The sequence below is a fragment of the Eumetopias jubatus genome, unplaced genomic scaffold, assembly GCF_037043125.1.
Source record: "Eumetopias jubatus isolate StellerSeaLion01/CBP00866 unplaced genomic scaffold, mEumJub1_p1.0 scaffold_12, whole genome shotgun sequence".
NCBI classification, from domain to species: Eukaryota; Metazoa; Chordata; class Mammalia; order Carnivora; family Otariidae; genus Eumetopias; species Eumetopias jubatus.
Genome location: NW_028274818.1, coordinates 27,427,464 through 27,547,376, shown reverse-complemented (window position 1 = coordinate 27,547,376; position 119,913 = coordinate 27,427,464). Strand labels below are relative to the sequence as shown.

At 42.3% G+C, this 119,913-nt stretch overlaps 5 protein-coding genes and 1 pseudogene across 9 annotated transcripts; 2 read left to right on the top strand and 4 right to left on the bottom strand.

Annotated features, from left to right (window-relative positions):
• Positions 1–5,430: 5,430 nt before the first annotated feature.
• On the bottom strand, positions 5,431–20,318 carry ADIPOR1 (adiponectin receptor 1). 2 transcript variants are annotated; one of them, XM_028120123.2, is made up of 8 exons: positions 20,166–20,318; positions 13,195–13,429; positions 11,580–11,696; positions 10,340–10,511; positions 9,713–9,899; positions 8,266–8,453; positions 6,644–6,837; positions 5,431–6,315 (listed from the first exon to the last, which is right to left on the bottom strand). In XM_028120123.2, exons 2-8 carry the CDS (start codon positions 13,333–13,335, stop codon positions 6,187–6,189), a joined length of 1,128 nt encoding a protein of 375 aa, XP_027975924.1. In that variant the 5' UTR covers positions 13,336–13,429; positions 20,166–20,318; the 3' UTR covers positions 5,431–6,186. The 2 variants fall into 2 exon arrangements, with proteins under 2 accessions (XP_027975924.1, XP_027975925.1); XM_028120124.2 differs by lacking the exon at positions 20,166–20,318 and adding an exon at positions 19,739–20,117.
• Positions 20,319–23,553: 3,235 nt separating this feature from the next.
• Positions 23,554–28,717, bottom strand: CYB5R1 (cytochrome b5 reductase 1). 3 transcript variants are annotated; one of them, XR_015766404.1, is made up of 10 exons: positions 28,631–28,717; positions 28,171–28,320; positions 27,993–28,065; positions 27,423–27,529; positions 27,054–27,183; positions 26,270–26,353; positions 25,275–25,360; positions 24,725–24,824; positions 24,149–24,374; positions 23,554–23,653 (listed from the first exon to the last, which is right to left on the bottom strand). XR_015766404.1 is itself a non-coding variant. In XM_028120312.1 (9 exons), exons 1-9 carry the CDS (start codon positions 28,643–28,645, stop codon positions 24,202–24,204), a joined length of 918 nt encoding a protein of 305 aa, XP_027976113.1. In that variant the 5' UTR covers positions 28,646–28,717; the 3' UTR covers positions 23,554–24,201. The 3 variants fall into 3 exon arrangements, 2 of the variants coding, with proteins under 2 accessions (XP_027976113.1, XP_027976114.1); XM_028120312.1 differs by having other exon boundaries at positions 23,554–24,374; XM_028120313.1 differs by lacking the exons at positions 27,423–27,529; positions 27,993–28,065 and having other exon boundaries at positions 23,554–24,374.
• Positions 28,718–45,956: 17,239 nt separating this feature from the next.
• LOC114221897 (alpha-1,6-mannosyl-glycoprotein 4-beta-N-acetylglucosaminyltransferase-like) lies at positions 45,957–49,119 on the bottom strand. The gene is made up of 3 exons (XM_088017236.1): positions 49,012–49,119; positions 47,884–48,040; positions 45,957–47,098 (listed from the first exon to the last, which is right to left on the bottom strand). The coding sequence occupies exons 1-3, from the start codon at positions 49,117–49,119 to the stop codon at positions 45,957–45,959; spliced, it is 1,407 nt and encodes a 468-aa protein (XP_087873362.1).
• Positions 49,120–52,117: 2,998 nt separating this feature from the next.
• Positions 52,118–52,616, top strand: LOC114221991 (U1 small nuclear ribonucleoprotein C pseudogene; annotated as a pseudogene).
• Positions 52,617–64,680: 12,064 nt separating this feature from the next.
• LOC148162781 (alpha-1,3-mannosyl-glycoprotein 4-beta-N-acetylglucosaminyltransferase C-like) lies at positions 64,681–70,062 on the bottom strand. Its single transcript, XM_088016647.1, has 3 exons — positions 69,955–70,062; positions 68,870–69,026; positions 64,681–65,813 (listed from the first exon to the last, which is right to left on the bottom strand). Exons 1-3 carry the CDS (start codon positions 70,060–70,062, stop codon positions 64,681–64,683), a joined length of 1,398 nt encoding a protein of 465 aa, XP_087872773.1.
• A 28,698-nt stretch (positions 70,063–98,760) lies between these two features.
• On the top strand, positions 98,761–112,913 carry TMEM183A (transmembrane protein 183A). Of its 2 annotated transcripts, none has more exons than XM_028120284.2 (8): positions 98,761–98,963; positions 99,158–99,247; positions 100,086–100,253; positions 105,178–105,334; positions 106,302–106,482; positions 108,892–108,972; positions 110,488–110,643; positions 112,209–112,913. In XM_028120284.2, exons 1-8 carry the CDS (start codon positions 98,855–98,857, stop codon positions 112,392–112,394), a joined length of 1,128 nt encoding a protein of 375 aa, XP_027976085.1. In that variant the 5' UTR covers positions 98,761–98,854; the 3' UTR covers positions 112,395–112,913. The 2 variants fall into 2 exon arrangements, with proteins under 2 accessions (XP_027976085.1, XP_027976084.1); XM_028120283.2 differs by having other exon boundaries at positions 105,175–105,334.
• The last annotated feature ends 7,000 nt before the right edge of the window (positions 112,914–119,913 follow it).

The window sequence follows — 119,913 nt, the reverse complement described above, 5'->3', positions numbered from 1 at the left end:
TGTGAACAGTGTGTATAGGTTGCTATTATTTGTGTAAAAGTTTGGGGAAATATTAATATTCATATTTGCCTGTATATGTACAAAATGCATCTGGAAAGATACAAAATGTTAGTTTCTTTGGAGTGAGGAACTGGTTGGTCATGAGATAGGGTGGAAAGGAGATTTTTCCCTCTAGAACTTGTGCCTTTTGAACTTTTCATCATGTGGATTAAAAATATGTCCAGTTTAAATAAAAAGTAAAAATAGGGGCACCTGCCTGGCTCAGTCAGTGGAGCGTGCAACCCTTGATCTTGGGGTGGTGAGTTTGAGCCCCATATTGGGTGTAGAGATTAAAAATAAAAACTTTAAAAAAGGAAAGTAAAAATAATCCCATGTTTTCCAGATGCAAAATAGCACTTTAATGATATTGCTTAATTCCTGTCTGCTAAATTGAGAATTTTTCATGATGTGAGAGGGAACTTAAAAAAAAAAAAGTGGCTTTGTTTAGAATATGCCCACACTTTTCCCAGAGAATAAAAGATGGAGAAACTGCTAGCAAAAAAACAGAACACTGAGGGAATTAGTTCAGGCTTACCCTACTTTCTTCGGGGATATAGTCTCAGCACGTTTTGGGTCTTTAAGTCATGGGGACACTATCCTTTCCCCACAAGAATATTTCTAGTCATTTGTATAACTGACCTGAAACCCTACAGCCCAAACTTATTCTGACTTTTTTAGGCCCATTCTGGAGGGCTAGGGCTGGATAGGGTGAGTCAGTCAGTCCAGTTCCATACGTCATCCTGCCTTTATGGTTTGGGTATTTATATTAAAGGGTTTCAGGAACAGAAGACAAAGAATTGGCCTTGGAACTTTAGATCAAGTACATAGAATATAGGTTGGAATCTCTAAAACCAGCTATGCAGGATACATTGCATTTTTGCACCACCAGAACATGGCAGACAAGAGAATGTACCTCTTAATTATTCACTGAATGTGATCAAAGCAGGGCCCCAGCTACTGCTTTGAAATTCATCGCTGAATTTGCACCCAGGTCATGTCTCCCAAGGGCTGTTTCCTGCCCCTTGCTGGGGATAGGAGAGACGCCAGGGCAGACCCTTTCTAGGGGAAATGGGACTCTGTTGTCAGGGGACTTTGGATCAAGGCCTTCTCCTAAACAAAGGGCTTTGCTGAACCTTTTTTTAGATGGCAAGGCAGTCTAGGACGCTTCTCCCAACCTTCTCTCCCTCTTTCCTTCAGTGGGGGTCAGACCTGCATCACAGCCTCATGGCTCTCCCTGCCTTCTCTGGCTCCCTTTATATTTTCTTTTACATATAAGCATTTCCCCTAATGAAATCCTTGTATACTTAATTTCATCTTGGAGAATGCTTCTGTGAGGACCAGACTGACAGAGTGTTCAAGAATTTCTTTAGATCTTGGGCGCCTGGGTGGCTCAGTTGGTTAAGCAACTGCCTTCGGCTCAGGTCATGATTCTGGAATCCCAGGATCGAGTCCCACATTGGGCTCCCTGCTCAGCAGGGAGTCTGCTTCTCCCTCTGACCCACCCCCCTCTCATGCTCTCTCTCTCTCCCATTCTCTCTCAGATAAAATCTTTTTAAAAAAAGAATTTCTTTAGATCTTATCCATTTGTAATAATTTAAGAGTTTACTAATGTTCCCAAAGTTCTATGTTTAAATTGAAAATGGATGTTCTAAGGATAGAGATAAGTTAGTCTCTGTCCTAATTTTTAATTTATTGATAGGAAAGGGCTAGAGTCTGATTCTTAAAATTTTTTTTTTAATTTTATTTATTTATTTCAGAGAGAGAGAGAATGAGAGATAGAAAGCACGAGAGGGAAGAGGGTCAGAGGGAGAAGCAGACTCCCTGCTGAGCAGGAAGCCCGATGTGGGACTCGATCCCGGGACTCCAGGATCATGACCTGAGCCGAAGGCAGTCGCTTAACCAACTGAGCCACCCAGGCACCCCTAGAGTCTGATTCTTAGCTTTTATTCTTGGCCTTTCTTTAATCAGCGCTTGGCCGTGTTTTGCCATCATTTACTTGTTTTTCTCTAGTGCCTACTATACAGCAAGTCCTGAACAAGTATTTAGGAGGTGAACGAACCAGATGTATGCAGCCAAAGAAGGTAATATTCACTTGCTACTAGTTAGTAGTTCTGATAGGGAAGATACTGAAATCAGGAGCAGAAGGGATTTTTAAATGATCTGAGGCTTTAGAGCATAGGGTTTAAGTCAGCATGATCTGCATTCAGATACTGACTCCAAACCTGTCCATCATCTTGGGAAAAAGTTTTGGTCTTTTGGGACCTTAAGGTTTTCATTTATGGAATGGGATAATGCTCCTACTTCACAGGGTTAAAGATAAAAAAGATATAAAATGACATATGAAAAGTACAAAGATGCCAAATCAACGTTCTGTCTCAGATCCTCTTTCCCGGGTCCAACTACTGACAAATGAGCAAACACATACACACTAGGTCCACTAATTGCTCTGGATCTCCGGATGTCCTCACATACAAAATGGACGGATGCAGTCGGATCAGATGCAGTCCGTTTCCTTCCAGCTCTATACAGTGGTTGCAAACTCGGGTGCCTCTAGGGGTTAGGCCAGTAACCCCGACAAGTGAGGGGCAGTGACACACTGAGAGCACAAGCCCTCTATCAAGGGCATCACTGGTATTGAGCTGCAGGTGACTACACTCTGCCGGCCAAACAAAACATTTGTGGAGGTTTGCAGCTTACAGGTCACCAGTCTGTGACTTGTGCTGTCAGCTCTTTAAGGACTTTTTTTTTTTAAGATTTTATTTATTTATTTGACAGAGAGAGACACAGCAAGAGAGGGAAGACAAGCAGGGGGAGTGGGAGAGGGAGAAGCAGGTTTCCTGCTGAGCAGAGAGCCCGATGCCGGGCTCGATCCCAGGACCCTGGGATCATGACCTGAGCGAAGGCAGATGCTTAACAACTGAGCCACCCAGGCGCCCCATCTTTAAGGACTTTTTAAGCTTCAAATTGTTTCATATTTTTTTAAAAGATTTTATTTATTTGACAGAGAGATACACAGCAGGAGAGGGAACACAAGCAGGGGGAGTGGGAGAGGGAGAAGCAGGCTTCCCACTGAGCAGAGAGCCCAATATGGGGCTTGATCCCAGGACCCTGGGATTGTGACCTGAGCCGAGGGCAGACGCTTAACGACTGAGCCACCCAGGCACCGCCAAATTGTTTTGTATAAAAATACAAATAATTCTTGGGGCGCCTGGGTGGCTCAGTTGGTTAAGCGACTGCCTTCGGCTCAGGTCATGATCCTGGAGTCCCGGAATTGGAATCGAGTCCCGCATCAGGCTCCCTGCTCAGCGAGGAACCTGCTTCTCCCTCTGGCCCTCCCCCCTCTCATATGGTCTCTCTCTCTCTCTCTCATTCTCACTCTCTCAAAATAAATAAATAAATCTTTAAAAAAAATAAATAATTCTTGCATATGTGCAAGAAAACATAACTATGGGATAAGGAACACCCAGGTACTCATCGCCTAGTTAAAAAGAATGTAAGCTTTACTTTTGAAATGTTCTATGGGCCCCTACTCTAATCCTGTTCTTCCTCCTTCAGAGGTAACCGTTTTTCTGAATTAGTATTTCTTTTTTAAAGGTTTTACCATGTCTGTATCCCTAAACTATCACTAGTTTTGCAAATTAATAGCTTTACATAAATGCAGTCATACCAGTTTTACTGTGAGTTGCTTCCCTCCTTCCCCCAAACTTTTTTTCCTTCCCTAATCTTATTTGAGATTCAGCCATGTTGCTTGTTACTATAATTAATTTTCACTGCTAAATAATGTTTCATTATATGAGTAAACCAAGACTTAATTTTCCATTCAACGGTTTTGGACATTTGGCTTGTAGTATGTTGCTACCATAGACAGCTGCAGTGAGTCTTTTGGTATAAGTTAAGTTTCTCAAGGGTAGTGCTTTTCGAAGTGTGAGTTGTGACCCATTTAGACTTATGAACAATTTAGTGGGTCAGAAGGAGCATTTTTATTTTTATTTATTAAAGACTTTATTTACTTGAGAGAGCATGAGCAGGGGGAGGGGCAGAGGGACAAGCAGACTCCCTGCTGAGCACGGAGCCCGACTTGGGGCTCGATCCCAGTACCCCGAGATCATGACTGGAGCTGGAAGTCAGACGCTTAACCAACTGAGCCACCCAGGCGCCCCAGAAGGAGCATTTTTAAAAAATGAAGTGATCCAGGGCGCCTGGTGGCTCAGTCGTTAAGTGTCTGCCTTCGGCTCAGGTCATGGTCCCAGGGTCCTGGGATCAACTCCCATGTCAGGCTCCCTGCTCAGTGGGGAGCCTGCTTCTCCCTCTGCCACGCCCCCTGCTTGTGTTCCCTCTCTGTGTCTCTGTCAAATAAAATCTTAAAAAAAAAAGCGGAGGGCACCTGGGTGGCTCATTTGGTCAAGCGACTGCCTTAGGCTCAGGTCATGATCCTGGAGTCTCAGGATCAAGTCTTGCTTCGGGCTCCCTGCTCAGTGGGGAGTCTGCTTCTCCCTCTGACCCTCCCCCCCTCTTGTACTCTTTCTTTCAAATAAATAAAATCTTAAAAAAAAAAAAGATCCAGGATAGACATCAGATACATTTCATATTGCAGAGCGTTGTTTCATAAAATGTTTGAATATTGTGTGTCTATCTGCTCTACGCACGTCCACACGAAGTCATCCTACCAATGTGCACTTCCACCGCAGCATCTGGTCTGTTCCACATCTATGCTAACACCCAACACGATCTTTAATTTGTGCCAACCTGGTAGGACTGAAATGGTTTATCACTTTGGGTTTAATTTACATTTCCCTGATTACTACTTGAGGTTAAGAAACTTTTGCTGTGTGTTGGCCTAATTGGATTCTTTTTTAAAAGAACCATTCGTTCTCCCAATTGTACAAACTTCAACTTTGAAGTGAACCCAACTTTGTAACTCAAGAAGATTCCTGTCTAAAGGCCTACAGTTAGTGATTACTGCAGACCATGTGCTATCTAGTGAACACAACACGTCAGGTTGAGCACAATTCGCAAAGGCCCAGAAAAGCATGGAATAACCTCTTGATGAGACAACCTTAAGCCAGGCAGCTTTAAAAGAACTAAACTCTAAAGTAGTATGTAGTAGAGCTTTGATCACAGGGATATATTCCCAACACCTTCGAGAATCTTCTATTTAACACCACTATGGTAAACCAAACTCTCTAGTACAATGTCTGTGTGTTAAGTAGAGAAAAATAAAGCTGTATCGAGGAGCAGATGCTAGGAATTCAATTAGGCTCATTCACGGGCCTGCATATGCCAGCCTGTCAATGACTGTGATTCAAATTTGTATCTCAGCAGAATCTAAAACTATGTTACCGGTTTTAATCCTTTGGAGTTGTGTACAAATAGTTGAGACCACACGTTAAATCGTTAAATCCTTCAATGCCAAGTGTCTTCTGTACTTTCTTTTATTATCATCATAGTCTTTGCATCAAGATACATAGCAATGATAGCAAGTTTCTTTTTAAAGCTTAGTATTAAATATTAAATATCTTTCCCCATTTTAATTTTACATTACTCTGCCAAGAAAAAAAAAATTAAAAGTCAAGTTACTTGAAGCCTGGACACACTTCCATGATTAGCCGGGCTATGTAGAAGTCGGTGGCTTTGTTCTTCCTGCTGTAAAAGCAGATCCAGGCCCGAGAAAGATGGGGCCAGGTTCTAATTGTTTTTGAAAAGTGTGCTACAAAAATGGATGGCCTGTTATAAGCCAGGTTACAAAGTAAGGATGGGGGTAAGGGAGGGATATTTTCCTCCAGAAACAGAATTTCTGAAGAGTCCCAGTCCATAATATTTTTCCCCAAAATGGTTGGAGGAGGGGTCAAATCTCAACATGAGCTTCGAAGTACTGTCTCTGTGAGGGGACGGTAGTTGCCTTGCCATCGAGGGGGGCTGCTGAGGAGGAGCATGGCTAGACTGGGCCATCCCCGCCCTCCTCAGCTAGGGAAATGGAAAGTTTATTGCCCAGTGGGTGTGAAAGTGGGCTGAAGCTTGGTTGGTACTGAATTCTCTAAGAGGTTTCTTCTAGAAACAGACAACTCAGACTCTTCCTCTCACGTCAACAAAGAAGTTATTTTTAAAAGCACTTGGGAAGTTCCTCCGCCACCGCTCAGGTGGGAAGGCTCAGAGAAGGGAGTCATCAGTACAGCCACCCTCTAGGCCGTAACGGAATTCTTGAAGGTTGGAGACCCCGTAGAAGTGGACGAAGGCTGCGGCCACCACCAGGACATGGAAAATCTGATGAGACTGAAACTGTAGGAGTGACAAGAGACGGGCCGTTAGGACAGCAGCAAGGAGAGATTAGAACTAAGTAGCAAGCATTTGCTTCTTCTAGTTTCTCCTTAAGATTTTTTTTTACATCATAAAAATGATGTATTTGTTGTAGAAAATTTTTTATCAATCTTGTCAGAGATACACCAAAATGTTAATACCGGTTATCCCCCTGCCATTTCTCCTTACGTATATATAGGTACCCTGAAACACTACAGGATCCCTATGTCTCTTACCGCCTTGTACTTAAGCCTTTAACTTTGGCTGGTCACTCACCATCAAAGGCCCTGCTGGAAGAGTCATTTCTTACCCATATGTCAAATTTCCCAGGAAAGAAGCGTTCAGGAATTCGAGCAGCATAAAGGCCAGCTCCGGTGATGTACATCACAGCCATGAGGAAGAACCAGCCCATCTGGCCCACTGTGGTGGCCTTGACAAAGCCCTCAGCGATAGTAAAGTGCATGGTGGGCACAACACCACTCAAGCCAAGTCCCAGGAACACTCCTGAACAAAGCAGACATAAGATCGTCAAGCAAGGAAACGGTTACCACATGGCAGGCAGCGCTTACTCCAGAATTCAGAGGTTTATTGTGACAATTAGCTATTTTCTGCTGAAGAGGACATGTTTAGGAAACTGAACCACAAGACGAGTAACAGTCAGCAGACATTTCTTCAACATCCAGAATGGGAAGAAGGCTGTGTCAGTGCTGTTACCTTTTAAGGAGCACCAAGAACAAACATCTGACATTCTTTATTATTTGTTAAGAAATGTGAAGCCTTGGCCAAAAGGCTCTGTCAAAACCCTCTCACAGCTGACTGGGATAAGGAACCTAAATGGCAAGGCTTCAGCTGAGTGGCTTCCAAGTCAGAGAGGAGTTGGGCAGGTTTTCCATTAAGATCATAGAAGACTTAAGTATCGGGACCCTGACCTCCTGAGTAGACAGACATACCCAGATTAGAAGCTGTCAAGCTGCAGGGACACACAAGTAAGATAAGAGGAAGGGAAGAATGGGTATTTGTCTCAACATCACTACACTACACATAACTGGAGGGCAGGGCCGATCTTCTGCATTTCTTTTTTTTAAAAAATATTTTATTTATTTGACAGAGAGAGACAAGAGAGAGTGAACACAAGCAGGGGGAGTGGGAGAGGGAGAAGTGGCTTCCCGCGGAGCAGGGAGCCCGATGCGGGGCTCGATCCCAGGACCCTGGGATCATGACCTGAGCCGAAGGCAGACACTTAACGACTGAGCCACCCAGGCGCCCCTGATCTGCATTTTTGTAGATGCCCTTGTTAAAGCATTATGCTTGGCACACGGTTGGTGCTTGATGAATATTTAATTCTTTTAACTGAAGGTTTAAGACACAGCACATAAGAAGAAGTCCAAAGGGCCTGAAAACTAGTGGTAACTAATGTGTTGCTGCAAAAATAAAGCTTAAAAGGAGAGTCCAGATGAGACAACACAAAGATGTTTATGCTTGTAGCTGCTACAATAGTTGTGACCAGTGTTGATGCTCAAGGTGTTTGTTTTTTTAATTCACCAAACCAAGCCTTCCATTCCCTTAGGAAAAATAACTCCAGGTGTTTTAATTTTAACCCCTTGGTTTGAGTGCCTGGTTTAGACCAGTCACTAAAATGATGGTGCTCTGTATATTTTTTTAACTTTCTCAAATCAAATTTAAGAGCAGTCATTTCTATACTTGCAGCAAATTGACCAGCTTGGTAGTTATCTGTCCTGCTAGCACACCACTGAAATACTATGAAACATTGGGGAGAATTGAACTTTGAAAATTCATGGCGCTTTCCAAGTTCTAAACACAAATCAAGGCTTGGATGGGGTCCCCCAACTGCAAACCTTAGGGCCCAGGGTTGAGCCTATTAGGCTCAAGGCCCAAATATGTGTGAAGTTTACACTATGTCTTCCTACCCACCTGCTCTTGTCTGCCGGTGCTTAGGAGTGGCAAACCGGTCCCACTGTGCCACAATGATGGCAGAAATGCCCAGGACGCAGACGATGGAGAGGTAGATGAGCCGTGGCTGTGGGGAGCAGTAGAAGGAGTAATAGAGCCAGGGGACAAAGCTCCCCATAATCAGTAGAGCAATCCCTGAATAATCTAGTCTAAAAAAGAGCCATAAAAATGAAATAAATCAGTGGGAGAAATGAAGAAATCCTATGGCTTGTTGAACTTGTTCTTTCAGTTCACCTGCTCCAAGCTTTGAACATCTCCACGCAGCCTCCCCTCATTTCCCATACAATTTATCCTACATCCTGGATCAAAAACCCACCAAGTCAAGCACATCTATTTTGCAGTGGAAGTTTCTTTTCTTTTTTTTTTTCTCTTTTATTTTTTTTATTATGTTATGTTAATCACCATACATTACATCATTAGTTTTTGATGTAGTGTTCCATGATTCATTATTTGCATGTAACACCCCGTGCTCCATGCAGAACGTGCCCTCTTTAATACCCATCACCAGGCTAACCCACCCCCCACCCCCCTCCCCTCTAGAACCCTCAGTTTGGTTTTCAGAGTCCATTGTCTCTCATGGTTCATCTTGCAGTGGAAAAGTTTCTTAAGAATCCTGCATCACAGGACTTCACCCCTTCCCTTAGTTATGGGCAGCCAAATCTCCCCCTAGTGGAAACTTCAACTTAGGAGTTCTGTCACTATCCAGCTGATTCCCAGCTTCCCATTCATGAAGGGCTCTGAATGTTCTTCAGTTCTAACCTGAGTTCCCAAAACAAAACCCCTGAATTGGGAGTATTCTTAAGAGGTACTGTTCTGATTTAGTTGACTTTTTTAATGATAAAAATGTTTCCTGGTATTATGGGAAAAACAAAATAACCTGCCGCCACTACCACCAAAACCAACAACAACAACAACAAGCAAATAAACAGAACTCCGGGCACAGAGTTGGGGAATCTGAAAAGCATTAGATAATGGACATCTGGGGCTTCCAGCAGTGCATGGGCAGCAAAGATAAGTTTAACTGGACGGGTGGGTAGGAGCATTAGCAGAACGAAGCAGGAATACTTTACCACGCCCTGCTGTGGCTCCGGCCAATAGGAAGGTAAGATAGTACTGGGTACTTGCGCTCCAAGAGCAGCCCACTGGTACCCCAAATTTCACAAAGGTTAGTACCATACAGGTAAAATCCATCTGTTGAGGAGGCTGCAGTGCATTTTCTCATGAGGGATTTAAGAGAAGAGCTTCACCGCCCTATTATACCCACAAAATAGAAAGCCCTTCCTCTGGGACATCAGGGAACCTTTAGGAGTCATTGGAGTTTCCAGTACCCAGTCAGCCCTCAAATCACATCCCCACAAGATGTGACAGTAGTGTGTGGTCTTTCCGTACTGATGTTCTTTCAACTCACTTGGAAAAAGTCCGAGAGACTTTCTCTGAATGACAATAGACGGTGTGAAAGAGCCAGGAGAAGCTGAGGCAGAGCACTGCACCCAAAAAGAACATCCCAAAAACCACCTTCTCCTGTAGAGGGGCCATGAAGTACATATTTGGTCTGAGCATGGTCAAGATTCCCAAAAAGAGAAACAGCACAAAACCTATAGGAGGGAAAAGAAAAAAAAAAGCCTAAGGGAAAGGACAGTACATGCACTTTGACAGTTGATGGTGTTAAATCAGCACTAAAACAATGGGGTTCAGCTGTGGGAACTGCAGTCTAAAATTTCAGGAGAAAATGGCACCAGTCACAGAAACTCAGACTAAAAGAGCACTTTTTGAAATGCTGGCATTTTGTTTGGACAATGGGAATTCATGAAATAGAAGCAACTGCCTCCACTGAGGACAGTTCTGCCAGGGTTCCAATTTCTTCTCCTGGTTCTAGGCCTTCCTCCTCTAGTCTCAAAGATCAGTGATCAAGAATCAATCAATGAGTCAGAACAACTTTGTTCTTTTCCTTCCCATGGACAAAGGCTATATAATCCCTCCCTTGGCATTTAAGGAGACAAAAACATTGGATTTCTTCCCCACCCAAATCACTCACCAAGCAGATGGGTCCAGATGTTGCCAGTTTCTGTATGGATGCGGAAAATGCTCTTGAAGCAAGCCCGGAAGGAGGGCATAGGTGGTCTATGGCCATGTAGCAAGTAGTCGTTGTCCTTCAGCCAGTCAGGGAGTACGTCATATGGGATGACCCTCCAGCGTCCCTCCCAGACCTGGAATATATATACTGTAAGAAGGGCCCTAAAGAATGCTAGTTTCCCCCAGGACAAGGATCGAAGGACAGCCAGTCTGGGAGAATGTCAACCAGGCTTTGGCTGGTAGGTAATAGGGAACCAGCCTAGACCTACAGATGTCCAAGGCACAGTATGAATGAGGCCATCGCAGTACTGTATATCTTGACCAATTTTTGCTAATGCCTTTGTTCTTGTGTCATGTTAGTTTATCGGGATATGCTTTAGATAACTGTATCTCAATCTTGAAAAAAATATGGCAGGACTTTCTTTAAGCTACTTGAAATTTCACAATTAAGTAAAAATAGTGAATGAAAACAAAGAAATAGAAATTATATATAATGGTTTTGAAAACATACATTTTATCGCTCCTTTGCCCCTCTAATCCAGGAGATTCTAGCTGACCCCTGCTCAATCCCTTCCCCCCAGTAGATTCCAAGTCCTTCCTAGGTTGGGACTATGTCTTTTTAGAGCAGGGGTTCTTAACCCAGGACACACGGACAATGGATAGAATCCAGCGAGGGATGGAAATTTGGATGGGAAAAAAATGATCTTTTATTTTCACTCACCTCTACCTGAAAGCTAACACTCCCCTCAATTATAAATGTGAGCAACAAAGCACAGTAGTGCTGGAACCTGTGACTGTCACCCATAGAAATCCGATATTTTCATACACTAGTTTTGCAGATATCAAAATATTGTTACGCTTCACTGCTTAGAAATGATAAATTTTAATAAAATACATTATCACTTGTCATTAATGCATATCCAATGTGTTCATAAAAGGAGCCCACATGAAAATTTCAGAACTTTAAAAATTAAAAAATTCTAACGACTGCCAAAGGGATCCATAGCAAAAAAAGCTAAGAACTTCTGTTTTAGGATATATTGTGAGCACTGCCTAACACGGTAGGTAGTAAAAATGTAACTAGCCTTCCCCTTGATTTACTTCATCTTGAGCAAAAACAAACCCACAGGCAGGAGTAAAAGTTCTTCAATCCGATGCGTGTTTGCTGCCCTTCATCCAGGACAGAAGCTACTGGGCTGTACCTTGTACACGAACTCCTCCATCTTTTCCATGGCATGGTGGGCCTGCAGGGGAAGTGTCAGTACCCGCACCTCCTCCTCCTCTTCCTGGGGCAATGGGCATGCTTGCTCTTCTTCAGCCTACAGGGACAAAAAAATACACAAAAACCAATCCTAAGAGCCATCTCATACACTGGGCTAGTCCAGATCAGAAAGATCCAAAGAAACCTGAACTCAACATTTCCTGCCTGGCCTCTCTCCTACCCATAGGACCTTGTGGCTTTTTCTCCAAAAGCATGATAGTTAATGAGTTTATAACACTGTAGCTCAAGCTTGATTAATTGCAAATGCTGGAGTGAGAGCTCAATTCAGCACACAGGAGGCGGACTGGTGGGGGCTGACTCGAAAGGGATACGGGACTGCCACGCCAGTTCTAAATGTTCTTTAAGTTTGGATGGCCCCTCCTTACCTATCGGACAGTGGTTCTCAACTGTCACCAATTTCCCAAATCTCTCTCTATTCTAGACCACTAAATCTTCAAAACAATGGAAGAGACAGAGTCTCAGAGATTCCCTTAACAATTTAAATCTGTTCATAGCTCCCTGTTCACTGACTCTGAGGATTGTATCATGACTGAAACTTTGTATTCCTTGCAGCTCCCAAGAGTCTCAGGGCCTCCAAACTGGTTCTGTAGAAAGCAGCAGCTTCCTACAGGATAGGACAGAGTCCTGTCCCCCAAGGAGCTTTGACACAAAGTGTGCACACGGGAGAGCACTTCCCTATCAAGAAGCGAGACTTTTCTCTCAGTCCCAAGGCTCCAAACCATGGAGATGGAGAGCTGGGAGGTTCAGCTCCTTCTCTTTCGCTCTCCTGTGGATGGTCCCTGGGGAAACAAATGGTTCCTCTTAAATTGTGTGGTACAGATTCCTGCTTGCCTACCCCCATATCCATTCTCTCTCTCTCTTCCTCAGTAACAAAGTCCTTGGTTTTATTCAGGGTGAGAACGTTACTGTAATTTTATTCAGGCCCAATGAAGAGATGACATTGCCTACCTTCCGCTGCAGCCGAATATAACTATGTAACTAAGTTCTGGCCTGTGGGATGTAAATGGAAGTGTTGCGAGATACTTCCAGAAAGGGTGGGCCCTTCTCCTCTTTCCCCTTCCTCATTTTCTGGTGGCTGGTAAGGGGGTGTGATGGAGGATCAAGACAGAGGCCTGACAATCGTGGAGCCCTGTTATCAACCTGGGATGGGTTACTTCTAGAATTCTTTTACATGAAACACACTGTCTTCTGTCTTGTCAGAACTGCAGGTATTTTTGTTTGTTATATGGAGCCAAACCTAATCCTAACTGATGCTTCATTCATTCACAGGCATTTACTAATTACTTACTGGACTTCAGGCCTTGTGTTAAGTCCTGGGGTTATAAAGATGAGTGAACTTGCAAAAGCTTACAGTGGAAAAAGGATACAAATAAATAAGATACATATAATACCGTAGGATAAGGACTGGATGGAGATATTCCCAGGGTGCTATGGTCCCTCCTTTGGGGAGAGGTGAGATCTTAAAAAAACGGACACTGACACAGGCCTAATGAGAGATTCTGATTAAGGCAATGACTCCTGGGAAGACAACTTACTTTGGTTGGGTTGGCAGTTACCCGTTTGCCCTTCTCTTCTAGCAGGGGTCCCAGTTCAGCCAGCTCCACCGTGTCCGTTTCCCTGTTACTGGCAGGAGCCCCATTGCCCTGTGCCACCACAGATCCTTTGTGAGAAGACATCTGGCTGGTACCTCAATACCCTGCAGCTTCAGCTTGGAGAAAGGTTGGGGTCTCTCAGCCCCAGGGGGCAGAGATCTCCCTGTGATGGTAAACACTAAAAGCGAACACAAACATGAAGGGTATTGACAAGTGATTCCTCTTACAGTTTCATTTCCACGAGTCAACACTGCATAAGACACAGCTAATCAACTCACACCCTACCTCCAATTCTAAAGTCTAGGCAATTGCTAAATTAAAATCTATTCCTTGTTCTCCCTCTTTAATGTTAGTCTTGACTCGGAATTTTACTAATCTTACAGATAAGGTTGAAAATATAACATCTGGTTGCTTGTCTTCAAAGGATCTGTGGTAATTATATCAAACTGTCACCACAGAAAACCAGCTACTCACCCTCAACCCCTTCCCACAGGTGTGGAGCCCATTCAGTGAGAAGAGTCTAGCCTACCATTCTCAAAGCTATTCTGCCCAAGAAAGGCTTGGCTCTGAGAATGAGGAGCAAAAATAGGAGGCCAACCCCTGGCTGTAATTACAGTTGACCCTTCAACAAGACAGGTTTGAACTGCAAGGGTCCACCTATATGCAGATTTTCTTCAAGATATATGTACATATATGTACAGTACTGTAAATATATTTTCTCTTCCTTATGATTTTCTTAATAAGTTTCTTTTTTCTAGCTTACTTTATTGTAAGAATATAGTATGTAATACATGTAACATACAAAATATGTGTTAATCAACTGTTTATGTTATTGGTAAGAAGACTTCTGGTCAACTAGTAGGCTACTAGTTAACTTCTGGGAAGTCCAAAGTTACACGTGGACTTTCAACTGTGCGGGAGTCAGTGCCCCTAACCTCCGTGTTGTTCAAGGGTCAACTATATTTCAAGACCACCCAAGCTTTAAATAAATTAAATGCCAACTGAACTTGGGTGGGCTTTTTCTACAAATGATCTCACAAGTGTGCCTCATATGCAGAAGGAACTTGGTTGTGAGCTAGACGGTTAATTTCTCTGCAATGCCTACTAATTCTACTGTAGGATTATAGCCTGGGTCCGACACTTGGATAACAAGCTTTCATCATAATCTCTCCTTAAAGCAAGCAATAACTTACCTGGGAGCAGGAAGTTGAAGACAAGGAGGCAGCCCCAGCCTTGCCCTTTGCCAAACACATACCAAACAACCAGCTCAGTAAGGGCTTGTCCCAACCACCATAGCTCATAATCTAAGCCCCACTCAAATTAGTTTTTCAGAAACTAGAGACAGGTACACAAATCCTTAAGGAAAACCAGAGAAACCTAGAATTCAGTTTTCTAGGAAAAACTTCTAATACTTGAGGTTTTCCTGAGTTGGACTTCAGGCAGTGGTCTTTCAATCAAGCCTCAGGGAGATGAAAATGATATTGAGAAGAGAGGGAAAGTGTCCAAAGATGCTCACCACCTTGTATATTACTAGCCCCCCTCCCCCAACAAAGGAGTTTATTACTCATAGCAACAGTAATGACCAGAATATTAGCATTTTTATGCACTGGCTCTATGAACCCAATGACCACAGGGCAATGCAAAAAGGGTCAAGCAGCACCTGCCCAGGGCGTGGGCTGCATTACCAGAGAGGAAATTTAAGCTTAGGGAACCCAAACCTCTTATAATAGGCAGTAACCAGGACTGCTCATGAGAGAGACACTGTATCTATCTCCCACCGCTGTTCACTACACAAACATCTTTGATATCTTATACCAGTTCTCTTTTTATCCAAGACTAATTACAATTTCTTCTCAGGGATTATAATTGGATATAAGTAGTCAGATGAGGGCAGGCCTTAAATTTCAAAAGTCGTGCTATGTTCAACTCACAAGCACAGCTGAAAGCAATAGGCAAATCTAGTTCAAGAGAGCAAACGGTAACTCACTGCACAGCAGACCTTTATATGGTGTCAACACATAGACAGTTCTTCTTCCTTCAAATGTGCAAGATTCTGACAAGACAGAGGCCAGCCCACAGCCAAAGCCAACAATTGAGCCTAAGGAGAACAGGAAACTGGAGGCCCCTGAAAACCTCAGGAAATAGACAATCCCCTTAAGAAACACTGGGAAATCTTTTTCAATGGGTTGACCACAAAACGTATTTCCTTAGAGTGAAGTACTCCTGAATATAAACAGCTTTACCAAGAAATACTCTATACGAAAGAAAAGAAAAATAAAAAGCTTTGGGCACTTTGGACAAGTCTGAATAGGGGGCATGCACTTAGCTCAGAACACTGCTGCTGGGGCAAAAAACAAAAAACAAAAAAACTCAGGTTCTGTGATATGTACCCTTGATTTTGGTCAGAACCCATATTTCAAAATGAATGAATGAAGGGAGCAGCATTCTAGTCGGCAAGCATATGACTTATCAGCTTCTTGTCACTAGCTAAGGGTTTATGCACTTTTTCTTGTGCTTGTGGGGCTTTCCCTTTTCCCCAGAGTAAGCCAATATATTCACGGAATATTTAACAAATATATTTAGCACTAGCACCCTAAGGCATTCTAAGGTACTGTGCAAAATACACAGCTGAACAAGTGTCTTCAAAGGAGCCTATCATCAGATGGCATGAGGTCACCTGTGATATGTACAAAGTCAGTGATATAATTTCACCGTTTCAGGAGGGCAGCGGAGGCAGAGAACACATAGCCTAGAATGGCCACATACTAAATTCAGTTATTTCGAATGCTGTGAAACTATTTTACTAGAGGCAATGAGAATAATATAGATAAACTTTAAGTTGGACAGTTAGGGTCAGAGATCAAACGCAGAATCCAGCTTGGTATTCTTACTAATTTCCTCATTTGAATTGCAAAGTTTTTACGCCCTCAAGTCTAGTGTTCTTCTAGGATGATCTCTGTCTCTTGGCCAACATGTCTTTTCCCTTTCAGTCCAAATCACTCTGTTAATTCTTCTGATGCCCTCCAGCTCCTCTATCACTAGCTCCTACACCTCTGCTCAGCATTATCTTCTAGGCCCAGAGTCACTAAACCTAACAGACATCCCAGTTAACTCACAAACCAGTCATCAGCTACAACTCATCATACAAGATATGGCATCATGTAAAGTACATACAATGGAGGTCAATGGAGATCATGTCATCATAGTGAGCAAAGTCCATTGTCCAGTTTGGTCTTCTAAACTGTAGCAACACAGAGACAGGAAAGGGAGAGATAGGGATCGGAGGTCTGGCAAGAGAGAAGCAAATAATACTAGGACCTGGAAATATAACTTCTTATAGGGTGACCATTCCCCAAACAACTGGGAATTATTACAAGCGTTTTTTTCTTTATTATATAAAACCAGCATAAACCGCTATGGTATTAAGACCGGTTCTGGGAGCACTCAGGAGGGCCGAGTATACTTGAACTTTCTGCCAGCTTTCTATGCCCTTAGTATTTCAGAGGAAAATACATTTCCCCTCAAACTCACCACACCTAATATAACAAATCAGAACTGGGCCAAACTCCACTGAGTGCATTTTTGATGGGATTTCTTCAAAACAAGCTAATAAAAATCTTTACCACTAAGCTTTCCAACTGGATAAACCTATGATATTAGAGAATAACGCTGTGGAGGCAGGGAGGTGTTTGTGTTCCTATAAATAAGATAATCCTGTGCCACACTTGGGAAAGAACTGATTCTTAATCACCGGCCAGTTAGCCAGAGAGTTCACTTCCCTCACAGTTTCTGGAGATATTTATTTTGAGAACCAGTTCCCAAGTTTTCCAAGTAAATCCTTCCCTGGAGTCAAAGGCATAAATCTTCTTCTGTGATTTTTTAATCTGGAGTTTCTGGACCCTTAAGAGATTCTGTGGGTAGGCATGGGTAGGCTCGATCTATGTCTGCCTGACTCTGTTGTTCCAAAGCATGATTAATTTAGCAGTAAAGTCAGAGAACACAGACATCTTCTCTACCTATGCTCTGTTAGGGCGCGTGGTTTCGTAGCACTGCTGGGGAAAAGTGAGTCAAGGCAAAGACCTAGGTTTGAAAATTACCAAACTGCAGCAGTGAGGTCTTAGCTTTCTCACTTGATGCTGGGTGTCACCAATGTAAGTGTCTAAAGTGGAGAATCACACTCTAACTTCCCTTGTAGCTCTTCTCCCGCTATCCCAACAGAAGACTTTTTGATCCCACAGACTGATAAGCTTTCCAAATGCCATGACCAATAAATAAATAAATAAATAAATAAATAATAAAAAATTTAAAAAAAAAAAAAAAACACAGGCTGATGAAGGAGTTTCATGCCAGTCCCTGTTTTTAATATTTGGCTTTCATATATATGGTCAGTACACTTAATACATTAGAGTACTCACTTTACACTGTGTACATCAGAAGCCCCAATCTAGGTGCAATACCTAAAAGCCAATCAGTTGGAACTGGTTTGCCTACAGGGCACTTTCCAGGATTGTTTCCATTGAAGATAGTTATAAACTTTATGAACATTAACCACGCCCCCAACATTTCTGAGAAGGAAAAGGGAATTAACTTTGAGCATAGTGAGAGGAACAAAGTTTGGTGGGCGATATTAGAGACGAATGGAGGTTAAGGACAAATGTAATGACTTTGATAAGTACCAGTACCAGAAAAAACAACAGCATAATTAATAAAGCTTCTGGGTTTAAATGTGACTGTTTAGTTCACCAGTGCAATCACACGGAGATGGGCCAGGATAATACAGCAAGAGTTTTTTTTTTTCTTTTTTAAGAGTTTATTTGAGAGCACGCGCACGAGCAGGGGGAGGGGCAGGAGAAGCAGACTCCCTGCTGAGCCGGGAGCCCGACGCCCCCAGGGCTCTATCTCAGGACCCTGAGATCATGACCTGAGCCAAAGGCAGCCGCTTAACCAACCGAGCCACCCAGGCGCCCCTACAACAAGAGTGCTAAAGAGTTCAGTTTGGCTTTATATTATAGGGGTCAACTGAAATTTCCTAGGGAAATAGAGAACAAACTTAACTGGCCTAGAGAGAAACACAAATTCTATTCTTTATCCATCTGACAATACCTATTGATTGTGCCTACAGAGATAAGGCAAAGGAGAATTAGAGGCATGACGAGTTGCTGGCTTCTATTTTAAGAGGGGGCAATAACTTTTTCTACTAACATCACTACAAGGCTAAATGCCATTAAGTGGAGGAATTCAGAAGAAAAGCTCAATTTTAGTTGGAATGACCAGGAAAGGTTTTGCGGAGGACCTTAAGGAAGTATCTTGATAGATAAAATGGAAATAGTGGCCATTCCAGAAGTGCACCTGGTATGACCAAGGCACGCTTGAAAGAACACAGTCCCCAGGGCAGTGAATAATCCACTTTTCCATAAGATAAAATGAAACCAGACTTACTGAAGATAGCCTAAAAGCCTATTCAAGGTGGTATCCTTCATCCATTAGCAATGCTGAGCCTAGTGATTCTTTCCTACTTGCAGGCAAAGTGGTCATTTATTTTTTTTAAATCCCTTGGGAATCATGTAATTTCTTGGCCATTGAGAACAGAAGGCTCTCACATTCTATTCTGCAATTAGGTATGGTTTTGTGGAGGTCTACCGGAAGATGGACCCTCACAGGTAACACACCACAGTTTTTCAGATTGATTCCCCAAGCACCAACCACCACCACTGTATGGGAACACAGAAGTTACTCCATAATAAATTTTAGTGGGTGCAAGCTGGAAACTGCTAGCCTGACACTGCAATCTATTTAGCACCGCACAGTCTAAATTCCTGGTACTGTAGATACTACAAAATATCAGAAACAGCCGTTGCCCTGTAACAGGTGACCTAACCCCATCAAGAGAGAAAGACAGTGAACAACCCCACTATGACTTCACTTCAGAAAAGAACCAGATTATTATGGTGTTAACTTAATTAATATCAGCAGCCTATATATTCCCTGCTGTGTTTTCTAGCTTGTCTTCTAAATACTTGGGGGAAACAGTATGGTTAATCTAGTAAAGTAGTATGTAGGCCTCTTATTGCTCCCGACACCTGAAATTGTGGAAACTGAAATTCGCCTCGTCAGTTTCCCGGTAGCATGAGAAGCACTAGAAACTGAGGGAAAGCATATTATCTATTTTATTTTCTTAAAAGCCAAAGACTTGAAGACCCAAAATCTCACACATAAGATGGCATACATCAATGTGAGATTTCTAAGGGAATAAAATTCCATTTTCCTCCCAGTTTCGATTTTGCTCGCGTTCCAGCTTTTAGGGTTACCTTAAATAAAGGTAAATTGTCCACTAATCTCCCTTTCTCCCCCCAGTCGAGGTGGGCACACTGTCGCGGTTTGATCTGCCAAAAACTTGTCGTCGAGGACCCCTTGGGGCTGCCCCGTCACCAAAGGCTGAGAGAGGCGCTTCTGCGACCCAGGCCCGCACCCCCCACTCCCCACTTGCCTCGCGCAGCGGCCTGGGGACCCGGCTTAGCTCTGGCCTGGCCCGTCCCGATACGATCCCCGGGCCGGGATCCCGACGTCTCAACTCCCCGGCGGGGCTGGGAAGACTCAGCCCTCAACACGGCGGTTAGCAGCCCGGGGGGGAAAAGCCGAGGGCGAGCAGCCCACCCGCCCTTAAATTGTTGGTGGAGGCCGCCTCCGAGGCGGCGCGCAGTGGGAGGGGCCGGAAATGTTTACAACCCCGACCGCGGAGCAGCCCGGAGGCGCTGCCCGCTCCGGTTGGGGGGTCTTGAGACCCTCGCGGTGTCTGGGTGGGTCAGCCCCACGGGCTGTCCCCGCCTCAGGCCTGGGCCGAGGCTCCCGGGGGTCCTAGCGCTGCGGCCGATCCCCGCCCACCCGCTCGCTGCGGCAGCCCGGGGGAAACTTACGGCCGGCGGGCGGGCTGTGCTTGGGGCCGCGGTCCCCCGCGCTACATCCCGCGGCGCTGGAGGCGGCCTACGGCCGAGCGGCCCCGGTTCTTCAGCGCCCTCCCCGCGCCGGAAGGGGCGCGCGACCACACGGCGTCACCTCCGCGGCCGCGTCACCTCCTCTCGGGCTCTCCCTCCCCCTACTTGCCAGGCATTCCTCCCGCAGTCCCAATCACAGGCCGGGTCCCCTCAGGCACGCCTCCCAAGCGCGGGGTGCCGCCCCCTCTGGCCCGGTCCCGCCCCCTCCGCGGCAGGCACCGCCCTCGAGGTCCGGTTTCCCGCGGCAGGCCCCGCCCCCTGGCTCGGCTCCAGTGGTAAACTCCGCCTCTCCAGACCCGGCGAGGACCGCACCCCCAAGTTACTAATTGGTGTGCGTGATGGAGAAGGAATTTCTGGGAATTAGACCGAACCCAGCGAAGGAATGACGAATTCCCTAGCATGCACCTTGTCCTCTAAATTGGTAAACTCTCTCCACTTTATTACCAACGCCAGTGGTTTTATCTCCGAAACACTTAATTTCTTCTTCAATCTCATGGTCCCTCTCTCCCCTCCACGAATGTTTCTTTCTTTCTCTTTTTTTTAAGATTTTATTTATTTATTTGACAGAGGGAGAGATAGAGATAGAGAACGAGATTGAGAGAGCACAATCGGGGGAGTGGCAGGCAGAAGGAGAAGCAGGTTTCTCCTGGGAGCAAGGAGCCCTATGCGGGGTTCCATCCCAGGACACTGGGATCAATGACCCCAGCTGAAGGCAGACGCTTAACCACTTGAGTCACCCAGGCGTCCCTCTACGAATGTTTCTTCAAGTGCCTACCATGTGCAAGGCACTGGGCTAGACTTTAGTTTTGACTCCTGTTATTTCTCTTCAGAAACAGCAGGATTGTTTCTAACTAGTCTTGCTTGAGAGAACTCTCTGCTCCAGCTCCCTGCTCCTACATTGCAGCCAGAATGGTGGCCCTGGAGTGCATGTCAGGGAAACTATTGGGCGGCGCAGCCCTCAGATGAATCACAAAACACAGAAACTTTGAGGAACTGACAATTTTCTCAGTTCTCCCAAGGACAGTACAGAGCTAGTGCTATTCTAGATGCTGAGAGAGAAGGCAATTTATTATAATCTTACATGGACGCCTCGGGGCAATGGGATTAATTCTTTTGGTGCTGGTTAAAAGCATGGGCTCAGGAGTCACATAGAGCCAAGTTTCCAACCCTGGCCAGCCTATGATCTTGAGCATGTACTGATCAAGAGAATGATCTCATCTGAAAGATGGGAATAAAATAGTGGTGATTTCAGGGGCGCCTGGCTGGCTCAGTCGTGGAGCACTCGACTCTTGATCTCTGGTTTGTGAGTTCGAGCCCATGTTGGGTATAGAGATTACTTTAAAAAAATAAAATCTTGAAAAAAAAGTGCTATTTCACTGAATCTTTGTCAGGATTAAATGAGATAATTTATGCAGGCTTTTAGTGTGATGCCTGGAAAATGGTGAATGCTTCATAAAAGTTCACTATTATGAATTGCCCACTGTACAAAACCCTCAGAAATTTCACTGTCCACAGGATTGAGCTTTAAGTTTCTTTACTGAGACATTACAAAGGCCTTTATCAGCTGGCTCTCACCTACTTTCAGGACTCACCTTGCTCTACTTTCCCTCCAGCATTTGGGCCTCACTGAACTTCTGCTAGTTCTCCAAATATGGACATCTCTTTCATTCCTCCAGGCTTTTGCAAATGCTGATTCTTCTGCCGGATTGCTCTTCCTCCCATTCTCGCTGAAAGATCCAAGCAATTGACAAGGCCCAGTTCTGAGTCTGGCTTTGGAATGAGACAATGCTAGGTTCACATTCTGGCTCTGCCAGCCACTGACCAACTGTATGACCTTTGGTAAAATCTTAATCATAGACTCACAGGATTATCATAAGGATTAAATAATACAGATGAGTATTTAGCACAGCACCTATTACATGGCTAACTCAAAAATGTTATTCTCTTTCTCCTACTCTGAATCTTTTCCAAACTCTTCCCATCTGTACTTTGTATCTCTACTATACTATTAATCACACTGTACACTGTGTTATAATTGTTTATTATTTGTCTGTCTTACTCTAGACCAAGTCTTTTGGGGGGGGTTAAGACCAATATTGGTCAGAATCGTATCCTTGGGAACTAGCACAGTGCTTGGCAGGTGACAGGTCCTTAATAAATGTTTGTATGTTGAGTGAATGAGGCAGAAACCCATGTAAGACAAGGAACAGTGAGCTCTTGTGTGGGAATTTCTCCTTGTTGGGCTGCTTCACTATTTGAGCCTAACAATCCAATGCAAGATCTTTTTGTTTTTTTTATTTTTTTTTAAAGATTTTATTTATTCATTTGACAGAAACACAGCGAGAGGGAACACAAGCAGAGAGAGTAGGAGAGGGAGAAGCAGGCTCCCCGCTGAGCAGGGAGCCCGATGTGGGGCTCGATCCCAGGACCCTGGGATCACGACCTGAGCCGAAGGCAGACACTTAACAACTGAGCCCCCCAGGCGCCCCAAGATCTTTCTTTTTGGAGGTGAGGTGGCCAAGTGTGTCTCACAGAGCACAGTGGCATACACATCCCAACTGATCAAGAAATGTTTGATGGAATACTAGTAACAGTATTTATTGATGACTCTGCTGTATGGAGGGGTGAATTCTGCAGGTCCCACAGGCCTTTCTTTTGGGGCCCCAGGGAAAGCAACACATAGTTCCATGCAGAGAAGCAATGTTGACCTTCCTCCTAAGATTGATTCACTGTTCTGTCCCAATGGGACTAGCAAAGATCTGAGGAAGCTGCCCTAGTCCAACCCTGGGAGAAGGCAGTGAATTCCCATAGCAGAGGTGAAGGGCAGTCAGGATAGATGGGCCTGGGGGAGGCCAACTCTCTCCAGGCACCAACAAGTCTGGCTGGGGCTGGTGGTGATATCAGGTTACTATTTAAAGGAGAAAGTTTCTCTTCCAAACAGAAAGACAATACTTTAGTTTGTTTGCCAGGTACCCTGAAGTAGAAGTACGGTGAAGGAAAGGCCAAGAGAAGGCAGGGAAAGACTGGCCAAACCAAGGGGCTACTGTGATCATACCTGGGTTCAAAAAGCATCCCCTCCAACTTGTGTTCTCCTCCCCCACCCTTAAAAGCCTCCAGGGAGAAGGTGAGCTTCTGGCTCTGCTGAGGCAGCTGTTAAGTGATCCCTGAGTTTGGTGGCAGGTCGTATTTCAGCACATGGCCCTAGCACTCAAAGGTTCTCTGGGAGGCCTGGGAGAAATTCTGTGCTGGGAAATGCTTCCTCCCAGGATTCCCAGGCGCAAAAAGCCTTAGAAACAAACACAACAACCCCTTAGGTATAACACAGGGGCCTGAGCCCCATTTATTTGCATAGCCAGAGGTTTCTGCCACAAGCAGCTGTCTTCGATTGTGGGTAGCCATCTCCTTCCAGCCTGGGCAGGGGCAGGGAGAGACAGACACACACAAACATATTTCAGATTCCCTTCTCTGAGGTCTAAAGAAATCATTTTCTCCTTTCCTGCAATCTCTATGAGACTACGTCTGTAAGGCTGCTCAACTTGGGCTCACACATGCAGAATCTGCTTGGGTTAAGCACCAAATATTAAGTAAAACCCATGACACAGATTGTTCCTTTCATCACAGACACCCAGTGTGATGCTATCAGGGAACTAGCTAGTCTCAGAACAAATGTACACGCTTCCTTCTTTCTGACCCGTGGAAGAAATTGCTCCACGGGCCTGACCTGGACCTTCTATCACAGGGAGATCTGGGGGGCCCCTTCCAGGAACTACTCAGCCCTGGCCCTCTTCCATGGCTACAAGGATGCTGTTCCTGCAGGTATCATCCAGATTTCGGCTCCAGAGTAAGACAAGAAGGCTGATACTGTCAGGAAAGGAATCTAGAGCTTATAGCATTTGAGTACTGACTGAGGACAATTGCAGGGAACAGGACCAGGAAACAGGACCGTGGAGCAAGATGCTCAGTAGGTGAATCGCATCTTTTGTGAGTAGCCCAGTTTGTCCAAGTTGGGATGGCAGGCCAGCTGCACCATTGGGGGTGGTCCACAGAGCAGTAGCAGAGCGTCGTCCCCTGGGGCGGGCAGGTGCTCCCGGATCATGTCGGCCGTCACAAAGCCCTTGCTGTAGGCCCAACCTGAAGTACAGAGGAGAGGAGAGACCAGACACTCCGACTCATGCTGGCAAGGGGGTCGGGTACCATAAGGTGGGGAGGGGTGAGTCCTGGGTAAAGCCTCTTGAGAAAGGATCAAGTTGTAACAGTAGCTAGGTGGGTATACTCAGCCTGCTTCCGGTTCACAGCCATCCCTCCCCGCCCAACGAAAACAGGAACCAGAAGGAAAGGCCCAGGAGAGGCACTAAGTCTGTGCACTCACACTTTTGAGTTTGGCTGTGTTGGAGGGTTGGTTTCACTGAAATCAGAACCACCCCCCCCCCCCAGCGGGGAGAAGGCCCTGATTTGCGGATGTCCAGAAATGGGGCACATACCTTCTGGGGGGTGATCCAGAGTGAACCAAAGTTTAAAGCGACTGGGATATCGGGCTTGCAGCTCCTCCAGGTCCTCCCGCAAGATTATGTCCTTTTCAGTCTGAAAGGGGAAGCCAAGTCTTTAGGAACCTCCTCCGGCACGCGTAAAAGAAGTTCTCTGCCATAATGACTTTCCAACCAGGATGGAAATAGAAAGCTAAAGTTCTAGTGAAGAAGCAAGACGTTTAGAGAGGTAGCATGAGGGGAGTAGCCCTTATTTACACAGTATGAGGGAATAAAGATGGAATATTTAACAAAGGAAATCCAAGGAGCAGCTTTCTACACTTAGAACTAGGTTCCTTACATGTTTTCTTTTCATTTTCCCTTGGGGGGCCAGGGAAGGATTTGGCTCAATGCTCCGTCCTCCTTGTGGCAGGAGAGGGTCCTCTCCCTTGCAGGGGGGGACCTTGGGCAGAGGCCACAATGAGCACTGGACCGGCCATGCCTGCTGGGGCCACACCTCTCAGCCTCCACAACTTTGAAGACCGAGGCCTGACAAAAGTAAACCAACCTGGTTGGCAAAAAGCAGGGAGCACTGGGTTGGATCTTCAGGGTCTTTCAGGATGGCCCGGATCAGCTGTAGCATCGGGGTGATTCCTGCAAACAGAGAGCTCCTGATGAGATGGGATGGCCACAGCCCCTCCCCTGTCCCCGCGCCTTAGCTGATCAACCTTTCATCTTCATTCTACTCCTTTACCACTCCTCTCCACCTTCCTTTAGTACCCTAATCCTTTGTCCTCCTGTGTGGCCTGCAGCACTGACATTCTGGGACAGAGATGCCCTTGATCCCACACTCAACTTCGTATCTGGCAGGCGAATTGTGGTCATGCTCACTATTCACATAAAATCATACTGTTGAAATCCTTCTAAGGAACCAATCTCAGACTCTTCCACTGAAGGTCTACTGGAGGCTAGGACTCAAATGGCACAGATGAGTACCTAGTGATTCAATGATGAAGGTTCAGGAACGCTGGACTTGTGGGTTGAGAACATGTGCTTTGGAACTGGACAGAGCTAGATACTAATTCTGTCTCTGGCCATTACTATTTAACCCTGTGGAGACCACTCGACCTCTCTGAACCTCCACTGTTTTCATCTGTAAAAGGGGAAGACTAATACCTACTTCATAGATATGCGTGCATATAAAGTGACTAGCATCATGTCTAATACAGAAACATCCAATGTTTGTTCACTTTCTTCCTTCTTGACTTCCCTATTTCTAGCTGCTTCTCTATTCACACCTAAAGATTATTAGATTCATTCCACTGGAGGTCTTAGGAGAGCCCACATGATTTATTTCTCTCATTCTATTAGTTAAAAAAATTTTTTTTTTCTTTCTACCTGATTATGATTTGTTTTTCAGATACTAGGGAGTTCTAGGCATTGCCAGGGATCCACTGATTAACAGCTTGGCTATGATTACCAAACCTTCTGAGAGTCACTTGGGTGTTTTCATGGCAACAATCAACTACGGTGGGGGAGGAGGGCCCCTCAAGTGACATGCACCTGTTCCGCCGGCAATCATCCCCAGTTTCTTCGCCACTTGGGGTTCTGGTGGAGATTTTTTGTTGGGCTGAATGCTAAAATTCCCTGAAAAGTCAAGTGAAGAGAGGGGTGGAAGAAAAAAGTCAACACCAGGAAATAAGAAAACAAATACAGAACCGAAAACGTGTCCCAGGCCAGTTTAGCAGCTGCTATGCAATCGGATCCCGGAGCTTGGGTGGAGGTTGGAGTTGAGCAGCCCTGACAATACACTTGAGGGACAATGGGGCCTGGACTATCTGTCCCATATCATTAAGTACCAGTCAGTTTAGGGCTACATAGTGAGTCATTCGCTGCCTCTGGCAGAGGGTCACTCCCTGGTGAGGGCGACAGGCATGAAGCCAGGTGTGAATCTGTTTTCTCCAGTGGCAAAGCGCAACTCCGGAGGCTTGCTAATGCACACAGCTGTTCCCATGGGCAGGGATGAAAGAAAGCTATCTCTGGCTATTTGAACCGCTCAGCCAGAGAAGCGAATCTCGGAGGGAGGACAACAGAGACATGGGTTTGCTTTAGGCATGTCTACAGCAGTCATGGCTGGTGAATTCTAGTGGATAGGGAACGGACCCCTGTGGCAAATGGAGCTGAGAAATATGCCTCTCTATCATATCAGTGCTATGTTTAAAGGAAGGGCAGCTCTGGGTCTTCCCCATGTGCACATATACACGCATGTGCACAGCCACACTGGGCCAAGACGACTATGGGCACTGAAGAAGTGGGAGACAGGCTTAGGGAGGAGAGAGGCCATTACCTTTCCCGGTGTAAGTGAGCAACCCGCTGGGCCCTCGAAACTCCACCACATCCCCAATCTTCAGGCTATTCAGGTACTGAGACATCTTCCCTCCCTCGGGAAATTTGGGGTGCACACCCTTCAGGTAGACCTGGTAAAACAGAACAGAACATACTTTATTTGGAATGTCACTGACTTCTGAGCCGCCTGCTGAGCGGTCCTCCCTGAAGCTGGGGCAGGAATTACGCATGTGCCATCATCCGCAGTCCAAGTTCTTTCTTCATATGCCCAAAGGACATGTGTCTCCTGCTATCAAACAATTCTTGGAAGTTTACAAATCCCACAAAGAGAAGGATAAGGTGCTCCTGGGGCTCCTTCCTACCCCCTTACCTTGATGACAAGATCCACGTAGCCTTGGTCCTCGTCACTGGTGACAGGAGTGTATGGCCTGATGACCAGGCTGCCATCAATCCGGGCAGAGAGGTAGACATGTTTGCCTGGGGACCACGTGGAGAGCTACATAAGGGCTGCTTGTGGACAAGCGGCATTCCTGTTACCTTTCGAAATACTCAAGGAATTTTGAGAGAACAAGGATGTCTTGCTTCCTAGCATGGTTCCAGTGAGCTACCAGGCAGGGAGGAGCCCTTTGGGCCACCAGTTGTATCCTTCATAAGCCCCCCATTGGAGAAACTCATCAATTACTACCAGGACTTTAGCAGTGGCAGGTGATCTGAGGGTCCGCCAATGAGAACAAAATTAGTGTTTGCTTAGGGGGAGGTACAAACAAATCCTGCAGGGAGGAGGAAGAACCGGTGAGTGTGAAGGATGTCTGGGGGCACAGAAGCCACACCCTGGAGTGGTCCAGGGGTCAGTGGTACCTCATGGATCCAGAGCTGGGTAGGGAGGGGAATCACCCTCTTCGGATACCCGGGAAAGGAGCCCACTGCACACTTTCCTTACCCACAGGCAGCCCCAGAATGTGGTGGGCGGTGGGCAGGGCAAAGCGGAATCTCTTGGTGTTGTGGCTCACAGTCTGGAGGATGGACGACACACACGTTTCACCAGGCCAGTCTGGTGCTGCAAAGTCTCTTTGGTGGATGGTCCCCCCTCTACCCAGACTCCTTCCTCCACAACTTACCGTCTTGTCTAGCAGTCGCAGCAGGTACTTCTCATTGGGGTCCAGGAGAGTGACCTTTGGCCGGCGGGACCTCCGAATCAAGTAGGAGCCCAGAGCCAGGCCGAGCAGAGTCAGCAGCCCCACCCCCAGGGAGGCCAGAAGGACTGGGCTCTGTGGGTAGAGGAGGCAGCGTGACCATCATGCTGGGGAAGAGCCCGGGGAGTGGGTGGTGACTGTCCCGTACGACCAGCCGCCCCAGGGATGGCGATCCCGAGCTCCAGCGCGAGAGCCTGTCAGGGCCAGAAGGGTAACCTGAGCAGGGTCCCGAGCCCCACTGTGCGGTACCGGGACCCCGGCATCCAGACCAGGTGCAGCGCCCTACGGGGCGGGGTCGGCGGCGAGAGCCCCTGGTCCGGAGCGGAGTGTCCAGAACCAGATGGGACGTAGTCCCCTGATGCAGGGCACAGAGCAAGGGTCTCACCGGCTGGAGGCCCATGACCGCGCACCTCTTCCTCCGCGGCCAGGCCCGCGGACAGATCCCACAATGCGCCGCGGAGAGGGCAGGAGGAGGGGCCTGGTGAGGGCGGGGCTGGCGGGCGGAGCGGCTCTGCCCCCGACCCCTTCGTCCCAGACTTGGTGGCCAGGGGGCTCAGGAGCCCCTGGACTAATCCAAGATCTTTTAAGGCCGCAGCTCCCCTCCTCCTCCCCCTCCCTAGCCTTCCGTCCCTGCCACTTCGATCTGGTCACCCCGAACAAGTTGGGAGTCCCGTCAAATGTAGAACCACACCAAGGTGGGTGGGGACTGGGAATCTGAGTCTGCGAACGCTAAAACAGAAAGCTGTCTGGCACTGAACCAGAGACGGGCCCACAGTTGAGCAGGAAAGGCTGAAATTACCTTAGTTTCCCGATAGAATGAATTGCAACAGAATTGGAACAGTCTGGCGGGGGCTCCTTCAGGAATGAGCAGTGTGACATGGCAACTTCGTTTCCTGGTCCCACATGAGGTTCTGCTTATAAGCGCCAGGCCATCGGGGCCACTCAGTAGCTTCTTTTGGGTCCAAATCCAGCTTCTTGTCCTCATCTGAGTTCTCCTTATCCTCAGGGTCAAAGACCTGGGCTTTGGAGGCTGACTGTACTAAATAGGAATCTCGCCTCTAGCACGGACTGGCTCTGTGACCCTTCTTAACTTCTCTGTGACTCCTCATTTATAAGTGGGTATATACTATCATCTGTCTAGTCCACAGGTTTGTTGTGAGGTTTAAATGAGATATGTAATGTGCCTAGTGTACTACCCGTTAGAGCAAAATACTTGACAGATGATGTCAGCTACTATAATGGCTCAGAAGATAGCACTGATAGGGTTTTAGATCTGAGTTCTAACAGGTAAAATGGGACAAGCAAATGAGCAAAATGGGACAAGGGGAGTCAGAAATAGACGCTGAGAGCCACCGAGCTACACATTTGCCAAGATGGCCAAGATGGCCATTCTTTCCCAACCAGACTGACATTTGCCCTTGGTTTCTTCTGAGGTCTCTTGCCTTGGCTGGTAGATACACATCTTCTTGTATTTTCACACGGTCTTATCTCTGTGTGTTTTCTAATCTCCTCTCCTTATAAGGCCACTAGTCATATTGGATTAGGGCCCACCCTACTGACCTCTTTAAAGACTCTATCTCCAAATACCGTTACATGCTGAGGCTAGAGGCTAGGACTTCAGTATATGAATTATTTTTTAATTTTTATTTTTTTACTGTTATGTTAATCACCATATATTACATCATTAGTTTTTGATGAAGTGTTCCACGATTCATTGTTTGTGCATAACACCCAGTGCTCCATGCAGAACGTGCCCCCTTGAATACCCATCACCAGGCTAACCCATCCCCACACCCTCAGTATATGAATTTTGAGGGGGCAGATGACACAATTCAGGCCATAATAGAAGGGTGCTATTTTACATGCCATTGCTTCTTCTTTTTTGAGGGGATATACAAATATTTTATTTATTTATTTATTTATTATGTTATGTTAATCACCATACATTACATCATTAGTCTTTGACATGCCATTGCTTCTTAAAATTTTGATTTCTAATTGTACATTATTGGATAGAAATAGATTGATTTCTATGTGTTGACCTTGTATTCTGTGATCTTGCTAAACTCATTCATTAGTTCTAAGGATTTGGTTTTATTTTGTTTTTGGTAGATTTCTTGGAATTTTCTATACAATTATGTCATCTGGGAATAGAGATAGTTTTGTTTCTTCCTTTCCGGTCTATATGCCTTTTCTTTTCCTTGCCTTATTGCACAGACTAGTACTTTCAGTTTACTGCCTTGTTCCTGATCTTAGGGAGAAAGCATTCAGTCTTTCACCATTAAGTGTGACGTTAGCTGTAGGTGTTTGTTTTGTAGCTGCCCTTTATCAGGTTGAGGAAGCTCCCTTCTATGCCTAGTTTTCTAAGAGTTTTTGTCTTGCGTGGATGCTGAACTTTGCCAAATGTTTATTCTATCAATTGATATGATCATCTTTGCATTATAATAGAGTGGATTATGTTGGGGTTTTTTGTTGTTAATATTGTTAATTTTGAACCAGTGTTACCTTCCTGGGATAAGCCCCACTTGGTTCTGGTGTATCGTTCTTTTTATATATTATTGTATTTGATTAATATTTTGTTGATAATTTTTACAACCATATTCATGAGAGACATTGGTCTGTAGTTTTCTACTTCCTGTACTGTCCTCTCTGGTTTACAGTTTTAAATTGTGTTGTTTGAATCCAAATAAGGTCCACACACTGAGATTTGTTTATGTTTCTTAGGCATTTTTAAAGGTATAGAGTTCCCCTCCATCTCTCGCCTTTTTTGCCCTTCCAAATTTACTTACTGAAAAAACTAGGCTATACTCCTAACCCCTGTAATAAGTTGCTTGTAGAAGGTATTTGAGGCCCAGTGTCCAAAAAACACAGCAATCTCTAAGTTTATAGATATTCCTGGGTGAATCATAGTAATTCCCAGGGGGTCCTACCGATTAGCAGGAAGGTGGGTAGTTGTTATCAGGGAGCTCTGTTTCTCCTTCTCCGATAGGGAGCTCTGTCTGGGTGGAAACCTATAGTCCAGGATGGTAGAGGGTGCATCTCTTGCTTTTAGAGTGTAGATCAAAGAAGTGAATATGAGCATTTAGTGTGGGGGTTGAGGTCAGGCGGTCGGAGAATGGATTTCAACAGAGGTGCTAACAAAAGGCAGGAGCAGCTGGATTATGAAACCAGGGGGAATCCAAGAAAAAGAAATTTGACAAATGGGAAAAACCATCACAGAACACACTTGCTGAGTGCCGATCATGTCTCAGGCACTATTTTAGGCATTGGGGGATATAGAGTTGAACAAGACACAGACCCTTTTTAGAAGAATTAATAATCTGGGGGCTCCAATCTTTAAAAAAGAAACAAAACCAAAATCCCAATCTTGGCTCCCCATTGTTTTTATAAAAAAAATCAGGCATAGCCTCCAGACTCCCTAAAAGAAGAGCCCCTCTGTAGTTCTTCCTCCCATGGTGACAGACTCCATCTACTTTCTCCCCTTTAGCCACACTCTCTTTCATTTTATTTTTTTAAAGATTTTATTAATTTGAGAGAGAGAGATAGAGATAATGAGAGAGAGCACGAGCGGGGAGGAGAGGGAGAAGCAGGCTCCCTGCTGAGCAGAGAGCCTCATGCGGGGCTCGATCCCAGGACCCTGCGATCATGACCTAAGCTGAAGACAGATGCTTAACCAACTGGGCCACCCAGGCACCCTTTTCATTTTCTTGAACAATCATGTTACTAGGGTCTTCATAGTCTTTGCAAGTACCATTCCTTTTGCCTAGAACATTCATCCCCTATCCTTCCACCCACCCTTCAACTGGGTTTTTCAAGCTTATTCAGAGATTGTGGTAGGCGCAATTCTAAGATGGCCCCCGAGATTCCTACCCCCTGTTGGACATGACCTGTATACTCTTCTTTTTTTTTTTTTTTAAGATTTTATTTATTTATTTGACAGAGAGATAGAGAGCACAAGTAGGCAGAGTGGCAGGCAGAGGGAGAGGGAGAAGCAGGCTCTCTGCTGAGCAGGGAGCCGGACATGGGGCTCGATCCCAGGACCCTGGGATCATGACCTGAGCCGAAGGAGGCCGCTTAACCGACTGAGCCACCCAGGCGCCCCGACCTGTATACTCTTCTGCCTTTGAGTGTGGGTGAGACTTTTGACTATGATGGGACAGTCACTCAACTGATTAGGTTACTTTATATATGACTTGTCTTGGTAGACCCCAGGGAGTTCACCTGCCGGATTTGAAGGAGAAAACTGCCATGTTGAGAGAGGGCCATGGAGCTGGTACCTGACGGCTGCCTTGAGATGCTAAGAGCAAGCCCCCAGGTGACAGCCAGCAAGAAAACTAGGACTTCAATCTTATAGTCACGACGGACTCGATTCTGCCAACAATCTGAATGAGCTTGGAAGAAGATTCCGAGCCTCAGGTGAAACTGTAGCTCTGGCTGACAGCTTGTTTTCATCCTGACCATAGGACCCAGCTAACCTGTGCTTGGTCTCTTGACCCACAGAAACTGTGTGATTATAACTTTGTGTTATTTTTAGCTACTGTTTTGTGGTGATTTATCATGCAGCAATAGAAAACTAATATAGAGCTGAACTAAAGCATCTATTCTTTATTTTTTTAAAAAGGTTTTATTTATTCATTTATTTGAGAGAGAGAGCGCAAGTGGGGTGAGGGGCAGAGGGAGAAGCAGGCTCCTCACTGAGCAAGGAACCTGATGTAGGACTTGATCCCAGGACCCTGAGATCATGACCTGAGCCAAAGGCAGACGCTTAACTGACTGAGCCACCCACGTGCCCCTAAAGCATCTATTCTTTAGAGGAAACTTTTTTTCAGCCACTCCTATCCCCAATAACCCAGTCTCTTTAGACATCTTGACTCTGTACTACTTTTTCTTAGCACTTACCACAATGGTTATGTCTGATCCATTTTGTAGTCAGTTATTTTCTGTTTCCTGCCTAAATTTTCAGCTCCATGGGGTAAGGACTGACATATTTCCAGTACTTCACAAAGTGCTTTCATACATTAGGGGTTCATTAAATATTTTAGGGGTTATACACTGTTCTGGTATTATAGACAGCACAAGAAAGGAAAACTCTTGTTCATTCTCTATGAATGTTAAGTGTAAAATTAATAAAATATTAGCAAATTATATCCAACAATTATTAATTAATTAATTTATTTGAGAGAGAGAGTGAGAGAGTAAGTAGGGGGAGCAGCAGAGGGAGAGAGTCTCAAGCAGACTCAGTGCTGAGCGTGGAGCCCCATGCAGGGAGCCAATGTGGGGCTCGCTCCCACAACCCTGAGATCATGACCCAAGCTAAAACCAAGAGTCAATGCTCAACTGACTGAGCTTGAGCCACCCAGGCAACCCTATCCAACAATTACAATTTTTTTTAAATTAAATTAAATTTAATTTTTTTAAAGATTTTCTTTATTTATTGGAGAGAAAGAATGAGAGAGAGAGAGAAAGAGCACATGAGAAGGGGGAGGGTCAGAGGGAGAAGCAGACTCCCTGCCGAGCAGGGAGCCCGATGCGGGACTCGATCCCAGGACTCCAGGATCATGACCTGAGCCGAAGGCAGTCGCTTAACCAACTGAGCCACCCAGGTGCCCTTTTTTTTTTTAATTTTAAAGATTTATTCATTTATTTGAGAGAGAGAGAGAGCACAAGTGGGAGGGGCAGAGGGAGAGGGAGAGAGAATCTCAAGCAGACTCCATGCTGAGCCCAGAGCCTGATCTCACGACCCTGAGACCATGACTGGTGCCGAAACCAAGGGGCAGACACTTAACTGACTGGGCCACCCAGGTACCCCTCCAACAATTATTATTGTTATTTTTTAAAGATGTATTTGTTTATTTGAGAGAGAAACAGAGAGAGCACAAGCTGGGGGAGGGGCAGAGGGAGAGGGACAATTAGACTCCCCACTGAGCAGGGAGCCCAACATGGGACCTGATCCCAGGACCCTGAGATCATGACCTGAGCAGAAGTCAGACCCTTAACCAACTGAACCACCCAGGCGCCCCAACAATTATTTAAAAAAAAAACAACCAATAAACCATAATCATGTTGGATTTATCTCAGGAATGTAAAAATAGGAAATTTCTATGTCACATTCTCAGCATTAACAGATTCATGGAGAATGATCACATGATCATCTCATTAGTTGCTGAAAAAACGTTTAATAAAATTCAACCCCATAATTCTTAGGAAGCTAGGAATAGATGAGAACTTTTCCTTAACTTGATAAAGGTTATATATCAATATTCTACTGCAAATATCATATTTTAGATACATTTCCATTAATCAGGAACAAAGCTAGAATATCTGTAACCAATGCCATTATTTAATATGGTATTGGAAATCCTAGCCCAGGCGTTGGCAAACTTTTTCTGTTTGGGTTGAATAATAAATATTTTAGGACATATAGCTTGTGTTGCAATTATTCTACTCTGCTGTTGTAGCATGAAAGCAGTCACAGGTAATACATGAATGAATGAAAGTGACTGTGTTCCATTAAAACTTTATTTACAAAAACAGGTAGTAGGAAATATTTGACATGCAGGCCATAGTTTGCCAATCTCTATTTCAGCCAATGCAACAAGATAAGAAAAATAAGTGAGGAATAAGAACTGAATGTGACAAAATGTTCATTACTGGCATATAGTGTGCATCTGCATAGAGAATTCAAGAGAATCAATGAGCTCACTATTATTAATAACAAGAAAATTCAAGATGATTTCTGAATACAAGATTAAACTAAAATATTGAAAAGTCCAGGGACGCCTGGGTGGCTCAGTAGGTTAATCATTGGACTCTTGATTTTGGCTCAGGTCATGATCTCATAGGTCATGAGCTTGAGCCCCGCATGGGGCTCCGTGCTCAGCGGCGAGTCTGCTTGTCTCCTTCTCCCTCTGCCCCACCCCCTGCTCATGCTGTCTCTCTCAAATACATAAACAAATCTTTCAAAAGTCCATTATATTATAATTGACAACTATATAAATATTACAGTAATAGTTTGATATATTAATATCAAAAGAAAATATAAGCTATGTAGGAATAAATATAATGAAGGAGGTGCAAGGCCCTCGTGAGAAAATTACCAAATTCCCTTAAAAGACGTAAAAAGTTATTTCCTATTTCAGTGGAAGGCAGCTCCATCTTTCTAGTGATTTGGTCAAAAACTTTGTGGAGTTATTCTTACTGTTTTCTCAAACCCTACAACCAATCATTCAGGAGATTCTCTTGGATCGATTTTCAAAATATATTAAAAAATCTGACCACTTCTCACCACCTCCACTGCCACCACTCTGGTCTAAACCACCTTCTCTCACTTGGATGCCTGTGGAAGCGTCCCAATTAACCCTGTTTCCATCCTTGCTTCTCTATAATCGCTAAACAGCAGCCAGCATAATCCTTTCCTAACTTCAGGCAGATCACGTCACTCCTTTACTCAAACCTCAGTGGTGATCTCTCTGCCTCACACTTATTTATTCTGCTCATTGCCTCTCCCACTTCAGTATATGCCACCATCAGGGTAACCATCTTGGTCTGCTTACTGATGCATCCTGAGTGCCTACAACAGTGCAAATAATAAAAGAGATAACCACTAGCTCCAAGGAAAAATTATACATGGAAGAAAATATAATCACAGATTGCTACTGTGAAATGAAACAATCAAGCAATCCCTAAGCACAGTGTAGCGGCTAGGTTGTCTTGCCACACTTCCACAAATGCAGTTGCTAAGGAACAAAGAAACTGTTATTACCCATGACACAGCAGGTAGCCTGGACTTCATGATGCAGTAATTCCCTTTGCTCCCCTCCCCAAGTTCTTCCTGGGAAGAACTGCGGGTCTGTGTCGCAGCTGAGAAATGCTGCGACTGTGGAAACTCTCAGTCTTATAAGGGGACTGCTAGCAAACCCAACCTTCGCCCCTCAGGGAGTCATTATCTTTATTATCCTGGTTTAGGATACATCTTCTCTGAGGAGGGAAAGGAGACCTTATTATTCTGCAGTGTCTCTGGAATACTATGTCTCTAAATCTCTCCAGAGAGAGTTACTGTCTTTTAAAACAAACCTGCCCTCTGCTGTGGCAGACAACGCTAGTTCTAGCTTCTAAGGCTGTTTGCTGTATCAACATCTTTGAAAAGAGAGCCCAAGATATATAGAAATGCCTTGGAGGACTGCCTGCCAATGACTTGTTCAGCAGTGAATACTTCACATAAGCATCAGAATGTGATTCCTGGAGAAAGCTATATTGGAAGAGTGGAAGGATAGGTGTCTATTTGTGGAGTAGCATAAAAGGGCTAACAGCTTAACTGTCATGGCACCGAATTGTATATAAAGCTAATCAAACAATGGTAATGTATTATTTGGAAACATGGATGCAAATAAACACTGGAAGAAACAGTTAAAAGGGCTGAAAGTAGTTATGAAAGTAGTACTTGCTTTCCTCGCTCACCTTTGCTGGTTCCCCTTCATCTACCCTCTTAATATTGAAATGATCCAGGGCTCAGTCCTTGAAAACCTCATGGTTTTATATGCTGACAAATTTCAAAATTTGCAACCAGGAGGTCATCAGAAATCTTGACAAGGCAGTTTTGGTTGAGTGGTAGGGGCAAAACCCTGAGTGGAGAGGGTTTGAGAAGTTCATAGATTTTTAAAGTATGGATACACTCCCTTTGAGGATTCAGATCATCCTTCTATTACAAACCCCAAGTAAAACCTCATATTTGACAAAACACCACAATTCAGTTGCTTTTTTTTTAATCACCTGGTAATTCTGATTTTCTTTAAATTTTTTATTGTTATGTTAATCACCACACATTACACCATTTGTTTGTGATGTAGTGTTCCACGATTCATTGTTTTCCTATAACACCCAGTGCTCCACGCAGAACGTGCCCTCTTTAATACCCATCACAAGACTAACCCATCCCCCCACCCCCCTCCCCTCTAGAACCCTCAGTTTGTTTCTCAGAGTCCATCGTCTCTCATGGTTCGTCTCCCCCTCTGATTTCCCCCGCTTCATTCTTCCCCTCTTGCTATCTTCTTCTTTTTTTTCTTAACATATATTGCATTATTTAAAACACCACAATTCAAATGTAAAGAATAATGAAGTTAAAAGAAATCCTAGAAATTCCTTAAAACGTCACACTCATAAATTCTCTTCTTTATAGACATTTTTCTAGATATATTTTATGCATGCTATGACTTACTTGCTGAGCTAGTGGTTTTGCCTTTTGTGGCTAAAGTAATTTTTTGATCTGTCTGCTATGTGATAAGTCCATTTCCTCCTTGCATAATTTTGACACTTTGTGCTTTTGAAAAGTTGTTTAAAAGCAGTGTCATCCTGGGGCGCCTGGGTGGCACCGTTGGTTAAGAGTCTAACTCTTGGTTTCAGCTCAGGTCGTGATCTCAGGGTTGTGGTCTTGAGTGAGATGGAGCCCTGCGTTGGGCTTCACGCTCAGCGAGGAGTCTGCTTCAGATTCTCTCTCCCTCTCCCTCTGTCCCTCCCTCTTGTTCTCTCTCTCTTTCTAAAATAAAAAAATAGGTCTTTTTAAAAAATAAATCAAAGTGGTGTCGCCTTGTCAGGTACGCTGCTGCTGATTGATTGGAAGGCTGGTTTCTCAGCACGGGCACTGTCGACATTTTGGGTGGGATCATTCTTTGCTGTCAGGGCTGTTTGATCTGTTGCAGTTTGTTTAGCAGCACCCCTGGCCTCTTTGTACTAGACGCCAGGAGTATCCCCCAGTTGTGACAACCAGAAATATCTCCAGACATTGCCAAAGGTCCCCTGGTCGGGGAGGGGGGCAAAAATCACTCCTGGTTGAGAACCACTGTTAAAGAGAGGGTCAGGGAAGCATGGAACGCAGGGAGGCTGGGAAGGAGGTACTTCTACAGTGAGAGTAGAATGGAACTGAAGAAGCAAAACCGAACACTTGTTTGTTACCTCATTTTATCTTTGCCTTCGTTCTGGTCTTTGTCACTCTCTGTTATTTAAAACAGTCCCCAGTCCTCCAGGAATGCTATGTCTGTGTTTCTGTATCTGCTCCGCTTATGGTATATCTTTCTTGGGAAGGCAGAGGTTGGAGGTAAGAAGCCAATATTCATAGAGAATTAATGCCTTCCATGGGCGCAGAAAGAGCTCTGGAAATGACTGAGATCATTTCTTTCTCCCCGCCCCCCAAGTTGTTTCTGTACCCTTTGTTTTCCTGCCCACTACCTCCTCATTGTGAGTGGTACTGTGTCTAGATCAGTCTTTGCTAAGGACAACTGTATGAAACAAGTCCGAGTTCTTCATGCCCCTTTGAACAGGGTAGTTCATCAAAGATTAAAGGCAGAAATGGTATTTTGGGGAGTGAGTACAGTATAGGATGGCTGTTTGCCAATACAATGTTACTTGCAAAAACAGTTGATGAGCTGTATTTGGTTCAAGGGCCTCAGTTTACCCACTCTTGCTCTACATCCTTTCCAACACATGGTACCGTCAGTCTTTTACATTTTAGCCATTTAAAGTTTTACTTGCCGTTCCCTGAGGAGAAATGACATGATTTCCTCTTGAAACACTTCCTCTTTTGTGAAGTTCCCTGTTGAAGTTTTTTGCCCATTGGTTTGTCTGTCTTTTTCTTAGTGATTTGCAGCAATTTTTATCGATTTCTGGATAGACATCCTTTGTCTGTTACATGTATTGCAATACTCTTCTTCCCACTCGGTAGCTTGCCTTTCACTCTCTTCAAGTTCCTCGGTGTGGCATATTTGCTCCTATACTGAATATTGCCTTCCCTATACATTCATTGTTTTTTGTTTCTACTGTTTTACTAAATTCTTATGATGGATGCTAAACTTGTTGATTTTTAGTACTGCTTATTTTCTAATTTACTAGTCTTACTTATTTTCATTTAAGGTGATAAATTTCTTTCAAGAACAGCATTAACTGCATGACCTAAGTTTTCATATTAGTAATTCCATTATGACTCAGTTCTAAATATTTTCTAATTTCTATGTGATTTTTCTTTAGCTTTTGAGTTATTTAGAAATATATGTGTTGGGGCGCCTGGGTGGCTCAGTTGGTTAAGCAACTGCCTTCAGCTCCGGTCATGGTCCCAGGGTCCTGGGATCGAGCCCCGCTTCGGGCTCCCTGCTCGGCGGGAAGCCTGCTTCTCCCTCTCCCACTCCCCCCGCTTGTGTTCCCTCTCTCTCTGTCTCTCTCTGTCAATTAAATAAATAAAATCTTTAAAAAAAAAAAGGATTTAAAAAAAAGAAATATACCTAAAATGTGCATTTAAAAATATTTCTGTCATTAATTTAGAAACCAGAGAGATTAGATCCTAATTGTGTTGTTGTCAGTGAACTCTGTGTCACTTCGATTCTTTGAAATTTGTTGAGATGCTACATGGTCAATTTTCATAAATGTTCCATGTTCATAAATGTTCCTTTTAAAAAGTATAAAGGATGCAATATTCTATATATGCCCATTGAATCAAGCTTGTTGATTATATTGAAACCTTGTTAATTAAAATTTTTAAATCTATCAGTTGCTAAGATAGGAGTTAAAATCTCCCACAATGATGGTGAATTTATCCATTTCTCCTTGGGGATTTTGTCAATAATAACTGTCTCTCCGAAGTAAAGTCTTTAGTTATTTACATTGTTCTACCTCCCTGGTGAGCTGCATCCCTTTTTAAAAAATCTCTACACCATTTATATTCCAATTTTGTCAGTTCTGTTCTGTTTTTTTAAATGCTTAAAGTATATATATATATATTTTAAATTTAAGTTCAATTAATTAACATATAACATTTTATTTGTTTCAGAGGTACAGGTCTGTGATTCGTCATTCTCATATAATACCCAGTGCTCATTACAACACATACCCTCCCCAGTGTACATCAACCCAGTGACCCCATCCCCCACCCCCCTCCCTTCCAGCAACCCTCAGTTTGTTTCCTATGATTAAGAGTCTCTTATGGTTTGTCTCCCTCTCTGGTTTCATCTTGTTTCATTTTTCCCTCTCTTCTCCTATGATCCTCTGCCTTGTTTCTTAAATTCCACAAATCAGCAAGATATATAATTGTCTTTCTCTGACTGACTTATTTTGCTTAACATAATACCCTCTAGTTCCAGCTACATTGTTGCAAATGGCAAGATTACATTTTCTGATGGTTGTGTAATATTCCATTGTATATATATACCACATCTTCTTTACCCATTCATCTGTCGATGGACATCTGGTAAGCTGCATTTTTTTTTAAGATTTTATTTATTTTTCAACAGAGAGAGAGATAGCGAGGGCAGGAACACAAGCAGGGGGAGTGGGAGAGGGAGAAGCAGGCTTCCCGCGGAGCAGGGAGCCCGATGCGGGGCTCGATCCCAGGACCCTGAGATCATGACTTGAGCCAAAGGCAGACGCTTAACAACTGAGCCACCCAGGTGCCCATGGTAAGCTGCATTTTTTATCAAGCTATCCCTGAGATATGTCTTGATCTTCTTTTCCTCTGGTAATGCCTTTTTTTTTTTTTTTTGCCTTAAAGTCTTGTTCAATGTAATTTAATTTTTGATTGTATTAGCCAGTGATATATTTTTCCATGCCGTCATTTCCAACTTTTATGTGTTACTTAGTTTCAGTCCTTATAAATAGAAAAAGTTGTATTTTTTTCCAACCAAGTAAGAAAATCTTTTTTAGGGCGCCTGGGTGGCTCAGATGGATAAGTGGCTGCCTTCGGCTCAGGTCATGATCCCAGGCTCCTGGGATCGAGTCCCGCATCAGGCTCCCTGCTCAGCGGGAAGCCTGCTTCTCCCTCTCCCTCTGCCATTCCCTCTGCTTGTGCTCTTCTGTCTATCTCTCTGTCAAATAAATAAATAAAATCTTTAAAAAAAAGAAAATCTTTTTTAGCTAATGTGTTTAGTTCATTTTCATTTATCAGATAATATTTATATTTATGAATTTATTTATACTATTATCAGGTACCTTCTGTTTCTCTTTCTTCTCCCTCTATTCTTGCCTTCTGTGAGAATTGGATGAGTTTTTCTTTTTTTTTTTCATTACATTTCCTTTTCTCTCTGGTTTTGGCATGGAATACTATTTCAGCCTTTAGAGTTATTCCAAAAATTTAACATGAATGTTTTTACTTAATATTTAAAGTTAGTATATTTGCTCTTCCATTGAACTAGACCTTAGAATACTATAATTCTAATTAACACTCCCCTCTCTACAAATGTGTGTGCACATGCATACAATAGCGATATAAGATAAAATTCATTCTCTAACTTCTCTTTATTTTGAACCCAGATTGGAATTATGATTGTCATTTACAGTCCTCTAAATCTCTTAAATCTTCTCTCATATTTTCCCCATCTTTTTATCCTGTGCTGCATTATGGATAATATCTTTAATTCTATCTTTTAGTTCACTAATTTTCTATTTTATTGAGTTTAATCGGATTTTCAACTTATCCATTGGGTTTTAAATTTCAATTCTTACTTTTTCCTATCTTCAGAAGTTTTATATTTCAGAAGTACCTGGCTGGTTCAGTCAGTAGAGCATGTGACTCTTGATCTCTGGGTTGTGAGTTTGAGTCCCAGTAGAGTGTAGAGATTACTTAAATAAATAAAACTTTTTTTAAAAAGTTCTCTATTTCAAATATTCTCAGCCCTTTTTCTAGTTATTTATTCTTTATTCACATTTTCAATCTTAACTTCCATTTTTTAAAAAGATTTTATTTATTTATTTGAGAGAGAGAGAATGAGAGATAGAGAGCACGAGAGGGAAGAGGGTCAGAGGGCGAAGCAGACTCCCTGCTGAGCAGGGAGCCCGATGCGGGACTCGATCCCAGGACTCCAGGATCATGACCTGAGCCGAAGGCGGTCGCTTAACCAACTGAGCCACCCAGGCGCCCTTAACTTCCATTTTTAAAAATATATTAAAAATTATTTTTTTCTGGGTCTGATATTTTCAATATTTGAAGTCTTTTCAGCTCTGATTCCGTTTTTTTTTTTTTTTTCCTGGTTCTCATTATGGTGCCATATTTCCTTTTATATTTTGTGAATTTTTACTGTGAGCTTAAGTTTTGTAGAACTTTGTGAGGATTCTCTAGGTCTTAAATTCTTCCAAAAGATTTAAATTTGCCTTTTCCCAGAATCTTGGGAGGCACTACCAACTTGAACTGTGACTAATTTAAAATATAATCTTGGCTTGAGATTTTTGGGAGCACTTGGTAATGTTAATTTGGATCACAGCAAATCCATAATGGACAACTTGTGTTTAGGAATATCAGGGAAAAAATTTTTCCCGTCTAATAGTGCAGACTGAGACAGGTAATTTTATTTCTGTTCCCTTCTGTGGTGTTGTCTCTTTCCAGCTCTCTATGATGAGCATGTAGCCACTTGGTATTGCAGATTTACACGGTGGTCTCCCATTTTCCATGAACTCTTAGGTATCTCTGACCTTTTCTTTAGTCTCATGCACCCCACACAGCTATCAAAATGGAGCTCATAGGAAACAGACTGAAGGTTGTTGGAGGGGAGAGGGGTGAAGGGATGGGGCAACTGAGTGATGGACATTATGGAGAGCACCGGATGTAATGAGCCCTGGGTGTTACATAAGACTGATGAATCACTGAACTCTACCTCTGAAACTAATAGTACACTGTATGTTAATTAATTGAATTTAAATAAAAAATAAATTTAAAAAATAGAGCTCAGTGTTACTGGTATTTGGTTAATTCCCTCAGGGCAAAAGCCAGCTTAAGTCCTTATTTACCTTTCTGGATTCTTATTTTTGGTTAACTTTTTGGTCTCTGAGTATTTCTTAGATTCTTTTCATTTCTTTGATACACTTAAAAACAGTTTTTAAGTAGTTTGTGTAGTTTATTTAGTTGTTTTAATCAGGGGAGTTTTTATAGTGTTCATAGACAAATTGCCAGTAATAGATTCTTCTGTAGTTTTTGTAATTATGCTGAGTAAAATACATGGAATTTTTTTGCATGAATGAATAATTTTGTATATATTATATTGAAGCTGCGGTTTTTTCATTTAATGGTGTGTCTTGAAGATCTTTTCAAGTTATACATAAAAGTTTTTTTATGTAAATAGCAATTTAGGTAATTTGAACCTTCTTATGTAAGACAACTAGAAAAGCCGAACAAAGTATAAATAGCATCTGACTGAAAGCAATAGCAAAGTACAAGATAAAGAAGAATTATGAGGTCAATGCGAAAAAATGTTCTGCCAGCTGACTAAACCTCTATTGGAAATTTTTACTGGAAATCTCACCCAAAGATTTTGCTTTCATTTTATTGGTCAACCAAATTGCAAGGAACATGGGAATTTTGTTCTCTTTTAGGTGTGTACATGGTTTCCCATGATGTTATTGTTTCTAATGAAATGGGAGAATAGGGGCGTCTGGGTGACTTGGTTAAGTGTCTGGCTCTTGGTTTCGGCTCAGGTCATGATCTCAGGATTGTGGGATTGAGCCCCATGTCAGACTCCACGCTCAGTGGGGAGTCTGCTTGGGATTCTTTCTCTCTCTGCCTCTCTGCCTCTCCCCTCACTCGTGTTTTCTCTCCCTCAAATGAATAAATAAAATCTTAAAAAAAAGAAATGGGAGAATAAATATTCTAGTGAGAGGCAGTTGGTTAGACTCAAATATTTTTTTCCTTTTAAATTCAGGAAAAATTTCAGGGCACCTGGGTGGCTCAGTCGGTTAAGCGTCCACCTTAGGCTCAGGTCATGATCCCAGGGTCCTGGGATCAAGCCTCGCATTGGGCTCCCTGCTCAGCAGGGAGCCTGCTTCTCCCTCTTCTCCCTGCTCCTGCTCTCTCTCACTGTCTCTGTCCCTCTCAAATAAATAAATAAAATCTTTAAGAAAGAGAAATTCATGAAAAATTTCAAAAACCAAAACTCCAATTTGTGTTTTTATTGGAGTTCATCAATTTTATTTATCTATTTAGAGAGAATTGATACCTATGTCACCCAATTTTTCTGTCACACAATTTAATTACTGATTTTTGTTGTTAAGTTGCTTTTGGTGTCATCCATGTTTGGTTCATCTTATTTTTCATACTGTCTTTAATAGCACTTAACCTTAAGTATGTAATAGTTGATGAATAGATACATGAAGGAATATATAATCCTAACTCCTTATTTTTCAATGGACATGGAAAGATATCTGTTGTAAATAACACTGTTCCTTCCCTCAAGGGGGTTATAACTGCTGTTATACTATTGTCAACTCTTTAGAGGCAGATAGGGTATTTTAATGCTGTGATGAAAGTATTTTCTTCTCAGAAAAATGCACATATGAATTCCTACCAAATTTTGCATACCATTCTAGGGGATTCATAGGTATTTTGCTCTACTCAGATATTTTATTTTTTTTTAAGATTTTTTAATTTATTTTTTAACAGAGAGAAAGACACAGCGAGAGCGGGAAGACAAGCAGGGGGAGTGGGAGAGGGAGAAGCAGGCTTCCCGCTGAGCAGGGAGCCCGGTGCGGGGCTCGATCCCAGGACCCTGGGACCATGACCTGAGCTGAAGGCAGACTCCTAACGACTGCGCCACCCAGGCGCCCAACTCAGATATTTTAAATGTCCATCCCTGGATCCCAACTAAGCAAACTTTGCTTCAGCAAGGTCTCAACCTTGGCACACTGGAGCTTTTGGTATTGCTATGGCCTGGATATGTGCCCCCAAATTCATATGTTGAAATCCTAACCCCCAAGGTGATAATAATAGGAGGTGGAGCTTGTGGGAGGTGATTAGTCCGTGAGGGTGGAACCTTTATGAATGGGATCAGTGCCCTTATAAAAGAAGACTGAGAGCTCCCTTATTCACCTCTGCCATATAAAAATACAGCAAAGATGCAGCCAGTCATCTGTGAACCAGGAAGCAGGCCCTAACCAGACAATAAATCTTCGAGCACTGGGGCGCCTGGGTGGCTCGGTCGTTAAGCGTCTGCCTTCGGCTCGGGTCATGATCCCAGGGTCCTGGGATCGAGCCCCGCATTGGGCTCCCCGCTCCGCGGGAAGCCTGCTTCTCCCTCTCCCACTCCCCCTGCTTGTGTTCCCTCTCTCACTGTGTCTCTCTCTGTCAAATAAATAAAATCTTAAAAAAAAAAAAAAATCTGTGAGCACCTTGGACTTCCCAGCCTCCAAAACTGTGAGAAATAAATTCTTGTCTATAAGCCACCCAATCTATGGAATTCTGTTACAGCAGCCCAGACAGATCAGGACAAGTGTATAGATCTGATCTAAAGTCAGTTCCACCATGATCGTAGTTCCACCACTATAAAGACTGCTGTAACTCTATATAGGGCAATAACTCCTTCATGGAAAGATCTTGGGATGTTATACTTGTTTGTTGATAAGAACCCAGGCAATTCATGGTGACTCCTTCCCTCTTTCTGGCCCTTGGAATCCAGAGGACATTGTCTTGTCTCTCCTCATCAGACTGCATTATCTATCCTGAGTAACCTAGAAAAATCAGAATTAGGATGAGCACACATCTCAGCTTCTCTGGGACAGTCTTGCTTTCCACCTGTTGTTCTAGTGTCATTTTTAATAGTGCTTCCTTTCATTCTCAAAGTGTCCCAGTTTGGATAATAAATTACACAGTCACCCTACTCAGAGTGAGCAGGCTTTGATCGATTTTAGCTTTATTTCTGGTCAGCCACGTGGATTCCATTCTCAAGCCCCACCCTTCCAGTATTCCCATTGTGCTAACTCTCCTCTTCCTCATTCTGAGTCCAGACTCTGATCTGCCTGATCAGGAGCCAAGACTTTTGAGATGCTAGCACAATCAATCGTATACAACTCAACTCCTCCACAGAATCTTCTTCATAAAATACCCTCTGGTCCAAATGTCCTTCCACCAGTGGACCTAGTAGGGTGTAGCGGGCACAGCCTCTAGAATCCTCTAAGGGATCATAGCCAAGTTCTACTTGTCCCTGCTGTAGCCAGTACAGCCCTTGTTTGTCAGAACCTGTCAACACCTCTATCCGGATGACTTTCTGTGGCTTCTCCAAAATCACTGTCAGGTAGTTGCCTTCTATAGGATCGAGGACAGAGTAGCACTCCTTGTTCAGAATATAAGCATACTGTGGAATAATATTCAGTTCTGCCATCATGTCAGTGAGGACATCGGCAACAGGGTTGTCTGGTTCATCAAAGACCTCTTCCTTCTCCACAGGAAAGCAAGTGTCCTCAAACACAGAATAATTGCCCATGTGGTAGAAGACCGAGGGACTGAAACGAATTGGAACATTTTGGGCCAAGAGTAGACGGAATTCAGAGAGAAACAAATGAATGGGAATGTTCTCATGGAAAAGGAGAAAGAAAGAGGTCAGGCGGGAGAGGTCACTGTTGTGGAAAACTTTCCCAGAGAGGCTTAGGCTGGAGAACTCTAGGATCACCCAAGGTAGTTCTTTCCAGGCTGATAATACCCAATAGATGGTAGAAATAAATTTGGGGGTGCAGTGCACATAATCTTCTATCATCAGAAAGTATTCAGAAAGGTTGAGAGCAAAGTTCATGAGGAGGACATAATTGACTTTCTGCCTGGAATAATGTGCTTCACAGGGTGAGGCGTGACTAACGTTATTCAGATCTCCTGGGAGAGGGGAGTCACTGAGACCACCCTGGATCACGAGCAGCTTCTGGGCCTCGATGTGTGGTTTGAAGAGGCTTGAAATATTGGCAACCGTTTGGCTGAGCCATTCGGGATCAGGATCGGACAGGTGGACCAACACTACGATACAATTCAGCTCAGGTTCTGAAGAAGCTTGGAAAAGGGACTGCAAGGTGTCCAAGAGGTAGCTCCCATGAAGGTGCTGCTCTGAGGAAATCCCCACCGTCAGCAGCTCTAGGGGTGGAGGACGATAAGGGAGCCTTTACCACTTGCAGATGGGGAAGAATTCCTAGGTCTCTCCTCTCAGGTCTTCCCCTTAATGCCATACCTGTGATAAATTCACATTTCCTTTCCTTGGAAGAGTGTGGTCCAGATATGAGGTTAATCTCCGGTTAGAAGTTGTGAAGTGGTTTTATTTTATCACACCCTTAAACGGCTATTGGCAGAAACTTTATGAGGGACAAGTCTCCCTCTGATGGGGGAGGCTGCCATGTACTAAAGGTAAATTTCTTGGCTTGGCCAGTTAACCAGGCCTTGACCTCAGAGTTATCTCAGCTACTGTGGATCAATCAGACCTGGATTAGAGGATCTCCAGGGACCTACACAAAGCCAAGGCTTCTGGTAGTCTAGTGTACAGCTAGTCAACATCCAGCCACCCTTTTCTTCCTCTACCCAGTGCTTTTTACCACAGCTCTCCTCTCCTCTCCTCCTCTCCCATGCTGTCTTTCCCCCCCACCCCCCGGGGTGCTGGACATGAATGAGCTTCACTATGGGATGGCTCCTTAACAGGTCACTATGGACTTCTCAACTTGTTAGTCATTCGGGGGGGGGGCAGTGGGAAGAAAGTACACTCAGGATTAAAACGTGCACCAAATTTCATAGCATGGCCCTCCCTCAGAGCATCCTGCTTTCCTCCCCAGATGACAGCTCATGTTCCCTTTTTACCCATCCTCCTTTTTCTTGTTGGAATACCTTGTCTGACCTCCTCCCAGTCTGACCACTCCCTCCCCTATACTCACTCTTTTCCTGGGGAGGGGATCCAGCCAGGAATTTGTAGCTGGCCCGTTGGAGTAAAGGGGAGGGTTTCTGCATGTCCTTGAAGGTCGCCAGATGGTTCTTCTGTTCAGAGCTGATTTGCTTCTCATTGAGCTGCCACAGTGTTTTCTTCTTTTCCTCCTGCTGAGGATATGATGAACATCAGCCTGGAGAAAGTAAGGGGCAGATCCCCCCTTTAAGACGGGCGGGGCATGCCCCAGATCTAGTCACCAGAGAGCCCAAGTGTCAGGACTTAGTTGACTGCTGTCCCCACCTCATCATGAGAACACACAGGACTTTCCAGAAGGGGTGGTGGGCCCTGGAATCAGGTAGAAAGTAGGAATACCTGTAGGAAGTTCCTAGGCTTCTGTAGAGTAGAACTTGCTGGCCCCACCATGTCTCACATCTAATTTCTCTTACCATTATCAGGCTGGCCAAGGTCATCTAACTCAGCTTCGACTGTGCTGGATTCTGTGGCAGGTACTGAAGACCAGTGCCTGGTCCTGTCCTTATGGAAGACACCCACAGTGCCTCAATTCTAAAGACCTTTCTTTTACTCCACTCGGACTATATGCATGTTTCTCGACCACTTCCCCACGTCCACCTGTGCTTTGCTGTAGCTGGTCTGAGGCATTAAGGAAAAATATAGACTCCTAAAACCCGAGCATGCCCTGCATTGGATTTGGTTTTCTTTACTTGCAGATGTTGTGCACGTGGGAGAAGTTATTTTAGGGCTCTGTGTCTCAATCCCTTTGTATGAGAAATGGGATGACTAACCTCTCTCATGCCAGGCTCTGTTGAGGGAAGTGGCCAGCACTCAGGCAGTCCTCATCACATGCAGATCCTGCCAGTCAGCATGGTTTTCTAGAAGTGTCTGTGCATTACTCTCTCCACACTTAAACTGCCCTCTCTTCCTCCTTGCCTTTATTCAAATATTATACATCTTTCAAGGCTGGTTCAATATTAACCTTTTCTCTGACACTCTCCTGATTCTTCAAGTGCCCTCTTCTTAGAACTTCTGCGGTGATAACTAGAGTGTTCGCATGACTGGAAAAAAATCCCCCCCTACCGAAGTATTGGCAAACAGTCCAATCTCTGTCTCTGGTACTTACCAATGATAAGTTATATGTAAGATGCTCCTCATTATTCTTTTGGAGGAAGAAGTTCAGGAAGATTAAGGACACAGCAACGATGATATATCTCCATAGGCAATGATGCATGGTGCTGGAGCCTGGAGCGGCTCTGCAAAGAAATGTGAGTGGGATACAGATCCTGAGTGCCTCCAGCTCAGAAAAGCATAGCGATGGCCTCCTCTTGCCTGGAAGTCTCCCATTACCTTTCCCCTCTTCCCTCCTCCTGGACACCATTGCCAAATCATGTCAGTCGCCTTTTCCCCACCCACTTCAACCCTCCTTCCTACTTGTAGCTATCTAAGGAGAGACAAAGGCCAAAGAGTTTGATCCTTTTCCCACTTCTACCTTCTTCACCTCCTGTCTGGGTTTCCAGGTGAAATTGGAGTAGCTTCTTTTGTTTATCCACTCTTGGAGTAGAGACCCAACCAGAGAGGATGTGTTGCCAAGAAGAGGAAATCAAGTGTTAGACATTAATCATATTCTTCTCTAAACTCCAAATTCAAGTCAAAGTCCTTCCTTGGATGTTATTGACCCATAAATTGGGTCTTGTCTGTTAGTTCCCCATTTACTTTTGTGTCTGATCCTTCTTCCTAGGACTATGTTAGGCAGATTATGATGTTTTGAATCAAGTCAGAGGGACCAAGGGAAGCTCTTGTTAGTATATCTCTCCCCATCCTGAACTGGTAAGTAGGATGGAAACCTAAGAGTGACAAGAGATTTCTAATCACGTGAAAGTCGTTACCATGTTTGGAGTGCTACATCCATGGAGTCTTTTTGTCTAACAGAAGATGTGGCTTGAGAGTTTATTGGAGAGCTGGAATTTCTCTGAAATCAAGGAGAAAATAATATTTGTATGCTTGCAAGATGGGGTCCCAGAGTGGCTCCTCTGAGGTAGCAGAAATAAGTCACCCCTCCCAGGAGACCCTGCTTGACAACCATTGTCCAGCCTGAATGGGGGGCTGGTTACCACTCCAGCCTCACATCAAGCACCTGTCTCTGGATAAGGTGGAGCTAAAGTTTTAAAGCCGGCTTTCCAGTCTTTTATCTCAAACCCAGAGGTGTGGAAATTAACTGTTGGTTTGAATCTAACTAACGAAAATGGATATTGAATGTTCCCTTCCCCTATTAGAGGGTTGCCACAGATGGTTCCTGGAGGACTTATCTCTCCCCTTCTGCCCCCTCCCCACCCAGGTTCTGTGATGCTGTGCTGCTTGGGGGATATGGCAGTCACCGCAAATTGGCCCTCACATCTACAGTTCTTCCGTGGGCCTCCCACTTCCCAGAACTGCCCAACGGGCTTCTGAAGTTTCCTTTTCTTCTCTTTATCTGCTCTGTCTCATTACCAAGATCACATTTCCAGTTTTTCCTTGCTCCTCCCACCCCTCCCCTCCATGCTTGACTTGGCATTGGGCAAAACGCGGATTTGGCCTTTTACTAAGTAAAGAATAGAACCAAATGACATCGTCTCTTATCAGTTCAGCTTTTTAGATATGAAAAACTGAACCTGGGGCACCGGGGTGGCTCAGTCGGTGAAGCATCTGACTTCAGCTCAGGTCATGATCCTGGGGTCTTGTGATCGAGTCCCGCATCGGGCTCCACGCTCGGTGCAGAGTCTGCTTGTCCCTCTCCCTCTCCCTCTGCCCCTGTCCTGGCTTGTGCTCTGTTTCTCTCTCAAATAAATAAATAAAATCTTAAAAAAAAAAAGAAAAGAAAACAGAAACTGCATTTAGAATAAGATTTTACTTACAATAATGTTTTATTTCCTTTCAGTTTTATTGAGATATAGTTAACATACAGAACTATTTACATAGGTTTAATGTGCACAGCACAGTGCCTTTACTTACTTATATTGCAAAATGATTATGGCCATAAGGTTTAGTTAACATCCATCATCCCATATAGACACATACACACACATACACACATCTTTGTTATGAGTACTTTTAGTATTTACTCTCTTAGCAACTTTCAAATATACCATACCACAGAGTTAGCCATAGTCATCATGGTGTACGTTATATCCTCGGTCCCTATTTATTTGATAACTGGAAGTTTGGACGTTTTTTTTTTTTTTTAAAGATTTTTTATTTATTTATTCATGAGAGACAGAGAGAGAGAGAGAGAGAGAGAGAGAAGCAGAGGGAGAAACAGGCTCCCAAGGAGCAGGAAGCCCGATGCGGGACTCGATCCCAGGACCTGGGATCATGACCCGAGCCGAAGGCAGACGCTCAACCATCTGAGCCACCCAGGCGCCCTGGAAGTTTGGACGTTTTGACCACCTTCCTCCACTTCCTTCTCCCCTTAACCCCCCACTTCTGGTAGCCACAAATCTGATCTCTTTTTCTGTGAATTTGTTTTTTTTAGGTTCCACATATAAAAGAGATCATATAGAATTTGCCTTTCTCTGTTTGACTTCTGTCATTTAGAATAATGCCCTCTGTGTCCATCCATGGTGTCACGGGTGGCAGGATTTCCCTCTTTTTGATGGCTAAAGAGTATTACATACAATTTTCTTTACCCCTAATAGTGCTGTTTTGGGAAGTCCATGTATTTTTAAAAAACGCAGTCTTCTACCACGGCATAACTACCTTGAACTAAAACCCTGTTTCCTCCTCCTCTCCTCCGCTCTTTGAATCCTCTTCTTCCAATTTTTCCTGCCCTCTCCTTTCTCCTCTAGGAACCAAAAAACAAACAAGCAAACAAACAAAAATTATTATTTTTTAATTTTTTAAAAAGATTTTACTTATCTATTTGACAGCGAGAGAGGGAACGGAAGCAGGGGGAGTGGGAGCGGGAGAAGCAGGCTTCCCGCCGAGCAGGGAGCCCGAAGTGGGGCTCGATCCCAGGCCCCTGGGATCATGATCATGACCTGAGCCAAAGGCAGACGCTTGCTTAACCACTGAGCCACCCAGGCGCCCCAAACAAAAAATTATTATATTGAAGTTGAGGTGATTAGAGAAAATCTAGGACAATTTTTTTGCATTAAAATTATGTATAATTTTGGTGTTCAATTTATTATTTTTTCTTTTATGGTCAGTGATTTTTTTTTTTTTTGGTCTCTTTAAGAAATAGCACACTCGACGGAGTGACCAACGGCCTGCAGAGCAACATGCCTAAGTTTTATTGTGACTACTGCGACACGTACCTCACCCATGACTCTCCATCTGTGAGAAAGACACACTGCAGTGGTAGGAAACACGAAGAGAATGTGAAAGACTACTATCAGAAATGGAGAGCAGGCTCAGAGCCTGATCGACAAAACAACCGCTGCATTTCAACAAGGAAAGATACCTCCTACCCCATTCTCTGCTCCTCCTCCTGCAGGGGCAATGATCTCACCTCCCCCCAGTCTCCCGGGTCCTCCTCGCCCTGGTATGATGCCAGCGCCCCATATGGGGGGCCCTCCCATGATGCCAATGATGGGCCCTCCTCCTCCTGGGATGATGCCAGTGGGACCTGCTCCTGGAATGAGGCCACCTATGGGAGGGCACATGCCAATGATGCCTGGGCCCCCAGTGATGAGACCTCCTGCCCGTCCCATGATGGTGTCCACTCGGCCAGGAATGACTCGACCAGACAGATAAGAAGAGATAGGAACCTCTTTATGTTCATTTTATATTACTTGTGTACTTCACCGGGAGATCATGGTGTTGTGACTCTGGGTGTTTTCTCACAGCAGGACAAGGAAGACTTGCTCCCCCTTCCTATCAAAGAGAGAATAGTTTTTGCCGGGGAGTAGTGGGACCAAAAAAAAAAAAAAAAAAAAAACAATTTTCATTTGTATTGTGAAATGTGAAAATAAAATTGTCAACTGTTTTAGTTAAAAAAAAAGAAATAGCACACTCTACAAGGTTGCAGAGATAGTCTCTTACGTTTCCTTCTAGAAGCTTTGTAGTATTAATTTCCCCCCCAGCTTTATTGAGGTATATGGTAATTGACAAAAATTATATGCATTTGAGGTGTATGACTTGATGTTTTGATATATGTTTACATTGTGAAATAATCACCACAAGCAAGCTCAATAACATATGTCACCTCGCATAGTTACTATTTTCTTTCTTTTCCTTTCCTTCTTTCCTTCCTTCCCCCTCCTTTCTTTTGATGAAAGCCCTTAATATCTACCCTCTTAGCAAATTTCATGTATACAATACAGTATTGTTAACTATCTTCACATTGCTGTACATGAGATCCCCAGAGCGTATTAATCTTGCATAACTGGAACTTTGTACTCTTTGACTGAGATATCCCCATTTCCCCCTTTCCCAGTCCTGCCAGCCACCATTCTACTGTCTGCTTCCAGTAGGTATATACTGGTATCATACACTAGGTATATCATACACTATATACACGAGGTATTGTGTTTGTTTTTCTTTTGTAAACTAAGATTTAATTTTTACATGGTAAAATCACCTTTTTTTAGCACAGAGTTCTGTAAGTTTTGACGTGCATATACTGTCGTGTAGTTGCCACCATATTCAAGATCGAGAACACTATCATCACCTCCTGAAATGTCCTCATACTCTCTTGTAGTCAATCCTTTCCCTCACTCACAGCCTCTGGTAGCTATTCACCTGTTTTCCGTCTCCACGGTTTTGCTTTTTCCAGAATTTCATGCCAATGGAATTATGTAGTATGTAGCCTTCTGAGTCTGGCTCTTCTCAGCATGCTGCATTTGAGACTCACCCATATTTTTGTGTATATTAGTAGCTCATTCCTTTATTCTGCTGAGTGGTAGTCTACTTTATGGATGGCCCACAGCTTCTTTATTCATTCATAATTTGACGGATATTTGGGTTGTGTCCAGGTTTTGGCAATGACAAATAAAACCTAAAACCAAAAAATGTTCCCTATCAGGTTTTTGTGTAACATAAATTTTCATTTCTTTCAGATAAATACCCAGGAGAGCAATTGCTGAGTCATACAATCAGTGCATGTTTACTTTATAAGAAATTGTTAAACTATTTTCTAAAGTAGTCCGTCATTTTGAACCCTGCTCCCCCCCAGCAATATATGAAGAGAGTTCCAGTTGCTCCCAATCAATACTTGGATTGTCAGGTTATTTTTAAAACATTTTATCCCTTTGAATAGGCATATGGTAGTATCTCATTGTGTTTTCAATTTACATTTTCCTAATGGTTAATAATGTTGATCATTTTCCCCCTTAAAATAAGATTTTAAAGCTATATACTTTATTCTAAGGGCTGCTTTAATTGCATCCCATAAATTTAGAGGTTGTGTATTCATTATTATTCAGTTCAAAATAGTTTCTAATTTCATTTGCAATTTCTTTTTTGACCCATGAACTATTTAGAAATGTTGCTTAATATTCCAAATCTTTGGAGATTTTCTAGATATGTAATTGTTCTTGGTTTCTACTTTTATTCCTTTTTGGTTCAAGAGCATATTTTGTATGATTATAATCCTTGAAACCAGGGTAGTCCTCTAATACACAGCCATTGTTATGCTGTGGCAAAATATTTGGCAAAATCTTCTTGCTTGGCCTTGCTTTTGGTTTCCCACCTTACCCCTATCCTGACTTTCTGGCTTCACCTTTCAGTCTTTGATCAGATAACTCTTTGAACCTGAAGCAGATCTGGCTTCTCTGACTTGCCTTGTCAGTCCTTTCTTTGGCACCATTTTGTCATCTCCTGGCTTCCTCCATTTCTGGCTGGGCCCATTACCATCTTGCCTAGATAAGCCCTGGTCTGGGGCCTGGTCCCAATTTGCCTTCTTGGCCCAGGCACCCTGGACAGGAAATAGCCAATTTTTCTCCTAAACCTACAATGCTCAAGGGATTGTGATGGGATTAAGGAAGCGCTGGTGGCTAAATTTTGTTTCACCTAGTCAATCTGGGTGAAGATGCTCAGAGCAGAAAGGGTAGTGGCCCTCGGAGGCCAATTGCCAACGATGAGATTAGAGTAGTATATTTCCCTGCACTCACAGACGTAGCCAGCCTCGCTCTCTTTCTACTGATGTTTTTCGTACAATTCCATGAGTCTGTAGCCAACCTCTCACTCCCATGATGCAGCCCTGACCAGACTTCAAGACCTACACCTGTGCGTTTTGTGGGTATGCTGAAAAGGTGGAATTTTCCCTGATCCCCTTAACAGGGATTTGAAAAGATGGATTATCCCAGATAATCAGCCACCCAGTGAGTAGCCTAGGAAGAACGTGGCAGCATTCCTGGCTGCCCTTCATGAAACTCCACCCGAAGATAACTGAATTGCTTCACTGCTACTAGCCTTCATCATAAAAGAAGTGGTGCTCATTTTTTAAAAACGTAATTTCAAGAAAAGCTTTCAGGGACAATGTTATAGGGGCTGGGCTGCTTTACTGAACCGGAGAGCCCAGCAGAACTGCCATATGCTTTGTCAGGTTTTGAACACTGCTGGCCATATGTTCTCACTGGCTTTGCCCAGCCCAGGGCAGGCATCTGGGTAGAATGGAGAACAGCAAGCAGGGTCATGCCTGGATCGCCTTGGGATGAATAACACAGCTCAGGGGTTGACCAGTTCAGGACCTGACTGGCAGCCAATGAGCTTCAGAAGGTGCTCAAAGAGGAGGCTCAGGGCCAGCTTGTAGGTCCATTATGGGCACTAGAACTCCAGCTGCTTTTATTTCTGAAGGTGGGCCTCACCAACCTACCTCCTTCTTTGCGCCTTTCTGATGCAGGCAAGGCCCAGAAATAGAATAAAGGTGCAGTAACAGATGTCCTCTTTTCCTTAGGAGTCATTTTGTCTCTGAGGAACAATTGGGTCATATCTGGTTCACTAGGCCTGTACTATACTCAGGGATGGTCCTATTTGGGGACTTTCTAGACTGACAACCTCAAATGTTCTTCAGAGGGAAAGGGAAGAATATCCAGGGGATGCTCTTAATCATGGTTTAGACATAGACTTCTTTGGACTTTCTCAGAAAAATGCATAAAACATAACCAGGCCCTCACACACTCCTCAATACCTACTTATACAAAGACCACAACTCCCCCAACCACCCATACATATACCAGGTCACACCCCCGCATCCCCACACGCATATCCACTCCCACATGGCCACACATCAACCTTCCACAGACCAACCCCACACACCTACATAATATACCCTCTTATACACACAATACACTCTTCTCACTAACACACTTACCCACTACCTACCCACCCGCCTGTATATTCCATACATACCCATAGCACCCATACAGATTCCTCCTTGCAAAAACCATGTACACATCTCACACACTCAGGTTAGCTCCAGGTTAAGAACTCATCACTGTAGGGTGTCTTTTCACAAAAGTCCCCTACTCATAGACTTCTGTATCTGACAGCCTAGACTTGGGGATCCTGAGGAATCTCTTGGAATAAATCATCCGTGCTTTGGAGCAGTGTGGGTGGGGGCCCCTCCTCTCTGCTGTCCTTACTCTCTGTGCTTATCTCTAACTAGCATTTCCCATTATATGAGGATGTGATATTCTAGTATGTACTAATCTCGCCGCTAGTCTGTAAACATCTTGAGGCCAGGGACTGTATCATCAATCTTTGAATTCCCAGTGCTTAGCATAATGCTTAGCTCATAGAGGGCACTCAATTAATTTTGAGAGAAGGGGTGACTCACTTTCAGACTGCCTGAATGAAAATAATTCACCTACTCAACAAATATATGTGGAGTTTCTATTGGTTGCCAGGTGCTGCACTAGTCTTGTAGGAGGTGAAAGGAACAGCAAGACTTTGCCCAGTGACTTTTGGAAATATAGTCGAATGTGGGAGACAGGCAGACAGAAAGTTATAATACCTGAGGGTATTTATTTGTTCAATTCTTTTTTTTAAAGATTTTATTTATTTATTTGAGAGAGAGAGAATGAGAGATAGAGAGCACGAGAGGGAAGAGGGTCAGAGGGAGAAGCAGACTCCCTGCCGAGCAGGGAGCCCGACACGGGACTCGATCCCGGGACTCCAGGACCATGACCTGAGCCGAAGGCAGTCGCTTAACCAACTGAGCCACCCAGGAGCCCTATTTGTTCAATTCTTATGACATGGAAGGGACTCAATATAATTTCTTGATTGAACCAAGTGCTATAGTAGAGTTCAGCATAATATAATGTGAAAAATAGCAGAAAGGTGTTAACTCTGTCTCTGGGTGATCAGGAAAGACTTCCCGGAGGAGATTACATTTGAGCTAGAATTTGAGAGCTGATTGGGAATTTTCCAGGTGCATCTAAGGGAAAGGGCATGTTAGACGATCTGAATTCTGGCTGCAGGAGGTAGAAGGATATGAGTCTGAGAATTTGATCCGGATTGTGAGACTCTTATGAGTAACATAGGGCTGATGTTCAACCCAGTACTACTAACCAATTAGTAAACACCTGCCCTTGGGTGTGGTCCAGTGTCCCAGGAGGCATCTCTTTCCCTTCCCTGCTTCTCCCCAGATCTTCCATGACCTAGCAACAAGAGTTAAGAATTAGCACTTCAGGGGACTTCTAGGACCCTGTCCTAGTGCTGGGGCCAGTGCCTGTTGCTTTTTTTTTTTTCCTTAAAGATTTTATTCATTTATTTGTCAGAGAGAGAGAGAGAGAGAGCACAAGCAGGGGGAGCGGCAGGCAGAGGGAGAAGCAGACTCCCCACTGAGCGGGGAGCCTGATGTGGGACTCGATCCCTGGGATCATGACCTGAGCTGAAGGTAGACACTTAACCGACTGAGCCGCCCAGGCGTCCCGACCAGTGCCTGTTTTAATTGAAGTGTTCTTGTTCCATCTAATTTTTAAAATTTTCAGTACCACCTCTGATACAATGCAAAGAAAAAGACCCAAGAGAGAGTTAGTATTTACTGAGCAACTTTTGTGGCAGACATTGGTAGTGATGGAACGGGAAGTCACTTGCTAATGTGTTCTTATTGAGTCCTCATAAATGCCATTGAATGTACATATTAGTATCCTTATATATGAGGAAGTGAGGCTAAGTCAAGAGAAGAAATATTTATTAAGAGTCTGCTATTGATAGATGCTGCCTTGCTCCTGCCTTTGGCCATGGATCTTGATATTTGCATTTCTGGACTCTAACTCTTGGGAGACTTTGCTCAGCTGTCTTAGGATATCCCAACTTAATTTTGATCACAAGTAACCAACTGTGTTTTCCGATCAGCACACAACAAAATTCTTTTAAAATGGACAGAAGGTCAATAAAAGACAGCTTGATGTAGAGATTCATACAAGATGGGTGGGGACAATACCGTAAGAGAAAAACAAAAAGAAGTAGTTACTGAAAAAAGGATGAGAGAGAGAGAGAGAGAGAGCAGGGATAAGGGCAGAGGAAGAGGGAGAGAGAGAATCTTAAGCAAGCTCCACACCCTGGACAGAGTCTGTTGCAGGGCTTGATCTCATGACCCTGAGATCATGACCCAAGCCGAAGTCAAGAGTCCAACACTTAACTGACTGAGCCACCCAGGTGCCCCTGGGATGATCCCCTTTTGTATCAGAAATGCGCCCCATCTATGAGCTGAATGTCTAAAGCCCAGTGCTTCCACATCTGTGTGGTTGTACAGATTGTGTTTTGCACGAAAGGAGTGGTAGGGAACTAAAATCCACCACTATAAACCCTGGTTTGGATATTCCAACTGGGAGCCAGCCACCTTAGGAGGAGTGCCTTTTTCTAATTTATGCAAAAAAGCAGTATAGACTGGGTTGAATCCACTCAGTGCCAAGGTGGGATTACATGTGTGTGATTTACTGTGATTTATAGCCTTCAAGAATGCAATGGAAGTTTGACATCGGGGGAGGAAGGGAAGATCGGGTAGAAAGCATCCTGTACATCAGTGCAGTTTCAGGAAACCTCACACAGGCTGATGGGGAATCCCCAAGCTAAAGTTGCCCCATGGAAGAGTCCTGATCTTGTTGGAATTGGTCTGTTTTAGTAACCCTGATGTGCTCAGTCACCAGTGAGGAACAATCTGTGGGAAGTATGTTTAGTCTTTCAGTGAATTATGCTCCTCACAGCAGGAGAGTGGAGCACCACATTTTCATGGCAGCTGTAGTCAACCCCTTGCACCATACAGATCTACTTCTCCATTCAGGTTGGGGAGCAGCTCCTCCCTAGTTCCCAAGGGGAACTCTCAAGAGAGAGGTATAGCACTCATTGCTGTAGTTGCAGCAGGGCCATGACTTATACTCCTCTTCATTTTCCTTTCCCACCTATTCTGAATTCCTCTCACCCTCAGCTATTATTTTGGCGGGTCTTGGTGGCTTCCCTTCCCAGGTGGTATGACGCAAACCTACATTTCTAGGAGGTCTGAGTTCCTGTCAATCACAAACCTTCTTGTACTAGGGTTGCTACAAATGTCCATTCACAGTTACAGTGGGGCGGGGGAGTACCCGCAGGTGCCCAGGTGGGTCACCTAGATTCCATAGGTATTGTTTTCTGTTCTGCGTAAAAGTAACCCTACCTCCTCTTGCTGATCAGGGACAGTTACTCTTCACACAATGGTGACTACTTGTCTTCTGGTCTCTGGACACAAAGAGTCCAAAGTGCTCTGATGGCAGCTATAACTTGTAGTTCAATAGGCCCTTGCTGTGTCCTTTGGCAAGGGTGCATCCTCTTTGGGAATCAGCACTTTCAACCCTGGAGAGTCCAGAGTTGCAGATATGGGAGGCACAAAATCCCTTGGTGGGTCATGGGGAGTGATGGTAAGTGGGGCCCACTCCTGCTTTCACCTTTAGGTTCCCAGACCCATATATTCTTTCTTTTGGGGAATCATTTAGATCCTCTGATTTCATGTATATACTGTATCCTGAAGGATGCCATCCCATACTTTCAGAATATTTCTGAGCTAGTACTTCTGCTGTACCTTTAGAAAAGCATTCCAGTGCTCTATGAGGTCAGCTTCTTCTGGATGGTGTGCCATATGATATGACCAGTGGATCCCAAGGTCAGGAGCCCGCTTCTGTACTTCCTTTGTTGTGAAATGGGTCCCCTGATTAGATGCTATGTTGTGTGCAATTCCATGGCTGATGATCAGGCATTTCATAAGCTCCTAGACAGTGGTCCTGTCTGAGACTCTGTGGGCAGGAAACGACAACCCATGCCCAAAGTAGATCCCTATTCCTATAATGATAAACTGCTGGCTCTTCCAAGATGGAGCTTGCCACCAAATATCTGGCTGGTCTTCTCAAGGAATAGGACCATAATGGGGACTTACATTGGTCTCTCTTGTTGACAGGTTAGGTATTCAATGGTAGCAATAGCTAGGTCAGTCTTGGTAACTGGGAGTGTATGCTCTTGAGCCCATATGTAGTCTTCATATCTGCCACCATGGCCACTCTATTCATGTGGCCATTGTGCCACTTCCATGTTGCCTAATGTTACCTGGCTGAATCATTTGTCTACTTGGTTGTTCAGAGTCTCTTCCATGGGGATGCTTTCTGGTGGTTATTAACATGTGATACAAACATTTTCACACTTTGTGCCCATGCCCATATGTGCTTCCACGTTCCTCTATCCCAGTCCTTCGTAACTCCAGGCTCCTAGTCCTTTCCCTTCGAGGCCCCTTATAAGACAGTCAGACCTTTGGTCACTGTCCAGAAATCATGAATGACCTGACACCTGTTCAGAGCTCTGCTCATTGGGAAGATTTTCCTGTCCTGTCTTTCAAAGTCACCCCTAAATGTGTCCATAATGCAACCACCATCTGTTTTCAGCTTATACCCACATGTAGAGCACACCTATATGTAAATCAACCTTGGGCCTTTTCCCTGTCCTTCAGCTAGTGATATAGAACCCTCCGTATGGCTATAGGTATGAGCTGGGGGAGGGTATGGTGTAATTATTTTGGGTGGTATGAATTATCTACCAATGCAGCTTATTTCTGCCTTCTGGCCCCGCTTGATCCCAGATAAACCATTTTCCATCTTTTGATGGACAGCTGCTAGGCCTGTCTGACTTTATGACTTGGTGGGTATAACTGAATTCAGCTCATAACGGGAAGTTGTGGACACATGGTCACCAGGTGCTCCATGCTCAAGCATTTTGTATCTATCAGGATTCAATTACATGCCAAGAGCTGTTCTTCAAAAGGTGTATAATTTTCTGTTGCCAATGGCTTGACCTTGCTGCAGAATCCTAGGGGACTGCATTGTGATTCTCCCATGAGGGCTTTTCATAAACTTTACACTGCATCTTTTCCCATCAGCATAAGTTCTGATACCATCAGGTCTGCTGGATTGTATGATTTCAGTGGCAAAACTTCTTGTCTTGCAGCCTGGACCTGCTGCAAAGCTCTTTCTTGCTCCAAGACACATTCAAAGCTGGCAGCTTTCAGTATCACCCAGTAAATGAGCTAGAGTAGCATTCCTAGATTTGGAAACTGTTACTTGCAGAACCCAAAGAGGCCTACCAGGCCTTTAGTTTGGAGGGAATATTCTGGTACTCCCTTGACCACTGGACTCCAAAATACTTCACTCAAGTGGCAAATTCCTGAATTTTACCCTCCTACCGAGACCTCCAGCATGTAGCCACTTACTTGTCTTGTCTAATGAATATGATGTTCTGTGGGATATCTAGGCAGTCCAAATCTCTTTGGACTATATTATTACAGAGGGCACGAGAGTTTACATTGTTGTTTTTTTTTTTAAGATTTTATTTATTTGACACACACACACAGAGAAAAAGCAGGGGGAGTGGCAGGCAGCGGGAGAGGGAGAAGCAGACTCTTCGCTGAGCAGAGGGCCCAATGTGGGGCTTGATCTCAGGACACTGGGATCATGACCTGAACCGAAGGCAGATGCTTAACCAACTGAGCCACCCAGGCACTCCTGAGTTTACATAGTTGTGGGGCAAAAATGTGAATGAATATTGTCAACTCACGTGAATGTGAAGTCTTTCTCATTTTCTTCTCTAATCAGAATAGAAAAGAATGCATTTTCTAAGTCAATGGCTGCATAGTATGTGCTCAAAGGCATATTAATCTGCATTGACAATGACAGTATATCTGACACAGCAGCTGCAATCAGGGCTACTAAATGGATGAGCTTGTGGTAGTCTACGGTCATTTTTTAGGAGCCAGCTGGTTTCTGCAGGGGCTAGACTAGTGAATTAAATAGATATTATAGGGACCTCCACAATTTACACTTTAGGTCTCTGCTAGTGACATTAATCTCTACCATCCTTCCCTTCCCCACTTGGCATAGAGTAATTTTCAATTTGCTATCTTGGCCAGGGGTAGGGGCAGTTTCAGAGGTTTCCACTTGGCCTTCTCCTCTATGATAGCTCTTACCCCATAGACCAAGGAGCCAATGTGGAGTTACTCCAACTGCCAAATACATCAGTTCCAATTATACATTTAGGGACCGGAAGGGTGGCCAATGAGCGGGTCTGTAGGCATTGTGGTTCCACTATAAGCATGACTTTGGCAAGGACACCATTTATAATGTGGCCCCCTTAAGTTCCCACTCTAACAGGAGGCCGTGATTATGCTTTGATTCTGGATATCAATATCAACCCAGAACTTGTGTGCAATAGTTGTGAAAATGTCTGGATATTTCCCTTCCCCAGTTGTGCAATTATCCAAGCAAATGGCTATAGGTCCCTTCGGTAAAAGAAACTGGGGAATTGTTACAGGATATATTGTTACAGGGTCTTCCTTCTAGCGATTTGGCCACTTCTTCTGTCAATGTACATAGGTCTGAAAATTGGCGTGAGTCCAGGAACTAAACAAGAGACTGCCTTCAACCTCCTGTTCCTCCATTTTTGCCTTTTCTTGCTTGTAGATCTTAAGAAGCAGTCTTTTCATCTGCTTATTTTGTCCATAGCAATGACATGTTCTGTTTACCTATTTTAAACTCTATTTCCACAACTTGCTGAGGGTCACGAGTAACCAGTCCCAAACCCTCACCTTACTATCCACTTCTTTAGAGTACTCTTAGTACCCCTTGTTTTAGTTCACACCTGCCAAGAAGCTGACGTGGAAATGGGATTAGACATCCAAGAGATTTATTAGTGGAGGGAGAAGGAGAAGGCTTCAGAGTGTAGTGAAGGTCTGACAACTGTGGAAGGTGACAGAGAAGGAAGAAATTGCTAAGAAGAGTCTAGGACTGCAGCATGGTTCCAAGAGAGCTTCCAAGCCGTGATGGAGAGTCCTTGAGCCAATGTCACCTGTTGGAGGAGTCCCTCTTCTTACCAGAATGGGCCTTACTAGTACCCCTGCTATAGTCACTTACTGGTTGGGAGCATTCTGTGGGAAGTATGGCCTTGACACCAACACTGTGGTGGATCCAGAGAACAGCAGTGGAGCAGTCAGTTAGTCATGCTGCTTGTAGCCAATTTCAACAATCCATTTTTATGCCTACCATATACACTTGCCCCATTTCCTTGCATTTGATGTTCCCGAAGCTTCTACCTCACATCCTTGTTTGGCTTCCCCCGCATCCCTCTCCTTGTTTCCATCCCATTATTCTGTTTCCAAATCCCCCAACTCTTTCTATCCATTTTTATTACAACTCATTTGGACATATTGCTTGGTTTTTTATTTCATTTCTTCCCAAACATCCCTCGTAAAGTGGTCTTTTCCTTTTCCTTTATCCCCACCTTCATGGATTATAGTTCTCAAGCTAGTGAAAACCAGACACTGCACATTATTTGAGTTCAGGGCTCAGAGCTCAGAGTTTCCTGGAACAGAGATCTCGTAGCAAAACTGAACTGAAAAAATGTTAGAAAAATATCCAGTTTTTCCTATCAGAAACATCCCAGTTACCTTATAGTCCCAGAGATAAGACTATGCTGGAGACAGGAGCAACCAAAAATCAGAAAATTACTTTTTAATAATTTTGATGCTATTTAATAAGGAATATCCTGACATATTAGGTGATCAGGTAGGAGAAAACTCTGCCTAATATAAAGGTTACCCAATAAATATTTATCAAATGAATGACTGCCTCATAATGAGATAATGAGATCACAGAGAAAATAGTCATGTTCCTCTCCTGACCAACCAATTTCTTTTGGTCACGTAGGAAGTTCAGCTTTTAATGACTCTATTTTTTGGCTGTTGGAAAGATCCTCTGTCTTCTCTCATGCACTGCTAGAGTCTCCGGATATGAGCATCAGTCAGTCCTATCTGCATGTTCCTGTTGTTTCTAGAAGTCTAGTGTTCTTGCCCCAAGGGAAGAATTTTGGATGGTAGATCCTTTTGCATAGAAAACCAGGGAAGGGTTAAAAATCCTGCTTCTTTCACTAGCGGCTCTCTGGGACCAAGAGGATGTAACCTTCACTCTGCCCTTCAGCATGCTGTGTCTTTTGTATTAAGAATCCTGAAAGGACCCAAGAGCGAGATGTCCTTAACCAATTTCAAGACTTTAATTTTTTTGACCTCTATAAGAGTCTAACCTCTAACCTGATCCCTCCCAGAACTCCCAATGGCTTCTTCAATGTTATTATTATTATTTTTTTAATTTTTTAAAAAGATTTTTATTTACTTATTTGAGAGAGAGATAGTGACAGAGATAGCGAGAGAGAGAGTACGAGCAGGGAAGAGAGGGAGAAGCAGGCTCCCCACTCAGGGAGCCTGAGGCAGGACTCGATCCCAGGACCCTGGGATCATGACCTGAGCCAAAGACAGACGCTTAACTGACTGAGCCACCCAGGTGCCCGGCTTCTTAAATACTATTTAACTTCATTTAATCCACAGGTTGATGTGCCTGACTATTATTCCAGAGGGTGGAGTGGCTGTCACAAGCAATCTCACACATTTTACCTTCTTCCCAGACTCATTAGATAATACCTGCTTATTCAGGGTGCCATTTTCCAGTAGCCCCAGCAGAATATAGTCATCACAGTCATTGACCCTATTAGTAGCATCATAGCCCAGTTCTACTTGTCCCTCTTCCAGCTGATTCTTGTTTTTTAGGTGAGAGCCAGTCAGCACTTGAACTTGGAACACTTTGGCAGGTACATCCAAAACCACAGTCAGATGACTGCCAGCCTCAGCTGATTTGGTATAAAAGAAATTCTTATCCAAGCTGTAGGCATTCATGAGAACAGAGCCATTGGCAACCTTCAGGCTAGTGTAGATGGAAGCAGCAGGGTTGCTGGGAGAACCAGGGTCATTTTCCTCAATCTCTTTATCTTTGAATTTGAATTTGCTGTCAAAGAAGGAGTAATTACCCCTGTGCTGGAAAAGGGAAGGGAAGAATTGGATTGGTGTTGGTTGCATGAGAAGTTCATGAAAATGAGTGAGGAGGTAGTCATAGGGCATTTCTTGGTAGAAGAGGAGAAGGAAGTGAACTAAGCAGGGAAGGTCTCTAGTACGAAAGAGTTTTCCAGTGAAGCCCAGCTGAGAGAAATTCAGAGTCATCCAACGTTTGTTTGCCCAGGCAGACACTATAGTAGCTATCTGGGTGACAAATCCTGGAGCACATTTCACATCATCTTCGATCATCAGAAAATAGTCAGAGTGGTTGGTAGCAAAGTTCATGAGGAAGGCATAATCCATGTTCTGCTTGGAGTGGAAGGCTTCATAGGCTGGGGTGGTGTGAAAGTTTTTCTTAAGGTCCTTTAAAAGAAGATAGTTTTTAAGAGGTGTATTGATCACTACTAGCTGTCTGGTCTGGATATATGGTTTAAACAGGGTTGAGATGCTGGAGATCATTTGACCAAGCCACTTGGGGTCAGGATCTGCCAAGTGTACCAAGACAATGAAGTGTTTCTGCTCAGATGTGGAGGAAGCAAAGAAGAGAGACTGCAGGGTGTCCAAGAGGTAGCTCCCACTGGGATGTTGAACTGAGGAAATCCCTATGGTTAGCAGTTCTAGGGTTGGGAGAAAAGAGGACCTTTAACAACTTAGAGAAGTGAGGAAGAAAATACTTGCTATGGGTGAGGTTATAATACTTCCTTAGGTCTTTCCATATGCTAAATTCATTTGTCCTGTGGTTATTTTACATTTTCTCTCCCCCAGGCCTGGGTATGGACCATATTAGGAGTTAAAAATATCCGGTCATAAGTTGTGAGTTAAAAAAAAAAAACAAAACATTATCTTTGAAAAACTATTGTGGGAGAAATACAGGAGATAAACTAAAAACATTGCATCTATGTCTCCTCCCACCCAAAGTCTCACTGAGAAACCAGGAAGGTTGCCATGAAAATCATACTATTTGAAGAATTCCTGGAAGATAGAAAATGGAACAGGATTGGTGGAGAAATCTAAGTAGAATTTATAGCCCAAAAGACACACAGAGAAAACAACTGCACAGATGCATCTATACCAAAAGCCTCAGAAAAGTTCTAAGTTTGAGCCACCAAATATAGAGGTCTGGGCTCTTGGATGGTCACCTGGATAATTACAGAACTGTTTCCAGAACCACTGAACCAGTGATCACCAAGGAGCTGGTAGTAGCAACACCCACCCCCAGGCTAAAGTCCTAAGGACTTCTGTCTAAATAAAGTGGAAGGTCTGCCAGGCAAAGGCCCAGGGTGTGAATCCTGGGGCTGCAGAGAACATCAGAACTACAGCCAAGAACTCTAGGCAACAGAAGAAGGGGGGAAAGGAGATAACACAGCTGACTATGGCATTTACCTTTAGATTCCCTCAAGTAGACATTCAGAAATGTAATGGCTGCCAGAGTGTCTAAGCAGATAAATGGGTGAAATTCCCTGGATGACTTAGGGTTCTACTAGGAGAGATAGTGGGACACTTCACCCAGAAGATCTGCTACTCACATTTCTTACTTCCTCTATGTGTCACTGCTCCCCCATAATCTAATGAGGCAGGCTTCTGTAATCACAACACACTTCTACAGACAGGCAAAGAAGGAGTTGTTATCTGTAGAGAATTACGCTGTTCATTCTAGATCTTTGAGTATAAATCTGAAACAAGAATCATCAAACATTTGAATCGTCAAACGTTGAATATAAATATGAAACAAGAATCACCAACACACAAACAAGACTCAACCAGAAAGAGAACTCCAAAAATATAATAGAGGAAACACTGAAATGAAGAACATCTTGAATATACTATATCAATCCTCAGAGAGATTGAGGAAGAAATCATACTTTTTGGTAAAAGAACAGGCTCATATGAAAAGAAGTTTGTAGAAAATATGGATATGGGGACTTGACCAAGTTCAGCTTAGATTTATCTGGTATGTTCTTCCATCAGAAGGCACACAATGGCAAATTGTTTCTGTTTTTAGGATGTTAGCAGCCTTTGATGTTCAGTGTCTAGATCCATTAATACTCTAAGGGTTGTAATATGGTGATATTCTAAGGCAAACATTCCTTCTCCATTCATTATCTGGAATGTTTCTATAAAGTGAAAATTCCCCTAATCTCCTCTTTGGTTACTCAGTGGTATAGTTCATATAGGAAAGTGAGATAAGTATTTGATTCTTTCCCTTTATTTACCAGCTTTCAAAATAATGGATTGGTTTCCTAGCATTTTCCAATGGTGGCAAAATTGGTTAGTTGGTTTTTTGTTTGTTTGTTTGTTTTGGTATCCATATGAACTCATGAATTTTATGTTTCAAACCACTGAAATTTTATTGGTGCTTAAATTGTCCTATCTTAGGCAAGTAGCCTCTTGAAGTTGGATCCTGAGCCCATTTAATACAACTTTAGTAATTTTTCTTTTTTAAAAAAGATAGATTTATTTATTTATTTATTTATTTATTTGTTTGTTTATTTATTTATTTATTTTAGAAGGGAGGAGAGGGAGAGAATCTCAAGCAGACTCCTGGCTGAGCCAGGCTGGACCCGGGGCTCCTTGTGGGGCTCGACATCATGAACCATGAGATCATGACCTGAACTGAAAGCAAGAGTTGGATGCTTAACTGACTGTGCTACCCAGGTGCCCCTCAATTTTAGTTATTTTTGGAAGATTCTTTGCTATCTGGTATGATATTTCCTGCCTTGGACCTGGAATCAGCCACTTTTTTTCGAGGAGGACTGGTTATTTTAGTATAAAATGGTATTTACTCATTGCTAGTGGGTCATTTCTAGGCCCTAGTGAACAGAACTAAAAAAATTTTTTTTTAAAAGATAAAATACATCATGGGTTCAGACTGATATTTCAAAATGCATTCAATTCAAAAATACATTTTAAACTTAAAGAAAAAAAGTAGTTTTTCCTTGCTGAGAGTTCATTGTATTTTTAAGACAGACAAGCTTAAACCCTCTTGAACTTACCTTGTTTTATTGACAATAAATAACTTTGCACTGTCCTTTGAATTCTTAAAGTGTTTGAGTCAGTTAATGCTTATTCTGTCCCAAGGTTTATTTTTTCTTATCAAATACCATCACAACTTATGGGGATTAGATGAGTACCATAGTTGGACCTCAGAAGGGCACACAATGCCAAAATGAAGCTTGTTCAGCAAAGAGAATCACCAAGTGCTGATTGAGCTGACAGATAAAAGCCACATATTCTCTAGCCATAGACTTCATAACAGATGCTAGCACAGTTACCAGCAATAGGGGAAAGAGGGGTACCATTACTGCAGAAGTCAGTGAGGACCACAGTCGGAGCTAGGCTGGAGCTATACTTTTGAGAGTAATTAGCACATAGATGGTAGTTAAGGCTGTGAGACTAGACGAGGTCACCAAGACAGTGAGTCTAGACAAGAACTAGGATACATCAACATTTAGACATTGGAGAGAGAAGTAAAACAGCAAAAGAGACTGAGGATCTACTAGTGAAGCGGGGAAAACCAGAAGATTTTGGAATTCTGTAAGCAATTGAAGAATGTTAGAACAGAGTGATCTACTGTATCAAATGCTGTCATAGGTCCATCTCCTTTCTAGTGCCTTCTGTCTCTACTCTTGTCTGACCTGTCCCAGCATGTTCCATACCCCTTGTGCATACTCACTTTTTTTCATAGGAGGAGCTCCAATCAAGATACGGGAGTTTACATTTTTGAGGAGTTCTAAGTTTTTCTGCATATTTTTGAAGGTTTCCAAGTGGTTTGTTCTACCAGGGCTGATCTGCACCCGGGCTCTCTGCCAAGCTACCATCTCCTTTTCCTCCTGAGAAAAAAGTAAGTTTCAGCTGTATGATTCAAGCCCTTTGGGAATAATAGTTGAGTGGATTCTCTTTGTATAACACAATGAAATATCTCCAGGATACAGGGCAGGTTGCTCAGGGCTGACTTCATTTTCTTCTTTATTTTCTAAAAAAGTTCAGCACGAGGAATTCTTGTATAGACTGTGGGTCCTGGGGTGAAGGGAATTGGAATTTCTCTAGCTCTCCTGGGTTATATGTAGGAAATGAGACAATGTCAGTCGATGTCATTCTTCACTCACAATCATCCCCTATGACTACAGCCTGATTTGGGTTCCGTGAAGGGTAAGTCATATATCAAGTGTGAGAGATACAGGAGAGAAGGTAATTCCACCCCAATGTCCCAATCTAAACTATTTCCTGTTGGTGGCACTTCACTCTTCCGAATTCGTTTACTACTCTCCCTTTTCTTCTTTGTTCTTTCTGGTTTTTAGTGCAATTTTCTCAATTCCTTAGACTTTTTCTTGGCTTAGATAAATGACTTAACTTTTCTGAAATTCAGCAACCTATTGTATAAAATGGGCGGGAGGGGATATGAACTTTGAAACTGAAGGAAATTTTCTAAAATGGGAAACTTACTAAACAAAGAGAATATTTTATGTCTCATCAATTGCTATTAAAAAAGGACCAGGTTTGCTGAAGTATTAAATAAGTGTTATTTTTTCTCAGCCCTAAATTCTCTCTTCTGGAGTGCCACATCCCTTATTGTCTATATCAAAGACAAATGATTTGTTGAGTCCTCAAACTTCATTATCTTTTCTCTTCTTTGAGTATCTACAGTGTTAGTGACAATTTCACACAAATAGCCACTTAGATAGTCTGTTTTTGTTTTTTTGTTTTTTTTTTAAGTCAAGGGATTTCAACTTTGCCCCATCCATAGTTTCTGGTACTCACCAAAGATAGGAAACTTGTAGTATCAAAGGGATTTTCTCTAATGAAAAAGAAGACTGGGAACACCATTGCTGTTGCAATAACGATGAATATCCATAGGAAATCTTTCATGGTGTTGGGGTTGGGAGCTTTTAGAGTTGTTTCTCAATCTGTGATCCTTGGATGTATATTCAGATGTCTGCAATTTATACAGTATTGAGAAAAGTTTTCATTTGACAGTAATATTTTTTTTCATGAATCAAGGAAGTTTATAGTATACAGTTTACTTGTATAAGTAGCATTCTTTTTTTAAAAAGAATTTTTAAAAGAGCAGTTTTAGGTTCACAGCTAAATTGAGAGGACAGTACAGAGATTTTCTATATACCTCCCACTCCTACACATGCAGAGCCTTCCCTATGATCAACACCACTCACCAGAGTGGTGTATTTGTACAACTGATGAACCTACATTAACACAGCTTTATCACCCAAAGCCCATAGTTTACATTATGGTTCAGTCTTTGTGGTGTATTCTATGGGTTTGGACAAATGTATAAATGACATGTATCCATTATTATGATATAGCATATTTTCACTGCCCTAAAAATCCTCAGTGCTCTGCCTATTCATCCCTCCCTCTCTCCTAATCCCTGGAAACCACTGATCTTTTTACGTTCTCCACAGTTTTGTCTTTCCCAGAGTGTCATATAGTTGGAATCACATAGTGAGTAGCCTTCTCATATTGGCTTCTTTCATTTAGTAAGATGCATGTAAGGTATTTCAGAGTCTTTTCATGACTTTATAGCTTATCCCCTTTTAGCACTGAATAATATTCTATTGTCTGGATGTACCACAGTTTATTTATCTATCCATTCACCTACCAAAGGGCATCTTGGTTGCTTCCAAGTTTGGGCAATTATGAATAAAGTTGCTAGAAATATCCATGTGCAGGTTTTTGTGCAGACATGTTTTCACCCCTGGGTAAATACTAAGGAACTCAATTTCTGAATTGTATGTTAAGAGTAGTTTAGTTTTGGGATGCCTGGGTAGCTCAGATGGTTAAGTGTCTGCCTTTGGCTCAGGTCATGATCCCAGGGTCCTGGGATGGAGTCCCACATCGGGCTTCTTGCTCAGTGGGGAGCCTGCTTCTCTCTCTGCCTGCAGCTCCCCCTGCTTGTGCTCGCTTTCTCTCTCTCTCTCACACAAATAAATGAATAAATAAAATCTTTAAAAAAAGAGAGTCTTCCATAAGTTGCTGTACCATTTTGCATCCCCATGACAATGTATCAGAGTTCCTGTTGATCCACATCCTCACCAGTATTTAGTGTTGTCGGTGTTCTGGATTTTGACCATTCTAATAGGTTTGTGGTGATATTTCTCGTTGTTTTAATTTTCACTTCCATGATGGCATATGATGTGGAACATCTTTTCATATACTTTTCTCCATTTGTATCTTCTTTGGTTAAGTGTCTATTAAGGTCTTTGGTTCTTTTTTTTTTAAGATTTTATTTATTTATTTGACAGAGAGTGAGCAAGATCCTGGGATCATGACTTGAGCTGAAAGCAGACACTTAACTGACTGAGCCACCCAGGTATCCCTTTTGGTTCATTTTTCAATTGGGCTGCTTGTTTTCCTATTGGATTTTTAAAAATTTTATTTATTATTTTTTAAAAGATTTTATGTATTTATTTAAGAGAGAGAGAGAGAGCACGTGAGTAGGATGGGAGGAGCAGAGGGAGACGGACAAGCAGACTCCCTTCTGAGTGCAGAGCCCTACTTAGGGCTCTATCCTATGACCCCGAGATCATGATCTGAACCCAAATCAAGAGTCAGATGCTCAACCGACTGAGCCACCCAGGTGCCCCTATTTTCCTACTGAGTTTTAAGAGTTCTTTGTATATTTTGGATAACAGTCCTTTATCAGATGTGTCTTTTGCAAATATTTTCTTGCAGTCTGTGGCTTGTCTTCTAATTCTCTTGACACTGTTTTGTGTACGGCAGAGGTTTTAAATTTTAATGAAGTCCAGGTTATCAATTATTTCATATGTCATGTGTTTGGTATTATACCTAAAAAGTCAACGTCATACCCAAGGTCATCTAAGTATTCTCACATGTTATCTTCAGTCCTTCAACTTTGTTCTTCTTAAGTATTGCATTGGCTATTCTGGGTCTCTTGCCTCTTCCTATAAGCTTTTAAATCAGTTTCAATATCCATAAAATAACTGGCTGAGATTTTGACTGGGATTGTATTGAATCTATATATCAAATTGGGAAGAATGGTTACCTTGACAACATTGAGTCTTCCTATCCATGAACATGAACTCTTCATTTATTTAGTTCTTCTTTGATTTTTTTCAAAGTTTTGTAGTTTTCCTTATATAGATCTTGCACATATTTTGTTAGATTTATATCTAAGTATTTCATTTTGGGGAGGAGCTAATGTAAATGATATAGTGTTTTTAATTTCAAATTCCACTTGTTCATTACTGGTATATAGAAAAGTGACTGACTTTTATATATTAACCTTGTGTCCTGCAACCTTGTTAAAATTGCTTATTAGTTACAGGAGGCTTTTTTATTAATTCTTTTGGATTTGTTAAATAAATGATCATGTCATTTTCAAACAAAGACAGTTGTGTTTCTTCCCTCCCAATTTGTATACTTTCCTTTCCATTTATTTATTTATTTGCCTTATTGCTTTAGTAAGGACTTCCAGTACAATGTTGAAGAGGAGTGGTAAAAAGGGACATCCTTGGCTTGTATCTGATCTTAGTGGGAAAGCTTTGAGTTTCTTACCATTTAATATGATGTTAACTGTAGGTTTTTGGTAAATAGTTTTTATTAAGTTGAGAAAGTTCCCCTCTGTTCTTAGTTTATTGAGAGATTTTAATCATGAATGGTGTTGGATTTTGTCAAAAGCTTTTTTTGCTTCTGATAACCTTTTTAAATCTGTTGATGTGACGGATTACATTAGTTGATTTTATATGTTAAACCAGCTTTGTATGCCTGGGATAAATCCTACTTGGTCATGGTGTATAATTCTTTTTTACATTGTTGGATTCAACTTGCTATTTTTGTTGAGGATTTTTGCATCGAAGTTCATGAGAGATATTTTGTTTTCATGTATTTTCTTTGATTTTGGTATCAGCATAGTATCAACCTCATAATATGAGTTGAGAAATGTTCCCTCTTGTATTTTCTGGAAGAAATTGTGTAAAATTTGTTTTAATTACTTAAATGTTAGGTAGAATTCTCCAGCAAACCCACTTGGTGGGTTTTTGTTTTGGAAGGTTATTAGTTATTAATTCAATTTAATAGATATAGGCTTTTCAGATAATCTATTCCTTCTTGTGTGAGGTTTGTCAGAATGTGTCTTTCAAGGAATTAGTTTATTTCATCTAGGTTATCAAATTTGTGGACATAGAGATAGTGTTAATATCCTTTTATTATCCTTTTGCTTTCCATGGGATCTGTGGTGATAGCCTTTCATTTCTGTTTTTAGTAATTTGTGTCATTTCTCTTTTTTTTCTTAGTTACCCTGTCTAGGGGCTTATTGATTTTATTGATCTTTTCAAAGAACCAGCTTTTGGTTTCATGCTATTGATTTCCTGTTTTCCATTTCATTGATTTCTGCTCTAATTCTTATTATTTCTTCTGCTTACTTTGGATTTAATTTGCTCTTCTTTTTCTAATTTCCCAAGGTGGAAACTTAGATTATTGATTCTAGGTCTTTCTTCTTTTCTAATATATGCATTCAATGCTATAAATTTTCCTTTAAGCACTGTTTTCACTGCATCCCACAAAATTTGACAAGTTGTGTTTTCATTTTCATTTAGTTCAAACTATTTTAAGATTTCTTCTTGTTCTTCTTTTTGGTGGGCAGCAAAGCAGGGTTTATTGAGCGATAGCAAAGTGATAGTACAAAACTCCCAAAGAGGGAGGGGACCTGAGGGGGTTGCCCTTAAGATTTCTGCTTTGACCCATGTGTTATTCAGAAGTGTTTCCTTGGTTGAAGCTCCATGTATTTTGGATTTTCCAGTTATCTTTCTGTTTTGATTTCTAGTTTAATTCCACTGTGGCCTGAGAGAAGACGTTGTGTGATTTTGATTTTTTTAAATCTTTCCCCTCCTCGCTTCTCCTGCCCTGAATTTTGCTATTTCAGTGCAGCATTCATAAAGTTTTCAGTTTTTAGTGAAGGCAAGTCAGCTGGTAGAACATAGAACATGTTTCTTTTTATTTGAAACAGTTTTTTTCTTTTATGGTTTATGAATATGAGTACTTAGAACCAATTGTTCTTTCATTCTCTCATTGCTTTATATTTGTCAATCTTGTCTTCTCTATTAGCAGTAAGTTCTCTGAAGGTAGAAGGTATTTTTCCTTTGTGCTCTCTATGGCATTTAAACATAGTGCTGAGGATACAATAGGTGCTTAATAAATTCTTGCAACTTTTGATTCCATCCTTTTAAAAAAATGAGATGCTTTTAAAATACATTCAAAACCTTAAGACTCATGCTCAGTATGGTCAGGGCTAAGTAATATAAGTTCTGGGAAATGACTGAGCTCTTGATCTCTCCAGAATCTTTTTTTTTTTAAGATTTTTAAAATTTATTTATTTGACAGAGAGACACACAGCGAGAGAGAGAACAAAGCAGGGGCAATGGGAGAGGGAGAAGCAGGCTCTCCGCGGAGCAGGGAGCCCGATGCGGGGCTCGATCTCAGGACCCTGGGATCATGACCTGAGCCGAAGGCAGACGCTTAACGACTGAGCCACCCAGGCGCCCCTCTCCAGAATCTTTTGGTACATATAAAATTGTTAGTGATAATTGATGGAAATGGCTACTATTAAAAATAGGGCTTCTAAACAATTTTTAATCTATATATGCCTGTCCACGTATTGGTGTAAAATGGAATGTCAAAGAAGCACTGGGAATAGAATACTAATATATGTGTTGACAAGTGGAAAATAAAAACAGAGAAACCAAAGGCAATAAAAACGTAAGGTAATTATGATTTCGGCCTACTGGGTTCTTTTTCGATTCCTTTACATTTGTTAAGATATGTCTTATAGCCCAGAATATGGTCAGTCTTGGTGAACATTCCATGTAGACTTAAGAATGTGTATTCTGCTGTTGTTAGATGAACCAGTCTGTGGATATCAAGTATGTCTAGTTGACTGATAGTGTTGTTGAGATTAATTATATCCTTACTGATTTTCTGCCTGCTGGATCTGTCCATTTCTGCTAGAGTGGTACTGAGGTTTCCAACTCTGATAGTGGATTCATCTCATTCTCCTTGCAGTTCTATCAGTTTTTGCTTCATTTAATTTGATGCTCTGTTTTTAGGTGCATACACATTAGGAACTCTTATGTCTTCATGGAGAATTGCCCCTTTTATCATTATGTATATCCTTAAAAAAAAACTCTGATAATTTTCCTTGTTTTAAGTCCTCTTTGTCTGAAATTAATATGGCTACTCCCTCTTCCTTCCCTCCCTTCCTTCCTTTCCTTTCTTTCCTTCCAAAACCATGTTGAATAGAAGTGATGAGAACAGGTTTCAGTCTTTCACCATCGAGTGTGAGTGTTTTTATCATAAAAATGTGTTTTGTCAAATGCTTTTTCTGCATTAATTGAAATGATCACGTGGGGCTTTTTCTTCATTCTGTTGATGTGGCATATTAGATTGATCAAATTTTGTATGTTGAATCATTCTTGTATTCCGGGAGTATATCCTACTTCGTCACGGTGCATATACCTTTTTATACTGAATTTGAGGGGTGCCTGGGTGGCTTAGTTGGTTAGGTGTCTGCCTTCCACTCAGGTCATGATCTCAGGGTCCTGAGATCAAGCCCCACATTGGGCTCCCTGCTCAGATGCGAGTCTGCTTCTCCCTCTTCCTATCCCTCTGTGATCTCTCTTGCTCTCTGTCAAATAAATAAAATCTTTTTAAAAATACTGAATTTGGTTTGCTAGTATTTTGCTGAGGATTATTGCATCAATATTCATAAAGGATATTGGGCTGTGATATTCTTTGCTTGTGGTGTCTTTGTCTGGCTTTGGTATCAGGGTAATGTTGGTCTTATAGAATGATTTATGAAGTATTTCTTTCTCTTCAGTATTTGGGGAAAGTTTGAGAAGGATTGGTACTAGTTCTTTAAATGTTTGGTAGAATTCATCAGTGAAGCCATCAGATCCAGTGTTTTTTGGTTGTTTTGGGGAGATTTTTGATTTCTGATTCAATCTCTTTACTAGTTAAAGATCTTTTCAAATTTTCTATTTCTTCATGGTTTAGTGTTAGTAGGTTTTGTGTTTCTAGGAATTGGACATTTCATCTAGATTACCCAATTAATTGGCAGACAATTTTTCATAGTACTCTTATTTATTTTTAATTTTTAAAACATTTATTTATTTGAAAGAGAGCAATAGATTGAGAGAACAAGTTGCGGGAGGGCGGAGGGAGAAGCAGACTCCCACAGGGAGCCTGATGTGGACTCGATCCTAGCACCCTGGGATCATGACCTGAGCCAAAGGCAGACACTTAAAACCAACTGAGCCACCCAGGTGCCCATCAGAGTACTCTTATAATTCTTTTTATTTTTGCGGAATTGTTAGTAATATCCCCACTTTCATTGCTGATTTTAGTAATTTTAATGTCGTCTTTTTTTCTTAGTCCATCAAGCTAACGGGTTTTCAATTTTGTTGCTCTTTTAGAAGAGCCGGCTTTTGGTTTCATTGATCTTTGCTTTAATCTTTATTACTTACTTCCTTCTATTATCTTTGGGTTAGTTTGTTCTGCTATTTCTAGCTCCTTGAATTGTAAAGTTAGGTTATTGGTTTGAGATTTTTCTTATTTTTTGGTGTAAGCATTTATAGCTATAAACTTTCCCCTTAGAACCGCTTTCACCATGTCCCATAAATTTTGGCATGTTGTATTTTTACTTTCATTCATTTAAATATTTTCAAATTTCTTTTGTGATTTCTTCTTTGATTCATTGGTTGTTTAAAAGTGTGCTACTTAATTTCCACAATTTTGTGAAATTTCCAGTTTTCCTTTTGTTATTGATTGCTAACTTTATCCCATTGTGGCAAGAGAAGATACTTTGTATGATGTCTATCTTTTTAAATGTATTGAGACTTAATCTGTGGCCTGACATATGGTCTATCCTGGAAAATGTTCCATGTGCACTTGAGAAGAATGTGTATTCTGTCATTGGTGGGTAAAGTGCTCTGAAATGCCTGTTAAATCTAGTTGGTTTATTGTGCAGTTTAAGTCCTCTATTTCCTTATTTATTTTGTGTCATTGTTCTGTTCATTACTGTCAGCGAGGTATTGAATTCTTCAACTATTACTGTATAACTGTCTATTTCTCCCTTCAATTCCATCAGTTTTTGCTGATTATATTTTGATGACCTGTTATTAGGTATGTAAATGTTCATAATTGTATCTTCTCCCTGTGTTGAACACTTTAATGAACTCTTATAATGTCCTTCTTTGTCTCTTGTAAACTTTTTTGATATAATGTCTATTTAATTTCTATTTTGTCCAGTATAGTTCAGCCATCCCTTCTCCTTTGCTTAGTATATGCATGGAATATTTTTTTCCCATCTTTTCACTTGCAACCTGTTGGTGTCTTTGGATCTCAAGTGATTGTCTCTCAGGGTGCCTGGCTGGCTCAGTCAATGGAGCATGTGAGTCTTGATCTTGGGGTTGTGAGTGGGTACAGAGATTTCTTAAAAATAAAATTTAAAAAAAATTAAAAAAATAAAACTGAGTGTCTCATAGATAGCACGTAGTTGGATCAGATTATTTTAAAAGATTTTATTCATGTATTTATGTATGTATGTATGTATGTATGTATGTATGTATGTATTTATTTTAACACAGAGAAAGAAAGACAGAGAAAGAGAGAGAAAGGCAGTGAAAGGGGATGGAGCAGAGAGAGAGGGACAAGAAGACTCCGCACTGAGTCTGGAGTCTGATCATGGCCCAATACCAGGACCCTGAGATCATGACCTAAGCTGAAATCAAGAGTCAGATGCTCAACCAACTGAACCACCCAGATGCCCAGATCAGCTTTTTAAGTCAATTCTGCCAATATCTGATTGGAAAATTTAGTCAATGTACATTTAAAGTAATTACTCCTCAGACTTCTGTCATTTCATTATGTTTTTTCTAAATGTCTTAGAGTATTTTTGTCCCTTATTTCCTGCATTACCATTTACTTTTGTGTTTAGTTGATTTTTTTTTTTTTGGTAGCGAAATGTTTTAATTATCTTCTCATTTCCTTTTGTGTATATTTTATAGCTATTTTTTATGGTTGCCATGGGAATTACATTTAGCATCCTAAACTTATAACTCTTTAATCTGAATTTATACTGGCTTAACTTCAATAACATAGAAACTGCTCCTTTACAGGTTATTAAATATATATATTTATTTATATTTATATATATTTATTTATATTTCTATATTCATATATATAAAAGTTTCAACCACAACACATGAAAGTCCTCACCTTTACTGGAGCTGTACTTCTGAGACTTCTTTTGGGGGGTGCAAAGGAACGCAGCTTCACAACTCTTCAGAGTTTAAGACTTTCTCCAAAGTCAAGAAGAAGAAAATATAATGTTTGGGGGAGCTGGGATGGGGCCAGAATTTGCATCCTCTGAGGCAAGACAAAGTTGGTCACCGCTTTCAGGTGACACTCTGCCTGACAACCATTGTTCCCCCTCAATGGGGCCTGTTTACCCTCCAACTTCACACCAAACACCAGCTCCTTGGTGACAGTCCCAGGGAAGTGGTGAGGAAGTTCTGACACCAGCTTCCTGGAATTCTGACCTAGATCCAGGACTGTGGACTGGGCCACATTTTTCTCCAGATAAAAGTAGTTTTATTGGTATTTCCCCCAATTTTAGATACAATGCATGTTCAATGTAAAACATTGGATTAATTACAAAAAAAAAAAAGAGAGAGAGAGGATAAAAATTATTCAAAATCCCAGTGGTAGGAGATAACCTTTAGTTAGCATCTGGTGAACATCTAGAATCAAAATGAGAAGGGTAGATTGAAATCTACCTTTATGGCAATAGAAGTCAAGTCACTCAGAAGCTCCCCCAAGAAAGTCATTTGGACAACAGAATTTACCAAGTGTGGCAATCTCTCAGAGAGCTTAGGGAAGTAGTAAGTCTATCTCCACAAATTTACGAATTTCAGTTTCCTTGGGCAACTTTCAATTCCCACTTATTCCAGACATGCTGTCCTTTCCCCTAAAAATTACTTTCCTCTTTATCTTGTCATCTTCTTTGTCATCCTTAATAATTAATGTCTTAAGTCTGTCTTTCCAACCTCCAGCTCCGTACCACCATATTTGGACTGCTCCGAATAAAACATACACTTAGTCACTATCTAAGAAAAAATAATGGCAATAGAATACTATCACTTTTGTAAGTCCAGGATTGCAGTGTCCTCTTTTAGGAATAACTCTCCGAAAGAAATAGATCTGATAAGAACCAGCTTTTATTTGGTGATGATGTTGCTTTGATAAAACCATTTGTTTAAAAATGGGATTTCCGGGGCGCCTGGGTGGCTCAGTCGTTAAGTGTCTGCCTTCGGCTCAGGTCATGATCCCAGGGTCCTGGGATCGAGCCCCTCATTGGCGGGATAAGCCTGCTTCTCCCTCTCCCACTCCCCCTGCTTGTGTTCCCTCTCTCGCTGTGTCTCTCTCTGTCAAATAAATAAATAAATAAAATCTTTAAATAAAAATAAAAACGGGATTCCCTATTTCCTTCCCTTTTTCCTCTTTATTTATTTGGCATCCCCTTCCTCTTTTCTTCTTAATCCATGTTATCCCTTTATATTCTTTTGTTTCTTCTCCCTGTAGCCAAAGACCACTTTAAGAGGATTATGTTGAGGGGCACCTGGCTGACTCAGGCGGTAGAGCATTCCACTCTTGATCTCAGCATTGTGAGTTTGAGCTCCATTTTGGGTGTAGAGATTACTTAAAACAAAACAAAACAAAACAAAACAAAAAAACAGAAGTAGAAGAATTATGTTAAAAATAATGGACATGAGGAGCCACAGGCAGAGGTTGTAACCTTGTAACTATTGTAATCTTAGCAGGAGGAGGCTGTGGTCAGGGTCTGGTATGCAGGTGCAGACTGGGCAGGGCATGACTGCAGCTTGGGCCCACAATGAAGGCTCATGGTTGGCACTCCTGGAGGCCTCTTCAACATGCCCTCAATGCTGGTGGGGCTTGATGGGGTCTAGCAAGGGCTTGGGCCAAGGGCAGCGTAGGAGGCTGGTAGGTACAACTGTGTTCCTTAGAGGAAGCAAAACACTTTCCATCTGCTCTGGTGCAGAACAGGTGCTGTGGTTGGATATTTAGAGGACATTCTCATGAAGAGTTCTAGGTGTTATAGGGAAATTCCATGGACAAATACTATCAGGAATTTGAAGACAGGAAAGAATAAAATCACTTATACTGCTTTTTTTTTTTAAAGATTTATTTATTTATTTTATTTGAGAGAGCGAGAGAGAGGGAGAAGGGCAGAGGGAGAAGGAGAGAAGCAGACTCCCTGCTGAGCATGGAGCCCAATGTAGGGCTTCATCTCAAGACCCTGACATCATGATCTGAACTGAAATCAAGAGTCGGATGCTTAACCCACTGAGCCACCCAGGCGACCCATATTGCTTATTTTTAACAAATATATTTACTAGGTAGAAAAACATATGAAAGAACAGCTGCTGGAGGCTTCCTGGATTTAACTTGGTGACTTTCACATTACAGCTCCATAAAGATGAAATGGTTGGTGACATATTTGACAGGCTGCTCCCATTTATGGATCTTCTGTCTTTTTTTTTTTTAAGATTTTATTTATTTATTTGACAGAGAGAGACACAGTGTGAGAGAGGGAACACAAGCAGGGGGAATGGGAGAAGGAGAAGCAGGCCTCCTGTGGAGCGGGGAGCCTGATGCGGGGCTCGATCCCAGGACCCTGAGATCATGACCTGAGCTGAAGGCAGACGCTTAACGACTGAGCCACCCAGGCGCCCCTATGGATCTTCTGTCTTTCAAAGAAATGTTTCTGGACTACAGAGCAGAAAAGGGAGGTCAGGTACAGGAAATAACCAATGGTTTAGTGGCTACTTGTGCAAATCATCTTTCTGTCATTCAGAGCACTGCAACACTGGCTTTCACCTCCAGCCAATGGGATTGCTTTGGACATCTACAGCTCAGTAGGTTGGGAGAGGATTAGGCTAACGATGACAGAAAAATAGGTCTCAGAAAATCTGCATTTGTACCTGTTCATTAATGTTAAGTATTGATGACTCAAAAAGAAAACAGAAGATTTAATGTTACTAACATAACAATATTCCCCAAACTGATATATAAAGAACTGTTGCAATAAAAGGACAACCCATTTATGAATGGGCAGAGTATATGAATAGACATTTCACCAAGGAAGATGTACAAACGGCTAACAAGCACATGAAAATATGCTCAATATCGTTAGTCAATAGGGAAATGCAAATCAAAACCACAATGACATACTATGTCATACTCACGAGAATGGCCATAATAAAAAAGATAGACAATAACAAGTGTTGGTGAGGATGTGGAGAAGTTGGAACCCTCACACATTGCTGGTGGGAATGTGAACTGGTACAGCTGCTTAGGAAAATAGTTTGACAGTTCATCAAAAAGTTAAACATAAAATTACCAAATGAGGGATGCCTGGGTGTCTCAGTCGATTAAACATCTTTCTCCGGCTCAGGTCATGATCCCAGAGTCCTGGGATCGAGTCCCACATCGGGCTCCCTGCTTAGCGGGGAGTCTGCTTCTCCCTCTGCCTGCCGCTCCCCCTGCTTGTGCCCCACCCTGACTAGTAAATAAATAAAATCTTAAAAAAAAATTACCAAATGACACAGTGATTCCACTTCTAGGTATATACCAAAGAGAAATGGAAATACATGTCCACACAAAAATTTGTACATGAATGTTCAAAGCAGCATTATTCAAAATAGCCTAAAAGTGGAAGTAATCCAAATGTCCATCAATTGATAAACAGACAAAATAAGATATTCCATGCAATGGAATATTATTCAGCCATAAAAAGGAATGGAGTGCTTGCTTATACATGCTACAACATGCATGAACCTTGAAAACACCATGCTAGGTGAAAGAAGACAGACACAAAAGGCCACATATTGTATGATTCTTTTGTATGAAATGTCCAGAATAGCAGATCTATAGAGACAGAAAGTAGGTTAATAGTTGCTAGGGATTTGGGAGAGGGAGAATAGGGAAAATTGATAATGAAAAGTTTCCTTTGGGGGTGATTAAAATGTTCTGAATTAGATATTGGTGATGGTTGCACAACTTTGTGAATATGCTAAAAAAAAACTACTGAATTGTACTTTTTTTTTTAAAGATTTTATTATTTGACAGAGAGAGACAGCAAGAGAGGGAACACAAGCAGGGGGAGAGGGAGAAGCAGACCTCCCCCTGAGCAGGGAGCCCGATGTGGGGCTCGATCCCAGAACCCTGGGATCAAGACTTGAGCCAAAGGCAGATGCTTAACAACTGAGCCACCCAGGCGCCCCTGAATTGTACACTTTAAAAGGATGATTTCTATGGTGTGTGAATTATATCTCAATTAAATTAAAAACCTTTAAGGGCCTGAAAAAAATAAAATTATCTGACTTCAGGGATTTCTGTTTCCTCTAAAATATCTTCTTGTATTCAGTAATTCTAGTACTCCTCCCAGAGTAGATACCTGTCCCAGGTGCTTCTGAATCAGGCTACTCCAGAATAAGTTGATATTGAACATTCCACCCATGAGCCCCTTCCCCCAGCACACATGCTGAAACCCCACTTCCAAATACCAGAGACATGATTTGCATGAATCTTTTGTGTGTTCACAGCTCTTTCACTTAGGCAAGCATTTCAGTTTTTCAGCCCCAGAGGCTCAGCTGTGCAGTGGTTTTGAGTGTTTGGGAATGTTATTTATTTATTTATTTGTTTGTTTGTTTGAAAGAGAGAGGGAGAGAGAAAGCACAAACAGAGGGAGTGGCAGGCAGAGGGAGAATCAGGCTTCCCGCTGAGCAAGGAGCCTGATGCGGCACTCGATCCCAGGACCCTGGGATCATGAACTGAGCCAAAGGCAGACACTTTAACCAACTGAGCCACCCAGGCGTCCCTGAGAATGTTTATCTAAGGTGTTAATTCAAACTAGCTGTCCCTTCTTAAGTTTTCTGAAGATCCTATTTTCTGCCCACCATTCTAGGAAAATCACAGCTAGTTTTGGCAGTGGGCATCAATTGAAAGAGATGTTTTTTACCTAAAGGATAGATGTAAAAATCAACCCCTAGGCTTATGTTCGCAGTCCTCTTTGCTAAAAGGACTGTATCTTCTGCTGATCTTGATGTAGTTCCACTGTTTCTAGGAGAAACCTCTTTCTTAAAAAAAACATTATTTTTGAAAACTATTTTTAACAGATTAATATTCAGGCTAACCTAGTGGATTTAATCTTGGAATTTCAAATGATCACCTACTTAAGGATAAAATATTACATACTGTGTGCTTTCTAGTTGCTAGTGCCAAGAAGGCAAAAATACTTTATGTTTTGGAGTCCCTAGTATGAATGTATGCTGTGTGCTGAGAGCAAACTAAGCAAGGTGTCCTTTTTTTTAATGGCATGTTAAGTGTCTTTGGGCAGGTTTGCTTAAAATCCTTTCTGTATAAATCAGTTCATTAGGTTTTCTGTTGGTGTGGGAGCAAGTGTGGCAAAAAGGCTACTGACTGTAAGCTAGGAAATTAGGAAATTCCAACTAAGTCCTCCTGTCAAAATCTCTTCTGCCATCATGCTATTCTATAGTCTAGCTCAGCCTGAGTGAGAGGAGGTAGCAAACAGCTTTACTAGTTACCTATTTGGCTTTGGTTTAGTAAAATGTTTGGTATAATGTTACTTACCAGAAAATATATATGTCAAACCTTTGAGGTTAGGCCAGGTAATCCCAATGAGCTCAGGTCATGGGAGGTGGATGAACCCGGGGTGGAGAGCCTCTGGCCTCTCTGCTATGGGCAGGGTAGGAACTAATGATAAGAGTTCCCCCTCCAGGTGAAGGTGATTCTCTGGGAGGCAGAGTTGAGCTACAAAGTTTAGTTGTCCCTCTCCCCATGGAGATTTTCTCTCCTGTGCCAGTCCTAGAGGAGACAGAGTTTGGGGCTTCCACTGGGTGTTCTCCCCAAATCCAGACAAATGAAACCAAGGATGGAACTGAATAAAGTCCAGTGGGGCTTGAAAGTCAAAGTTGGTTGCCCCTGCCAGGGAACACCCTCTGACAATCATTGCTCTGATTGGGGGTGGGGGATGGGCAGAACCTTTACCTTTATTCCAAAGGTGGGCGTTACCTGAAGGAGGGAAGCTCTGATGCCCGGCATGTACACCCTTTGGTGAATATTGTGGATTTGCTTGCTCAGCAGCCAGTTCAATGTTTTTCTAAATGTGCTTCCCTGTTCTGTAGAGGCTGGCAAGCTAAAGTCTGTATTTCTCAGATTCCTTAATAGCTAATGTTCCAATATGATTTAGATTTAGATTTCTATATTTAGGTGGACATTTATGAGATCTCACTGAGGTAAAAAAAAAAAGTTAGATTTGTAAAACGAGGATGATAATAATACCTACTTCGTTGGGTCTGATGTCCTATAGTACATATAACCACTATATACATATATAGTATAAACTTGTAGTATTACTATATAGCAGATTATACATATATAAAGAGAAGATAGTATATATATTTATGTACACTACATATATATAATCACTAATACATAGCCATTGTACATGCTGCATACCATATACCTTATTGTGTATCATAGTATAATGGAGTGTCTGGCTCATAGTAAGCAGTATATGTATGTTAGCTATGAATATATCAATATTTTAAAAGATCTCCAAGTGATTCTAAAATGTAGCCAAGGTTAGGAACCACTGATTTAAGACCTTATATCCATGGTAAGAAATTTGGGCTTAAATTTAATGCAATTGGAAAACACGGAAGGGCCTTAGGAAAGGGAATCAACTGGTTTTATTTATATTTTTAAAAGATTGCTCAGGCTTCAATGTAGAGAGAGAATTTGAGGACAGGCCAACAGTAGAAGGAAGAAAAGAATTACATATTACAGATGTTCAGATGAGAGAAGATGGTAGTTTTATGATAGAAATAGAAAAATAGTTGGGTTTGTGATGTTTTGGGAATGGATTTGACCAGCAGTACTGATGGATTGAATGTAGGTATGTGAGGGTTATGTAGCATGCCCAAGTTGATTCCAAAGGAAATGACTCAGAACTCTGGGCCATCCCTGACAGCATCTCTGTTTGCCAGACATACGAGCAATACCGTTGGGTCTGCTGGATGGTAAGGCCCAAGTGACAGGGCAGTTTGCTCTACAAGCTTACCTTCTATGAAACTGTCTACTGCTCCAGGTCCTACTCAAAGCTCACAGTAGTACCATTGTTTTCCCCATTGACCAGATGAAGAGATAATCAGATGAGGTTAAATAATCTGCCCCCAGTCACACAGCTGGGATAGTAGGAGAGCAGAGATGTGAACCCAGGGGCACCAGAGCCTGTCCTTTTAACCACTGTGCTGTACTACTTATTATAAACAAATTTCCTGTTTAGTTTGGGGCTAGTTTGAGTTGACAAGTTTTGATTAGTGTGCATTCTCTGATTCTTTGCAATGTTGACTGCCCCTTCTTTCCTAGAATGCTCAGATTCCTTTTGCTTTGGTGAGACTGCACTCTTCTGGTTCTCATATTTTCTGTCTTTACTTTTTGGTCCCCTCTCCTTCCCTCCACCCACCCTTTACAGAAGGTTTCCCCAGGGTCCGTCATTGTTAGCTCTCTGCATTTCTCATTGCATACGTTCCCCAGGCCTCGTCTCCTACCATTCTACAACTCGGACTTTTGTTCCCATACCGCTGTACTTACACACACATCCACACGCAGAATGTCTTTACACGTGTGGTAATGAAGATAAGATCTGAAATGAATGAAATGGGGGTAAAAGGTACAATAGAGAAAGTTAAAAAAGCCAAAAGTTGGTACTTTTTCAAAAGGAGTAAAACTAATAAACCTTTAGGCAAGACCGATCAAGAAAAAAGCCTAAACAAATCCCCATAGATACTGAGCTACAAGCAAGATAATAAACCATACATTTGACAGTATTTTAGATGAAATGGACAAAATCCTCAAAAAATAACTTATAAAAATTAACATAGGAAGAACTAGAAATCTGATTTGTTCTATATCTATTAAAGAAATTGAATTCATGATTAACTAATTTCCCCCACGCAAAAAAGTACAGGCCCAGATACCTTCATGGGTGAGTTCTCTAAACATTTAAGGAAGAAATAATGCTCATTTTAAATAAATTCTCTCAAAAAGTAGAGGAGGTACTTCTTTCCAACTGGTTTTTACGAGGCCAACATACTCAAATACCAAAATATAACAAAGACATCATAAGAGAGAAAAATTACAACCCAATCTCTCATGAGAACATAGATGCAAAAATCCTGAGGAAATATTAGCAAACAGAATCCAGCAATGTATAAAAAGCATAATACATCATGACTAAAGGATAAAATATCCAGGAGTTACCGTCTTGACAAATGAAGAAAAAACAGTGGGTAAAATGCAACATTCACTCATGATAAAAACCCTTGGCAAGCAGGAATAGTGGGGAGATTACCTCAATCTAATTAGACTATTTACTCCTCTTCCCCCAAATTCTTAATGGTGAATTATTATTTACTTATATTTATTTATTTTTAAAAATGTACATTATGATTTGATATACATTGTGCAAGGATTCCCACCAATAAGTTAATTAACATAGTCATCACCTTACGTATTTAACCTTGTGTGTGTGTGTGTGTGTGTGTGTGTGTGTGAAAACACTTAAATTCTACTCTCTTAGCAAACTTGTTATACAATACAGTATTATCAACTATGATGTTATATATCTTCAGACCTTATTCTTCTTATAACTGAGTTTGTACTCTTTACCAGCCTCACCCTATTTTCCCCACCCCTTAAGACCCTGACAACTACCAATTCTGTTTCTATGAGTTTGAAATTTTTTTTTAAAGATTTCACATATAAGTAACACCATGAAGTATATGTCTTTCTCAGTCTGGCTTATTTCAATTAGCATAATGTCCTCCAGGTTCATCCATGTTGTTGCAAATGGCAGGATTTCCTTCGTTTTTAAAGCTGAGTAATATCCTTGTGTGTGTGTGTGTGTGTCTGTGTGTGTAATGGTAAATTATTAAAAGCTTTCCCACCCCTGAGAATGGGAATAAACAAAGATGTTCTCTGTCACAACTTCTACTCAATAAGGGGAAAAAGTAAGAAAAGGCCTTTGGTTTGGAAAGAAAAAGATAAAATTGTAATGTGATTGTATACAAAGAAAATCACCAAGAATCTACAAACTATTAAATTAATATGTGAATTTAGCAAGGTCATGGAGTACAAGGTCAATATATAAATGCCAATTGTATTTTCTATTTATTAAACATAAATTAGAAAATAAAGATTCCAAATGATACTATTTATAATAGCATCAGAAAATATCAATCCTAGGAATAAATCTAACAAAACCCCTTTATTTATTTATTTTAAAAGTTTGTGTTTTTTAGTAATCTCTACACCCAGCGTGGGGCTTGAACCCATGACCCCAAGATCAAGAGTTGCATGCTCATGGGGCGCCTGGGTTGCTCAGTCGGTTAAGTGGCTGCCTTCGGCTCAGGTCATGATCCCAGGGTCCTGGGATCGAGCCCCGCATCAGGCTCCCTGCTCGGCGGAGAGCCTGCTTCTCCCTCTCCCTCTGTCTGCCGCTCTGCCTACTTGTGCTCTCGCTCTCTCTCTGTGTGTTAAATAAATAAATAAAAATCTTTAATAAAAAGAGTTGCATGCTCTTCCAACTGAGCCAGACAGGTGCCCCTAAAAAGGGCTTTATTTTATTTATTTATTTTTTAAAGGAGGCTCTATGCCTAACGTGGCACTTGAACTCAAGACCCTGAGATCAAGAGTCACATGCTCTGCTGACTGAACCAGCCAGGCAGCCAGATGCTCTGTAACAAAAGCCCTTTAAATTGAAGACTGCAGGGGCTCTTGATCTTGGGGTCGTGAGTTCAAGCCCTATGTTGGGTATAGAAATTACTTAAATAAAACTTAAAAAATAAATTGAAGATCTAAACCTTAGTAAAAGAAATTAAAAGAGATAAAAAATAGAGGAACATACTATATTCATGGATTGGAAGACTAAATACTGTAAATATTTAAATTCTAATAGATCTATAGATTCTTGCAATACCAATAAAAATTCCAGGCAAATTTTTGGGGTGGAAATTGACAATCTGACTCTAAAAGTGATCAGAATATGCAAAGTGCCAAGAATAGCCAATCTTGAAGATTAAAGTTGAAGAACTCACACTACTAGTTATGAACATTTATTATAAGCCTCTAGTAATTAAGTCAGTGTGGTACTGGCATAAAGATAAGTAGACCAATGGAACACAGTAGAAGGTCCAGAAATGGATACATGCATATATAGTCCCCTGGCTTATGACAAAGGTGGTATTATAGTACAGTGGGGAAAATATGAACTTTTTGAGTAATTCTGGGTCAACTGGATATCCATTTGGAAAAAAAATCATGATCTCTAATTAATACTACACACAAAATATCAATTCCATATGTCTGGAATTCTGTTACTATGAGTATAGGAGAATGGCTATTAGGTAGGTAAGTATTTGATACTCTTAGTGATGTATTTATATCTGGTAAAATAAGTCTCTCCTAATTATTCTCTTTTAGAATTCTGAAATGGGGGGGAAGTTTCTAGGAACACAAAACTTGCCAAGACTGAATCATGAAGAAATAGAAAATCTGAATAGAGCTATAACTAGTAAGGAGATTGAATCTGTAATCAAAAATCTCCTGACAAAGGAAAGCCCTGGATCTGATGGCTTCACCGGTGAATTCTAACAAATATTTAAAGAAGGTCTAACACCAATCCTTCTCAAACTCTTTGAAAAGATTGAAGGGAAGGGAACACTTCCTGACTCATTCTATTAGGCCAGCATTACCCAGTCAACTTCACTGGGCTAAGGGATGCCCAGATAGCTGGTAAAACATATATAGGTGTATCTGTGAGGATGCTTCTGGAGAGATTTGCATTTGATTCAGTAGAGTGAGTGAGGAGGTCCATCGTCCCCAGTGTGAGACTTTTTTTGGTGTGCAGTTTTATAAATGTTAACACATGCATAGACTCATGTAACAACCACTGTAATCACCATATAGAACAGTCCCGTCAGTCCCATCACCCTACTAAAATTCTTTTGTGGTATCTCTTTATCATCACACCCCCTCCCTAGTCCTAACCCCTGGCAACCTCTTCCTATTGTTCTCCATCTGTATTTTTTTTTGAATTCCATAGAAAAGGAATCATATAATATCTTAACTTTTTGAGACTACTTTTTTCGTTCAGCATAATGCCTTATAGATTCATCCATTTTTTGCATGTAGAACAAGTTTACTTCTTTTTATCACTGAGTAATATTCTATTTTATGGATTATCACATTTTGTTTATCCCCTCAGCTATTTAAAGTCATCTAGATTGTTTCCAGTTTTTGGTAATTATGAATAAAGCTGCTAGAAGCATTTGTGTACAGGCTTTTGTGTGAACATAGATTTTAATTTCTCCTGGGTATGGAGTATGATTTCTGAATAATATGGTAAGTGTATATTTAAGTTTATAAGAAACTGGTAGATTGCTTAAGTTTATAAGAAACTGCTAAATTGAGGCTAAATTGTACCATTTTGCATCTCTACTAGCAATGTATGAAAGTTCCAGCTGTTCTGCATCCTTGTCAGCACTTGGTGTTGTCAGTATTCTAAGTTGTATCTCATTATGATTTAAATGTAAATTTAATTTAAATTTCTCTAACGGCATCTTTTGAACATCTTTTCATGTACTTACCTGCCATTTGTATATCCTTTTTGTTGAAGTGTCTAATCCATTTTAAAAATTGGGTTGTTTGTATTAGTCCTGTTAAGTCTTCAGAGTTCTTTAAAGGACTTTAAGTCCTTTGTCAGATATTGATTTGCAAATATTTTCTCCCAGTCTATAGCTGTCTTTTCATTGTTTTAACAGTGTCTTTTGCAGAGCAAAAGTTCTCATTTCGAAAACCAAATTGAAGGTCAATTAATCAATTTTTGTTTTGTGGATTGTGGTTTTGGTGTCATATTTAAGAACTCTTGGCCTACTCCCAGGTTTCAAAGGCTTTCTCCCATGTTTTCCTCCAAGTATTTTATAGCTTTACATTTTATACTTATATATGATACTTCTTGAGTTAATTCTTATATAAAGTGTGAGGTTTAGATTAAGGCTTATTTTTTGCATAATGATGTTCATCGTTTTAACACCTTTGTTAACGAGACTACCCTTTCCTCATTGAAATTGCTTTTATACCTCTGTCAAAAATCAGTTGGCAACATTTGTGTGAGACTATTTCTGGACATTCTCTTCTGTTTCATTGATTGTTGTGTCTCTACCTTTGCCAATGTCACACTATCTTGATTACTGTAACTCTATACTAAGTCTTATCTTTGGGGGTAATGGTTAATTTTATGTATCAACTTGGCCAGGCTGTGGTACCCAGGCATTTAATAAAACACTAATGTTTAAAGAAAGGGAAACTACCTCAGATGAGTTTGCAGACGCAAAGTGCAAAGCATATGATCAAAGATATCCAACAAACCCAATGAACAGAAGAATTCACTCCTGGGTAAAGGTAAATGATTGAGCAATGGATCAAAAAGAGGGCTTTAAATGAGTATGATTAAGATCCTTAAAGAGATAAATAGAAGAATACCATCCTTAAAGCTAGAACAAAAGGTTACAAAACAAAAGAGGCAGATATTAATTAGGGTTGAGTAGCCACGAAAAAGAACTGATTATAAATTAAAACTAAAAAATATTTTCACCGTAATATACAAAAATAAGAAGCAATAGACAGGGTTATTTCTTAGTGGGGTTACTTCTGATGACTTCTCGTGTTCCAGCTTCTGAGATAAGGCCTGTGTTGTTGTTGTTTTTTTTTTAAGATTTTATTTATTTGAAAGAGAAAGAGACCACAAACAGACGGAGTGGGAGGGGGAGAAGCAGGCTCCCCACTGTGCACAGAGCCCAATGCGGGGCTCAATCCCAGGATCCTAGGATCATGACCTGAGCCAAAGGCAGACACTTAACTGAGCCACCCAGGCACCCCAAGGACTGTGGTTCTGACCTTGGGCATAAAGATATTGAAGTAGACCCAGAGATCATTTTATGACTCTACCTTGTGTTGGAAGTATCTTATGGGGCTGGGCTTGGTCAAGATTGGAGGAAAGGAGTGAGACAGTCCCTGTTACATTCAGATACCAGGTAAACCCCTTCTTTCTTGTTCATTGGTCTTTGGGTTCCTTGAGCAAAGAATAGGTGCTGAACAGCTATTCTTAAGTATTCTCCGGAAATTATTGGATAGCCTTGATTATCCAGATGCTTGCTACTCCAGGACCACTGATAACTTGTCCAGCTTCATATAAACATCTTGGGAGGACAGAATGTTTTCAAGAGTTCTCCCCCTTTGGACCTTCAAATATAAATTTTTCAAGGTTATGTCAGAGGTGCTGTGGCCCAGAGCAGGGACTCATGAGAGGTTAAATGGGCATATAAATCAAGATGTCATCTAAACAGATGACAACTATTCTATGAGGCTATGAGAAATCCATTCATTAGACCTATGAAGAATACAAGGTCGTTTGTCAGAAGAGCCCAACATATTCTTTTGGCTAATGCCGAAAGATGGAAATTCATTAAAATCGAAGGTCTGTGGAGATGGTCCAGAATGTTGGTGATCTGTTTAAATTGTCTGCTGTCCTGCTGAGTGATCCTGTTGAAGCTGTAGCAATCTTAAAAACTGGATGTTTGTTTTTCTTGTTCACAAAATGTGCTGCCCTCCCTTCCCCAGGGGGAGCCAGGGGCTTGCTGAAGCTGCACTGCCAGTTGGTATAGGTAGGTTTCAGGCTTAGAGAGCAAAGCAATCAGGATTCTTTAGTTACTAACAGGAAAAACCAACTCAAAGTAGCTTAAGATCTCAGGGGTGTCTCATGAAAACGGGGGAAGGAATGCACCTGGATATCAAGAGGAATTGTAATAAGAATACAGTAAACCCAGTTTGAGTCAGAAATCTAAGAAATACCATCTTCATCCCAGGTGCTGTGTTTCCTGGAGAGTTTGCTTCATTCTTTCTGGCCAGATAAGCTTTCTTAGATACAAACCTTCTCCACTTGACAGGGAAAGCAGTCCCTTAGAACCAGGTGTATCCAGTCATACTTAAGATATCAGGATCAGTTTCTTTTAGTTCAAGTTAATAAACATCTCCTGGTATGTGATTTATTTATCTAGGCTTCTGATAACAAGGCAGGATAGGGAGGTTGTTTTCGATTTGCAGAGTATGTAAGCTGATGTGTGAGGTAAAGTAGAAGGTTTAGGTATTTTAGGTAATAATGTGGTTGTCGGTTTGAGCCAAAGTTGGAGGGTCCAGGGGAAATGTGGCCAGCATTTCAACATTCTCCCACATGCACAGATGGAGATGTCAACTCTTCCCATGTGGCTAAGACTTGGTCCTCAAAGCCCTTTCTGGTAGCTCTGTTTATTCTTAGCATTCACTGAGTGGTAGAGCTTGCTATTTTTATTTTATTTATTTATTTATTTATTTATTTATTTAAGATTTTATTTATTTATTTGACAGAGAGAGACACAGCGAGAGAGGGAACACAAGCAGGGGGAGTGGGAGAGGGAGAAGCAGGCCTCCCGCTGGGCAGGGAGCCCGATGCGGGCTCGATCCCAGAACCCTGGGATCATGACCTGAGCTGAAGGCAGACGCTTAATGAGTGAGCCATCCAGGTGCCCCGAGCTTGCTATTTTTAGCTCTGTGTGGTTATAACCTCTATTTCCCAACTGCCTATGTTGAGCCCCAATCTAAACCTGTGATTCTCAATAGCTTTGGCTTAGTTCTAGTACAAGCTTTCCTGAAAAGGGGCCTATTCTACTTTATCATTTGAAGGAAGAAAGTTAGTTGGCTTAATAAATAACCCACCATCCCTTTGTCCCCAATCTATGGATGACACTGTTAGCCATTTTTTATGCAGGAGGCCACTGAATACAAAGACCAGTCTGGTTATTTGGCTCCACTTATCCTGCCAAATACAAAACAAAACAAAACAAAACAACAATATGACATATTCATACTTTTGTATATGGGGAACACTGTTCCATCTATAGTAGTATGTGGAAAGAATTACTGAGTGGGAGTCTAGTAGTAATATTTTCTGGTAGTTAGGCAGCAGCTATAGGAGGAGATGGCTTTAGGAATTTTTAAGTGTAGTTCTCAGAGCTCTGAGCTAATAAGTTGCAAGTACAGTGTTTACAGGTAGCAATGCAGTTCCTTCCTTTTTTTTTTTTTTTGCATCCCACAGGGCTCCTATGTTACCCAGAAGAAAGGAGCAGAGCAGATGTCCCCTAATGGAGTAAACACTATAAAGATTTCTAAGTTTAGACTTGAGTCTAGCCCTCAAAGTTGACCGAGTCAGGAAGTTTGGGCTGATGAGGTTAAGGAAGGTTGTGTCCAACCCCTAACTTACTGTGGTCTGCCCTTTGGACATGATGCTTGATCAAACCTCTTCAGTTAGTAACAATTCCTTCTTATCTGGTCCCATTTTGTACTAAAGCATGGTTTAGTAAGTTAGCACCGTGGTTCCCAAACTTTGTAGGGCCCATAACAATTTACAAAAGCAGAGTAGTACACTTACTTGGACTGATACCCATCCTAAACAAAGCATATTAAGAGAATACAGGTTAAAGGAGAAGAACAAAGAGCTGCTTTTTTTTTTTTTTTAAGATTTTATTTATTTGACAGAGAGAGAGAGACATAGCGAGAGAGGGAACACAAGCAGGGGGAGTGGGGAGAGGGAGAAGCAGGCTTCCCGCCAAACAGGGAGCTCGATGCGGGGCTTGATCCCAGGACCCCAGGATCATGACCTGAGCTGAAGGCAGACACTTAATGACTGAGCCACCCAGGCGCCCCGAACAAAGAGCTTCTTAACTGTGAGAGTGGCCAGATAATAAGAGAACTGAGAATGTGAAAGGCCATGGAGTAGAGGGTTTCAAGGAGGATGGGATCTCCATAGAAATACAAGAAAGAGAACTCAGAAAATACAATTAGGAGGTCATTGGTGACCCTGGAGTAACCGTCAATGAACAAATGAGCTTTGAAGCCAGAGTTCAGACACCAGAAATGATTAGGCGCTAAAGAAAGACCACAGGTAAAAGCTGTATTTACTAGGCATGAATGGTAGACAGAGGAGGGATCAGTGTTTGGCATAGGTGTTTTTTTTTTTTTTATGATTTTATTTTTAAGTAATCTCCACACCCAACACAGGGCTCAAACTCACAACCCAGAAATTAAGAATCATACGCTCTACTGACTGAGCCAGCCAGGCACCCCTGGCATAGATGTTTTCAATACAGAATAGACTTGTGCATGATTGGAAACTAGAGAAAAGAGCTTATAGATAGGAAAAATATATTCATTTTTATAATTCCTGATGTGTTTAGTTTAGCAATTTTCAAGTTTTATTAGGCCCCAAAAATCTTGATCCTGTAATGAGGCTATATTGCCCCCATGTGGTATAGGCCGCCCAGCAACTTCATTCTAAACCAGGAATTGACAAACTTGCTGTAAACAGTAAATATTTTAGATTTGAGTAAAAGTAGCCACAGATACACATAAACAAGTAGGTGTGACCATGTTCCACTAAAACTTTATTTTCAAAAGTAAGCAGGGGATAGATTTGTCCTGTAGCCACTAGTTTGTTCACTCTTGATCTAAACCTCAATATTTGGGCTGAACATTAAAGTTATCTGGGGGTCTTTTTAAAAAAATGTGAGTGCCCAGGCCCTACCTCAGACTTATTGAATAAGAACCTTTGGTTGTGGGGCTAGGTAACTGGTACTTTGTGAAATCCCATCAGGGATCCATTGTGTAACCAAGGTTGAGAATTACTGATTCAAACCAGTAAGTTTCTAGTTTTAAGTATAAATGATAATTAATTTCATCAAGTGGTTATTATATTCCAGGTGCTGATATAAGAGCATTCCATATATTATCTTATTTAATCCTCACAACAACTCTATTAATTGGGTACAGTTATTATGCCCATTTTATAGATAAGAAAACTAAATTTTAGTGAGATTAAGTAATTTGTTCAAGGTTGAGGGTACAGAATATGCCACCCCCAAATATGCCACTTTGGCATAAAGATTATTTTAAGCTAAGGGTATCTGAGATTCAACAGCTGCAGAAAAAAAAGGCTTTTTAGAGCTTTCCTTATCTGACTAAAAGCAACAACTTCTGGGAAATAAGACTACCATAAATTCTTCTTGAGGACAGATCTACTCCCAGAAGGAAGGATGAGAATGAAATAGAATGAAAATAAGAATGAAAAAGAATGAGAATAAAACCTACCTTAAATCCTTTATTTAGGGAAGTTTTATGGTCCGAAAGGAGAGAAAAAGACCACTTGAACCAAGATAGAAAACCACTGTCACAAATTTTCTTATTTCCTGTTTGTTCTCCTGAAAATCCATTTATCTTTCCAAAAAGTCATTAGTTTTCCTCTAAGTGCCTTTCTGCTCCTCCCTTTCACCTATTAAGATGGTATATAAACCCCAAACCTAATAATCTCTTTGAGTTATTCATCACTGATGTCTCCCGTGTGTGCATGTTGCACATGTCGATAAACCGATATTTACCTCATGTTAATCTGTCTTTTGTCAGTTTAATTTGCAAGACTCCAGGAACAGAACCTAAGAGGGTAGAAGAAAAGTTTTTTTTTTCCCTCACTTACAAGGTCATGTAGCTATTAAAAGGAGGAACAGGGATTTAAACCCAGACATCTGCTTCTAGAAACTGAGCTCCCCATTACTAGACTACTCTATTTATTATTTTTAACTGAAAAAAAACCTTCATCTTAAGTTATTTTACCACACACTGTATTTTAAATAAAGTATATAAAAAGTCACAAGCACTTTTCTCCAGATTTAATGTACTTTTTCTAGTGCCACTGAATCTTATTTTGAATCAGATTCTTCACATATCTTGTCTACAGCTTTGGCACATTACAGAAATTTATCAAGTACCCTTTCAGTTTGTCTTCTGTCCTATACATTTTCCCCCTCTTGGCCACTGTTTGACTCCACATCTGTTTAGGCTATTAATATTATTCAAAGGCAAAGCTTTCATATGATTTCCTTTATTTTAGAGGTAATATGGTACAGTGATTTTACATATGAGCTTTGAAGCCAGACAATCCTGAAGCCAGAGAATCCAGTTTGAATTCTGCACTGTCACTGCATGGTAAGTACTCAGTAAATATCAGCTAGTATTCTACCACTTTAATCAACTAGAATGTGTGTCTTGCTTCAATTTCTCTCTTCATGCAGAAGCAAAGAGGACCTTAGTCATCTAAGGTGCCTTTAAATAACAGTAACACTATGATTTTAACTATCACCACAACAAGAGCTGACATTTATTGAGTGACTACTACGTATTATTTTAAATACTTTCCAATAGATTAATTTAATTATTTCAATAACCCTATAAAGCAGGAGTTATCACTATCTTTAGTTTATAGAATGGAAACTGAGGCCCAGGGAGATTAAGTAACTTTTCCAATGTCACATGGATAAGAAGTGGCGGAGATATTTTCTGAACCCAGGTAAGTCTGGCTTCAGAATCCACACTCTTTATTACTTTTCTATACTCCTTTATACTGCTTCCTATAGGAAATGCTACTGTTAGGTATTTCTTCAAATCAGAAGAAATAATCTTCCAGTCTCCAAAACAATGGTTCCTAGGCTTAGGACTCCACAGGCTAAAATTTAAAAGAAGATTCTGATAAACAGCATAGATTTGCCACTTTTAAGTTTTGACAAGAAAGGACCTCAAACTACCAACCACTACTACTATCATTTACTATTAGTCCAAAATAAAGGGGGACTTAATACCCCAAAAGTAGGATGGATATAACTTAGAGAGCATCCTAATGCTATATGTATTCATTCCTATTGTCCTTATTAAACTTTCCACTTTGTCGAGGACAAAGACTTTAGAACAATCTCCTTCCTTCTTCCTAATACTAGGTTAATAGCTAGATGCTACTTGCATTTAGATGTAACAGCTCTTTTAGTAACGTTTACAACTTGTCTTTCTAGAAAGAACCTGTATTTTGGATCTGGAAACTAACAGTGGTATTAATGAAAAGTTGTTGCTTTTTAATAGAAAGTGGAATAAAAGATCTATAGGCATTTTGTTCCACTAAAGTGGCCAAAGGACTTAACAGTCTGAGTGGCCTTATTTCTCATTCTTGAAATTTTGAAAGGTGAAATAAACAGTTTTGGGATTAGCACCTCTTTCATTCCAATGCATTAAACTTGCAGTGCATACCACTGAAAATGAGAACATTTCACTTAAAACCGTTAAGTTTGCAACAGTGACAGCATTTTAATAGGCTTTTTATCTTTTGCACCTTTGATTCTCTCTGGAGACCTGATCCCTGAGTGCTTTCAGCAAATTGCCACATCAGCAGAAATCTACATGAATACTGGCCTTATTAATTTTATATTGATAACATTGTGAAATGAGAAGGCTCAGTGCTTACCAGTTGCATTTTGAACTTGACAACAAACGTGAATTACGTATACATGGAAAAATTATTTGAAACAATTTTCTTTTAGTTAACAGTCTATTGGACCTTGTTTTATGTTACGCCTTTAGATAAATTAAATTTGAATGGTTCACAATTATAACCGATTATATTCAGCTTCAATTATAATTCCTAATTGATTCAAGCCTATTAGCACAATGTTAGTAAAAGGCAGTGGTTTGCTCCTAATGAACTTTTATGTATTAGGTAATCACTAAAATCACTAGTCATTAAAAACAGGAGTCTCCTAAATTTCTTAGGGTGGATCCAGCAGGTTGGATGTCTGGGTTCTCAAGACCTGGATTAGCATCTTTTGAGAACTGCAAGGAAGTTAGCACAAAGAACATAACTCAGAACACTAGATAGCTTCTTATTCGTACTGGCGCTACCAATCCAGGGTCCTGCTCCCTCACAGTTCTGAAATCTACGCTGACTTTTTTCTTTCTCAATACAAAGGAATGACCATTTTCTTTCCTTATCGATCCTTCTAGTGTTTTGTTTGGAGGATGGTGGTACATCGAAAAACTTCTGAGAACCCCTCCCTCCATTTTGAGAATTCAGAACTTTATAGCTTCTGTATAAGATAAGAAATTAGAGTGAAGACTCTTACTCATGTTGGAATAGCAAGCACGAAGGCGGCAACGTACGGACATTTGGGTGCTGAAGTGAACCTGGAATGTGGACAGAGGCGGTAGCTGAAAAATCGTGGAGACCAGGGTGCAAACTCAGTTCTAGTCAACGCGAGCGTGGGTTCCAGGTCTGAGACTCCAATCACCTCACAAGAGGTGCGGCGAAATTCCACACTACCCAGAACAACAGCAATCCAGACACACGTTGACCCCTACGGAACTCCGCTGCCGGTGATCTGTAGGCGCTGGATGATGACGTACTCCGCAGACCAGGCGGTGATTGGTTTCCGAATGGGGCGTCGACTGCCAACGCGACGCGGGGCAGTCCTCGCGAGAGCTGCGGACTCCGGTGCGGGATGGCCGCTGAGCCGGGCGGAGCTGGCGCGCGGCTCCCGGAGCCGGCTCTCCGGACCAAGACATGGCCCGGGGGCCCGGCCTGCTAGGCCGGCCTCGCCCCGACGCGGTCGCCATGCCCAAGAGAGGGAAGCGTCTCAAGTTCCGGGCCCACGACGCCTGTTCTGGACGAGGTGGGCGGGGGGCGGGGGCGTTGAAAGACGGTGCTGGCGGCAGGGAGGGGGCTGGACAGCGCCGAGGCGAGCGCTCGCTTGCCTGTAATGGGAGGGCGCTGGGGCTGGGGACCTGCGGTGAGCAGGAGGTCTTGGCGGAGAGGACGCTGACGGAGAGAAGGCTTCCTCTTTTGAGGGTTGTTGCTGTATTTCAGTGACCGTGGCGGATTATGCCAACTCGGATCCGGCGGTCGTGAGGTCTGGACGGGTCAAGAAAGCCGTCGCCAATGCTGTGCAGCAGGAAGGTAGGCTGCCGAAAGACTCAGGCCGGGAAGGCAGAACTAGGTGTTTTATTTTCCTGGAGCTGCGCCTCAATGTTTTTCTTGCAAAAGCCTTTGGGCATCTTCCCATAAACGTGTTTGCTGTCTTCAGTGGCCCCTCATGTATTCGGAGGAGGGGGAAGGGAGGATTAGCCAAGAGCAGTAGCGCTTTCTGTAGCAGAAATATTTTCTTTCTTTGCATCAAAAAAAAAAAAAAAAATCTTTGCGTACTCTTCTGTAGTTTCCACTGCTTTCTAATTGGTTGTTCATCTTTTTCCTGTGGTTCACATATATTCTCCACTTATTCTGCAGTTTGTTTCTTTGTGTAATAATCCTGAGGTATGCTTTTCCTTTTCTCATGTTTCTCCTCCTTTCCAGCTTTTTACTCACAGGTACCTGACACTTGGGCTTTTATGACACCTACTGTCTCCGACTTAGGAACAGGGTCAAATTGGCTTCATTTTCTCTCAAACATTGCTCCTCAGAATTTATACAAATGAGAATAGCATTTACTTTTTGTTTTTATCCTGCAGGGTTTATAGTGGGAGAATAATGCACTCCCTTTTTCTTCAGGTCTGAAGTTGACACTTTTAAGGAGTCAATCTCTGCAACTTTGGGGTCAGTTTGCCTATTGCTTTCCAGTTTTTAGTATTTAAAATGCTAAAATTTCTTTCTTTTTAGTTCTCACCTTTCTTTAGCAGAATGTCTCACACTATTGCTTCCCCCCCCCCTTTTTCCTTATCCTCATGGATGCTGATATCCTAAGTCATTTGTATTTCTGGATGGGACTCTGCCATCTCATTCTCCCCTTATTTTCTTCTAGTAAAATCTCTTTGTGGCTTGGAAGCCTCCCAGGTTCCTGCAGTGGAAGCTCTTTCTGGGGTTGGTGAGCCCTGTGACATCATTGACAGCAGTGATGAGATGGATGCCCAGGAGGAGAGCATCCGTGAGAGAACCGTCTCCAGAAAAAAGAAAAGCAAGAGGCACAAAGGTATAGGGCTTGTTTGCTTTTGGATTAGTCCTGTCTGTGGTGATAACTTGAAGCTGTTCACTTTCTCAGTAGCATAAGAGGTGATACCAGTGGAGAACCAGGGTTTGGATCTTAGTAGTGGGACAGGTTTAATATACCAGGGTTTTCTGTTTTGTCTAAAAATGAGAAGAAAGGAGATAGGTAAGAGTCAGATAGGGAAGATAGTCCAGTAGATTTCTGGAGCTGTAAGCTCAGCTATCGTAGCCATTCCTTGAGAACATATCATTATTAGGTAAAAACCCATATGGTAACATGAAAACAAAAAGCCTTTGCATTTCCGGATTTCTGAACAGGTAAGGAATCAAAGATGTGACCAAATAAATGTTTTCCCAAGTATGTGGATTGTATGTAACCGATTTCATTTTAGCTGAAGCTAGATATTACTATGGACTTTAAGGTGCTCTGCAATTATTAATGTCTGCTTTATGTCTAACAGATACTGTGGGAAATAGAAAAGTATGTAATTTTATACCTAATGGCAATAAAACTCACGCAAATGAAACAAAGAAAAATGAGCTAATAGAATATATAATATGCCAAACCTTCATGCAGTGGTTTGCTCTAAACTTAATGAATCAGACTTTCTTGGGGTAGTACCCAGAATAGCTTTTGAAGCTAAAGTGGTTCCAGTGGTCAGTTAGAGTTAGGGGAAGCTAATGTAATAAGTGATATATGTATTTTTGGTCTCAGATCTACCAGAACTTTTACCTGTACTTGAGAGTCAGGTAACAAATATTTGTATTTACTGAAATACATGGAAATAATTGATAATTAATGAACTGCCATCGCTTTGCTATTATGCCAATTATTGTCAGTGAGACCACTGTTTTCCGGAAGGCCAAAATTAATACATTCCTCATACTTCTTTGTTTTTTAATTTCTTTCTTGAAATCCCTACTCATCATCACCATGCTATTAGAGATTTATCTTGCTCTGTTTTGTTTTTGGGCACACTCCATAGAACAGCTTACAGACTTTTAAAACATCCTTGTTGACATAAAATTCACTTTTTTAAAGTGTTCAATTCAGTGGTTTTAGTACGTTCACATGGTTGTGCAGCTATCAACGTGATTTAAGTTTAGAACATTTCTATTACTCCAGACCTATTAGCATTATTCCTCATTCTCTCCCAACCCTCCCACTCCCCCGGCCCACCCCCCTGACCACTAATTTACTTTCTGTCTGTATAGATTTGCCTGCTCTGGACATTTCATATAAATGGAATCACAAATATGTGACCTTTTGTGTCTGGCTTTTTTCACTTAGCATGTTTTCAAGTTCATTCATTTTGTAGGATATATCAGTCCTTCAGTGTTTTTTCAGTTGGCTATTTTTTTTTTTTTTTTAAAGATTTTCTTTATTTATTCATGAGAGAGAGAGGGAGAGAGAGAGAGAAGCAGGCTCCCAAGGAGCAGGAGGCCCGATGCGGGACTCGATCCCAGGACCCTGGGATCATGACCTGAGCCGAAGGCAGATGCTTAACCATCTGAGCCACCCAGGCGCCCTCAGTTGGCTATTTTGAATAATGCTGCTATGAACACCCTTGGACAAGTTTTTTTTTTTTTAAAGATTTTATTTATTTATTTGAGAGAGAGAGAGAGAATGAGAGCGAGCACGAGAGGGAAGAGGGTCAGGGAGAAGCAGACTCCCTGCTGAGCAGGGAGCCCGATGCGGGACTCGATCCCGGGACCCCAGGATCATGACCTGAGCCGAAGGCAGTCGCTTAACCAACTGAGCCACCCAGGCGCCCTGGACAAGTTTTTGTATGGACATACATTTTCATTTTTGTTGGGTAGGAGTGAAATTGCTGAATCACATGATAACTCTAGTTTAACTTCTTGATTAATTGTCAGAGAGAGAGAGTGTGTATGTGTGTGTGTGTTGTATTTTAAAGATTTTATTTATTTGAGAGAGAGAGCATGAGAGAGCACAAGGCAGCAGGAGGGGCAGAGGGAGATTGAGAGGGAGAAGCAGACTTCCTGCTGACCAGGGAATCCAACACGGGTCTCAGTCCCAGCACGCTGGGATCATGACCTGAGCTGAAGGCAGACACTTAATGAACTGACCGAGTCACCCAGGTGCCCTGCCGGTGTGTTTTTTGAGGTTTCCATTTTGCATTCCACCAGCAGTGTGCGAAGAGTTCCAGTTTCTCTACATTCTCACCAACACTTGTATTGTCTGACTTTTTAAATCATAACCATCTTACTGGCTGTCAAGTGGTATCTCATAGTTTTGATTTGCATTTCTTTGATGGCTAATGATGTTGAGCATCTTTTCGTATGTGATTATTGCCCATTTTTATGTTCTTCAGAGAAGAAGAAATGTCTATTCAAATCCTTTGCCCATTTTTTTTTTAAGATTTTATTTATTTGAGAGAGAAAGTGGGTGCAACAGAGAGAGCACAAGCTGGGGGTGGGGCAGAAGGAGAGGGGGAAGGAGAAGCAGACTTCTCGCTGAGCAGAGAGCCCAACATAGGACTTGATCCCAGGACTCCGAGATCATGACCTCAGCTGAAGGCAGATGTTTAACCGACTGAGCCACCTAGGCGCCCTCGTTTGCCCATTTTAAATTTGGGTTATCTTTTTATTACTGAATTGTGGGAATTCTTTGTATATTCAGGATATTAGTCACTTACTAGATACATGATTTGTGGCTTACAGACTTGTAAGTATAATTCATCTTTTAGTTGTTTGCTCTGCTTTACTCCCATTAGGTTTCTTTGTTCTAGTCAGACTGGTCTTTTTTTCCCCCTTCTTTCTTTTAGCTCCTTTTTAATGAAACGAATATAGAAGAAGAGAGAACAGTATAAGGAATCCCATCTAGCTCTTAACCCAGCATTAACACCTACTGACTCATGGCCATTTTTGTTTCAGCCACTATTCCCCCACCCCAACACACACACTGTGCATTATTCTGAAGTAATTTCCAAATATCCTATTATTATCTCTAAATGTTTTGGTGGTTCCCTCCAAAAGACAAATACTCTTTAATAAAAAAAAATCATGTCTAAAAAAGTTTACAGTAATTTCTTGATAGCATCAAAATCCTGTTAAACTTTTCTCTTTATTGCCATTACATGTATTTTGTTTTTCTAAGTATCTGGACTTCCTGTTAGCTGTTTATTTCAATTGGAATACTTTTGCTCTTAATCTGTATCTATCAAAGTTCTTTCTGTCCTTCGTGGCTTATCTCTGTGGAGCTTTCTTTTACTGATTCCATTTCCTATGTTTTGAAATTTCTTAATGACGTTGTTTAAAACACTGACAATTATTCCTCATCAGTAATTGCTGAGTTTTGTCCCTGAAGATAACATTTTTTAATAGCACTGTGCTTTGTAAAAGTCCTGATGGGTCTCAGTGGGAGAAATTCTGATAGTCATTTACCTTCTCCTTCAGAGAGAGACTTAATGTAGGAAAAGATGGGGCTCAAACATGTTAGGACTAAGCCTTCAGTGGTCACTGGAGATTACAGGGAAGATTAGGAACCAGAAAAGAGGATGTCGTTTTAGAGGTACTGGTCTCTGTCATGAAGAACCTAATGCAATGACCTGTCTGAGTCATACTGCTGCAGTTAGCTCAAAAAGTAGAGGCAGCTTTGGGGAGGTAGTGTAGGATCTTTGTGCCCGGGAAACAGAAAGAAGAAAGCTGGTTTTTGGATAGTTCTGTGACTAGGTCTGAATTACAGGTTAGAAGTAGGGTTTGCCCAGATGCAAGTGTCTTTATGGAGTGTGAGTTTTTACTTGAATCTGAGACACCGAGTGGACCTCAGGGTCAAGAGAATGAATCCTAACAAAGTCTGAAGGAGAAGGAGGTGGGGATACATTGTCACAGGGCTTCTTTGAGTACTGAACGCCCATGGCTGGGATCGTATGTCAAACTGGCAATGAAATGAGGAACTAGAAGGAAAGAAACTTCTACAGGCATTTACTGAGTAATGAAAATATACCATAACTTACTGGGTGTTTTATTGAGCTTGCACTTTGAGGTTTCCTCCTACCATCTTAAAATCAGTTGTTGTTTTTTGGGCGCCTGGGTGGCTCAGTTGGTTAAGCAACTGCCTTCGGCTCAGGTCATGATCCTGGAGTCCCGGGATTGAGTCCCACATCGGGCTCCCTGCTCAGCGGGGAGTCTGCTTCTCCCTCTGACCCTCTTCCCTCTCGTGATCAGTTGTTTTAAATGACTGAACTGAAGACAATGTTTGGTGGAAGGGGACCATGAGGGAAATCAGGGGCAGAGTTTATAGTGCAAAGCTGGAATTTAGAGTAGAAACCTGGGTCTGTTTACCTTCTTTTTTTTTTTAAAGATTTATTTATTTGAGAGAGCGAGAAAGAGAGAGAGAGAGAGAGTACATGAGGGGGGGAGGGTTAGAGGGAGAAGCAGACTCCTCGCTGAGCAGGGAGCCCGATGCGGGATTCGATCCCGTGACTCCAGGATCATGAGCTGAGCTGAAGGCAGTCGCTTAACCAACTGAGCCACCCAGGCGCGTTGGGTCTGTTTATCTTAACTAGTGGCAAGGTTATGTCTTCTTACTAGTAAAATGGGCACAGTAATATTTTCCTATTTGTGTTGAAGAATTATTAGAATGGAATGATAGTAAAGTGTGCAAAACTTTGATAAACTTTGAAAACTTCAAAATAGTATGTGAATAGTTGTTAAAGAAAGGCCTTAAGAATGAGACCTGGTCACTTGGGCAACAGAGAGCAAAAGTTTCCAGCAGCTAGAAGAAGCAGGAAATGATGAGTCTGAGAGGCTTCGTTGGACCTATTTAAAACCATTTTCTTAACTGTGCAAGCCCTGGGAGAATTGAAATGATTGGGGATCTTTAGATATGTACATAATCGAAGGTCAAAGCTTATAGTTCTTTTTTTTTTTTTCTGTTTCAGAAGATCTGGACGGGGCTGGAGGAGAAGAGTATCCCATGGATATTTGGCTATTGCTGGCCTCCTATATCCGTCCTGAGGACATTGTGAATTTTTCTCTGATTTGTAAGAATGCCTGGACTGTCACTTGCACTGCTGCCTTTTGGACCAGGTTGTACCGAAGGTGCGACCACAGAGACTCACTCTGTTATCTGTGTAGCTGATTTCATTGCTGTTTGTGATTTGGAGCTACTCCCTGGATGGTGACCTCTTTTCATTTTCTCTACTCCATGCCTGGGCATGAGCCTAGCTTTGGACTCCTTGAGCCCCTCTCTAATTTAAGTTTGGTATTATTAATTTGTCCAGGTAATTGTCTTCCCTTTGGTTGCCCCCTCCCCCCATCCAGTATCCACTTTCAGCAAAAAATCTTGCTTCAGGTCTTAAGAAGAACTGTGCTTGACTTGTCTTCAGAAGTTTATCTTAGCTAGAATTTTCGAAAGCTGTAGATGCCTATCTATTTATCTTTCTAACTGGATTAGTTATTTCTTAGTTGGGTAGTTACCATGAAGTATCATAGTTTTTGTATTCATGCTGCCCTGTGTTTAGTTGTAGTGGTGAGGAGAGAGTGAATGATAGGATTAATAAGACAGCTAGCTTTTGATACCGGGCACAGAAGTGTAATGAAGATTATAAACTGTCAATTAGGATGGTGTGGGAAGGGATGTTGAAATGGAAGGGTGTAGAGAACTTGCTGAGACCCGTGGTGGGAGAACCTGGTGGTTCTTCAGTACACATTCCTTTTGAGCAACTGAAGTATATTGTACTGGTGTCACATCTGAGACTTGCCATTTTTTAGAGTAAAATAGGATTTAAAATTTTAACATGGATGGAGGGCAGGATTATAAGGTATATGTGAAGTGGGTTTTGCATAGCAAAGAAGCAAAAGTAGCTGAGAAATGAAGGAGGTGTGATTTGTGTGTGTGTGTGTGTGTGTGTGTGTGTGTGTGTATGAGAGAACATTGGGGACAAGCTAACTACTGGCCAGTAGAATAGTATAATTAAATTGACACAGAGACCAGGAATCCTAGGAGACTGAGCTGGAGCAGGAGAGACAGGTCACATATTGGTAGGAGTAATGTGTCATATTTCAGGCACTACACGCTGGGTGCCTCTCTGCCTTTGCGCCTGCGACCAGAGTCAATGGAGAAGCTGCGCTGTCTCCGGGCGTGTGTGATCCGATCTCTATACCATATGTATGAGCCGTTTGCTGCTCGAATCTCCAAGAATCCAGCCATTCCAGAAAGCACTCCCAGCACATTAAAGAATTCCAAAGTAAGTGAGAATTATTGTTGGGGCCTAACTAATGGTATGGTGGGCCTGTTAATATGGCTTGTCTCCAGCTTCCTTGATGGGGAGGGCTAGGGCTGTTGGTCCCAGGCTGCGAGGGGGCTAATGTAAACTTTCACTTCTCTAAGACATTCCTGCTCTGTTGGGCTGGCTTCTCTTCTCTTTACCTTAAAGCTTTCTTGTGCTTTTAGCATATTCTTTATTCTCTTTAATTTATTCTCATGCATTGTACATTGGACCACTTTAGATGATTTTGATGGTTTGGGTTAGGAAGAGCACAACTCAAATGGTAGATGTAAACTGCAAATCTTAACAGGGTGCTGTAAATCATGATGCAAAGATATAACATGAACACCTTAGTAATTTTCTTTTCCTAACGTGACCTTGATATCTGGGATTCTTCTTTCTTGTTGACCTCTTTAAAAGATTTTGGTGTAGACTTTAACATACGCTAAGTGCCCACTATTGCCAAGCTCTGGGCTAGGTTGTTTCAGAGACTATAACTCACAGACTTTAGCTCTCAAATTCTTCGTGTATCCTAGGCTATTTCTTATATCTTGGGATTTCCCCCGTAGCTTATATTCATACATTGTATTCAAGTGTTTGGCATTCTTCTGATTTGTAAATAGGTCTGTTAGCCTTTGATCCTTTCTCTCCTTTTCTCCATAATGAAGTGTCCAGTGAACCCACCTTTGCCAAACTATACCAGTACAACAGATATGATTACTTAGGCAAGTTGATGTCTCAGCCTATTTCTCCTTCAACCAATACCATTGTCTGAATTTTGTATCTTTTGTGTTAGTGGGTAATTTTTATTACTCTGTTCCTACCCCAAATCTGATGTTCTATAGCACTTTCTATTCTCTTCTGTTTTGTTTTTTGGATGTTCTGTAATGACTCTTCTACCCTAGTTTAGCTCCTGTGTGATAATATTCCACCTGATACATACTGATCGAAAGGGTACTGTTGGTTTCAAAACTATCAGGGTTCCTTCGAGGGTTGCAAACTGAGATGGTCAGGGCCATGGGCTGAGCTCAATTTAATACCACACTAGCTGGTGGCTTTAGGGCAGGAGTAGAATGCGTGGCGACTAGCATTTCACCTAGCAGCTGCTTTTGCTAGTAATATGAGTGGACAGTGTATCATCTCACATTTGCAGTTTCCCTCCCCAGAAACATTTGATAGTATCAGACCAGCTATGATGAGGTGGGGATCATCCCAGAGCTAACCATGCCAGGTATGAATCAGTTGCTGGGAGTAGAGCAGCATTGGGCAGACTCCTCGTGCTCGACACATCCTAGCGGCTCCAGTGCACAATGCAAGTGCTACTGCCTAAATCGAAAATGCCCGTGTCTTCGTGTTCTTGTCACTGTATATTAACTTTTTAAAAGTAGATTATAAAAACCAAGGTGGTGATAACTAAGTTCTTAATCCAGACAGTAAGTCCAGGCCACCTGGCTGCTGCTTTTGTGCCTTGCTAGAGATCTCTGGAGAGGATATGGGACCTGCAGTAACAGATGTCCCATGCACGGCCTTGCCACTTGTATAACCACAATCGCATGGCATTTAGGGAGTTGGCAGCATGCCTGAGGAAGTTGTCCCAGGTTCCTGGACTCCAGCTTTTCGTATTTGATTCTCCCTCTCTCTCTTTTCAATAGCATAGCTTGTATGGGACACTGGAGCCGCTGTGATGGCAGCAGAAGTATTTGCCCCTTAAAGCCAAGCCCATTATTTTTGATGGAACAGCGGGACGTACAGGGCATGTCTGAAGGGCAGGACAGCTGGCACGGCGGACGACCCACCCCTTATCCCCTGGGAGGTACTTAACTTCTTGTGTTAACCCTAGCTGTAGCCTGACTTTTATGGAGGGGCTTACTCTAGACAATTCAGCCCAGCTCTGTCATTTTCACACCGGCTCTCTGCTCCCAGAAGGTCCTGAGTGGCTTGCCCCCGTTCCAGGGACGGCCATCTCTGCCTGCCTTATGGCTTTGTTATCATCTTGCCTGGTGGCTGCTGGCTGCCCTTATATTTTCATATTTTCGTATAGAGGAGTGGCTCGCTGACTGAGAGAATGTCCCAGTCTCTAGAGACCATGTTTCTGTCTTTAAAGATGAGAACAGTGGGGGTTGCCCTCAACAGCATCTGAGGTTGACTTATATCGGTCCCTCTTCTCTTTACTGAATAGCCCTGGGATTGTCTCTTTCCATGTTGCACCATTGTCAAATTGGGGGGGGTCTCTATCTGTGCCAAAGTAAAATCTCAGCATTGGGACCGTGGCTGGCCTTGGAGCTGTCAGACAGGTTTTTGCTGATTATTTTTTGTTACCTTACTTTGATTTTTTCCTTTTCTATCATTTATTTATTTTCGGTTTATTTTATTTTTATTTTCTTACAGTGCTTACTTTTCTGGTGCAGAAAGATTGTTGGGAACAGACAGGAACCAATGTGGGAATTCAACTTTAAGTTCAAAAAACAGGTATGTAGTCATATCTTCTCTTTGTTTTTCAGGTAGTATGTTGTTCTAATAAATTTCACTAGGCATAAAATTGTCTTATTGAAATGAAATAGTACACATCAAAATTTATGATAACGCCATGAAAAGAAAAGGTAGAAGGAACTATTCTGTAAGAAAGAGACAGCAGTATAATAGCTGAATGAGTGGGTACTGTATCAGGGAACAAAGGGCTATAAAAGACACTTGGGACAATTCAGGAGATTTGAGTATGCTGTAAATGTTAGATGACATGAAATTGTTGTTAATTTCTCAGGTGTGATAATGATACTGTGGTTATATGTGTCTTTATTCATGCTGAATAGGGGTGGAGCGTCAGTGCTCCTTTCAGATGGCTTTGTCCCCTTTACCATCTTATACATACATAAAATGAGAGGTGGGAGGAGGGAAAGCAAATGTGAAATGTCTAACGGTAGAGGGTATACAGGAGTTTTTTGCACTATTTTATTAACTTTCTGTATAGTTGAAGACTTTCTAAAGATGGGAAAAAGGGGAAAACTTGTTTTAACAATGTACTGAGGTTATTTGCCTATAATTTTTTTGTTTTTCAAAGCAAAGCTATTTGCAGACAACAATAATTTGTATGGTTTTATACCTGAGGCCTTTCGGGGAAGTCCTGAGGAAAGGGACTGCTGCCAGGAGGCTATTTATAAGAAGAATAGATAGTATTCTACTCCGTTTCTGCCTTTTGCTTAGACTGTACCTGAGATCTTGGCCACAGTGAGGATCTACTTTGCTTGCCTTTACTTCTTATCCTCAGCAGCTCATTTCTTCCTTCTGTCTCCCCTACTTAGTATCTCACTGAGGAGACACATTACGAATAAGATTAGTTATCCCTCACTTGATGAGTTACAGATAAGTTTGTAATTAAAGTGAATCATATTTTTCCATTGATTTTTCATAAACATGGCTTTAGGGAAGAATTTTGGTTTCTAGTCATTTGATTTTAATAAGATGTCTTCAACTGTGATATACATTAGATGGTGGTGGTAAGTCCACCATAGGACCTTTCTGGGAAGGGGCTGCAGGGTAGTCTCAGCAGTGTTCAAGCTGAGAGCAGAATTAACTGCAGGAAGGTGAATGCTCAGATTCTTTAGTTCTGAGACTTGTGGTTCTTTTATTTATGGTGCCTAGAATTAGATGGCCACTTCTGCTTCTATCCCTTTTGTGCAGCAGATGTCTTTTGGAGTCCGACGAGTCACGAGGAATTTGCGATCTTTCAAACATTGGGGAGCCTCTGATAGAACTATATGTTTCCATTTTTTGCCAGATGCCAGGAAATACTGTCTAAATGAAGCATATGCTGACTACCACATTGCTTATCCAGATGTGTTTCCTCTTCTTTCAAAGGGCAGGTTTTCCTTGATCTGTATAGAAACCAGTATGTATATAAAGAGAACCATAGGATTTTCACTGGTGGAGTCTTAGAGCCATCAACATTTCCTCTAAGCCATTCGAGTAATTTTCAGTTCTCTTTAGTCTCCTAGATTAAAGAGCAAGTGTGTGGGAGGGTTGCAGCCTCCCATTCAGTATGAAGATGTTCATACCAACCCAGACCAGGACTGCTGCCTACTGCAGGTCACCACCCTCAATTTCATCTTTATTCCAATTGTCATGGGAATGATATTTACCCTGGTAAGTGGAAACAGAATGCCACCCTTCTTTTGTAGACTCTCACTATACCTAGGTTTTGAAAGAAATTTGTAAATTTAACCATTGAGGAAGAAATCTTTGAAGTATAATTTTTTAAAAAAGTTTGAAAGCAGACTTGTATATGAGAAATGGAGTTAATTATGTCTGAATATTTTATCTCTGTTTCCTTCTTATAGTAAAGGGAATGTTTTTGCATCTTTTTTGTAGTGATCATTAATATTTGAGAAACAGTATCCTTTCAGGGATAATAATGAGGCTTATATGTGAGCACTGTATTTCAGGACCTCAGGCTTGCTTGTTGTGGTGTCGTAAATGGAATACTAAAATGTAAGGTGACCAGCTCTGTCCCTTATGTGATGATGACTATTCAAGCCTTAGCTAAGAATTAGATTAGTAAATAACAAATATGTCTCTGGAATACTAAAATGTAAGGTGACCAGCTCTGTCCCTTATGTGATGATGACTATTCAAGCTTTAGCTAAGAATTAGATTAGTAAATAACAAATATGTCTCTGGCATATTTTCCAGGTTTTTAAAATTTTCAACTGGATTGACAACTTGAGAGTATCTGCAGTTTATCTTCTCTGTCCTTTAGGCTTATGTTCAGAGATACGTGGGGTTCCCCCCTCTGCACTGAAAATAGATTTGTTCTTATTTATATATCTTTTCATTCATTCATTCATTTGAGAGAGAGCGAGCGAGAGAGAGAATAAGAGGTGGGGTGGGAGGTGCAGAGGGAGAGGGAGAAGCAGATTCCCCACTGAGCAGGGAGCCCCATGCAGGGATCAGTCCTGGGGCTCCAGGATCATGACCTGAGCCCTGAAGGCAGATCCTTAACTGACTGAACCACCCAGGCGCCCAGCTTTATTCTTTTTTTAATGGTAAAATAAATAATGCATACTTCATGGAAAGAATTTAAATAATACATAAATACGTGGAAAAAGTAAAGGTGACCTACACTTTTACTGGCCTCTAACTATGACCCTTTTGGGAACTGTTCTTTAATGTATCTGTTGTTATGTACTTGTATATACCCACTCTCTTAAATGATTTTGTTTAATTGAGATTATACTATTTATGCTGTTTGGGTTGTTAGGCACCTCTCCCCTCCCTCTAGGTTAAGTCACATTAGTGACCTAGTAATATACTTATATTCCATAGACTTCATATTCACATAATTCTGTTCAGACCAGCATATACATAAACAGATTTAGAGAATTTGTGGTTTATTTTACCAAAAATGTGATCAGACGTATGTTTCATGCATCTTGTTTGACTAGCTTAACAATATCTCATCAGAACCCCTTCAAGTCATTTTGTATAGTTCTAACCCAGTTTTTAAAAAATTGGCTTCAGTGCTAGTCTGTGTGCATGCATCCTAATTTATTCAGCCATTTGAGAGGCTTTCTTTAGCATAGTTTAAATATGAAGAATTTCATTTTGTGGTCTAGCCGGTGTAAATTTTGTCTAGACTGTCTTATTTCAGAGTGAGCCGTGGGAAAACAAGGTTGTTTAATTTGGGTACTGAATTTGCTTTTCCCTCCTAGTTTACTATCAATGTGAGCACGGACATGCGGCATCATCGTGTGAGACTGGTGTTCCAAGATTCTCCTGTCCATGGTGGTCGGAAACTGCGCAGTGAACAGGGTGTGCAAGTCATCCTGGACCCAGTGCACAGCGTTCGACTCTTTGACTGGTGGCATCCTCAGTATCCATTCTCCCTGAGAGCCTAGTTACTGCTTCCTGTCCCTGAGGGCGGCCCTGAACTAGGCCAGTCCATTAGTAATCAGATTCCAGTTTGGAAGGGGTGTCTGGATTGTATATCTGGTTAGTAATGCACATGCTCTTCCGGTTCCCGGGGCTCCTCTTAGGGGAAGGAGAAGGATTGAATCAAGAGGAAAAACAACTATGATTTATAAACGTATTTTAAAATGTAAAAATTTGCATTTGAAAGGAGAAACCTGGCCCTATTTTCTGTGTTAAACCCCATTTGGTGCTATTGAGTTTGTTCTTTATTCTTTTATCCCAGCAAAAATGGATGATCTTGCTCTAGGGAAAAATTAAACTCATCCATCTCCAAACAAGGACGTTTCAGCATTCCCTTGCGATCAGAGAGGAGCCTGCGAGGCCTGAAATTGTTGCTACGGTTGCTTCCCATTAAGCTGCCCCTCAAATTCAAGTGAATATTTTCTCTTCTCCCTTTACCCTTCTCCAGAAATAAAGCAGGTGACAGGGTTTTCAGAATCTTACAAGATTGACTTGTGTATCTTTCTTTAAAAATACTTTTTGGATATTTATTGCGTAAATATTCTTTGGCCGATTTTGGATTTTAGGTATTTTTTTTTGCATGAGGTTTGATGGTGGTGGTGGTGATGACTTTGTGCCCTTGGTACTGTACTAGGAACTTTACGTAATATCTCTCGTTCTCATGACCCTGCAAGTGGGTGATACTGTTCCCATTCTGTAGTTGAGAAAACTGCATCAGTGACTTACCCAAGGCCATATGGCCAGGGCTCTTTGCTATATCACAGTTAAAAAAGTTCAGTTTCATTCGCTGTGGTAGATGGGGGCAAAAGGGAGTAGGCAGAGTGTACATAGATAAGAAAGTAAAAGGGTGAGTAAAAATTTGATCGTGATATACCTTATCCCTAATCAGCCTAAAAGGTATATCAGATTGATGAAAGGGCCTTTGAAATATGTTTCTAAGTAAATTGTAAAGCTAACCAAGAAAGGCAGGAAGGATAAGAAGGATAATGATATTTTCATTGAGTTGTTAGAAAGGCATTTATTATGCTGAAGGTCATTTAAAAAAAAATGCATCCCATATTGAAAGTAGGCTCCTGAACTATAAACACTTAGTGACCTTCTTCTGCTCTGCCTGGCCCTGTGCTGCCTGTCATCCTGTGTGCCTACAGGAGCCTGGCCTTTCATCCCTGCAGAAATGCTAATGTCCTGTTAGAGGACTTGCTGTAGCTGGTGGACTCTGAGAAGAGGATCACGGGTGGGATTTTGGTTTTATTTTGTGTCTGCTAACAAGATAACCTTGCTACTTGTCCTCCCTTCTCAGCCCTCCCAAGTTAGCCAGTGAGCTGGGTATTAGCCGGATGTTGCCATGAGATGGGCATTAATATATTCTTAAAACATGAAAATCTTGTGGGGGCAGTTATTATCACAAACCAAACTGTTAAATTAGTGTGTGGCTTTTTTTTTTTCTCCTTAATCATCCTCCCTAACCCCTGCTATTTAAAGAATATTCTTAGGAAGCAGCTGCTTTATACTGCTGCTAACAGTTAAATGTTACCCCGCACTGAGGGTGGTACTCAAAGCTGTTCACACGAAAGTGAGCCTTGGTCAGTGAAAATCAGAATTTGGGCATGTAAATGATAAACAAAAGAACCCAAAGACAATAAGCATCCTGGACAGTAAGTACCTTCACAAGCAAAAGTTGCTTCTTTGAGGCAGAAGGAGAGAAGCACAGAGTTCTGGTTCCCTGGACTGAAGATGCCATGAAGTAGAAGGGAATTATTCTGGTGGATCGATGTCCTCCCCCGATTTGGGAGGTACCTTTAAAAGGGGAGTGAAATTAATTGGTTTAATAATTGTGTTCTGACTCAACTTCTAAGTTTTCATATTAAACCTTATGATGATGATAGATACAATATTAGGTATTGTCTCAGCTGTTCTCTTAGCTTGATATTGATAGACACTTGGTAAAGTGTGTTATCCTGGCTTCAGCCTTCCCTCTGCATTGACCGAGTTGCCTTTTCCAGGATGATTCATTTTAGTGAAAGGATGTGCGAAGTGTCTCAGATTTCCTCTTGAAGAACCCCAAACCACCTGGAGAAGAGTTGGAACTTTCTGGACTACTTTTGTAAAAACTGCTTTGTAATTTTCACTTTTAAAAATACATCTCTTGATTTTGCTCTCAGGGTCAGACAAACAAAATAACACAAATTTAGCTTCATTTCTCACCCTCATAATAAATCAGAATTACTCAGATTTTTCTGCCTTTTGCTGAAGATACAAGGAAACAAAGCCAATTGGTGAATATACTGGGAGGAAGAAAAAAAATGAAAGGTGGTATGTGCCACTGATTTCAACTATATACAGTGTTTGTTGCAGAAGATACAGAACATGTTGTATGTATATTTATAAATATGTACATATTGCGTGTATATAAAAATTCTTTGCACTTGTAACAGCGCTTACTGGGTATTGTAAGGGATTGAGTAGGCACTGTGATGACACTTCACAAACCAGATGGGAAAGATGCAATTAATAGCCACACGGGACAGGGTAAGGAGCAGTTCAGGAAAACGGAGAGATTTAACTAAAATTTGTCAGTCAGGAATTTGGCATTGAGACTGTCTTCGTACTATGTATATGTACCAGACAAACATTTCATATTCTAGTAACAGTGTTAGCACAGCCAAGGTCCTGAATTCAGGCGAGCAATTCACTCAAGTGCGCACTACGGAAATGTATCTGGATTTCAAGACTCTCCACTTAATAAATAGATGCGACCAAAGGAAAAGTAATAAATGGGCACAAGAGAGCAGGTGTGAAAGGTGACAGGCCATTGGCAACGATTACAAGGCCAGGACTGAGGCCAATTTAGGGACAGGTGGTTAGATGAGGAACAAGGGTGGAGGTCAAATGGAGGGACAGGACATGTGCTGCGCCTCACTGGGAAAGAGAGAGGGCGCCGCTGAGCCCCGACACTTTAGTCGTCTTGGGTAAAAGTGTTCTCCGCCACCTCAGAGGGACTCTCCGAGCCAAGCCAAGATGGCGCGCAGTAGCAAAGTGGCTCTTATCACGTGCCGGGGCGGGGGCGTGGCCTGGGGGGAGCTGGCCAGGCCCCGCCCTTGGGGGTGGGGCCAGAGGCCTTCCGGGGAGGCAGGGGCGGGGCTTTGAGGCGGGGCGCTTCGGCGCTGGCGGAGGCTGCGGCTACCTCCGCGCCCGCTCCGCTCCGTAGGACGTGTCGGGCTACCCGGGTCGGGGGCGGCTCCCTTGCGCTCCGGAGCTGAGCTGCCTGGCTTTCGACGACTGCAGGCAGGTGAGCGTCCAGAACCTGGAGTGGGAAAAGGATGCCTCTTTTCCCACCTCCAGCTCCCCTCCAGTTTGGGGAGGGGTCTCTGTCTAGCGCGCCTTGGAAAACAGCCCCGTTTTACTCCGGATGTGTCGTCTCCGGCTGGCATAGATACTGCTCCTTCCGCCGCCCCTCGCCGGCCTTTGCAGTGCCCTGTGCCCTTGGGGGTGAGAATGGGGGGCGATGCCCGGTTTGCGGGAGGGCGTGGAGTTCGTCCTCAGCTCCATCAGCCTCGGAGGAGGGGGGCTGAGGTGGCAAGTCTCCCGGTGCGAGCTGGATGAACTGCGCCCCATTTCCCATCCTGGAGAGTCAGAGAAAAGAGCACCTCTTAGCTCCTGGGCCAGCTCCGCTCCTTTGGGCGTAAGAGGTGCTGAGGTCTTCGCGCTTATCGGGGGTCTTAATCCTTCCCGCGTTGCTACTAACACCCCTTCTTAATATCGCTAGCTCTCTGTTCCTTGAACTGCCAGTCTCAGGCTGTGCCAGAAATGCCCCCGTCTCCGCAGTGCCAGGGCGATGGGATGGAAGGAGCGGCCAACCCGAGGTCTGGTGGGGGTGGGGGTGAGAGTGGGCGCAACCGGAAAAGAGAGCTGGAATAGATTCCTGAACTGAGAGGGTGGAAGTGGGGAGTTGACTTTGGACCAAGCAGTTAGGGGTATTTTCCGGTATAGATCCTGCAGGGTTCGATGGTGGGTTGGAAGAGAGAGGTCGGGTTGGAGGACTTGGAAATGTGGTGTGGGTGGTTTTCTTTGAGAAGGAGGAGGGATCCAGGACAAGGTGCCCCACTAGGTGCTGATGTCACCTTTGAGGAGAGGTATGCTGGTAGTACCCATTAGAGGGATATGGGAGTTGGGGCTGCTGTTCTGCTGTTCTGTGTGGTGAGCAAGTGGTTAAGGAGGAGGCTCTGCTTAGCATGGAGATCCCCTCCTGGTGGGAGCTTAAGGGGCCCCTCCAGTAGCTAGGTTTCAGGGACTTCCCTCCGTCTTTCCAGAGGTGTTGGAACTCATACCTAGTACTTTGTTCAATACCCAGCAAACATTTATTGGGCACTTACTATATGCCAAGCACTATGCTGTGTGCTGGGTCTTCTGAAGGCAATTTAGGACCATGGAGCTGCTGAAAAGTACACACAGTAGGCACTCTCTTAACGGCCCCTGCCCCCTATTTTGTCACATCGCTATCAAATCGTAAAAAAGCAGAGCCCTGTCCACGTGCTTTCAAACAGCTGTCTAAACTGGATCCCAACCCATCCACCCCCTACCACTGTTAACTGGCCAGGTAGCCCCAAGAGAAGCTGCCTTAGCAAAAGGAACAGTATGAATGATTTCCCTGGGCTATTTTCTAGGACTTTGTCCTGATGCCTGAGAAGGCTACCTGAGATAAATAGCATCTCAAAATAATGAGATGATGAATAGCACAATGATTATTGGGGGCCAAGAATGCCCTGGATACCCGGCACAGTGGGAGATTCCATCTCTGGAAGATAGGAGAGTGGGGGGGAAGGGGGTGTGAAGTGAAACCTTGTCCAGGGATATCTGGGTGTGTGCCGATGAGCATGTCATGATGTCAGAACTGTGGAGTATATGAGGTCTGGCCTTTGGGTGGTAAGGAGGGATTGGAGGGGCAGGGCAGGGCAGGGCAGGCGACCAGACTCCTGGGTCTCTTTTCTGAGTTGATTGCTAGAATCTTAAGAGTTGGCGAGAGTCATCAGGGACTTCAGTGGGTCCTTTCAGAGCCTCTGAGGTTAGCAGGGTGAGAGCTGGGGAGAGGAGGAGTCAGGGTTGAAGGGTCAGGGAGCTGGAGGAGGGTCAGGAGCCTTTAGGATATGGAGGCACTAGCAGAGGCCTTTTTCTGTCAGGGACACTCTCCCCTGGGGCTCTGGGCCCTTGGATGGGTTGCTGTAGAAGCAAGGTGTGGCTTCTGATTGGCACGGAGTTGCATGTGGCATATGTGTCCTGGAGAGGAGCTGGTAAGGAGCAGGGAGGACCACAGGAGTGAAAGCTGCCTCAGAGTCTAGGTCCCAGGTATGGGATCAGGAGAAATGGAGGGGAGGTCAGGGGGAGGGGTGGTGTGTATTACAGCCACATGAAGTCACCATCTGTCCCCCCTCTGGCCTGCTAGCTCACTGACCTATAATTAGCTCTGGAGGGCATACGGTGCTGGCTCACAAGAGCGTGGTACTTTGGATGGCCAGTGGAGTAAAAAGTACTGGGATGGGCTGTGGTGAGAGGGGCAGCTTCTAGGGGACCCTCAGTCTTTGTTGTGCTGGGAGGGTCCTGTGGGAACTGAGAATGCCATGGGGGCAGGACCGGTGGGGGGAGGCGGGTGCGGGAGAATAGTGGGAGAAGGAGCTCTGAGCTAGCATGCTGTGAAACTCCAGGGCCGGGCGGAGCTTGAGGATTGCCCTCTCCTCCTTGGCAATGGCCCTCCAACCACACAGGAAACATGACTGCTGCCCAGCTCTTTGCTTCGCTCTCAGAGAGCCTTGGTTGGGTGCTGCAGACCACCCCCCCCCCCCACCAAGTGTCTTCTATTCCCTTGAGTGAAGTCGGCTCTAACAGAATAGCTTCCTGCCTGTGGGGCTGAGAGGCCTTGGCTGGGGCTGCTTCATTCCGAGAGAGCTGGAGGAGAAACTGCCACCGGTTAATTCAATTGGTCAGACTCCAAGTAGTGCTCGGTGCTGACCCCCAGGCCGTGCCAGACACTGGATATTTGGTCACATGCCACTCCCTGTAGCTTTCGAACCATTGCGTGGGTATAGTAGTCCCCTTTTTCGCAGGGGATACATCCCAAGACCCTCAGTGGATGCCCGAAACCACGGATAGTTTGGAACCCCTATATATACTCTATTTTTTCCCTCAGGCTACACACCTATGATAGTTTAATCTATAAGTTAGTCCCAGTAAGAGATTAGCAACAATAATGATAATTATTGGACTATAAATAGTCCAATTGGACTATAAATAGAGAAGAGGACTCTCCTCTCTCTAATAAAAAAGAACAATTATAACAATTTACCGTAATAAAAATTATGGGAATGTGGTTTCTCTAAATATCTTACTGTACTCCCTTTCTTCTTGTGATGATGCAAGATGATTAAATGGCTATGTGATGAGATGAAGTGAGGGGAATGACGTAGGCGCCGTGATGTAGTGTTAGGCTACTGTTGACCTTCTGATGTGGCAGAATCATATGCTTCCATCAGTGGTTGACCGCTGGGAACTGAGATCACAGAAAATGAGGCTATGGATGCGGGGGGGACCACTCTATCTGTGTTCTTTCAAGTAGCCTGTAAACCGTTTGAGGGTTGATGGCATATCTTACCTACCTTTTGTATCCATAACAACTCTTAGCTCAGCATTGGATTCGTGGAAATCTACTCAGTAGGTTAATTGTTGGATTGGATCGAAGAGGTCTGTCTTCTGATTCCCTGAATTCAATGAAGCAGGGCCTCCTTGCAACTAGAGATATTTAACCTGGAGCTGAGAAGCGTCTGGGGACCCAGTACGGTGGTGTTACATCTCAGTGGGAGAATTAGATTCTATAGGAAGTAGGTAAAGTGAAAAGCCCTAAATCTCCCATAAAGCGTTGGTATATGGTTTTAGGTTTCTAATGCTGAACAATAATGTTAATGTACAGATATGGTATACATTATACACATTATGTATTAATTATATAATGTGTACAGTGATTTTTAAAAAGAGTACTTACATACAATATAATTTTGTAGTTAAGTGTCAGATGAAATAGCTGGTTTGCATTAGAGGCTTTTATTGCTTATTTTGCTCACCGAAGATAGTTGAATTCTTGTAGATAAAATATGCTGCCCGTGTGACTTCATGGCCACTGTCTTCAGATAGATAACTGTCACTTCAGAGGGGAGATAGGTTTCCATTCAGTTGAAGAAGAAGTTTCCTTAGGACAATGAGGGCTTCCTCATTTAGTAGTGATCTCCTGTTCCTGAAGGATAATCAAATAAAGACTGAGCTGGTGGGGAGGTGTGGAAGGTTGGCCTACGTGACCTCGGAGAAGGTCCTTCCAAGTAGGAATGTGCAGTTCTAGGTAAGGGATGAGATGGGGTAGGCAGTAGATGGTGGGGCTCTTTGGCAGCCGCTCCAGAAGAGGACTCTCCTTTGTGTGGCTTGGAGGATGCTAAAACTGGAGGG

Bases quoted from the DNA above. Each gene is read 5' to 3' on its own strand.
- ADIPOR1 (XM_028120123.2), bottom strand. From the start codon at position 13,335: ATGTCTTCTCACAAAGGATCTGTGGTGGCACAGGGCAATGGGGCTCCT. The intron at 11,697-13,194 runs GTAAGTTGTCTT...TTGTCCCTGTAG, and splicing joins TAACTGCCAACCCAACCAAA to GCTGAAGAAGAGCAAGCATG. The intron at 8,454-9,712 runs GTGAGTTGAAAG...GCTCTTTTTTAG, and splicing joins GTCTCTCGGACTTTTTCCAA to ACTAGATTATTCAGGGATTG.
- CYB5R1 (XM_028120312.1), bottom strand. The intron at 27,530-27,992 runs GTAAGGAAAGTG...CGTGGTCCCCAG, and splicing joins CATTCTGGGGCTGCCTGTGG to GCAAACATGTCTACCTCTCT. The intron at 27,184-27,422 runs GTAAGGGGGTAG...CTGTTTTACCAG, and splicing joins ACGTGGATCTTGTCATCAAG to GTCTACCTGAAGGGTGTGCA.
- LOC114221897 (XM_088017236.1), bottom strand. From the start codon at position 49,119: ATGCATCATTGCCTATGGAGATATATCATCGTTGCTGTGTCCTTAATC. The intron at 48,041-49,011 runs GTAAGTACCAGA...TATCCTCAGCAG, and splicing joins TTACATATAACTTATCATTG to GAGGAAAAGAAGAAAACACT. The intron at 47,099-47,883 runs GTGAGTATAGGG...CTCCACCCCTAG, and splicing joins ATCCCCTCCCCAGGAAAAGA to AGCTGCTGACGGTGGGGATT.
- LOC148162781 (XM_088016647.1), bottom strand. From the start codon at position 70,062: ATGAAAGATTTCCTATGGATATTCATCGTTATTGCAACAGCAATGGTG. The intron at 69,027-69,954 runs GTGAGTACCAGA...CTTTTTTCTCAG, and splicing joins CTACAAGTTTCCTATCTTTG to GAGGAAAAGGAGATGGTAGC. The intron at 65,814-68,869 runs GTGAGTATGCAC...TCCCAACCCTAG, and splicing joins AGCTCCTCCTATGAAAAAAA to AACTGCTAACCATAGGGATT.
- TMEM183A (XM_028120283.2), top strand. From the start codon at position 98,855: ATGGCCCGGGGGCCCGGCCTGCTAGGCCGGCCTCGCCCCGACGCGGTC. The intron at 98,964-99,157 runs GTGGGCGGGGGG...GCTGTATTTCAG, and splicing joins CGACGCCTGTTCTGGACGAG to TGACCGTGGCGGATTATGCC. The intron at 110,644-112,208 runs GTAAGTGGAAAC...TTTCCCTCCTAG, and splicing joins TGGGAATGATATTTACCCTG to TTTACTATCAATGTGAGCAC.